A 121,588-nucleotide genomic window follows, 5' to 3' on the forward strand; every position below is an offset into this window, starting at 1 on the left:
ATATGAGACCCCAGTGAGCACCAGAGCGTCAGGAACAGACATCACAATGTCTCCAACCTTCCAGCTCTTGGGTTACACACGACTCATAGTGAAGCCATTTTTGGGGCTAATTGGTTATAATAACCTCCTTGTGGTCATTGTTCCTGCCCCATTGTGTCGTGAGAGGAAAGGTCAGTGAACCAGGATGGTTTCTTCCACGGATGAAGACGATGTGCAGAGATTGGATGTCAGACGGAAATTCAGAAGAAAAAAAAAAAAAAAAAAGCATGAAGACCAGCTCTCCAATATTTGATCTGAAGTTGCAGCTTCAGTGCGTCATCAGCAGTTCACGTCAAGAAATAAAAAGCTTAGCAAGTGGACCTTCAGAACCTCACCTGAAGCAGCTCGACTGAACAGATAGAGAGCGTCCACCTCTGCCCATTCACTTTACCAAAGCTTTTCTAATCCCAACAAGCTCCAACTCCCTGTTATATTTTTTTTATGAAATGAAAAGTGAGTGGTGTATCCAAGCCTGGATTCCCTGGCCGGCGACCCTCTGCTCTTCTTCCCTGGAGGTCACGGGCTGCCACTCAGCACAATAGCCTCCTTTGTATGTTTGCTGTCAGGGAGTGACGAGGACTTGAAGGTGAGTTGACCTGAGCTCCCGAGGAGTGGAGGAGGGTCCATTAGGCCTCGCTGCTGTAACACTGCCAACTTTCACGTTGAGCTATTGTTACACGTCCCTGCCGAGAGGTGAACACGGAGTGGCTAATGAGGGGTAATTGGTGCGGGGTCAAGGATGATTAATTCCCTCGGTCAGGTGTCAGCTTTTCATACCTGGCTGAGTCGGGGGCGGCGGGGAGGGAGGCAGAATATGAGACACGCAAGCAAGGTGTGGATTTGATTCATGCGTGAACACGTTTCTCAATAGAAGACTACACTGTCTCCTGAAGAGTCACTTAGAACAGTGGTTCTTAACCAGAGGGCCAGGGCCCCTACTTGGGCACCTCCTAGAGGGCCGCTAGAAGTTTTTTGTTTTACACCTTTGGCCGCGAAACACTCGGTTTTAATACATTAGCCACGTATTGTGCCAGTGTGTCATTGAATTGACTTGACAGCTGCAAATCTGTGACAGTTAACTATGGAGAAGTTCTTGAAAAGAAAAAGTGATGAAGAAAGTGAGCAAAACCAGCAGCAAAACCTGTTCATGAAAGCACCTGTTGAAGCAGTTTTAAAATTAATTTTAACATAGTATGGCAATACTTTCAATTACACTTATATCTTCTTTGGAGTTTAAATAAAACATTTTTATTCTATTATATTTAGACATGGCTTTATTATATACATTTTATTCAGAATCATATTCTGTGTTTTCCAGTTTTCTCAACAGTGTGCATCCAGTGTATTTTTTCCTTATCTTTAGTAAATTTGATATGTCTTGCACCTGGTTCTGCTGCTGGATGGACTTTTCAATGACAAATAAATATCTTTGTGATGATCACATGGTTTCAAGTCATTTCACAAGATTTTGTTTAAGTGCATTAAATATGGTTATTGACCACAAATGAAATCAAGAGTAATGAATCAGTTCTTTTACTTGAATGGGCCCCGGACCCATTTGTTCTGGGAAAGGTGGGCCCCCGGATCAAAATGGTTAAGAACCCCAGACTTAGAAGACACATATTCTCCAAACCAAACAAGTCACCAGTAAAATACTCCAGGATCATATATTCCAGGAAACAAAAGGTCATTGCGCCCCTCTCCTCAGTTCTCCCGGACTGAGACCGATAGCCGCCGCCGCCGCCGCCGCTCCGTCCTGCCTTCAGCATGACTGGCTGATCTGAATACGCTCCATCCACCCCTTTGCTCCAGCCGGGCAATTTTGGACACTGATTATGAGGCAGACCTGTGTGTGCCCGACAGTAAATGCAGGGGCTGGATGGTAATTGACCAGGAGAAGGCTGAGACGCCTGCCGTGTAATTGAGCGGGGGCCACAAGGCCCGAGCGGGTCTGAAAGGGTCCGACGATCCCTCATTGCCCATTAGCCCCGGCAGGGGGTCTCCAGACCTGGTGGGGAGTCTCCTGTGTGTGAACTCCACCATAAGGTCCACACTGCAGCCCGTACCTCCATTCAGGAGTGACACCTTTCACACTCGCAGCTGCTGAGGCGAGCAGACCACTGCCACCAACATGAAAAAACTAAATCACTTTAGTGTTTCAGGTGCAATTGCAACCAACTACTGCACCAAGTACTGCAAAGGCCTGGGAAACCTGTGCCAGTACTGCTACTACTATCATCGCTACTATGTGACAACTGATACTACAATCGATTGCCAGGTCTCCTGTTCCCTGTTAACATAAAGCAGTATAGTTGAAGTTCATTTTATCAAGTATACTTGAGTATAAGTACAGCAAGTGTACTACCAAGCATAAACTTCTAGTCTCCTTCTTTGTACTAAATTGGAGCCTTTTAGGTTTACAAAAGTACACTCTCAAGTATACTCCAAACCATATACTAGTGGTTCACTAGACAGTATATTAGTGTTACATTTCTTTGGACTGAATTGGAAAATATTTAGTTTACAAAAGTACACTTTCAAGTATTCAGTAAGTGCACAAGAAGTAGATAGAATACTACGACTGTACAAAGCATATACTTCTCAAATAATCAAATGTATTTTACGGTCACACTAACTAGACCAATTCTCTGTACATCGTGTACACCATCCCAAAGAGTACACATACACCTCCCAGCTGTGTACAGATGGCAATGTGCATAACGCTTCAGTACATCAACACTGTTGACTAAAGAGTACAAAACATGCCACCTATGGTTGACGGCAGAGGGTCACACTCACAGTGATCAGCAACTATTTAGTCATTCAATGAAATGTTCAGTTCTGCTTTCGGCCCCGGGTCATCCTCTCCCATGATCCTTTGCACAGTTTGCTTCTGGATCGCCTCAATACTGTACTTTAAAAAAGTAGTATACTTGAATTTAACTTGCTTAAGTATATTTTGGTATAAGTATACTTCACTGTGCTCCTTTTAAGTATTAGCATGTCAAAAGTAAGCTAGTATACTTGCATGAAATAAGTATACTCATAGTACACTTTCACTTCCCTTTTTCTACAACTGCTGAAGCTACGTGTTATGACATGCCCCCACCACTGTTTCACAACTTCTGCTGCACATACTGTGGTTGCGACCAACTAAACTTTCATTACAGATAATGTCACCATTTCGAGTGCAACTGCCTCTGGTGGTGAACAACAACGCTTCATGTGAGATGCTGCCATGCCTGTTGATATTGGTGGAGTTTGAGGTGCAGAGGGGTTTGTGCTGATTTGTTTAAGGGGCGCGTGAGAAAAACATGCACGATGATAAATTCATATAGGAAAACAGCATGCTTATCATTCTTGAACAAGTGATGGCATTTGTTCAGGAGGTACTTAAAGTCTTCAAAGGTAGGCAGAACTATGAAGAGATGTTGATTCGGCTTCAAGCTGTTGGACAGAACCAGATTGGCTGGTTCGCCTTGATTCCAGGCCAAGATACTGAACTAACTGAACATTGTTAAACTGCTTTTCCACCAGCCCTGCGGAGAAAAAACAGACAAACATGATGTTGCACTCACTTTCTACAGGGATATATGTTTTCTCTGATGACACCATTGTTGTTCACATCTTTGTTTTATGGCATAAAAACAGAATTATCTTTCATGCAATTAATATAACGCATATAAATCTAGATAATATGCTTTGATTCTCATCGTTCAGATCCAGATCGTTCTGGATCGACATTTCTGTCTTCGCCCCAGGTCAGAGAGAGACCATTTTCTCTCTTTGTTTCACATCACCGCCTCCTCCCTCCAAATCTGCCAGCCTACAGACCCCATGCAGAGAGGTAAAATATACATATTGGTTTTCTTTCCATCTGACTTGTGCCATTGGAGCTCAGAAACGGTCTCATCACTTCTGCTTCAAGAGCTGCAGCGAGCCAGAATTTGACCAGTGCCGTGCTCCTGTCAAGATTGATCTACATACTAGATTCTGACAGTCATCAGTAAGGACCAAGTGTTAACAAAAGCGATATGTGATAAGACATGGCTCTTTATTTAGAGTTAGGGGTTTAGATGCATGAACAAAAGATGTTGCATGACTCTTTGTCACAGATCTGTCTGAACAGCCTGGTGTAACAGGACGCTCCTACAGTGGCTCCTCCAGCAGAAGTAAAAGCCATGGAGGATGATGGACAGAAGCTACTGCTTGCTGCTGGACAAACCCTGCAGACGATGATGCTCCCGCAGCCTGCGGTGAAGAAGAAGCAGTTAGGAAACCCCTTCAGAAGTTTCACGAAGACTGTACGACTCACCTGACTGCGTGGACTCGGATGAATCCAGAGGCATCACCTGGGTCGTAGTCTCCCTGGACATCCATGCTGCAGAGGAATCGACTCAAGTTTAACGTTAGCCTTTGGGAAAATCTGATGATGGCTGTGTGAAATGGTTTCGGTACTGGGTGGCACAGTCTGACAGTGGAGGACTCTCTTAGTAAGGTAGATCTAGGTTTAGTATAATGTACAGCTGTCTACAAAACTAGAAAAGTCTCTTTATTTCCTTGTCCAAGATGGTCACACGATTGTCGGCATCTGTGTGTCTGCTAGTAAAACTACCCTACTAGTTTTGAGTGAGTGTGCGTGTGCGTGTATGTGTGTGAGAATGCTTGAACAACGCACACTGAATATGAACAATGAATTACATTTCAAATGATAAAAAATGTGCTTGTGTGCAGCGCAATAATATTGGCTCACAATTCTGGGAGAAATGACCTGCTCAGTGGAGGTCTGCGCGATGATAGTGCCTCTATACCTGAAAACATGATTAGGTTGATGCAGAAACAGCAAAGTTTCCACCACGTCCTCTTTCATACATATCTGCGTCCATAAGAAATGATCACATTTTCTGGTCCAAAATACTTGATATCAACGCAGGAAATACAAGGCAGATTGACTGCTGGGATAATTGGATCATTGATAAGGGGCTGTGTTTGCTGATCGATTCCTTCCTGGGGGCTCCAGTTAAGCATTGTTTATGTTGACTAACGCAGAATCAATACTTTAAAACCACAGTATGCTGATGTTTACAGACGCACTTTAAAACAATCCCACCATATCAAGCCTGAGCCGAGTGGCTGGCTGCGGTTTTCTATCTGCATCTGTGTGAGCGACGGTGTCAGGGAGTTGCACGTCCTACGGCTCATTTCTCTTGAGTGCGTCTCACAAAGAGCCTGCGTGCAGCGCAATTACAGCAGTTTCTACCTGCCGTGCCAAATACACTGCCTCACCGAGTCCTCCACTGCCTCGCGCACCCGCGACTCTCCATGTTCAGTTGCTAGTCATTCTTCAGGAGCACTTAGCCAAAGATGAAATTGCCAACAAATGATAGGATAAACACTGTAAGTAGAGAGAAGGACAACTAAATCATGGACTCTCAATACGAGACTCCCTACCTGCCACCTGAATATGAGAGAGTGGCTCCGGAGAATGCGTGCGTCAGGAGCGACTCCAAGAAACCCTGCCGTCTAATTGAGAGCCGGGCTGTCGGGCGGCGAGGAGGCTGACATTTGCGTCTCAGCCGGGCGCGCGGGCGGCCCGTGTCACCACTGTGTTAATGATGCCGTTTACCGATGCCCACCGAGCGCCAGCAGGAAGCCAGCGGGGGCTTCATGCCTCATCTGCTCTGTGTGTGTATGTGTGCCGCCGTGGCAGGTCGTCATGTAATGACGAAATCAGTGCGTATGAGACGACTTGCAGCAGGTGTGTCGCACTCAACAACACCCTGGAATTATAACATTTTTAAGCACGTTAAGAACAATAATGAAACCAAGTGTTTCAAATTTTCCTCGGCACCCAAAAAGCGGACGCGATAGATGAGATTATCGGCTAAATAAAAAATACGTTTCCATAAAATGCATGGATTTAAGCATAATCTTATGTTTATGTTATTAGATAGATAAATGAGAGTAAATAGGAGAGTAGTGCGAGAAGTGATTGAGGACAGTAAAAAAATCAGGCCAACAGGAGTACATTTTTAAATTTAAATTTGATTTGACCTGTGTTTTCAAACTGGTAGCAATCCCGGATTGAGACAAGTTTAAGGTGTCAGTGTCGTACATGACCTCTCTCAGACCAATACATTCTCAGGGGACTGGTGATAATAATTTCAGTTGCTCAGGGGATTATCAGACAGGTCATGATGTCTGTTGATGACGGGGTGATTTGTAGAGAGGCGGTGGAAGAGAAGAGAAGCAAGAGGGTAGAGGCAGGTGAGAAGAAGAATGAAAGTTAGTCGATGGAAGACTGTGAAGGAGAAGAGTGAAGATGTAGGATCAGGTGAAGAGGTGAAAGCAGTAGTGTTTAGGATCATGCACGGAGAGTAACGGATTGAGGTGATGGGAGTGCAGAATAGAGTGCAGTCCAGGAGGAAACAGCTGTGATATCAGCGGAGCAGCAAGAGTGAAAGGGAAGCATTAGCCATGGTCACTGCTGTGTGATGTGTGATTCAGTGGGATGTGGAGGCAGAAAAGACGCACATACGAGCGTGTGCACACACACACACACATGCGCGCACACACACACTACAGAAACGGTTGGCTGTGCTGAGCAGAAACTTGCAAATAAGTCCAAAAAATACACACAAGATTATGTTAAAATCATAATTTTCAGATTTGGAACTATTAAAAAAAAAGTTATTCCATTTTTAAATCGAGAAATCCGCTTTAAAACTGCAGAAGGTTGATTAACAGACCTAACCAATGCCTTATACAGATGTAATATTCACGATGTGCTGATGACAGTGAAAATCAGAGTCTTCTTCTGGTCACCCACCACTCTCCTCCACAGTCGAGCCGGTGTAAAGTATCGCTGCGGCCGACCGCATCTGTGACAGATTTGTGAAGACTTTTTGTTGTGCGACATTTGTAATGAGCCTCTGTGAGCAAAACTTTTGGCTCCATCTGTCAGTGGCCCTGAGGACTCTGTGAAACACAACACCTCTGTCACAGTGACGTGTTGTCCCTGCTGAGTAATGACCCTCAACAAGGTGAAGTATTGAGATGAGAACACGAGCCTTCCTGAGAGTCCGACACAGAGTTCCTTAGCAACCGGCTGGATGAATTACAACTTGTTTATCTTTCCACAAGTGTGAGGCGCTGACAGTTGGCCAGGCGAGAGCCTAAAACACAAAGTCTGGTTGAGAGAGATAAAACTCTTTTGGTGAAATCTTCTGACACAGCTCACATGAAGTGAGAGGCTAACAGAGCTTATGATTGTTGGAATGTGGTCCGGTGAAAGCCACCGTTGGGCCTTCGTTCATGTGCCAAAACAAAGCAATATTAGAACAGAAAAACTCTGAATATTTGTGAAATCTTTTTCACTAAAAATGAAAACATTCATATTGTCATGTTGTGTTATTTTACCAATATCTACTGTTCTTCAAAAAAGGCTCCCTCATAGTACTGTGTTTTTGTCATTTCTGTTACACTGCAAGTATCATTTAATGATAACTAACATTCATTTTCTTAATACTATGATTTTCACATAGTTTTTATCGCTACAATATTTCTATCATTACGGGCATGTTTTAATCACCACTGTCATTGTTAGAAGCAGCAGGCAGTGGTAATGTTCCTCCACAACATCATAGCGTACCCAGTTACGTTGGATCCACAGCTAGCCAGCTCTGGACAGATCTGTTAGCCATCACCCTTTGATTTATAATTTACACTCACGTCCTGAAACCAAATTTCATCTGAGGCTAAATCATTTGCCATTTTTGTTTATGCTACGATGAAATGATGTGAGCAGATGCTCAACAACTCCACTGGCCAAGAGGAAAAAAAAAAAGTCAGAATTAGAGTTTCACTCTTTCTGACCTTCCTAACAAGCGTGACAGCCGAGCACTTTCCTTCCTAAAGTCTCCAGAATCACCTCTCCACTCCGACTGAGACCGCTATTAGCTCTGTGACTGGAGGCTACGACTGAAGTGTGTGACTGAAGTGGAGATGGAGGGGCATATGGAGGGTTTTACTTTGGTCAGTGCTGAGCCTGCCCAGAGGGCATCGGGGGTCAGCCTCCTGAACAAACCCACTGTTGCCACAGTGAGGAGGCCACAGAATGTTGTGGGGGCAGTAGAGCTGCCCTCCAGGAACTGAGCCTGACACATCTCTGATGTCTTTGTGAGGAAGAGACGGTTGAGTGTGTAGATGTGTAGGTCACCACAGCAGTTGAACGTGCTGACCTAACAAGTGACTCGACATGTGGAAGAGTCGCTCTGTGGTCAGGGCACAGCTGCAGCACCACAACAGACTAGATCTATTGCAAGAGGCTTTAAACCACTTCATTATAGAGCTCACCATTATTTGATGTTTGATTCTCTCAACTGACTACACCTTTGTTGAAGGTTGAATTTATAAGCGATATTATTTTAGGACAGTTCCCTTGCTTACCTGACCAGCTCCGCATTGTACAGGGACTTGACCGACTCTCGGCCCAGAATATAGACCTGACCCTTGAAGACGGACAGCTGGACTTTACCCTCCACGTCCTCCTGGGATTTGGAGATGCAGTGTCTCACGAAGATACACTCTGGACTGTACCAGAATCCTGGAAGGACAAAAGAACATGAAGTACTGAAACACTATGAGGAGCAGCTAAAGTCAAACACAACAAATGCAATGTGATAAAATCAGGATAGTCCAGGACGCTGACAAAAGCACTCCTTTCTCTGTGGTTCGGGCACATGATTCCTTCTGATCTGACCGCTAAAGCCCACGTTTAATTTCTGAATTCATTTTGCAGTTCTATTCCGTCACTGAAAGGCAGATGGACAAATGCTGAGTGACCATGTTCAGAGGTCAAGAACTGCTCAGCAGGAGTGCAGCGCTCATCAGCAGCTGATCTGCCCATGCTCAGACACTAGCATGACCCTTTTGTTTCTTTCCCCTTTTAACTGTGTGTGATGACATGTCAGACATCAGTCCTATTCTGATACCAAAATTGACGATTAAAGCCAAACAGATGGCGAGTAAATTGTGACCATTAATGACCATCACTGACGCCAGCAGAGTTAGCACATATTTTAATCCCCGGTGCCTTTAATCTGGACTCTGCCTCCAAATGCGACACCTTTCAGTATTTATGTGTCTCTGGATCTCGTCTCTGGGGGCAATAATGGAGACAGACTTGCCGTCAGTCCCTAATGGCTGTGATCCTATTATGTGGATGAAGGTGCAGGAGACTGGAGACCAAGCAGGATGGAGGATTAAGACACCTGAGCCAAGAAAAGCTCTGCCTCTCACTGACACACACACACGCACGCACGCACACGCAAGCATTTGCAGCAGGATAATCTCCATCATTGTAAAAAGAAAAGATTTTACATTTGAATTTGACAGGAAATTTATCAACAGTTACATTAATTCTATAGCAAATTAATTATTTTTGAACAATCATAACGCAGTTGTGCATTTTGAACTCAAGCCACAATATATTTTTGACTAGGAAGATGCTCTCTACTGACACCTTCAGCAACCTTGCCTCATCAGTCAAATGACTGAAACAACCGTGTCACATTTTTCATTAAAAACACTCTTTGTCTAACAACACCTTAATAGCAGTAGCATGCGATGTCATCATCACAAGTCAAATTTAACAGCAAATGTATTGCCTGTACGTGACAATAAAATAAAATAAAAAAAAGTTAGTAAGAAAGTCATATGAAAACAAGTGAAATGCTTGGTGCTTATTCAAAAAATTATGTTTGTAAATCATGACTGAAAAAGTGGAAAGCTGTAAAAGCTTTGCTGTAGCAAATATGCGATTGATCACCAAGATCGATAACATGAGTGACTTACCGTTGTAGACGAGTTCGGAGAATTTAATTCCGAGTCCTTGCTTGATGCGTCTGACCTCTTTGTCCATGGTGAAGGTCTCAATGTCTAAATGTGCCTGAAGGAGGATGGTGCCCCCCGGGGTTTCGTATATTCCTGCAAAAACATAAACAAAAATTACAAGGGATCAGAATTAATGATCAAATCCTGACTATATTCCCAGCTCACTTATTTTTACGCAAGACCTGAAAAGATGGCGCTATGCCATCAAAAATCAGTAGCAGTTGATGTGAACTGAGAGAGGAAGTATTTTGGAAGAAATGCAACAACCAACGACTGAAATACAATGAAAAAATATTTTATGAATTTATATTCTTTTCAAGAACTTACAAACACACACTTACAGTATTTCTATTGCACAGCATAAAGCATCTTTAGCAATACCTTGATGGTGAACTAACAATTGAAAGACACAAACTGAACTTCTATCTGGTCTTGCTATATACATAGACACGTAAGGTGACAGCTCTATTAGTCATCAGCACCTTGACTGACAGGCCTTCACGGTGCTCACAGAACCTGGATGAGGGTGTTGTGGTTAAATGACAGGGTAGGAGGCCCCTGCCAGCCTGCAGCCTCAACCAGGGCTCCCCCTAACCTGTAATTTACCCCCTCTGGATGGGGAGGGAAGCTGAGGGGTGGGAAGATGGAGTACATGACAGCAGAAATGAAGCTGTCACTCAGACGTCAAGGAATACAAAAAAAGAGGGTTGGGGAGACATAACTACCTATATCTGACATCAAAAATAAAAGTGCGAGTGGCGAGATTCAGGGGACTTGGAGTGCACTTAAAAAGCTTGAAGGCTCACTCAAGTCACATGTATGGCCAATTAAAACAGCAAAATATATGTTCTAACACCGAAGCTGCAAAGGTGAGCCAGAAATGAAAACGTAGTCCGCTGATGCTGAACAAGTTTTGCACTCCAGAGCATTTAAATGAATGCACTTTTCGGTTCAAATGAGTCATTGCTACAGGTAGTACAACGATGTACAACGTTATATGCCACAAAAGCTGCTCAACTCGACTTAACTTATTTTCATTTCAAAAATAAATATTCAACGTCTATCAAATGTGGCTTTCCGCCCATTGTCAAAACAACCTACCTGGTTTATTCTTCACTTTAAATAAAATTCCATAGCACAGGGAAGGACAATTTGAAACAGGAAGTGGGACAAAAAACACACAAATATTGAAGTTGGAACAGCTTTTCCACAAAGTCTGAACAGAGAGTAGTGCCAACACAAAAAATATGATATGAAAATGATACTTACTCATCATTAATTCCACCTTAATATGTACATTTGCTTTCCAGTTTTTCATCAAACGACTTCCTTGAACCTCATTTTCTGGATGTACCTAGAATAATTGGTGACTCACACACCCTATAATGATAATCTCCACTTGGTAGAAAACAATCTTGCATTTGGAGGTCACATAATTTTAGGTGTGAACTAATGCTTCATAGAAGTCTGCGATTTAGCTCTTGTAGGCCACATAAAATGACTTGGTGAGCCAGATTTAGCTTAAATTTGACATTGGTGACTTGAGTGCTAGGCAGTCAACTTGTACTATGGTGACCCATCCAGAGGGGCCCTTGCCTCTCGCCCCATGAAGCTGAGATAGCCTGCAGCCCCTGTGACCCCTTAAGGGGATTAAGCCATCAAATTATGACAGTTGAAACCGTCACAGAATATGACTTCACATTCATAGTAGCCACAGAGAACAAATCCAGACATCCCCACTTAAAACAATTCATCCATCCATTCATTCATTCGTAATAAAAAAAAGCATCCCAAGAACCTGCAGTTAAATCAGTGTAACCAAAAATAGAGACACCTTATCCCGATTGGAAAAAGGAGACGGTCTTAATTCGTGCTGTCGGCCAAAAACAGAGATTAGCAATGCTGCTAATTGTCCTAAGCCTCGGATGCCAAAAACGGCTTGTGGCTCTTTCCAGTTATCTGCGGTCCAGTGGGGGCGCGAAGGGACATTTCCGTTCATCAGATAAATAAGTTAAAACTGCCCCCAAACACAAGTTGGCTTAACTGCACCCAAAAGTTAGCGAGCTTAACAGAGAAGAGACAACAATGAAAAGGCACTCAGGGTAAGCTCCAACACTGGATGTTGAGTTAAGCTCAAAGAGAAAACACCTCCAGTGGTTTTTGAAGTTTTAATCTATATAGATGGTATGCTAACCATTCCACAACCCTGCAGCGAATCAACACAGGATTTATTTCTTGGTGAGATCTGCGTTACCCACCTGTGGGGGGGGGAGTTGTTAAAAATAATAATTGTGACAAAGAGAGTGTATTCTTATGGTAAAAGAGACAGTGCCCTCAAAAATAGTCAGTTGCAGTACTAAAAAAGCTCTCATATACTTCCATTATTGAAAAATGAATCAAACATTAGAATTCAGGACTATTAAGCAGCCTCACTAATTTAGTTTATATTTTGCCAATATATGCTACTGTTGAATTAAAATAATGGAAATGCTACATTTTACTTGTAGTAATAAAAACCTAAGTAATAAAAACAAATCTAAAAATATATTTTTTACATAGATGTCAGAATTTGCAACTTTTCTTTCCCATATCCTTTTTCAATTAATTATCTTTAGTTATTGTCCCTTGTCGTCTGGTTTGTACACAGCCAAACCCACAACAGATGAATCCATCTGTTGTACCTGGTGGTATGAGTGGGATTCTGATCATCTCACTCCATCACAGGTCTGAGGGTCAAAGGTTGAAAAGCACTTTGACAGCTGGGAAATGCAAGTCGGATGAGACTTTGAATGGTTTTGTCAGATAGTGACAACATTCTTGACAAACCATTTTGTTCCTCCGTGACCATTTACAAACAAATATGACCCATCACAAATAAGTATGACATGTCGTCCTGCAATCACGCCAGCCATCTATTGTTCTGCTCTGAGTGCCGATCAGCAGCAGACTGGGCCAGCACTCGACAGTTGTTATCCCACCGCTTAGACGCCACATGTACCACCTCTCTTTATTGCGGCAGAGGAGGAAAGAGCTTTAATCTTTTGTTTAGGTAAGAGGAGAGAAAAGTGGGCTGCCCATTTTCCAATTTCTACCTGCCAAGTTGCATGGAAGCCTTTTCAGCCACGAAATTTCCCAACCATAGAAGCGAGTGTCAAAGATGAGTGTGTAGGTGGTGTGTGGGTCTTAACTTACACCGTCAACACACGGTCTTGAATGTGCAACATGTAAAGAAAGCCACTTAACATCAAAGTTTCAAATGTCTCTAGACAGACGAAAGAAAAACTCGACGCAGCATCTGACACAGTTGGTCATGGCAGTTAGACAGGTAGGATTAAACAGGGTTTATTGCCACAAATGAAACGGCTAAAGAGCATCATTGCTGACATATTTTGTGGGGGAGGGGGGGAAGCAATTCTGATTTGAAGTACATGCCAAATTCAGTTTTATAGTCAAACAAAAATCAAAACAAAAAAAAAAGTAGTCAGTGTTTTACCTCGGGATTTCATTCCGATGAATCGATTCTCCACAATGTCGATGCGACCGACTCCATGCTTCCCTCTAAGGGCCAAAGTTAGTAAATCAAAGAAAATCCACTTCATTTTAACCATTTTAACGAAATGAAATCTTCCTCACAATGACATTGAAACGGATCTGGTGTAAAACACATGCCAATGAATGGAATTTACTCAATGAATTGTTTTCCTCTCACAGTCGACCTCTTCTCTCCATGTCTAGACATAGAAACTAAATTGTTTTAATAACTAAATGACAATTTGTTAAAATGGTTGACAGAAAAACACTACATCACTACTGTGGCATCACAACAATTCACAATATTTTACATACAGACTCCCAAAGAACCTCCTTCAATTCCCTCACAAGCTGGATGGACAACTTACCCGATTTCATTGAGATAAAGCAGAATATCCAGTGGCGTTTCCTTTGACACATTTTCCTTCTGATTGACCACCTTGATGGGGACCCCTAAAAGACAACAAGGAGAAGGCAAGTAGAAAACCTTTATGATGATGATGATGAACTTCAATCCAGTTGACCCTCAGCAGTAAACTATGACAAGAAAAAAGAATATAATTTACAGTCTTCAGACTGATTTCAAGGGCATTGTTTTTCTGCTGTTCTTGAATGCACAGCGTAAGTAACCCTTTAATGTAGGAACTTTAAGCACCATTTCTGATTTTATGAAAAAACAGACAGTTTTTTTAGTCAGAGAAATGAGCAATCATCAGCAAAAATGAATAGGAAGGACAAAGGAAGCGGTTAAAAGGGCTAATAAATTCAAAGGCTGCAGCTCTTTAGAAACCTGTGAAATCGAGGCAGGCCTTCAACTAATTCAATTACACACGCTGCTTTGTCACCCACACTCTCTTTAGTGCTGCCATTCTTTTCCAGCCGCTGAGTGTTCATGCGCATGTGCGGCACACAAACCAGATTCATCACCAAACTTATCCCGATCGTCATGTGCCCGACGCACCACCGCAAACAAAGTCCCAGAGACACCCACATTCCCTTCTCACACACTTCCTCTCCAAAGTCACTTAACACACACATCCATCACTGTCGATGTTCTGCTTATTTGTGCTGTTTAAAAAGCCACATGGACGGGGAGGCAAACAGAAAACACGAGGGAAAGAAACACTGTCGAGGAGGAGTCCCCCCCTCTCACCCCGCGAGAAAATGGGTTACATTTTGCTGACTTAAAGGAGAGTGGCATGTGAAGGTCTTGACCATTATTTCTGGACGAGGGCTTTGTCACTGCTCCATTCTCATATTGCTGGAATCTCGGTGGGAACACCTCAAAGTGCAGGAGAGCCTAGTTTCGAAACGCTGCCCCTCCCATATTGCCAATAATTAGATTAGAAGTTCAATAAATTAAGTGTCTGAATGTGAGAGTGTGAGAGTGGCCTTTCGCCTCTCTCTTTCTCACTCTCTCCATCATGCCTGTTTTATCATTCACTCAAGGCTCTTTTTCTTGCCATGATCCCCTTTTCTCAGTTCTTCACTGCCTAACAGTGCAGACAATGGGAGCGCAGACACAGTTGTAGGAAAAATTACTGCTTTACATTTTTCCTCTCTGTCTCTTTTTCCTCTTCACCTCTCTGGCGTGAAAGGAGGGAGGGATAGAGGAGACTAGTTGACGGGGGAAAAGGTTCCTGTTGTTAAATATTCTTTTTTAATCAGTGAGAAAACTTTGGTGAGAAAGGCAGGGATGAAAAGGTGGGAGGGGGAATGAAATGAAACATTCTTGTGCTGATCTTGTGCTCAGAGGGAGGAGTAGGCTCAGGCCTTTGTGTGGACAACTAAAACAGCTTTTGTCATAGGGCGCTCAATAAAGGCAAAGAGAATATGTGTGAAAATGGAGCGAAGGCCAGCAGAGAACCCGCGAAACCGTGCAGGGCTATACTACTCCATCACTGGGTTACAAAGGCCCATCTCCTCTCAGGCTGAACTTTGTTGAACCTGCTTGTTTTGTAGTTAAACATGTGCACGAGGAGACTGGTAAAGTGTAGAACAATCCACCTTGATGGATGAATATAAATGAGGGTTGGAAGTAACGATGGTGAAATGCTTTTTAAATACAGAAAGTTTAAGTTGGCGGCAGTGAACAATGACAAACACTGGACGTGTATCACATGAAACCAGATGCAGAAACTTGTCTTAATCATGATCAAGAAGCATAAACATTATCAAGCAAAACATGACAAAATTCAAATTGCTCTGCTGGACAGTGCAAATAATAAATGACATTTCAATATAAAAAATGTTGGCCCATAAAACTTTACCTTTACGGCTAAAAACAGTTAAAGTAAGGAGCATTTAAAATCCATAATATAAGTTCAAGTAACTAAATACAATCAAAAACAGTAGCACCTTGAACAGCACTAAGGTATGTGTTTCACATGATAGACCGTTAATCATGTTTAAATGCTGTGGGCTGCTATCAGAACACGGACTCACACATTCGCCACATCCTGCATGTTCAAAGTGGAACTTGGTGCTGGAAAGTAAAACCCCAAAAATGTGGCCGTGAATGTAAATGTCACGTGAGGATGTCACTCAGCCATTAAATGAGGATTCTAACTGCGAAACACAGCAGACCCTTTTCTGTTTGGTTTGCGAAGAAGGAACACTTGACGTTTACAACTGCAACTTCTGGTATCAAAATCATGTTCATGTGTTTTACATTTAAAAGTTGTCACTTTGTAGCTTACTTATAAAGGCCATCTAATCTAATTATTGTTTACAAGAAACTGTGCTATTTGATTCAGCTATTAATTATAGTGAGAGCACATTTTAATTGTGCATTTAATTGCTTATATAAATGGCCGTATATTGAACATGACAATAGACGGTTGCATCCTATGTGATGCTATGGCACTTCCTGTCAATCAACTTTCCTTCACTATTTGTGCAATGAACAACGGCTATCAAAAAGATTCAGGTAGTTTTTGAGAATTCATCAGACTGATTTTACTATTAGACAGATGGAGAAAAACAAAAACTGCTCTTATATTTTTCTAACATTTACATACCTCTCCTGTTATTTCCAACTAGGGATGGGCGATATGGACCAAAAAAGTTGTCATGATAAATGTTGTAATTTCAGCAATAATTCACGTAAATTCACAATAATTATCACGAAAAATACATTTTCATCCTATTCCATGTGTTGGACACTACAGTCTCTCTTGAAACTGTTCTATGGTGAAACTTTGCAGTAGAGTCTGTCTGCTGTGTCTCATTGATCTTAATAGTTTACGTTGACTATGGACCAGTCTGGATACATTTCCCAGATGCTATTGAAGACAAGGAATTTAGTCGTATTGTATTCTCGAAATCATTGGACAAACTGTCAGTCCTTTGTCCTGTGTGATGAAAAACCTTTTCACAATTCCCTCACCTAAAATGGTTGTTCTTAATTGCCTCACTGAAGATGTCACTAATACTTTGACCGCTTTACAATTTGTTGATGGTCCTTAACTGATGCCGGGTCACAGCATTAACGCTGCCTGTGAGAGTGTGTCTGTGATCAGTGAACCCTAATGGGGACGCGGAAGAGGACGCCGCCGCCAATACCGGAGTTCGTCCAATATCCAACAATTTTCACCACGGTGTTTAACCGAGGCCATAGCGCCGCGGGAGACCTGCATGTGTTGATATGAACCAAGACAGACGACCGCGTCAGAGAACCTATGAGGACCGCTCCATCGAATGAAATAAACATGGATCCAAAGACTCAGTGTCGACCAGTGTCATCATCAAAGTTACCCTGAATTAAAATTAAGTTTAAAACTGCGATCGTGAACCAAAGTCCACCACACTCTCCACAGCTGTCACACGCCGGTGTCGGCTGTCAAACACTGCTGAGCTGGAGAGCGCGGTGCGCCATCACGGTCTCGTCATGTTCATGTCTGCGAGTCCATTGCAGCGAGTGAGGCGCATGTCAAAAGACTTTATTGTGAGATGCAGAATTGTCATCGTGGAGATTTAGCGGTATATCGTGTACAATAAATTATCGCCCAGCCTTATTTCCAACGAACCCTTGTTTTACAATTCCTATTGTATAATGATTTTCCCCATACAAAATGATTGTGTTTCACAAACGTATTTGCTTTTGTACTGGACTCAGCATGAACACAGAATCTTGGTTGCAGTATGGTCACTGGTGGATGGAACAGGTGTGCACCATTTCTCTGGCATTTTGGAGTGGAGGAGAAAAAATACCTGGCACTGGGACACTAGTGATTAAATAGAGTTGTCTAAACCCTTGTTTGGCATCTAGTAGTGACTTTTATTCCATATCACGGGACCCTTGGACAACTAGCCACTGACCACAGCTACTACATTTCTGACAACAAAGCAGAACCAAAGAGGTAGGTGGTCATAATGCCATGCCCCTTGACTAGGTGAGAACAAATGTATTTCTAATAGCCTCAGAAGCACTGGCTGCAACTTTTAAAAGCATCTTCGATTTGAAAATATTCTCAATAAAGCCTCCAACAGTCTCTGAACTTCTGTTTTCCCATCAGCACTCTGACTCATAAAGCCGTCCAGTGGTGTCTGATGTGAAGAGTTAGTGTCTTTGATGTAGCTGCTCTTCAGCCTCCACCAGTGGCCTGGGATGAAGGGACATCTGTGCCGGTTGCCTCAGGCTTGGATGTTTCTTCTTCCATTTTGTCTTTGGACAAACATGTGACACTTTCTACTATTCATCCCGGCCCTGGTGGCAATATATCTAATGAGCGCTTCTGTGACCCTCGGGGCCTCTGAGTATTAGTGGGACTTAATGCTTCCGGCCTGTGTTTGCACCCCGGGGCAGAACATGGCAGGTTTAGACTACGTAATGCAGGGAGGCCTCGTGGGTAAGTCTGGGTGGTCAGGAATGGTGATAAAGTGGCGTTGGGTCAGCATCAGAGCTGTAGCCCCGCGGTGAAAACCACCAACGTTAAGTAACAGAAGGGGTGAAGAGGCTGCTGTAAACACAGTGTTAGCATGTAAACACAGATCGCATTTAAAACAGGCCACTGCCATAAATCACTCTACTGGAGTGATTTAACACCTTGGGGATGCTTAAAAGTGAAATGCATTAGCAAGAAAGAGAGGCAGGTAGGAGACTCAACATCCCAAATTATGAGGTCATGACTAGTGATGGTAAAATCAACTAGAGGACCTTCTCGTATAACGGTGCTCACTAGTGACACCTAGTGAGCAAAAGCCAGCAGTTTATGAAAAGAAATGAGTGTAATCATCTATTCAAAATATTTTCATAAAAAGAAGTTGATTTCCACGTGCCATTATTATATGCTTAATATTGTATCATTACACTACCTACAATTATACTTTACCTATGTTTTAACTAAACCGCAAAAACATTGTTCATTGTACAAGTGGAGGCATTTTAAGATTAAACTTCACTTTTGTTGTATTTCCGTAGAATGACAATAAAGCACATGCATGTACAAATATAGAAACTTCACTTTGTCCTAAAGATGCATTGATTTACACAACACAATGTTTATGAATGATTGGAATTAAGATCAGTGGTCTATCGTTACTTTCAGATACATATGCATGTAAGACTTCATCATTCTTCACCTGACTTCACCAGACCGAATGGTTCTCAAATAAAAAAAAAAAAAAAAAAAGGTGGAATGTTCTGACCTACTTGCCTCAGAGATCCTAAAGGATTAGCAGAGCCAACAGGTAAAGGTAATATTTTGTACATCTATCTGAACATCAGCGTTAAGTCATGGTGCCTTAACAAATCACAGCCGCGATTATAAAGTGATGTGTGTGAAACGAAACTGAAGCTGACAGTAGATAGACAGATAGCCTAGTGGCATCCAAATCTTTTGCTCTTAATATGCAGTAGATAAAGGGCAACTCTGCCTTTTTAATCCACCATAACTTTCCACAAACATTAGATGTGTCCCCTGCACACTGAGCTTCTTTTTTGGATGTGACTTAACAGATGGCAGGAAGCCCCTTATGTCGCTTGAAACCACGACTACACGGGTACAAATAGCCGGAAAGGGAAGCTACCTTAAGACAGTGAGAGTGTAAGTGGTGTCAACAGGTGGCATGTTGTCGAGCACACAAACCGTTTTTGAACTCAATCTCCAGGACATCAGGCATAGAGGGTGCATCTTTTGGGTCTCTGGTCATCAAATAAAGGTCAACTGGAGCGTGGCTCTGAAAAACACGTAGAGATCATTACTTTATAATACATGTGAATTCCTGTTGAAAACTTTCGTTGGACCTTCAGGGACCAAATCACAGAGTAAATGGCATCAGCGCAGGGATACAATAGACAAAGTGGGTTGAAGAAAAGAAAAAACGAGGCGTAAAGAAGCAGACTCTAAAGAAGCCATCAGGAGTTCGGTGAAGACAAGAAAGAAAATCAATGTTCCATTTTTCTCCTCTATTTGGTTTGATTCTCTCGGTGCGGCCCTTCGCTGCAGGGGAAGGATGGAGAAGGTGAATTGAGGAGACAGCGAAAGGGCAAAAGAAAGAAATGACTCACATCCGCAATGATAGTGAACACTTGACAAGTCAAAGCACACCTGGTGATACTCTGACAGAACCTATTGGAGCAACAATAAGTGCTTGATAATATTGTACCTGTCTGTAGCTAAATCTGAGAGCCACTGATTCCAACACGTCTCTTTCCTCCACCACTATAATCTTCCAGTTTCAGCTCTGCCAGCCAACATCCTCCGCTCCTCTTTTACTGTCAAACAAAGTGTGAATATGAAAAATCCTCATCCCAGATCCACTAAAGTTGTCCAGAAAGACAGACATTTGTCTTTTTCCAGCTGGTGGGAGCCCGGAGCGATTTCATCAGTTGCGACATGAAAGAGCATGTGCTCCTTCAACAATTACACAGCATTAGGACACGACGATGGCCAATGTCTTCTGAGCTGAGGCAAATTGCAGGGGGACTATGCAAAATAACTACTGGGTGCATTTAAATGGAAAGCTTTACCAGACACAAAATCATCATACAATAACTAATCGGCATCCCTCGCCTGTCAGTGAGGAGAAAACGAGCGGCGCAATCACTTCCTTTCCTTTTAACTAAACACTGAAATTGACTGAGAAGGCGTCCATCTCCCTCTTCTTTATTTTCTGCCTCAGTTCCCTGAAAGATGCCAAATGAGGGAGGGCCAGAGAGGGGCGAAATGGCCACCCTAAAAAGCCTTTGATGCATATTTCTCAACGCAGACTGAATTTTAAGTCCAAGGGAACCACAGTAATGCGGAGAAACCGTTGCAAATGTTTGAGTTTAACACGGTAAGATGGTGAGAGAATCATGTTTACTAGACAATAGCCCCTACCGGTTCATTCATCGTCTGGGCCACCGAATGGCACCTTACTTCACAGGTCAAACTCAAAGCCCAAATCTGAAGTTATTTAATATGGTCTGTTACAGCCTAAGAATGTTGGCTCAAAATCAAGCCCAATAATTTAAAGTACACCAAAAACTAGTGGCCCTGTGCACGTCATTTATCATGACTTATAGAGATTACTGTGTCATTTACTGGCGAGCAAATGACAAAAACGTTGAAGCAGAGTGAAGGGAATTTGATGCAGGTTCATGCATCCTGGGGAAAAATATGGGGCCATAGTCTTGTGTGACAGTGTCGATTCTTCACACCAAAATTACCCACCAATAAAGTGAGACTGACAACGAATTCAGTTACACAGCATGCAAGTTGGACTGCTGAAAGTTTTTGCCTTTTGTGTAATGGAGTTTGACACCCATTCATTTGATGCTTGACAGCAAAGAACTGTTGAATACAGAATACCATAGACAAATTTACAGCTCTGCAGTCATCAATGGCAATTTCAGGCTATATGGACAGCAAGTAGCGACTCTAACAGCACAACAAAGGGGATCCACTACGTCAACATGCCAGGTCTTTAGGGCCACAAGGCCAGAATGGCAGGGTTCAAGAGCTGGCCCGTCCCCATATAACACATTGCGTGAGAGGTTGGATATGTTCATAATCCATCAGATGGCCACTGTTTTTGAGCCTTAGGAACACCCTGCAGCAATAATTGGACTTGATCCAAGAGCATGTCGATGCAGCACAGATTAAACACTGAAACGTTGTGAGAAGTGGGAGAACCTTCCACACGTTTTCGCTCCCCGACATTTGATTGAGACAAGGCTGCCTCTCTAGTCGCAGTTCAATGCCTGAGGAGACTCAAAAGACTTGATTTGCATGAAAAGATTTTTTAACTCTCATAATACTCGGTCATGACTTATGCACATGTAGACATTGGAAATAAATAAGGTCAAGGATTTTTCAAAACACAACAGTCATAGATCAAAGCTCAAACTAGAGCCTGCCCTCTGATGAAGGTTCTGGTGGACACAAAGAGAAAATGAAAAGTAAGAGAAGTGAAAAGGGACTGAAAGATCAATGCATTTCAATAGAACCCCCCTGCAGGTGGACCTGCACCAAAGCCATGGCCCACGGAAAAGGTAGTGATGGAGAAGGAGGGAGGGGGCGGTGGGTATTGGTGGGAAATGGGGCGTGAAGCGCACCATCGTGTAGCATAGAGTGGCTCCTTTGGCAGTCTTTGCTTCTTTCATATTGTTGTGCTAAACGTGGCCCATACAGCACAGGGGAAGGCGGCTGCATGAACTTGGAGCAAAGTACATTTCTATCCTTCCACATATTAGTTGCCTCATTGGTTTTGAATTGGCACTAACTGGGTCCACGGTGATGGAGGTGATGCAAGGGGAAGAGTGGAAGGAGGAGGTAAAATATCTGTGATGCAAGGGGTTAGGAATAATGCATAAGTGAATGTTTTAGTCAGTCATGCTCCAAAAAAGAAGCAATAAAGACCAGAGGAGAAAATAAATGAAGTCAGTAAGCAAGCAATGTGGTCACTGAGATGGTCACAGGTGAAAACAAATGCACCTGAGGGATGCAGAAGGCAAAGGTTGACCTTCTTCCTGATACACTATCACACCCCACTACAAGGCCACTTCCTCCCCCCACAGGCGGTGCTTGGTCCGTCCATGCTCGCAGCGCGGCCATCAGCAACACGTTTTCATTTCCTCTTTAGTAAGGGGGGGCTTGGCGATTCGCTCCTTTACCTCTGGTCAACATGAGCGGTGGCCCCGATCAAAGGACAAAGTGGGCCAGGGGAAGCTCAGTGACAGAAGCTATAATTAAGACCGAGCTGATGTTTTAATGACTCCAGACGAGTGTCAGGCCGCCTCAGGGTGCGACGTGGCTGCTGGAGTGTGAAATGGCAGAGAAGACAGGTAAGCGGGAGACTGTGGCGGCATCTGACAATTGGCAGAGCAATAATTAAATCTAATTGAAAATCACAACAGGGAGTGCACCTCCAATAGTTTCATATCAAGACATGGTTACCAAAACCACCGAGGAAAAATAGGCCTGCAGAAGTCTGAGCGGGAAGCAGAATGGACCCAGGCTATCAGGAAGGATACAGTGTAATCACAGAGTAATCTGAACTGTGCTGAATGTTATCTACAAGAGGACACAAGATCGACCATTCGGACATTTCCTAATCTGGCCTTGTTGATCAGAGGGGGGCATTGTGCCGCAGGTGAAGGGGGACAGGGGTTAAAGCCTTTCGCCTTCAGGGGTGAAACATAAGAAGCGGCAGATAATAGATGAGATATTTGAGAAGAGGAAACCTGTTTTAATGAATCTGTGCACGGATAAAAAAAAAAAAGACTTGAGAGACATAGTGGAGCTGCATTAAATGTGTTACGCAAGTTAAAGTTTTCAAAAACATCAGTGTTCATTTACTTAGGGAGCATTTTGGCTCGAGGCCATCAGTGACGCAAATGTTTTGAGGCTGCAATGCCTTTTCAAATTTTAGAAAATAGTTACACAGTGTACATAAAAGAATTTGAAACAAAATCTTGAGAAAAATGAAAAAGCTAAAGTGGCCTAACCCAGCATGTTGTCACGGATGCCAGTGTAAGCAAGTGCTAAATGACGGTGCTTTAAATAGGAGCAGATGCCAGCAGCCTGGAAGTGCAAACTGCTCAGCTATAAACTGTTTTTTGTTTTTTTTTTTTCAAAAATATCAGTCTCAACAGTCTCTCAGGGAAATGGATCCGGGGCACCAAATTATTTCATTGGCATTAATGGCCTTAATTGATTCAATATCGGAATCAATGGCCAAACAGAGAAGGCCCTCAATGAATTTGGCAGCACAATACTGTCATCATATATCGCTATGCTATTGAGCTGCTGGCTCCTGTTCTTTTCACGACCTTCTAAACAGGCCGACCACTAAAGAGGCACTGGAGGGGTGGGAAAGGGCCAGAGCAAGAGATAGAGGTCTGAGTTACAGTGGCCCTGCCCCTGCACCTCCACTCCAGCAGCGCGGGACCCCTCGCCTCCTTGTGACACCCAGTCCATTGGAGACTCATCTGTCTGGTGCACAGTCTTTGTACTTTACTGTTACTGGTGACATTTTGGTGTCACGGTGTCACGATGAAATGGCTCCCCTCCCACGTTGCAGCCCGCGGCGGCGCAACCAGTGGAACAATGAGGACCCGATGAGTTGGGGCTAGAACTCAGGAGGCCCCAGCGGGGTGCAATGCCCTAACCCTTCCCCCCTCCCTGGCTCCCATGAAATTGGGAATTAGTCGAAGCGTTGCTGACGACAAGTCAGTGTCTGTGTGTCCCAAGCTCTTCCCAGGGCCCGACAAGGACCCTGGGTGAAGAGAGGAACAGACTCAGACACAGTGGCCATGAGATGCGAGTACTGGGGGTCACCAAGGTCAACCTGCATGTACCACTTTGACCTCTAACTACTGCAGGAAAATGAAACTCCATGGGAGAGAAGGTTGTGTTTGTCTCCGATGGTAGTGGTGTGGGTCAACAGTGGGGACAGAGTTTGCCATCAGGTTGGTTTCATGTCAATTCATAGAGAATGATGGACATCGATTTGACTGTCATAAGATGAAAATATTCACCATCATTACGTTACAAAGGCCTTTCATCAAAACGAGCAGTAATAGCTGTCGCTGTAGCTGACCAGAAGTTGAAACACAATCATTCTATTCTTGTGGACTATGTTGGCATCAATCTGAGTTGAGTCATGACACAGTTTTTATTCCTGGGTTATTGTATCGTGATTGAACTAGGTTTGCCATTCACTCAATTAGTACTAAACAGCTGTTGTCACAAGGACTGCCATAATCATCGACCATTATGAGCTACACATGGCAGTATGTGCAGAAAGTCTTTCCCAAGTACTGACCACTGTAGCACAGAAGAACACTACAAGACACATGACAGCATTAATGGAACTGAAAAATGGCAGCTAAGAAATTCATTCTACGAAGACTGGGTGATGTCATATGCAGTCTGTGATGTCACTGAACAACCAGTGTCTTGGTAATGGGTTATTAGAAATTACTATTGCACCTGGCGCTGATAGCGAGCTCTTCTTGCCCACTTTGAGCTGCTAACTACAGAGACTGGCTCCTCTGATGCATCTGTAGCACGCTTTATTCCTGTAATTACAGCGGACCATGGAGTGAAAACAATGATAAGTACACTCTTTTTAGAGTCTGCTGAGAACTATTGGGATCTTTCGCACGGCATTATGACTCTACTTAATCCACGTTATAAATATTTGGTCTTTTTAGTCTATTTGGATGTAAAAATAAAGCAGCGCTCATGGATGCAGAAAAGTCTAGAGTGGGAGGAGGAGAGAAAATCTGACCTGTCTGTCTACAGTCTAATTTGCCTATGTGTCATGGTACTTTTTATTATGATAAACTAATGTGTCATCTGATCTAAGGAGAAAACACCCTCTTTCAGCAGCTGCACTTGTTCTGAATGGATTTTGTTGGTCATTCTACAAGTCCATGTAAAAATGAACATGGCTTAAATGTGTTTCATCATTCACAAGTGGGTTGAAGTTTGACGACAAAACATTTTCTTTTGAATGTCATTTTCTTGCACATTGTTAAAATGTCACTGTTGCATGAATATTTTCACACTTTTGCTGAGAATTTATTAATTGAAGATTGATTTTTCTGATTTGTTAGAATTTTTTGTCATTATATTGAGGTCTTACCTCCAAATGATCATTCAAATGGCACATTTTGGGTCATATACAACTGAATGGTGAATGAAAGCAAACGTGTGAAGCAGGCAGCGACAATGCTCCTCTAAAGATCTCGAAAATTCTACAGGTGACAGGGCTCATCATTTTAATTTGGTGATATTCAACTGCACTAAAGCCTCAGCGTTAATGTTGACAAGTGAAATTCTGCACTCGACGTGACTCACAAGCAGTTCAATGTTTATCACGTTTGCTGTCTTACCTTGGGATTCTCCAGGATGCCTGACTCGTAGCTGTCCAGAAAAAGAACACGGACATACAAATTATAAAGCATGAAACTGAAATGAAAAGAACAAGGAGACACCTCACCTTATGTGCATAATGTTAGCATCTATGCTCCATGGTGCACGAGGACTGATGGATATTGGGATGCCATTTTGCTGTAATGAATGAAGAGCCACAACTTTTATGAAGAACAGCTAGCAAATAATAATGAGCCATCATCAGTAACTGCGCCTCTGACAAAAATAGAAGGAAATCAATCCACTTTTCAACTCCTGATTATCATATAGACCCAAATAAAAAAAAAAAATACAATAAACCTTTTTTTTACTTAGTAGTAGATGAGTGTGCAAATTGTACTGGACCTGGACAAATGAAAAAATAGTCTGTACATTTTAACTTGTTGGTAACTAATTGGTCTTTGCAGGTACAACTCATATTCAAAATCAAATATAAGTGAAAACATCACATCCATTTCCCCATGAAGATCTAACATCATCAAGTAGTGTTTTCAAACTGATGTAATCTGAAATACATATATTGCACGTCATGCAAAAAGAACATTAGTTATTGCTTATTATTATATGACCATGGACTAGAATATGTGGCTTCAGAGTTCAGCAGGATATTAATTGAGAAAAAAAAGCGTAGAAATCATGAAGCCCAACATTCTTCATTTCATGTGCAGGCAAGTGTGTAGAGTGTGTATACATGCAACGGCTGTAAGGGAAAGCACGAAGAAAAAAAAACGCATGAAAGCAGCACTTAAATTTAAATAAAACAAATTATCAAATGGCAATTGTGCTCTGACACATAATTATTTTATAAAAGAACTCCAGTAGAAAATAAAATGAATAACAAAAAAACATATCTATATGGATGGAAAAAAATAGATAGACATATAGAAAGACACAACTCAATTAAAAGACAGTTTTCAAGCTTGTAGACATACCTCAGCATACGCAAGGAGGTCGGATCTTCCCCGAAAGCGGTTGTAAAACTCTGGCATCCTCCATGGAGCAAGGATCTGAATTATTATAGAGCAGAAAGAAGGCATATTTGGGTTGCAAATTGATGATATTCCCTGATAAAAACTCAACCAGGAAGGAATGTAGAAAAACTGACCTTAACCTCGGGATAAAGAGCGTAGCATGTCAGCTCAAAACGCACCTGGTCGTTACCCTAGAATCACAAAATAATAAATAACCACTGTCTGTAATTAATTCACAGACCGTCACAATAATTTAAATAAAAAAGATCTATATTTCTTGAGGTTCAAAAAGATTTTAAGCTGTACTTACAAAAAATAATTTCTGTACACAATGGACAGAAAAGTGTATATATTGAATATTAAATAAAGGATTTATGATTTATATAATTATTCTGTTCTGTTAAATGAGAGACTGCGATAAGACGTTTTGCGGTGTGACCACCTAGATCACAGAGCTCTCTACATGAAGATGAGAACTTTACTTATTACAACAAAAATGCAATTTGATGTTTCTGTGCATGTTTGGCTGTCATATTGGGTCTAATGTAAATAGGCTTCGTAGGAGCAATTACAATAAGGCTCTTTTTAACTGGCCATCAAAATGCATCTTCAAGCTAAAGCGCCAGTCCGCAGATCTTGTGGAAAATGTCTCCCTCGTCAGGAGAAATTACGTTACTGCAGCTGGGACCAGTTAACCTCATACCACATTCAACAAGTGCTTCTACAATGTCGTTATCAGGTACAGACTGGACTGTTGGAATGCACTTGAAGAGTGAGCATTTTTCTCAATAAACTAACTTCCTGTCCAATTTAGGAATGGCCACATACATTCATTGTTCCAAGCTTTGAGGTGGCGTGTTCAGATCACTTGGACGTGAAGGAACGGTGGGATGCAGCAACAACAACAACAATTACCTTTCCAGTAGCACCATGTGCCACATACTCCGCTCCTTCCTTTCTGGCAATCTCCACCAGTTTTCTGCCGATACATGGGCGAGCGATCGATGTGCCCATGAGGTATCGGTCCTCGTAGACGGCGTTGGCTTGAAGTGATGGCCAGATGAAGTCCTCCACAAATTCATGACGCAGGTCCTCAATGTAGACCTACAAGATCAAGAGAAGTAGGAGTGATGTTTTGTGGATTATGAGAAGATAGCTCAATATTATTTGAAGTAGTGTGGTGTAGCGTAATGTAGAGACCTCACTGTTGGTTAAATTTAGAATTCACATCAATTTGTCCACTTATTTATCTCTTTACAAATATCTTTCTCAAGTCAGGTTTGCAAATAAGAAAAATCTATTAAATTAAAAATTACTAATCTGAATTGGGATCAGTGTGGCACCACAGAAAAACAATCCAGTTCCCTAGAAGACATACGCAGCCTCAGCAAGGAGAAGGGGTGAAAACGCACGCACAGGCTTGAATGGAGGAATATCACCGTCGGTCTAAATGTAGAGAATGATAAGTGGATGAATGCAGTGTATATTTACGTAGTGGAGGCCCTGTTGTACTCTCGTTTGCACAGTCTCAGTTTCGTATCAGAAAGTTTGCCCACAGCGGCACAAGAAACATGTCAGACTAGTATCACACTGCTGCACCATTGCGCCCCATTATGTTAAACATGAACAAAATAAATAGCTCAAACGTTTGCACTCAGCAAGCGCTAAGCCTGTGGTGGCTGCCTGATTGGAAGTGGCGAACTTTCTCTGCCTGGTTATCTCGCCGGTGTAGATGCCGGGGAAATCCAGGGGTGGAGAATAGCGCGATACACGCTGGAATGTCACCAAACATCTGTGGTTTCATTGGTCTGAAGCTAGTTTGCCAGTAATAGCCTCACATGTTTAAGCCACAGGGTTCCGAGAGCGAGAAACGAGTATCAGTTAGTCCTGAAATGACGGTATGAATATCCAATCAAAGGACGCGTACAAGTCACGTTCAACGTGAGGCCAGCTAGAAGGCCTCACTGTCTGCAACTCATGATCTGATTGGCTATCGCAGCTATCTATCAACTATATGTGTCCGTTCACTCTGAGAGCACCTGCACCTGGACTGTTGCTGCTGAAGGCCTCGGACATGACGACACAGGCTGGCTGAATTCTGATTGGATGAAAACTCTAACCAGGAAAAACAACACTAGGACATACTATGACACGGGTATGATTATTATATATACTATATATATAATATATTTTGGGAAAATACATTAAAAATTTAATTCACGTTTGTCATAAATGTGCTCATGATTTCTGGTTATGCTGGACCAGCAGAGAAGGCCTTGCTGGCCCGCCACTGGATGAATGGATGCTTTTCTACTGACATTGTGGCTTCGTGAAGTAAAACACGGTTCTACTAACCCGGCAAGTACCAAAACCTGGATGTGTGTCATCATTTCTCACCTCTTTGGCTCCAAGTTTAACGGCCTTTTCCCGAGCGGCTTCAAAATCTTCATGTTGTCCCACATTGGCCTGCGCACACACAAAACAACCTGAGTTTCTGGATGGCGGTTTGACAATCAAATCACAGCATGTTTGACCGGTTTGAAGGCTTTGTCGGCAGACATAAAAGTGCACCACACAAAGGTGAACACTTCTCCATTAGTGGCATCCACAGCTGCCTCTGATATCTTCCAACTTCCTATGATCAACATTAAAGACTGAAGTTTGTCTGCAAAAGCTTCCCCGACATCGACAAAAGCGATGGAAAAAACAATGATGTATCAAAAGACAAATGCACACCATGGGAGTAAAAGCCACAACCTGCTGAGTCCACGCTGCGACTTCATGTAAAATATTCAGCAAATTTAAAACAGCAAATGAGAAGCAGTAGGAAATAGCCGACATAAAAATATATGCAATTTAATGAGAGTCTTCATGGTCCGAGTCAGTTGTCCTTAACAGTGGATATTAATTAAATGGTAAAAAAAAAAACGTTTATTTTGTACATATGGGGTTTCTGCTTGGACTTTTTGAAACTGCAGTGGAGCTCCGCTCCAAAATAAACAACCAAAGGGGAAAAACAATGGAACAAAATGCCTCCAAACAAGAAGCAGAGGGCAGAGTAGTACTAAACTGAATTGATAATAATAAACTCTAGTTTTTATTAATGAAAAGTAAATCTCTCTCCAATCTGGAGCACTTCCATGATGCATTATGCACTTTACATTTGTTTTGATGTTTCCACTTTGTTTTAATAAATTTAATCATATGATATTTCCTCTTTAAAAAGATATTATTCAGAAGCTGTGGCAGCTCTGAAGGCGTGGTGCTGTGATCGCTCACACGCAGCAAAAACCTTGACAAAAGTCAATAGTTTCCCTTCACCACTTCGAACATTCCTCAATTTTGAGACTAAATCAGAATCAGAAAACTTTATTAATCCCAAGAGAAATTATGTTCGTAACATGCTCTGTACACAACATATCACAATAAAATAGAAAGAAATAATATTCTAAAGTGCAAAAAAATGTGAAAAAAATGGGGACCAACCAAAAGAACAAGAAGAGGTTTATCTGATTTAATGTCATCTCCACACATACACTCATTTGTACCAAATGTAGATCTTAGTTAAGAGAAAGTTTGTCTCGCATGTGCAGAAACACTAGGTTTGATGTGATGTTACATGGTATTTAATCATAATAATGCAACTCTTGATAATTTTAATTTTTAAATCAAGATGCCATGCCAGCTGTGCAGCATTAACTCATGCAAATGTGCTCAAACAAGCATTTAGTCAGTTCAAATGCCTAAACTAGCACCCACACCCCCCACCCCCTCAACACTGAAAGAAAAGTTGCACAAAAAAATGTGCCTACCATGCAGTTAACCTGTCCTGAAGCTGTGCCGCGTGTTTAACAGCCTCATAATGAAGCCTAATCCAGTCATGCACTGGCTTTGTGGTACATTCAACGTACGCCTTTGCAGCATGTTGTGCGGGGGGGGGATGCATTGCCAAACACAGACGAGCTCAGCAGGTGAAAAGCCTGCTGCACACATACTGGTCCATGAACCTCACCATGAAGGCGACGACATCATAGCCATCGTTCTTCAGCCAGGTCAGAATGCATGAGGTGTCCAGTCCGCCGCTGTAGGCCAAAACCACGGTTCCTTTATTCATGGCAGTGTCCTGTTTGAGCAAAGCCAAGAAACAGAAATGTTAGCTGAGCTCAAGGTGGGGTGTCGATGTCAGAGTGGAAGTGTAAATCGATAACAGTTCTGAATTCTGGCAACAACACCTTCAAACACAATACACAATCAAAGACAGAATTCAAGGTAGAACGCCGAGTGCGACCAAAATGTGCTGGTTCAAACGGTCCATGCAGTATTGAAGGTTCTTTCCAAAAAAGTTTGCATCCACTGAAAAAAACAGCTGAAGGCCAGGCATGAGTTAATGATTAAAGCGCTGTATGTCATTACATCAGACATAGGGTCGAGCGTAAAAGAAGGCAACTGATGTATGTGTTCACCTTTTCAGACATCAACTGCTGTAACCATAACTCTGTAGACGGACAGGAGAGTGTCAATGAGACAAATCTGAGGTTCTGTCAGAGGCTGTCATGGAAGAATGATAGTTGAGGGGGTTGGGTATACTGAACCTGAACAGACCCATCCTTCAGGTTTTTGATGTATATAAAGTTAAACAGAGTCTTTTGGACTCAACATAACAGCAGAGGTGAAGGAGTACGAGTAACAACACCAGAAAACAACAACATGGCTCCAAAAATCAGTAAAAGTGATAGAGGTATATTTAACGCCTCATGCTACAGACACACATTGTGTAAAAGGAGTGGGAAATGTTTAAACACGCTGAAAGTAGAATCCTCAATTGGCTGAGGAGCAAGTGCACGTCTCTGCCCTGTCTATCATGCCGCTTCTCACAAATGGTGACTATTGCTTTTGATCAGTGGTTCTTAACCTGGGTTCGATTGAACCCTAGGGGTTCGGTGAGTCGGTCTCAGGGGTTCGGTGGAGCCTCCGCCGCAGAGGTCCACCCCTCAGTCTAGTCTGCAGTTAGTGGGCACAGTCATTGAAAGCATCCCGCTCTGAGATTTCCTACCGGTCCACTGTGTTGGTTTTGTTATGATATTAATGCACAATTTATTTAGTGCACCAGTAAAAAAAAAAAAAACACATTTTATTTTTTACTAAAGAAGGGTGCGGTGAATGAGCATATGAAACTGGTGGGGTTCGGTGCCTCCAACAAGGTTAAGAACCTCTGCTTTAGATGTAGTGAAACTTAGCGGAATAAAAATACAGACAACAACCCTTAAACGTAGTGGTGTCAATGCTTTGTGAGTAAGTGGGTACTGCAAGGAGGTATTTGTACTACACTCTTAGGTGCGACTCTAGATTCAGTTGCAGGGGAAGTTGTAACTCTCTGAGGCAAGCGACAGCAGAGCCAGAGGAGACGAGACGACTGGCACTGTCGAACAAAGCTGTCATGTTGATTGAATAACTAGTGAGGAGAATATAGCAGCCATACCTCTGCGCTCAGAACTGTTTCACCTATAGAAACATCTCTTTTTTTTAACTGAGGAGGAGCCAGGAGAAAACCACCCAAAGTAAACTCACTTTTGTCACATGTAAAGAGAGGAGGTACTTCTCAGAAAACTGGGAATTTTACATCCACTTGAGACTTTTCGTAGTCTTTTAAAGCCGCATAAACAGTTGATATCAGACTGCAATTTAAGGTTAAATTAACCTTTTTCATTTTCTCCACCCACACGTTCGATAAGGAAAGAAATTATGTATTAATAATTCATGAAGACGAAAGTCATTTCTTTAAATTATTAACAGAGTTGAGGCTTCTCTTGCCAAGTAATTTGTCTACTTGAGCCTGGAACATGTCCACATTTACTTTCCTGTTTGCCACAGCTTGAGCTCAATAAATAAATAATCCATCACCAAACTTCAACAATTGACACAAAGAAGGTAAACACATTGTCAAGTTTGACAACGCATCAATCCTGAAGTATTTCTGCAGCAATATAAGCAAGTTTGTTCAGGTGCTCTCAGGCCAAGAAACATCTAGGACTCCAAAATGTCATGATGCAACAGCCTTAAACAGTACTGTACTTTAGTACATTTAAATATGGAACGACTCCAATGTATTGGCATGTATAGCACTAGAACGATGATACCGTGGTTGCAGGAAGCTTCGACTAAGCTAAGACATAGCTAAACCTGTACATTTAGAGGCCACCAGGCCATATTGACCCGTGCACCCCATGACTGGGACATTCGTGTCGTCAGAGTCAGTCAGCCCACAGTAACTATGAATAATTATTCCCTTAATTCCTCCAAATCACAGCATGCTCAATTGGTGTTAAATCAAATCACGACGACGGTTATTAAGCGAGAATGACAGGCCCTAACAGGTTCATCAGTAGATAAAAAAAAACCAGATTTGCCGTGGCTGATGCGCCTTGGCATATACCCCCGGTTTAACGTCAGACATGTTCAACGCCAACTGGCTTCGAAATAAAAGCACCAACGGGGGGGTTAATTGCACTCACCGAGGTGGAAATGACAGAAACACGCCAGCGAGGAGCAGATTTAGCTGGTTGATTCAAGCCCACACGAAGACGCGACAATGTGCTCGCGTTTGAGCTGAGTGAGGCTTGGCTCGCGCCGCGCGCCGATTGGCCCAGCGAGCATTGCGTCATTCCCGATGATGACGAAGCTCGTCCCGAGAAATCCCGAAGGTGCATTTTCCACAATAACAGCCATCCTTATTTCTGCAATCTTCGTGCACATTTGCAACAAGTTAATTCCCAACAACTCATTTACCGACTCCTCTTTTTCCTCCTCACGTATTTCCATTTTTATTTATTGATTTTTCCCCCCATATTTCTCTCCACATTTATTTTCCATCTATCCATTTTATTTCTCTGAGTATTTATGGCCTTATAGGCAATATATTTTTAAATACATTTCTACTTTGTTTCCAGTTAATGTCTCCATTTCCAATCCCTTCTTTATCATTTATCATTCTGGCACTGGCACAGGGCCAATGTTATATAAAGTGACTGTTGAGAGGTGCTGTCAACCCCAAAGAAAGAAGGGCAAGAGAAAATTGAAAATAAAAATCAAGATTTCAAGCTACACTTTAAAAAAATGCTCAGAAAATGTTGGTTTGTTGTGCGGGTCTTTTTTGTGTGTTTTGTTTACTTAAACCACATTCAACTGAAAGATTCTCAACGTGTCTCACACATTTCAAAATCTACTTTCAATTCTGATGTATTTTAAGGGACAAGAAATACTCAAAAGAAAAGATTCAAAATAAATTATTGTAAAACGAGGAAGTCATGTTTAAGTTGCATCATAACGAACAAAAAAATGATGCACAAGACAAAATTATCAGAAACATTCCAACGTGATGGGTTTTATAGTTTGACTCCAGGAGGGTCTCGTAAATACAGTCATGGCAGCACTTTGGCCAGGTTTGCCATAAAATGATCTGAGATATAAGTAAATAACATCAGCATTACAAGTGTGTTCTAGATGTTTATTATTATTAAGTTATTCTATACAGTAGATTAACTCAATGATGCAACATTCACCGGGAAGTCAAGAAAATCCTCAAAGATTGAGTGAGAAGCCACTTCATACTAAGAAAACATGTTGATACTGAATCTCAGCGAGACAAGAAAGGCCGCCTTATTTGATATTATATAATAGAGGTATATTCAAAAACATTCTCACCATTATAGAATTTATATGTGAGAATGTCCTTCAGGCACTCTCAGCAGCTGCTTACCTCGCTTCACCCCCCTCACCCATGCCTCGTTCCTGTGGGTAAAGTTACTCATTAATATCACTTCAGCTTCAGCTCAGATAGAAGTAACAAGTGCAGGACCAGACTGCTGTAGTTGCAGGTGATGAAGTCTCCTCTTGCAAGCACATTTGGTCACAACAAAACTGTTTTTTTTTAATGTTTTGATTCATGCTTGAAGTGAAAAGCGGCACATCAACAGCTGCCCAGCTGTTATGATGGAGAATGCCCAATGTAAATGTTTTTTTTTTTGTTTTTTTTTTTTTAAATAACCAATATAACAAATATTCTTGTCATTTCTATGGGAATTCAGTGCTTGCGAGTGCTGGCTTGCAAAATATGTTTGGGCTGTTGCTTGTTGATGGATTCCAGTTTGGCTTGGGATTTATTTAAGCTACCATGATCAAACTAAACTTCAAACCAATGCCAAATCCCTAAATATGCAGGTGAAACAGCTTAATAAAAGGTAGAATTTGAATGCAAAGCTTAGCTGATCAGTTCATTTCTATTCCTCCCGGAGCCTCATCTCATTCACAAAGTTGTGTTATGGTGATACAAATGATTCCTCTGATGATATCAATTATAATTTTGTAAAATATCCCTGGAAGACACCATACAGCGGAGCGCTATCAACAACTGGCAGCCCACATTCATTCTCATGGTGTCAATGATGAACAAATATATCTATTGAGGAATATGAAGCCAAAAACAAAAAATGTAACCGATTCAAAGTTCAACTCTAAAGCTTGTGAAACCACCACATTTATACTCACTTGTCAGCTTTTGTAATATAATGATCTATTCTGTCCCAAATATAGCCGAAAGTGATCTGGTTGATCTTCTTAATGGCTCGGTGAGGACTAGCCAAAGAATATGCCGGACAGACACGTCTGGAAACTCGGCCCAGCTAGCTGAGCCATATGTTTTTTAATGGTGGAATTTTATACAAAATGATGTTTTATGATTAATTACAACAAAAAGAAATTCAATTTCATTTAACCTTTGTAAGTGCAGGAGTTCCTGGTCTGGTTCCTGCATCTATTTGCTTTTGTTCAGGGATGTTTTTCACTACACAATGGCCAGGGTTTCCACTACTCTGAATGTATTTGAAACAAATATTTTCAAGACATTAAAAGAGCTTTAGTTTAAATAAGGTGATATAAAAACTTGAATATAGACACCATTGTGATTTATTGTGCTGTTAAACTGATGCAAAATAAACAATAGTTAGTTGTTTAAATGTATGTATGGGTCCACCATTTGATTGAGTAATATACCAAATTCATTCCAATTGAAAAATGTGGCTTCTTGTGGCAAATATTCTTATGCCATTAAATTGCGATTAATTGCGATTAATTAATCACAAACTCTATCATTAACTAGAATAAGTTTTTTTAATCGAATCCCACCCCTAACATTACGTCAGTGCTTGGGATAAAGGGCAGGAACAAAAAGGTACAGCATGCGGTTGTTAAAATAATTCAAAAACTCTGACAGAGCTGGGTCCTCTCTGGAAGCTTGTGTCACGTGAGCAGCAGGGATGGGAGCATTTTCAACCTGACCTGTTGAGCCAGGCAGCAGTAGCCAAGACAGCCTTGCATCATTTTGGTGTGCATTGACAGGAACAGAGCCAATCTTACCTTTGACTTGCTGCCAGTGACGGTATTCTATGGTGAGCCCTCAAAATGGTTGTCAGGGTATGATGAGCGGTCAAAGGACGGAACAGTCTTCCATAGAGGTGTTGATGAAAGCATTGTATGGGTAGATGAATGCCTCTTTCTTCCCACAGTGGGGAAAATTAAAAATCCCAAAGATGACTTCTTCTGTATCTGGGCATTCCACTTCATTCAGCGTCCATCAAGCAATCCGTAGGCTGTGATAGTCTCACCACGTCACATGCTGGGCCTCTCCTCTTCAATGGGGGAGTGGAGGCTGTGCCTTCTTTGGGGGCCTTTTGGGGTACGAGCATGCATGGCCACCCCATACTAAGACAGAAGAGCATCTGTGAGGAGCGACCCTGCTCCTCAGTAAGCCACCGGGGCATGAGTTATGCACACACAGTATGAAGTGGACATTGTTGGTGTCGTTCATCTTCCAGGGACATTTGCAGATGTAGCACAGGGAAGACATGTTGAATTGAATGGCGGTTTTGGCGATGACGTCAGAGCGAAATAGCGTGATTCCGGACATCCCGCTAATACATAATGTATTACACCAATTGGAGCTGCGCTTTTCTGGATCACCCATTCTTTACTTACTTAAAAGGCGTTATTTAAGAGTTCAGAATGCCTTTTTCATCTTTTCCCATACGCATGGTATACATCTTGAAAATGTTGGACGTGTCGTGAGAATTGCAACACCATTGAGGCCAAATAGTGAACGAAGAGTAGTGATCATGACTAGACATTGATTTACTTACTGGAGACAGATGGACAGCCGTTCTGCTGCAACGAGAGAGCACGCAGCACGTGTCCTTGTGGCATGTGCTGCGTGCTCTCCCCCCGAGAACATGTTCAGTTTGGTTTCTTGCATGCAACACAACATGACATGTTACAGTTAGTAAAAACATCCACGTCATGAGAGAACTTTGTGCTTATTAATCAGGTCATTGCATGCAAAAAAGAGGTGTTAAAATTAGCCGCTCTCAGTGAACAGGCCCACAAGAATTGTGTGACTCCCAAGCACCAGAAGTTGGACTCAAATGTGTCTGAGCAAAGATGGAAGCACACATTCACATCAACAGGTTGTCTGTCATCATTCTTGACGACTGACTTTTACATGCGATGGTTTGAAGTGCCAAGATATCAAGTACAGCGAACGAAGTTCCAAAAACGGACACCGAAGAACACTATTTAGTCAAGGTTTCAATCAGCTATCGATGACAGGAACACATCACTGTGAGTCTAAATGGATGTGCAACTTCCGAAAGAGACAGCCACTTGAGTTGTTTTTTTTTGTTTTTTTTTTACTTTAATTGTTTGCAATGAACGTCCAAAAATCAAAAATAACAAAATGACCAAAAATACAATATAAACTTCTGGAAATCAATACACTGAATTTTGTTTTTCTTACACTGGACAAGAAACACTGAGCAAAGACAAAGTCCAGGCGGGTGGTGACTCTGCTTAGTCCTCTTTGCTTAGGTGGGATCTTAAGAGACGACGACGAGGTTGCTTCTGGAAATTCACCTGATCACATACAGTTATATAGAGGCAGTGCCAAGAACCTGCACGCCAATGTGCCCAACAACAAATCCTGGAACTAACAGCGATGTTGTAATTTGAAACAGAGATATAAACCTTTTTTGTTGTGTCCAACACAACATCGCTCATCGGTCAAGTGTGTAGAAACACCTGTAGTTTTGAAGTCGCTGTGATAAAGACTCATATCTACTGTACCTGGTTCCCTTTAAAAAAAAAAAAAAAAAAAGCTTGTTGATGACAATCTGAAAAGAGGATCTAGCTTATCTTTCATGTATTTATTGATTGTTTATCTCTGAAATACAGGAGCAGTTTCATTCTTTAAGTTATACAAAAAACATCCGCTTACATAAAGAGACATGTTATTGCAAATAAAATGACAAAAGGGGGAGAAAAGAAATCCGAACAATGGCAATGTCCTTGGTAGGCGCGTCGGTATCTAAAGATTTGGCCAAAGACAAGTAATCTAGAAAATAAAGGTTTCCTCCAGGTGGATGAACCGGCAGAGAACGGGGGTCTTTGTGTCCCAGTTGTTGAGGGCTAGTTAGTGGTGCTGTGCAGGCCTCTAAATTCAAACCCTGACTGAGTCTACCACTCCTTCTTCTTCTCGTCCATGGACACTCCGCCGGGTCCCAGAGCAACCACCAGCAGCAGGCCTCCAATGACCGAAGTCGTCTGGAAGAAGTCGTACTTGAGAAAGTCATGCATGGGCTTGTAAGCCGGGATGGTCCAGAAGGCGTTGAAGTAGAAGTTGATGGCCAGGAGCCACACCACCAGGGTCAGGGCGGCTAGTTTGGTCTTGAAGCCGATGGCCACCAGGATGATGAGGGCAGTGCCGACCATGTTCTGCAGGATCTGAGGAATAAAGGCACATTGGGAATTCACCTCGACTGGTGAGTGTGGAAAGCATCTTTGGAGCTCGACAAGATGATCACTTTGAGGACTTGTGATCGTCTCCCACTGTAAGTAACGCTGTCTCAGGAGCACTGCTCCAGACATGCGGTGGTCGTCTTCCTACACACTTGCGGCAAAGATGCCAGTCAAATGCGCAGCTGTTTTTAAACCTGATGTGCCTCTACCTTGACCTCACACCTTCACAACATAATGATGGACATGAGACACTGCACAGCAGCGCTAGCAGAGCTAGCATGACGTCTCACGTCAAAACTCACTGACACTCGGAAAGTATCAAAGCTTGCTCTGTGGTTTAAAAGTTGGCTAAAAACTAAATGTAGAACCAAATAAACGCTCTTCAAAAATGTGAGAAAGAATGATTGTTGGCAAAGAATGTGAAAGATCTCTCTGGAAACTCTCCAAACTACAATAAAATCATGAAAGACAAGTGATACAATTGAATTTAAAGCAAGTAAATGAATAAAAAAATGATATATTTTTGCCCCAATTCTGGAGACATTATTATACAAATACCTTTCCTGCAGATAGCATGCACAAATAGCTGAGTAGCGACATTTTTTTCACAAATTAAAAGGGGTTTTCCACAAAACTTCAAACGAAGCACATTTGCACGTTGGCCGATGTTCCTTTGGTGGTGAGCCTTGGAATTTTTTTCAATGAACAAAGTGTGCAGTGGCATGAAAAAGGTTGAAAAAACACAGCAATAAGGCACAGGTCATTCAGTTAAAACACCACATTTAAGAAGCATATCACGTTTGACAGTTGGGAACTATAGAAAGGTCACCAGAAGATGGCAGTCTATATCCATTTGATTGTAATGTGAAAACTCATCATCACGCCAGCCACTGACTCATGAGATGTTGCTGGTCGAATGTTGGCTACACTGGAAGCCACTGCAAGCTTAGGTGTTCTTGAGTTTGTGTCTTAAAGGGGCACTACAATGCTCTTCCAAGTTTTAAGAGTTATCACAATGTTTGATAGATAAGTCTCATGAAAAACAGAAGATGACATGTGAGCGCGCCATGTTCATCCACTTCAGAGCATTGAAAATTAGTCTACACCATGATAACCCTCAATTTGTTTTATTCTGTGAAGAACAGGAACATATATTAGCCTGTCATCAAAACCCAGCAACAAAGGATTGTGGATTATTTGCTTTTCAAGACAGAAAAGATGGAACCCTCTCTATGCAGGATCTAAACTTCGAGGTCTGTGTAGAATCTGTGTGTCTGACACCTCTATTATCACCATGACCATCTCATCCACTCATCCATTTTCCAGCCACATTTCTCAAAAGGCAATGACCCCATGACAGTTCAGACACTGCTAACTTTAATGTTGTCAGGTTCCCGTAAATAGCATCTCTCGTAAAAAGTATCTCGCGAGCACCGCAGTGATCCAAGAAACAAGTTCAGCAATGTCTGCTTTCTCAGTGGACAAAGATGAGTAGGTTACTACGAAATCTTGCTGGGATTAGAGAGAGTAGAGAGGATCATTCAGCCAGAATCATTAGACTAAATATTGCATTTTACTCTGATCATCGTGTTGCATCATAACCGGTAATACCGGAACCTAATATACTGAACTACTGAAAGATCGTAACTCATTTATTCACCTTAGTAAAAGCAAGGAAAAGTGAACAAGTAAAGTACAAGCACATTGAGACATGAAACAAGTGCCCTTTGTTATTATCTGGCATCTGCTTCTTCTTAAAAGTGTTTCTGACCTTGGCTGGTCACAGTGAGGAGCTTACCTTCTGCACACAATAGGTGCCTACAATACAGCACGGTATTATTGTGACAACATCTCTGTCTAAAAAAGAAAAAAGTGTGGTGAGAACTCACAGAGAAGAAGCTGGCGTCGAAGTGCAGCAGAGTCATGAACATAAGCACGAGCAGCACTCGACCGCCCAGCTGCATGTACTGCTTCGGTGAACTCTCTCCCATCGACGGCACGCCAGCGAACATGCTCTTTCCTTCTGAGCGGGACTCAGCCAGTAGAAGGAGCAGACCACCACCCAGAGCCAGATTTCTGTGAGAAGAGGGCGAGAGGGCGGTTATTTTGGGACAGTTGGGACAAAGGACTGACAGTTTCTATAATGATTTCAAGAATAGACCACAACTAAATGATCACTGATTCACATTATTTCAAACATTTTCTTCAATAGCATCTAGGAAATGCGTCCAGATGGGTCCAAAGTTAAAGTAACTGTCAAGAGACATGAGACACACTGGGGACAGCAGACAGACGGCTCAGTTTAACCCTAAATAAAACTGGCAGAGCAGTCTGTCAGACACGCCCAGGTTCTACAAGGGTTGTGAAATATTTCTCATCTCTAGACTTAGTTAACTATTATATGCAAACATAAGCAAATGATGATGTTTGAGAAACTCCACTCATAAGTTTCATCATAAAACAGTTCTAGGAGAGACTGTAGTGTCCAACACATGTACGCTGTGTCCCACTTCTCACCCTCTCACTAGCACTATGATGTGCCCTCCGACAACGAAGTGAAGTGACTGACGAATTGGGACAACATTCATGACGTCACAGGTAAAGACAACATGTCATTGTTTTGTTTCCTGCACATCCAGTGTTGGAGACGTTTTGGAAATGCTAGCTTTTTTGCAACCTCTTGCATCGGTGCTGATAATCTCACTTGGTTTGGTGAACCATGGAGAAGAAATGGGTGGAGCTTCTCCGCTATGTTGCGGTGATATATCTGTTAGAGGTATGAGGATGTTAACGTTAGCCTGGATGCTAGCCCACTGTTGTTTGTTAAGAAGAAATGAAAACATACTGTTGTACATACATGTCGTATTGTTCATGTTGTCGGACACGGTCGACCACTTGGCTCGCTAACGTGTGATACCAGACGAAGTCAACAAACGGACGCTACTAAAATGTCCCTGCTGTCCTATCCATTACTGTTTTTAAATAAAGTACTTTGGTATGCTGGAAATCTATCCACACTTCATATTCCCATTTGGTTTCAAGTCAGCTCCGGAGCTCCCTCGGTTTAAAGGGATCTTTAAAGGGAAGGGGTTTCAAGTGGTGAACAGCGAGTTCCCTCAGTCTTAGGAGTATTGGGACACACTACACTTAGACATGAATGTGCAAAACCCAGTGATGGGGTGTTAGGATGAGAAATGGGACACAGCCCAGCACAGCCTTAATAGAATGCATTTATCGTGGTAATTACTGTTATCGCAGAAATTACAAAATGTTTTTTTTTGTCCATATTGCCTATCCCTAGCGGTAAATGATTCCAGACACAATTAAAAATTGCGACACTCTTAAATACTATCATGCAAGCTATAGCATCAAACACAAAATGATGGTGTAAAACCTTGAATGTATATAAAGTGGAAGTCCTTCATGTATATAAAAAAGAATATACTGTGTTAACACAATAAAAGCACCACATCACTTTAGTTAGAGACCATCGACATACTTGATAACAAACTGGAAACACACTGTTAATTTCCAGTGCAATCGATTTTAACCCGAGCCACACTTCCAGACAAGCATGGAGGAAGGCGTACCTCATCAAAAACTTGAGGTCCCATAAAATGCTGTATGCGACAGTCTGCGAAATAAAGGAAAGATACTGAGTTAGACGAACATTTTGAAAACATTTGATCCCTCACTTCTTTCCTTGTATTACCTGTAGTGCGATGATGCCAAACAGGCCGAAGCAAGCGTATTGGACGAAATTTCTACTGAGGATGAGGATGCAGCCACCTGGATGAAGAACAAACTAGTTAGAAAGCACTTCATCTCATTCCCAGTGCTGCTCTGAACAATCTGAACAAGTGGTCAAACTCCCAGGCTTGTTTTGACTATTGTCTTTCACCATATCCTGTCAGGGGTTGATAAACCAAAGTTAGTCTGCTCAACCGTTACCGATATTGATCATCCTCCCTACTGACACCCAGGCTTTCAACTAGTCTGGGCCTCTTCAAAACATGAAAAAAAATGGACGCCCGATTAGATTACACTGGTAAATGGCGGCATCTGGCGGCCAAGTTACGTTCGAGAATCGAGCGTCCATTTTTTCATATTTTGCAGACCCCGTCCTAGCTAAAGGCCTGCTGACACCTATCCTCTCCATGTCCATCTTTACCCATGAATTAAAGTGGTTGTCTTAATCATCTTCTTCTGCATCAATAGTTCCACTTCAAACATTCTTCATCCATCATGTTCCCTCTATATTCTCAGTACTTGAGCTACTCTTCGCTCCAGTTGGCACAGCCAGCGTGTCCTCCAACAATAAATCACTATATCATCAGTAAACATCATAGTCCATGGGGACTTCTCCCTAACCCCATCCGCCAGACTGTGAAGGACAATAGCAAACATGAAGGGGCTGATGTAATCCCACTCTCACCACCCTCACTCCCACAGCACACCACACCACTGTGTCTCATACATGTCCTGCATAACCATCAGAAAAGACGTATTTTTGAAAGCAGCCCTTGACCAGTGAGTAGGTTACAACAGCATTGACAGCTGAGGAACCCAAACATCAAGTGTAAAGAAGAGTGCATTACTGACTCTTGGACAGGTTCATTCCAGGTCATTTATATGTTTCAAAATATCAAAAATCCAAGTTTAAGAATGCTGACACATTGTTAAGTAGCATAAGTAAATAAATAGAAAATGAAATGTAAAACATGTCAACATTATTGGGATCAGATATAATAGTAATCGGTGTCAAAGGTCAGAGCTTAATCATGAGTGTGAGTCAGATTGTCAACCTGACTCTCTCAGCTCTCAGTGATTCAATTCACACCGTGTTTGTTTACAGATTTTCCATCAGAGGGCACTCTGATTTCCTCCCAGTGGAAAACATACACATTAATAGATGACTAAACCAAGTAGCTGCCACCCCAAAAAGTACCATGACAATTCAAAAAATGTATGAGATCTTATGAAGACGAATATGGAACTGAATATATTTCAACATGACAGTAATTCACTATAATAATATAAATAGCATTACAGCTCAAGTCTTTTATTCAACAGATATTCAAAGGATTTTGAATGAATTCAGTCACTCACCCAGTTGCCCTAAAAGATTAAGCAGCACAAAGCAGGTAGCCAGGAAGTAGCCGCAGCTCCAGGTTGCCTCAATGTAGTCTCTCTGCTCATTCCACTGGAACCACATGCGAATGCCATCCTCCAGGAAGGTGCTGATGAGACACAGGCGCGCCAGGTGTGGTAGGTACTGTTTGGTCACCCGCAGGAACTGGAGGGCACACACAGGCAGGTTGAAATTACAGTGTGGTAAAACAAGACCATGTGGTTTCTTGGTGTCACGACAATCAAACTGGCTGACACATTTCACAATCTTAGACATCTCAGCAACTTTGAGCAAACAGCTTATGATTATACCAAGCCATGAATTATGGTAGACAGCCACCTCGGGCTATTTCAAAACTATTCTTAAGTCAACTCAACACCAATAATTGCCAGCAGGATTAGAATGGAATGCGCCCAAGAATCCACAAAGTTTATCTAAACTAAACAAGATCAGTATATTTGATCATTAAAATGAGCTCAGAGACGAGTGCAATGAATTTCTTCATTGGCCCTTTTGAAATGAATTATTAACCTGCCGAGATGACAAAGAATCACTCTCACAACTTCATCGTGGGAACTTGCAAGATGCAACGCATCTACAGAAACGTGGAACTATTTAACCACAACTGTGACATGTCTGACATAACTTTTCCATTGTCAAAATATGTTCAACAATTCTAAGTTGCAAGCACCTCAGGTATTGGGTTTTTCACTTTTTGGAATACTTTATGACAACGTGACGCAGCAAGCAGCAACTTCCTTTTGTTTTAATCAAGGGGTGTGACAGGATTTTCTTGTTTCCCCGTGCGATATTTGAGAAGAGGCAATTGCCAGTGGAAGGAAACTAAGAATAGGTCATTACAAAACACGTAACAGCAGCAGTAGTAATCGACTTCCTGTAACAGGATATACATTACCACTGTTGGTATTGAAGTAACAGGAAACACTGAAGTTGAGAAATGAGAGGAGCAGAGAAAAGGTAGACAGCCATCCATCTCCACGCGCTTATCTGATGCCGGCCCGCGAGACAGACAGATGATAGAATTTAAGTTGCAATGTAAGTGATTTTTACAGTTACAAATGTCATTGGCATTGACTAGTGACAGTCAGCTGCAAACAGTAAACAGCTGCAAGAACAGTAAAATGAACAAACGTAATTTGCCGACATGCTGATGTGTGCTGTGCACACACCAAGCAGCATAGAGCGGCAGACACTGGTGGTTTTAGGCACAGTTGGACTGTGCTCACTTGACCACAGTCAACAGTGCAGACAGCACTTTTTCGTCCTGATCCTTTCACTTAAGATCTGCAAAAGTCAGGCTCTAACACAGCCCCTGACAGCTACAGCAACTTTGGAGTGACAAAAGTGACATTACATAAGTGGGTCAACTAACTAGCACAAGTTCTCTTTCTGTCCCAGAAACCTCCATGAAAACACGCTTGTTTTTGTTGACTTTGTTGCACAGACATTTTGGAATTCTAAGTTATACTAGCAATGTTATGAAAAGGGACATGTTTTATTTCAGTTACAGACAAAAACAGGAAGTGTACTACTTTAGGTTACTGAACGCATTGTGTACTGCCTTGTATCAGGCGTTAACTTTTCAGCAGGGAATGTAGGATGTTACAAAGAAGTAGTGAGGTAGCATCAATGATGAATGAATGTCATCAGATTGGTCCAAGATACTGACAACAATTTTTATCGAAGAAAAGCCAAATATCTCTTCCAATGATAATACCAACACCCTACCCACTTTCATTCCCAACAGTCCAGATAGAGGTCTCCACTGTGACACAGCAGCAGTCGACTCCACCTACTCAGCAGTCCACATCAGCACTGTCAGACCTCCACAGCCTATCAGACTGCACTAACTCTCTGTCTGACTGCTCCGTCGGGCATGAATGGACACATGGGGAGCCAATCCAAACAAGCCCCGAGCTCCTCTGGCAGCCTGGAAATAGACCCTTCTTCAAAGCAAGGTATATGTTACGTGTCATCTTAACAAGCCCCTGAAAATGGGGACAAACCACATGGCCCCATTCCATTAACTAGTTTAATCAATGTTCATGCTATTGATCATTATATTAGTCAAATGTAAACCAAGTTAAAAAAAAAACATGGATTCAGGCTGACTGAAAAAAAACAAAAACAGAAATAAAAACAGCATAGGACAGTAACATTTAGCAGACCACCTCCACCTCTAAAGACAACAATTTCTGAGCAGCTAAAATCCTAAAACTTTATGATCACAAGAACAGTTGTCTTTTTGATGATGGTGAAGATGTTCGAACAAAACGAATGAGGTATGTTCTTCCTGCCTCCATCACCTGCATAAATCATGATGAAAAATACATTTCAAAACAACATCATGGCACTACACTCGATGACTCATCTCACAAGCACACCCCTTTTAGGAATCATATTTGACTAAAAAAAAAAGGTTTTATGGTGTATAAACTTAATAAAACAAACTGACAGCCTCTTGTCTTTTTTACGGGCAGAGTAAATATTAATTTAGCTGTTTGTCCTTCCCTATACATGTTAACAAACTGGTTAGGTCCCTTTGAATATTATTTGAATTTCATTCATTAGATTATCTTTAGCTGGTTGTTTCTGGAGGGGCTTGACGGTTAACTCAGCATGATACATGGGGGCTGTTGTAACGTCCACTATCCACGATTATATTTAAGAGCTTTTATTTTACCTTGGTCACTATGAAAACTGTGTCACGCACAGATTATTATTATTGTTATTATTATTACCGGTATTTATTCTGTGCAGCGTTAAATTGCAACTCAAACCATGGAAACAGAGGAAGTTAGACACTTGATATTATCAGTATAAGTTTCAGTGGTTTTCACATTAACAGAGCTATTTTCATTTTCACATCTTGTGGACTGCTGCTTGATAATAATCATAAAATACAGCATTAAAATCTACTTGTTTGGTACAGGGAAGCAATGGACGAGTCGCTTTAATTCGTGAAAGTGTGAAGTAAGATATAAAATATACATGTTCTACTGAACAACATTTTAGGATGGAAGTGACTAGGACACTTACTTCCGGTCAACTGGTCTTCCAGAACTTACAAGTCCCAACTGTCTAAACGCCAGTCGTGAAAATGACCGACATTATAAGGTCTGGATTCATTGAGACGAATTAACGGTGCTGGACACGACACGTAACTACTCTCTCACAGATAAAGATTTCGAATCAAACCCCGGACACTCACGTCTGTTTTCACGCAACTGTTGATGCTTGGGCAACTTTAAATGCATTTTCATGGGAACCAGACGTCACTCTATCACTTTAGAGTCAGTATCCGTCAGAACCAGCGGCGAGGCTGAAGGACTGGACATGACAACTCCACCCGACGTCAAGCAGCTAAACGAGGGTGTGGAATAGCAACACCGAGCCGGGCGAGGACATGAGAAGATCTGTAGAAAAAGCTGCGACGCGTCATTTTGTGGAGAAACTCTGCGATGCTAGTGAGTAGCAGCAGCAGCAGCTAGCGGAGCTAAAGTGAAACTCACCTGATCTGCCACGTCCTCGGCGGTATTCATGAGATCCTCCTGTCCCATGTCGCTGTGAAATGAAGGTGTTTTTATATAGGCTTCTATTTAAGGCTCGACGATGCACAGTGAGGCTGCCTGAACGTTATTTACTAGAGAACCACTGACTGTATGCGCCAGAGAAAGGCCGCCTTCCGCCCCACAATGCCCCGCGATTTGACGAGAGGAGAGTCAGTTCCCCCCTACATGGTTCTGCAACCGCCGTGTGCCACGTAGACTAGTTCATCCCCGGGCTTAACACCTCAGTTTACTATTCTAGACCTTACAAAGACGTCAGAAGAACGTCCCCTTACCTCACTATATATGCTTATATTATGAACATGTCCGCCAAGTTTATTTAACTTATTGAAATCAGTTGACTCAAAGATAATCGTACGTTTTTCATCACTCCGGACAAATAATACAGAAGCACAAATACAAAAACTATTACACATAATACAATTTAAAAAAAGACATTTAACATTTGACCATACATAAATGTTTGGCTAAATATATCAACTATAAAATACTCATTGAAACATACATTAGAATTATTAGTCTGATGGCTGTGAAGGCGCCAGGCTGACGACAACCGTCTCCAAGTCAGAGTCCATGGTTCTCAGGTGTCCTGCTTTAGTACAGGATGGGATCCTTCCCCAGGTAAAGGACTTCTTGAGACTTTTTTCACCAGGGAGGTACAGATGGATCGTGAGATCAACAGATTGGTGAAAGTTTGTGACGACTCATTTCTGGACTGTGATGGTGGAGAAAGCCCTGAGCCAAAAGGCAAAGCTCCTGTTTCAGCTGTCGAGCTACTCAGCCTACATGAAAAGCCAGTTGAAATGAAAAACTTGGAGAAAAAAAGACAAATATACAGCAATAGTTTTGTTTTTTTATTTCCCATTTTGTAATTTGGGGTGCTTCCTATGACGCGACGGCTGCCAGTTGTTATTTCTGCACTTCTTCTGAAAACCACCACCTTGAACCTGAAAAACAAATGTCACATAAGTGTTACAGTAAAACCAGATCGACAGTTCCAGGAATACCAAAACAGCTCACACCTTTTTTCGCTTTGACTGCTCCTGCTCTTCAACCTCCATCTCATCGTCTTCATCTGTTTGGAAGTCGTCTTCACCTACATTGCCGTCCTCTACCGCACCTGCCTTCAGATTGAACATTGATGCTGGCGGGGGAATGGCAGAGCAGAAATCAGGACCACCGCATTTGACCTGATGAAAATGAGCTAATAAGAGAACTGACCAGGATAAAGGTCACTCATGCTGTCCTCTGAGTCGCTGCGGTCGTCGTCACTGGATGAAGGCTCCCAGATTTTGCTCCCCTGTTTGGAAGACCTTCCCCGTTCAACCTCTTCTCCAAAATTTTTGGGCCTTTTCTGTTTAAGTCTGATCGGGACAAACTCCACGCCCTGCTTCACACACTCTTCATCTAACCAAGACAACAAAGGAGGCACATACAAGAATCATTTCAGTTATTTCTAGCGTGATATAAAAGGGGTGGGAGGGTCGTAAAAATACAAAAATGGAAATGTATACATGCAGGTTCATTTTGCAACTGGATCGTAAAACACAGTGTGACCCACAAAAACTGTGATCACTGAAACAGATGTACTGACATTTAGCAAGGGCCTTCTTGAACCTCTTGCCGTTGACATGCAGCAGAACATGGTGAGGTTGTCGGTTCAGGTGCCTCAAGGTCAGTTTACAGAATAGCTGCTTCCTGCAGGGGAGACGTAGAAACCCAAGTCAGAACGACAGATGCAAACAGGTGAAGGGTGGGTGTGTGTAGCTGTAAAAGTCAGACAAGGTCTGAAAGTAGGACCATCTGATATGTGGTTGGTTGTGCAGTGAAAAGCTCTTTGTGCAGCTTATTGGTCAGCTGAGCTTTAACAGTGCAAAAGGTTTCGGCAACATCCCTCCCTCATGTCAGACAACAACAGCCTGAGTAACAAAATCACTGTGCCACCAAGACAAAGTCTTCACATACATGTGAGTCTGGCATATTCTGAGTCTCTTTTTATGGCACTGAACAATCCTCATAAAATCCAACAATGAGTAAATTCATATGTACATTAAAAATGTACTGTTCCACTTAAGGGCGGCAGTGGGTTCAGATCTTTGTTGCAATTAATAAGGACACCTTTCGAGTAATCAGGTGTCTTGTGTACTGAGTTGATCGTGAGTCAGGTGTTTCAGATGACACCTGATTGGTTAAACTGTGTGAGCTGCATGGGTTGAAACAAAACCCTGAGGACCAGTTTGGACACCCGCGATCAAACCCATTAAGCTCCACATAACTGAGTAGCTGAAATTAATGACAGAAAAAAGCACCAAATTAAACATTTATATTAAGTGTAGCCCATTTTATAAGGGAACTGAATGTCAAATAGCAAAAAGTGACAAATTTAACCTTTAACCATTTTCGACAACATAAGAACAGACAGCAGCTTCATTTAATATTTCCACTGAAAGTCTTAATAATGCACGTTCTGGTCATAACATTTTACAAAAATAGCATGTGTTGTTTTAGTAAATGACATGGTAAAACTAACTTCAGAAGTTTAGAAGCTTAATCTTCACTTTTGTTGACGTGAAATATAAACCATGTTGACGAAACATGGAATTAAAATGAACTACCTATCATTATTCATGAGTTATTCATGAGTTATTATATATTTTATATTCTACGAAATCATTATTGATTATTTAAATAAACATATCTGAAATATCTGTATGCTAATTTAACACTTTTTTAAAAACTACATTAAGTGTTCACCATGCAGTAAAGACTAATATTTGTGACGGACTTACGGTTGTTTTGTACTCGGTATGATGTGTGGTTCATATTGACTGTAGTTAAAGTCTGCAGCAGCACACAGTTTCTCGTATTTCTTCCCCTTTGTGAAGTTCTGGATTTCCACAAGGCTGCAGGGCATTTCGTGTCCGTTCAAGGTACATTTAATCTGCAAACACATCAGACGACATGACGCACACTGGCCGACAGAGCGCCTCATACATGTCAACACTTGGTTCACGTGCTAGCAACGGAGCTAAAGCAATAGCAGCTCAGGCGCTGACCTTTTTGCCATCGGTCAGCTGAAGAAAGGGGTGGTTACGGAGAAAAGCGCTGATGTCCTCGGGCAGATCGTCCATGTTAAGTTCACAAAGCTTACACGACTCACAGCGACTTTACGGCTACACCCACCAACAGACAGCAGCCTCCACACGTGGATGTCCCACCTTGTTTACGACGAAGCGGAAATGGTTGCCACCGAATAGTCGTCCGGCAGAAACTTTATGATTACAATGGCAGAATCAGTTTTAAAACCTTACATTCATTTTGAAATTATTTGTGTGGAGCAATTACAATTAAAAAAAAAAACAAGAACATTGAAAAACACCAAATATAAAATTAATCCCTGATGGGTATATAAAAAAAATAACCATCAAATCAAATTATGATAAACAATTATGTATGTGTATTTTAAGTGACATGTGTGTCATTAAAATGTTTTAAATGTTCGTTTTTTCATAATACTTAAATACGTAAAAAAAATATCACTCATTGCCCCAACAACCGTCAGTAACGTCAGTCCTCCTGAACACTCGGTGGCGGTAATGGGCCCCTCGATTGTTTTCTACTGACAGATAGAAGAAGAGTGGAAGCCAAGGACCAAAGTTCAGCGAGAGAAAATGGCATCATCGGATCAAAACGGAGAAAGTGACACGCTGAGCAGAGCATCTGCCTGTGCGGACTTTGTTGGAATAACCGCCACTGATGAGGAGGTGGCTCGAAAGTTCCTTTGTAAAAACGACTGGATACTAGAGGTAAAGGTGGCCGTGTTACTTGCAATAATTGGAATCCATGGTTAAAGACAAATCCATGCTAGAGACTTGGGGTGCAGTGCTAATCGAGGTGCTGGATTTTGTCCACCAGCGGGCTCTGGAGGACTATTTTGACCAGACGATTGCGGTTGACGACTCTCCTGAAACGAGCAAGACGAGCCCTGAAAAGAAACCCTCGACAGAATGGTTTGTATAAAGAGATGTCTCCTCCTTTAAGTCTGCAAAAGAGTCTCAGAAAACACTGCACTTCATTCCCTTGTTTAATAGTTAACTGAATCAGTTTGTTGCCTAAAAAGAAAATCAATGCATTTTGATAGAATCCCGGACTTTTGCTCTTAATTCCATAACAATAACTAATGATCACTGTCCATTCATAACAGTATTGACTTGACTGGGGAAAGTCCAACGACATCAAAAGACCCATCAGAAGAGAGCGAGGAACTGTCACTCATTTCCTGGAACGTGGATGGACTTGACCTGGAAAATCTAGCCGAGCGAGCCAGAGGCCTCTGCTCCTTTCTGGTGTTGTAAGCCTCTGCCTTTTGCTGTCTTTGCCTTTGAAGTTTGCTGTGCAGTTCAATTAAACTGTTATTTCTCCTTGTTCACAGATATCACCCTGATGTTGTTTTTCTCCAGGAACTAATTCCAGGTTATGTGGACTATCTAAAGAAGCGAGCTGTCAGTTACCACATCATTCAAGGTCAGAAATGTAGTGGTGAACAGTTGAGTTCATTACCTAAAATTAATATGTGGTAAATAACTTGTTTCACGGAGCTGGGATAGACTCTTGCTCCCTCTGACCTGAAGGGAAAGAGTCAAAAGTTTGTGTTCTGTCTGTCATCAGGTGGAGAAGATTGCTACTTCACTGGTATAATGCTGAAGAAGACTCGTGTCAAACTAGTTGAGAGTGAGATAGTCAATTTCCAAACCAGCCAGATGAGGAATCTGCTTGTAGCTCAGGTTGGTGCCACGCTCTCACAACTGCATGTATCAAACTAGAAACATGGCGTTAAAATCAAACAGGCGACCTACAAGGGGCAGAAACTGTGTCTGATGACGTCTCACCTGGAGAGCTGTAAGGATCAAGCCGCACTGCGCATGAAACAGCTGAGTCTGGTGATGCAGAGGATGACCAACGCCCCCGGTGATGTCACCGTGGTCTTTGGAGGGGACACAAACTTGAGAGACGCAGAGGTAAGATGTTGGAACTCGGCTCTCTGGGTCACAGTATGCACCACGACGACAATGATTGTGGTCCACACTTTGTTTGCTCAGGTGGCCAAGGTGGGTCTGCCAGCCAACGTGCTTGATGTTTGGGAGAAGCTCGGGAAACCGGAGCACTGTCGCTACACATGGGACACCAAAATCAACTCAAACAAGAACGCTAGATATGTCAGCCGTTGCCGCTTTGACCGTGTCTATCTGCGACCGGCTACTGAGGAGAGTGTCCCCCACCTGGGGCCCAGCCACATGACTGTGCTAGGTGTGGAACCGCTGGACTGCCGGCGCTATATCAGTGACCACTGGGGGCTTTACTGTTGCTTTGCTCCTGTGTAGAGGTTCCCAAGAACTTGAGGTTTTGTTGTACTTGTAAATCTTTGTTGTGTATAATCATAACATAACAATCGAGTGAATGATGGTTCTAAAATATCGTTTCAATGTCAGTGCAACATGTCAATTCTACCAATTACATGATTTGGGGTCACAGATCCACGTATTTTTGAGTGACTGTCATGAAATTCCGCTTTTATACCACTAGGTGGCGAACCTCTATTGACGTTCAAATTTTCGGTTCGAAATGTGAAGGATTTGAGATATGCTGGTAATTCAATTCTGAATGACTATCTTGGTTCAACAAATGCCAATGTTTAATATTTGTGTCTTGATTGTAAAGTAAATATTTCATCGCTCTATATTTGTGGGAGGCAACGAATAAAAATAAAACCACCGCAGATACGTACAACTTGAAGAAAGGACTTTCCTCGCGAGAGCGGCTATCACGTGACTTTGAGTCAGCTGACAAGTGGCACATGACTCGCTTGATCATAGATATGAAACAACAGATGTCTCACTCTGCTCATATTTCCGAAGACTGACTAAACCGATGAAAGCGTTTTTAAACGATATATATTTAAAAAACTATAATTGTGATGATCAATATTAAAAGCATAATTTTATTTGTTCTGCATCCTTTTAGCGTGAAAACCTATTTTCCAATAAACATGTATTTTCTCAAAAGCAGCTAAGCATGTGAGCCTGGCGTTCGTCTGGCTATATGCGATCTCTGTTACGCCTCATCACGTAATGGTAAATATAAAGTCTCATCGATAGAATAACGTTCGTTTTCTGCTGCCTGTGTGACTCATTGAACACTTATTCCGGCTTTGGTACGGTCCGAATACTATACAGTTCATGCAAAATGAGTCGGTAGTATTCGGCTAGTGCTACTGTGCTTTATAGCTTGGCAAGCTAAGCAGATTAAGGCGAACTGTAAACGACATTAAAACCGAAATGTCTGGCCCAAACAGCGACCCGGACATGTCTGTCGACGACGTGAACATCGACGATGAAGAAGAAATCGAGGATGAAGGTAATGATGGCTAAGTTAATGTAATATCTTTCCAGTGCTCATGACTATCAGTCTGTTCTGCATTATTAATCACACATTTATGTTGTGATCTAACCAAAAAAACAACGTGAAACAATATTAATCAAGTTCACAAAGATAAATTCTTGTCTCGTTTTTTTTTTTTACCAAACTAATGCGGTAATAAATGTTTCGCACTGAGCATTAAATGTCGTTGTAAATGGAAGCATTACAGGTGAGAGGATCTTCTGTTTTGACCTGAGATGAGAAATGCTGAACGAATGAGTCCTTTGAAAGCGTATGGAACACAGACCTCAACATTCAGTTACATGTGACCTAGTGGCCTCCTTCCATCCACAGAGTACGCAGCAATCAACTCAATGCTGGATCAGATCAACTCCTACCTCGATGGTATTGAAAAGCAGAACGATGCTCTGAACGGGAAGCTGCACGACCTCATGGAGTCAAACCGACAAGCCAGACAGGAGTTCAGGGCCCAGCTGCTCAACTCCACGGGTCAAGCGGACGACAAACCCGACTCCACCGACAAACCAGGCAAAGACCAGGACCCGTGTGGTTCACAAACCTCTGAAAAGAGCAGCTAGACTTGAAAAATGTATATATATTTTTTTGTGGTAACATCTGTTTGTTGGACTTCCTATTGTTCCGTTACCCTCTGTACCACAGTGACACACCAGAAGTCTTTAAACAGATCCTTAACCTGACGTCATAGATGCTCTTAAATGTTGCCAAGAGCGTTATGCCATCATCGCCTCCTAATAAGCAGTAAGGTTAAACAAAGGAGGGCTGGTCCAAGTGTGTAGAGGGATGATCGATGTGTGTAATCATGTGTCCGCTGTGCTGTGCCGCTGTTCTTGTGAAGATATTAAAGAAGAAATGACTGTCGATGATGCACTGGTCATTGACAACATTCCAAACACCTGCCTACTATGGCGTCAAACATACAGTGTTGTACCTCTAAAGAAGCAGCTCATCCGCTGGGCTCGTCTGCTGTGGTCACATCTGGAAAGGAGCCAGCCAAATTGCTCTGTACTCAACAAACTTCTTCTCAACAGAAGTAGGTCAAGTTCAACCCGGAGGCCTCATGCGGCCCTCATGAGTTCAGAGCAAAACTACAAAAGAAAAAAACTTGTTTACCATTTAAATTCCAAGTCATTGGGTGTTTTAAGGCTTTTCCTTTGCCCCTTACCTTTTTCTTTTTAAATTACATTAGTTTTAACTACATTCCTCACTATTCCTTTAATTATATTAGACATCCTTTATTTGTCCTGCGTTGGGAAATTCCACAGGTCATTTTAACAGTATATCCCTCAAACTAGAGGAATAAAATTTTATATATATATACACCTAGTAATAAAGTGCCATAATCTAATTTTCTCCATAGTTCTGCAACAGTTATTCTAATATTCATTATTTATGTTGAGGATATTTAAATACACAGTTTATAAAATGAAATCTGTCCCCATTTTATAATGTTCAAGCAACAATATGTAATTTACATTTGAGATTATTTTTCTTCTGTCTGTCTGGCAGCTTGATGGCCTCTCACCAACGTCATAACAGCAACTAATGTGGCCCCTTAGGAAATTGAATTGCCCACTGCCTTGACTAAAACCATTCCTGTAAATTTCATGCCAACTTACTTTTGTGGCACCTCAAGGTTCCGTTCCGTATCTCTTCCAATTTAATTCTAATTTTCGCTTCCTCCAACATCTGAAACTAAAACAGTTTGCTCACTGCAGTACTGTGTTGTGGATTTAAGAACTCAAACAGCCCCATGATATGGGAAATAATCAATAAATAAATAATAGAAAAAATACAGAATCAGAACATTTCATTTCATTTTAATATAAATTAAACAGCCTGCCTTGAACAGAAAACATGAAATATACAATTAACTTCCAGCATTTAAAAAACTTCACCAGTCTCACCAGTGTTGGAATAAAAATACAACAGGAGAGTTCTGTTTTAATCTTCATCTACATCTGGTGGTCCCAGACCTGTCGCACATGACTGTTGCCATGAGTACAAGTGTTGCTACACATCAGTCAGACAGACCTTCAGTCCAGTATTCCCCTGTATCTACCACAGGATGAAATGTTTAAGGTCACAAATAAGGAAGCGAATCAGGAGACACTTCAGATCTTAGAATGAGAAATAATCTCCTTGATAAACACGTAAACACACTTAAAATCCTTCTCTATCCAGTGTGAAGAAACACAGCATCAAAATGAACACACAAAACTTAAAATAAATAATTTAAGAGGGTATCAGTCCAATGAGGACACATGTCCAAAGGAAAGTGACACTTTGAGATGGAACAAGAAACAAAACAAAACCAATTGAAAAAGTATTGAACACGCCAAAGTCATTTGATTTCGGCTACGGAAAAGTGCAGCCCACCGATTATTGTGTGAGTAGAATGTTAGATCCCATTTGTCTTGTGGAACAAGGGAGCAGGCTACAGAGCACAGGAACGTCAAGCTTAGTCTGAGATAAGGGGAAGCAAGACAGTTTCCTAAAGTACAGTAGCCTACAATGTAGTCCTTATTATGTGATGGCCATGATGTTCAGTAACATCATCATGTCTAGTATATTTCTCATCCAACCAATCCAACAACATGGGATGCAGCACAACAATAATTTAAATTAGATAAACACAACATCAGTGTCTGCATTTTGTGTTGTAGTCTTCACTTCTTCAACCTGTGTTTGACTGTTCACTGGTTTTCAAACTCAAAGCAAAGCATTAAAAAGCCAATACAACTTGTTCAACACAATTTTTTTGTGTGTGTTCCTGTCCCACTTTCTGCTGGAACTGCTTCCGTCCGTGAGTCTCACCAGAGAAAGCAATCACCCAAACTGATAAAAGAATCTGAGGGACTTTGGTTCATTACATGAAATGTACTTAGAATACAAGAAACTCTCAACCAAGATCTGAGTCGGACTTAAATTTTGTTTCATCTTTTACGGGCTGGTATGAGAAAAAACATGACCACACGCATATGTAATACCAACGTGGTCACATGAATCAGATATCCTTCAGAGAACACATTGAACAAGTGTAAAAGTTTATTTTTAGCAGATGCGAGGGCGAGATGGGGACTTTACCAAAACAAAATGCTCTTGCAGCTACATTGACAATGTCTGAACTCTTGTCAGTTGTGTTGTAATGTTAAAGTAGTCTTGTGTTTAGGCTACGAATGAAGGACAAGTGGCGGCGTGCTGCTTATGTGGAGTAATGGCGGGTCATGGTAACATCCTGATCATGTGTCATGTGACTTTGGTGTGCCAACATGAATTCAGAGTGTGAAATGATCTACTTAAGTGAGGAGATTTCACTCAGCTACAGACCACTTCCAAGGTGCCGCTTCTAAAGAGTCACATCAGGTCAGCTTCCACTCTTCTCACAGTCACGTCCTGACTCATGAGGGTTGGTGTCGCTCAGTGTCTGTTGGCCGCCCTCCCTGACCTACGAGTGGGTGGTGCTTTTGCTTTACCTGCACCCTTTTTCTTGGCAGGAACAGTTACGGCTTCTGCGTCCTCCACCTCATCTTCATTCTGTTCACCATCACCAGGTGGCTTCTCAGAACTCTCCTGAGCTGTCGGCTCTCCCTCCTCAGTGAGTTCTTGGTCCATGGCTGAAGTGGTCAGCGTCTGTGAGTTCTGTTCGCTGATGGTTGCGTCCTCGTCTCCTGTGTCGGGACCGATGAACGGAATGGAGGTCAGCGTGGAGCTGAAGTTCAAGAGAAGAGGAGATGAGTCTGTGGTGGGTTCCGTCTCAGCTGAGAAGGCTCTTTCCCCTGGAGATGATTCAGCCTCTAGTCGACTGAGTGAGGACTTGTGTCGCTGGAAAAAGGAACACACCGTTTAAACAAGTTTACAAAAGCACAGGCGAGGTGGAATTGGAGCCTTAAACAAACCTTGAGGTTCTCAAAGTGCGTCAGCGACTTGCAGTGCGTGTGTAGAGAAGAGGAGTCAAAGTGGTAGAACTTGTTGCAGAGTCTGCAGATGAATCCTGCCACCGGAACAAAGAAACTGGACCCTGGTTCAGCAAACACGTGGTTCAGTTTTCACGGCTCTTTTCGAAAACACATGCATAGTTGTAGGCCAAACCGGTATCAAAGAGACTGGCTAGCGGAGGCGTGTGTGTGGGCATTGTGGACACTGCTGGACGTGACAGTGTGGTTCATGTAACACACCTGTGCTCCATCACAGGAGAAACCAGATGTCACCTCCATGTCAAGCAGTGTCCAAAATGCCCACACACAAAAAAAGCTTGTGGTCCATCTCTCAGCTCTATCCAACATGTGCTGACCACCCATGAGCTCACTGTCTTAGATGCTCGGACAGGTCCTCCCTAGTCATTCCAAACTTTGGAACAGTCTGCCCGAGGAAATAAATCTCGCTGAGTCTGTGCCTTCTTTTAAATCTCTTTTGAAAAGACATTTTTACAGACTGGCTTCTGTGATGTTGTCTACGTATGGGATTTGCCAAGGGTAATTTCATCCACAGTGGTTATGTTTGACTTGCCTCTTTGCTCTTGCCCTGCTGTTTTCTCTGTTCCTCGCCGTTTATCTTTCAATTTACCACGCCTGATTCTTTTGTGTCCTGTATTGACTTTAAACCTATTTCATGTAAAGCACCTTGTGATCCTTAGAGATATATTTTCTACCCATTTACAACTACTACAACTAATAATTTGTTACTACTTGATTCAGGCAACACAGACTGATTGATTTCACGACCCCTTGCGACTGTGACGGTCAGAATATAAAGTGGCCCCCACTGGACGCTCATTGCCCACCCAGATACATGAGGCAGTGATACCACTTGAGTTGTGTGTTACTTAACGCCACACTGGGCGTGGATGTGAATTTTGAATTTAAAAAGAGCAATGATAGCGGTAACTCACCATACACGGTATCAGGGTCATACTGCTCATCACCTCTCATGTTCTGGAGAGTCACCTCTCTGGACGTCCACTCACCCTGAACAAACGTGCGTCACCATTTGTAAAATAGATTTTATTTCGGACTCTGTTCGGATCCCTGAATGAAATAATCACCAGATTTCCCAGAGAGTCTTCTTCGTTCATCATCCTTTCGTCCTCGAGCTCACTTTCTTCTCCTTCTTCTAGCAAAAAACCGTCAGCGTCTGAGGAGGTTAGACTGGACAAGGTCTCCTGAAGCTGGGACATAAGCAGAATTGTTGACATACGAACTCAGTCATTGATGTTTTTGTATATTACATCTGATCACCTTTTCCACTTTGAGTCGATGCTCTGCCGACTGCAGATGCTCCACGAACATCTGGGAGGTCCTGAAGCGTCGCTTACATACAGTGCAGGAGGAGAGGGATGATCTGTTGGTGAGCTGAAGAGGAAGGACAGTTGTCAGTGTCTGAGTAGTTTAAACATTCTGGATTTGGTCTGTGGTTCCTTACTCTGTGCTCTTCAGAGCGACGATGGTCCTTGATGTTGCCGCTGAAGTGCGAGTTACAGGAAGAGCACCAGCGCTGTGAGCTACCTCTTTTCTCTCTGGGGCAAAAACGATTGACATTCGATGTTTTAGTTGAGTATAAAGGCACATAACATCAGACAGTAGTGTAAGAACTGGATCTGCTCTGTGTCGAGGTTCCCACCCATCTTTGTTGGTTCCCAAAAGAGACTCTTGAACTCTTGGCAGGAGTGTGACAAGGCAGGCATTGCTCACGTGTTGAATCTCCATCATCCTTTGCTGGTGGGCAACGCTGTTCATGTGACTCTTGAAGTTCTAAAAAGAGATAAAACTAGGTGAGAATAAGAATGAAAAATGCCATTTCCATCTGACTTATTATCAACAGCAAACCTACCTGCTGATTGTTGCAAGTAACGCTGCAGAGGTAGCAGTAGAACTTGTTGGTTGAGTCCTGATCTCCTTCTTGGTCTTCCTGTACACTCTGAAGTTGATCTGACGTCTTTACGCCAGAATTCTGCTGTGAGTGAGCATCCGGACCCTGAGACATCAACTTGGATGATGAGGTGCTGGCTTCCTGAAGAAGAGAAAAGCAGAATTACACAACATGTGTTGGTGGCTACAAACTGGAATGAAGCTAAATCATGCACCTGAGCTGTGATTTCTGGCACCTCAGCAGCATCAGATTCCACTGGCTGACTCTTGTCTACCAGGAGTTCACCTCCCACCAGCCTCCCGTCCATGTTGCTGCTGGACTCAGATGAATTTTTAGCATCTGTGTCTGAGATCCCAGTGGTCTCTTCGACACTAGACTTTTTGGAGTCCTCTGACCTGAGAGGAAGAGAAGGGTGCATTTTACTAATGTCATCGCTCATCAGGCCACGCACGGTCATGGTGATCATGCATACCTCAACCCCTAAAGGAATGATGATGACCAGTGACATAGGCTAGAATGAGTTGATGAACATCAACATACGAATTTAAGTAGAGTCTCTCAGATTGTCACCTCCAGGTGACTTGACCCGCCTCCTCTGAGGTAGAAAATTGCCTGAGATGCAGGAAGGCTCTCCTGAGTTCTGCTGCAGTAAGTGTGTACTTGTCTTCGGTCTTGTGAAGCTTTATGAAATTTAAGATTAAACTTGTCCCAGAAAGTACAAATCACTATGGCTTCATCAAGTTGTTATACAGTGTGTTTCAGCATTTATTTACACCAGTGCTAGTTAAATTGGAGATAAATGTATGTATATGAATAATCTCAAATGTAATGTAACAATAACATGCGTCCAAAATTTAACAACTTCCAGATTGTAGCCACCCTCATTCTTTTGCTCCCATTTTACCTTGGTTAAAGAATTCATCCTAAACACAGATGTGTTTAGGATGAATGTGCAGCAGCTCTAAAATGTTGCCTCACAAGCTTCATTACCGCCTGGATCCTCATGGTGGCGCTTTACACAAATAAATTGAAGGTGCAGGAAACCTAGCATTCAAATCAGCTTGACAACATGTAAATCCATCATAGCAGGAAAAAAAAACAGCTGAAACACTTGAACAACAACGGCTCATTTTTTGCCACTGTGCCCCAAGTGTGGGGCCAATCTACAGCTCTGAGATCTATCTACAAATCTGAATCTAAAACAAGAAGACAAAATCTGAATCTAAATATGTCTGCTTCAAGAAATAAGAATTACAAGACCAAAGTCAGACGGTGAACATGTATCAAAAGTAAAAGTTTGATGAGGTGACTCATAATAAATAGTAATAAATCATTTCATTTTACAGTAAACATACCTGTCTGTCTTCGGTTTCTTCACGACGGGTTCTTCTAAATTGTCAACAGGGGAAACTGCAGCACCGTCTTTGTAGAAAAATAATAATTTTAAATAGAAACTTATATTATACACTTGTTTAAATACTAGTACTACTACTACTACTAGTAGTAATAATAAAAATGACAACCACACCTGTTTGAGCTTCAGTAGAGCAGCTTGCTGCGAGTTGGTCTTCAGTATTCAATGTTGTCATCTGCTCACTGTCTCTCTTCCCATCAGCCTCCTACACCAAGATAGTAACAGTGAGCAGCTCAGACAGAAAACGTAATAATGGTTTTACAGCGTTAATTACCAGGGTGGCTGCGGTGGTTGCGGTAGTAGCTGTTTGAGGAGTAGTGGTTGCTGGCATGTTGTTAAAGAAGCGAGTATGAGGGCTGAAGGTTCTAGCAATAGGGAAACCCCTCATAGGGCCCTTCATAGTCATGCCTATGGGCACGGGGCCAAGCAGCGATGACCTGCCTCCTGCACCAAAGAACTGACGGAACTGCTGTCCACCCATCCCAAAGTTCCTCATGCTCCCTGGGGAGGACAACAACACACAAAATCAATACAGACCAATATTTGATAATATTTAATTGTGTGTCGATCATTTATGATATCTACAGTGTCAATAAATGGTCAATCCCAGGACCATCAGTTTCCTCCTTCAATAGATAATGACCACGATCATAGCCTGCTCAAGTGAAACAAAACTTGAATGGCAATACAGTCACCACTGTGGGGGTCACCTTTCAGGTCCTCAAAATAGCGCAGATTTTTTTTCCATACAGGGAATTTCAATTGATAACTGAATCTAATTTTAATACAGACAGCAGTTTATAAAAAATAAAACATGAGACAGAAGCCTGCGAGACACACAACTGTTAAAATTACATTTCACATTCAGTCTTCTTATGTATCAACAATAAGATGATTTGCGTGTCTGGTTAGCCTGCAATGTATTGTAACAAACTCTAAATGAAGGTAGATGATAAACTCTGGCTTGAGAAGACGCTGTTATGAGTTTGAAGTCAAATGAAAAGGGCCAAATGGCAGTATGATGAAAATGAGTGGCTAGAAAGGTGAAGAAGGAACTGTACCCTGCATCTGTTGCATCATTATTGCCCCCTGCAACATGGGATTGGGAGTAATGATTGTAGTCTGTGTTGCCTGGCACATTCTGACCATCCGAGGTGGAGCAGCCGCTTGTGGAGGCACAGGCATTGGTCTGGACGTGAAGAAAGTCAATACGAAACTCATACATACAGACATAAAACCACTGCAAATCACTTTGCTTTAAAACACATATCATGAGTATCTAAAATAATAGCCATACAGTGTCGTGAAAATGTTCCAAAACGATTATTATGGTGGTAATCGAGTAAGTATCAGTCACATACAACAAGCACATTTATAAAATGATAGTATAGTGGTTAGCGAATAATATAGTGGTTACAGTTCTAAATACCTATTCTTATATACTGTCGTGATATCAGTGATTAAATGACATCACATTCCACAAAATGAAGCATTAATATATGCATTTCACCAAAGGCCTCAGTGAAGCCTCGGTCTCGCCACTCATGTCTCACCGTGGCGTCTGATGGTGGTGAGGGCCGACATGGTGCCCTGGAGAAGGCTGTGGTGGAGCAGGTGGCGGAGGCTGCTGCTGGAACAGTTGCTGCAGCTGCCGCAGGTGCTGGTGAAACTGCTGCTGCTGCTGCTGTTGCTGTTGCTGCTGGTGAATGTGCGGGTTGAACATTTTAGAGTTATTGTTTTCCTCCCTAAAGCCACAGCGGCGTGTTGACAGTACACCAGCCGGGAGGACTCACTCCTAGTCGGGGACGGAGAAGAAGCTAATATGAGGCTCATGACAAGTACAGTCAAAACATAACGCTATTCCAGTCGCCCAATTCTATGACATTAACAGCAAGGGTGAAATGTGAACAACAGCGAATTTTAAACGTCATAAAACACACCTGTTATGGCATGAACAAGGCTACATTAGCATCTGCTTACACAGCTAAACCACAACCAAGATTAGCATTCGGCGCCAACGCATCCATAACCAGCAGCGTTTACCTTTTACCCCTCACCCCTGGGAGCTGTGAGGTGCGCTTCCTGAGAAATAGTTTATTCGAATAACAAATATCCTTGAACGGAATAGTTTCTTTGGAACCGGTGCAACTTGCATGAGAGGAGAGTATTCACTAACATGACCGCTGGGGTGACTGGCTCCTGGGATCTGGTGACCTCTAGCGGTGGACAGGTATATGCATCTTTAAAAAGTACATTAGATTATAGATCATATTGCAATCAAATCAGATTGTTTTTGTTGTTTCGATTTGTCTCTTTGAAGATATTAAAAGTCTATAAAGTGAACCATTTTCTACCATTCAATTACCACCTCTGGGGGGATTAAAGACGAACTTATAGACTAATTTTATTTTTTTTACTTCAGATGGTAACAAATCATCAGTAGATTACACTGACTTGTTGCGTTGTTGTGACTAACTGTGTGTCACTATTTGTCCGTTAAAAGAACGTTTAGAGTTTATGCATAAGTGTATTCGCTTTCTATCGTTGTATGTTGTTTTGGAATTCATTTTATGTGTCTGACTTGCAATAGTCCAGGGACACTGAAATAATAATCTGTGTTTGATAGGAGCCCAACTGTAATTTCATTTGAAATAATTCCCATCCCTTACTTAAATGTAAAAAAAAACATCCACTGTACACTATTTTTGTTATGTTTCTTTGATGACGGTTATATCAATTTGTCTGTGTATTTCGAACACCAGTTTACGGATTTTCATAACCATGTGCAGCAATAAAGGCATGATCATTGCTCAGCTGCAACAAAAACACTGAACTCTTATTTAGTGGCGCCATCTTTAAAGAGACATCATGGACGTGTTAAATTGGCCCCCTCTAGTGACCGATAGTTCGAAATGCAGGGTGCTTTCCCGAGGAAACGGCTCATCCTCCTCCTCCCTCTGCGGCGCCCGGTGGTGGATCGTGTCCTGGTGGAGGTGACGGTCTGACGCACCAGGGGAGCGTGACCGAGCCATAGTCGCGAGGAGGACCGGTAGCTAACTCGAATTACACCCCCTTGTTTCACTGACAAGGACTGAAGATGGGGAACCGCGGGATGGAGGATTTGATTCCTCTGGTCAACCGCATGCAAGATGCCTTCTCCGCCATCGGCCAGAACGCCAACCTGGACCTGCCACAGATCGCCGTGGTGGGAGGCCAGAGCGCCGGGAAGAGCTCGGTGTTGGAGAACTTCGTCGGGAAGTGAGTACCGTTTTTCCGTTCATCTCAGGTGCACCTCGCAAACGGCCGCAGTGGTTTTTAACACAGCACCTCGCACACACCCATCCCCCCTTCCACGTTTGCTGTCTCATGACATTGCGCGATTCAAACGATCCAATTAGAAAATCTATCTCTTTATTTTCTCGCACTGTCGTTTAGTCAAGCCCCCCTCCTCGTTCTTGCTTGCTGCAAGGTACAGTCACGATTTGAAATGACAACGATCCGCTTCGATCATAAGGTGGACTTTAAGGTGATGACTGCTAAACCCAACCGGCTTGGAATGTTGCTAGCAAGTGAATGTAAAAGGTGCTTTTAAAACCATGTCTGCTGTTGATGCAGTTACCATGGCGGTCTATAAGGGTGGGCTACCATTTTGTCTATCACGGGAAAATGTATCTACTGTCAAAAAAAAAAAAAAAAGAAACATCCAGAGAGAAGTCTGCAAGTGCATTGATAATGCTATGACAACACAAATGGATGGGAGTAGATGGGATCTGTTATGCTGCATGGTGACCTTGCAGGGAGGGAAAGAGAGACAGTGAGTCCACCTGAGCTTTGAGCCCTCAGCTCAGCTCCTCCATCTGTCTGCTGGTGCTTATTCTGTAAGTGAAGCTTACTGTAAGCAGACGACGGCGAGAGTGCGGGCGTTTGTCTTCTTCTTCACTTCTCCATTCAAATACTCCAGCCATTTCCTGCTTAAACAAGGTCAGAATGAGGGTTTGCTCCAGTGTCAAATCCCGGCTCCTCCCACTTTGAGGCCTTCATTTCAAAATACAATGAATCCCACTGGACTGAATTCAAGTGCACTGAAGCCTTCTTTCAGTGTAACTAAGACAAGGCATCAGGTGTTGCCTCACAACTTAAATCACATTACTTTCATTAGTTCACGAGCAGATACACTTCCCTCCTCGTGGCCACTGTTGTAATCCTGCAGTCTTTAAGCAACTCCAGCTTTCTGTCCATCCTGGGCTCTGTCATGTAGTGATTTAATGATGAAGGATGGAGTCATGGGCCATGAAGGATGGATAAACATTGCAGTACAATCATGCTCATTGAAACTGTGCTGAGGTGCAATGCAAACAAAAATGCATTGAGTAGGTGAAAGAGATCAAGTAACATTCTTTTTCTAGTCATCTGTTACTGTCAATAAAGTACTTTTGATTTGAAACAGAATTGAACTTAACTGTAATGATATTCATGGCACATCAGCTCTGCTAAAACATTGTCTTCTCGCTCATCACGAGGAGCACATTGTGCTGCTTTACCTTCCAGCCGTCGTCGTGGTAACAGCTTCCACCTAATTACTCCGCTTTTCTCAAGGGAATGACGGTTTTCATGGTGATAATAGGAGCAAAATAAAAGGGTAGAATGACTATTTGATCACAAACAAGTGGCAAATTTCTGTGCAATGAGAAAGGGAAGCAGAACTCTGTTAGAACGTCCCATGCAAATGAATTTTCAAATCCAACTGAAGTGATGTGAATCATCCCCTCAGTCACTCAACAGCAGCCCATTATGTTTTTGTCATGTGACCGGTCTGAACGCCGGTGTTCAGTGCCCCTGCTACTCGAATATAATAGACACAGTGAACTTCAGTTTGCAAAAGTGTGGAAATACAAGCTTCGACTCTCTACTGTAATGTGTCAGTCATTTTTTTCAGTCAAAACAACCAATCAATGAGGCTTTAGTAAGCATACTTCCTTCATTAATTATTTCACAAGCCATTTTATGCACTATTCACTTAATGGACATTGGGATTCGGACAGCCATAGTTGTCTGTTGGGTGAATTTGATAACCATAATCATTCTGAGCAAACGCAATTGAGAGTGGAAAACTGAGGGCCAGCAGCAGGTAGAAGCAGTCTATAAGTGGAGCTATGTTGCTGTATTTTGAATTAACAAAGACATCGATTCTGAAGCACTTATGCAACATTTTATCTGTGCATGCCCAGCCTGACGTTTGCTAGCCTGCATATTTATAATCAAATCAATGCGGCATTCAGCACTATTACGATCTGCAAGTCGTTTCAGCACCGTGGACAGTTCTCTTTTTTCATCCTGAAGATCAGCCCATGCTTTCTGCTTCTCCACTGTTACCGCTCATACTTCAATGATAATAATGTTTAATTGGAAATCTCATAAAAATTTGAAATATAATTTCAGTTGCGAACGTTGCGAAGGTCATGAATGTTATGAAGGTGCGTAGCAATAAAAATATGTCTGACAGAGACCCAAGTTTACATCACAAATGTGTTACATCACAAAAGTGTTCAAGCTGAAACGGATCCCAGACATGCTGTTGTCAGCTAAAGCTGCTGGCACCGGCTGAATAAAATTCCTCCACAGACATCTTCTCTTGGTGATGCCTTCACTGTCCCCACCCCCACCCTGAGATTGCGCCCCTGATATATAGCTGCCTGTGTGTATTATATAACGCAGCGAGAGCTGGCCTGCAGCATCGGGATGAGTCGTAGCAGCTTCATTCAAGTGAACGACGGGATCAGTGGAGCATACACTTAACTTATTATTATTATTATTACTAATCTCAGCCAAAAGCCAATACCAGAAGATAAATTCGCTTCGATGATGTTCTGCTGTGATACCACCATATTACGTAACACTTCACACCTCTCATCCTTTCATGATGTCTAGCCAAAACAGATCAACTGTTAAATGTCAAAGGTATGGATTACTCTTCAGAATGATAAGATAATGGTGTAACTGGTAAAGCGACATTCATGGTGTCATTTGAGTCCAAAAATAATTGTTCAGGTGTGAGTAGTCGAGCAGGTGCTGTGAACTCCAGTGTATAAAACACTGGATTTGAGTGCCAAACAAAACAGATAGGTTTGAAAATGTAATTCTATTCAAAACGTTTCACATTTGCTCTTGACGCTTGCAGTCATTGCTTGTGGTAGCAAGATATTAGCAACAATTGCTGAGAAAGGGTTGCACTTGTGGGAGAACTGTCTTCACACCACCGCGGTGTGCAAAGTGGAGACTCAGCAGGGGCAGCAAAACTGTTCATGGGAAAGAGACGAGCATTTGTTCTGATACCAGTGCGGGGGATTAGCACTAATCTCTGTTTTGGTTGCAGCACTGTCGCTTTCTCTCATTGGCTCTGTCCTAATCTGCATGGCCACTGTTCAGTAACCCGCGATTTGACTGGTGTCTGAGAATCACTTTCTAACTTGACTTTCTACACTGAATCACGTTATCTGTGAGTCTTATATGCCACGTAAACATATAGAGCATTTTTAAAGATTGCGTGCATACATTACGAATGAAACACACTTTTATCTTGCAAAAGATCACACAAACACAGTTGAATAAGCCTCTAATCCTGTTTCATGTGAATCATTTCAGTCTCAAGTTCTTTTATATTGATCGCACATTTACATGACAGCAGTCCAATTAACCCGTGCCTCCCTTTCTTCAATAAGCACTACTGAAACGCACACTGAAATCAATAATGTAAATTGACTGCGGCTCAGCTGTGACTCAGCTATAATGTGTCCAGTCTGACCCCATGACCTGCGTCAGTTTTCTATGGGACACAGCTATCGCAGCAACGTATTTATTTTTTGATAGATTCTAGATTCTTTTATAGATTTGTTATATATTCTTTTATAGATTTCTGGTTACTCACAGGTCATAAAACTCAGCAAATTTGTGTTTGTTTCTTTGGAAGGAACAGTTATTCGTATGGGGAACAGACAGGGATAACTAATACATACACTCTTCTTGCAACAGTGGTCACAGCTGCTGCAATCAGCCCCGATCTTTTATTTATTTAAAACCAAAAAGCATCTCCTCTTCACCTCTGCTGAACTAATATCAGTGCATCTGGCAGCCACCAGTGTGTTTTCAAGTGATTTCAGTGGGGGGTGGAGAACGTGCCCTCTCTCAGGAGGATGAGAAAACAGTAGTTGTGAGTAATTATTTGTGAAGAGGATGATGATGATGATGATGATGGAGGAGCCCCTCACCTGTAACCGTCTGTTTGGGACTGAAAAGTCACACAGTAGTGAACGCAGCAGATGGTCTGACTTAGAGTTGAATTCCCTTTGTGTAAAATGCCTCTTTAAAACATAAAAAAGAACTGTCAGAACAAAACACGCATACAAGGAATTAAATGCTTTCACCACATAGCAACATATATTCGTTCATTAGCCTTAACTAACTTGCATTTGGCTCTTGCAAGCGCTTTTGTCATCCATACAACTGCTGCCAATTAAAGAAACACATTCATTGATATCTTTATCTATCTCCGGCTCTAAGTGACTTGAGCAAGCTTCAGCCTACTGAAAACGTCCATCCGAACGTGTTTTAACTTCCCATAGATTGCTACTGAGAGTCTCCAATTTATTTTGCCCCGTTCTCCCTTAAATCCAAGTCTGCCACTGGGAGTTATCAGCCTGAATAGACCTACTTGAGTGCAGCATATCATAGTGCATACAGCACCTGACAGTTGTTCAGTTCTCTTCAGTGACTTGTGCATGTCTTTGAGCGATCTGCCACCTCCAGAAGTTTTCATGACGCCCCCCATAACTAGTGTGCTTCCCTTCAGACGCTTGAGGGCCGTTTCCCAGGCTTCCTCTATCCACTACTCACCGCTTTAGGTAAAGGTTGTGTCTCTTAAAGCAGATGTGTAACGGTGGTGCATTGACTCAGTCTGTAGGAATATTTCTTATAAAATAAAGATTTCTTCATATTGCTTCATGATAAAATGAGTGACTAGTTTAAGAAACGGTGGTAGGGGCGATGAAACAATGCTGAGGTGATGAGATCACATCTCCTGGATTATAGAGTTCTGCTGTGGGTTCACCACCCTCAAGGCTCATCCTCAAAGTACTAACCCCAAAACCACCCTCCAAAGTGTTCAAATGATTTGAATTTTAGTTGCGCAAGGGGCTTTTCTGCAATGATATTGGGAATAGCCAAATGACTGCAGTGGATCACAGTTGCTTAACCTCCTGAAAATAATGCTACAAAATCTTAAATTATACGACGCCTGCGATGAAAAAGTCTTTTGCGTGACAAGTGAGTTGACATTTTAGGCACAAAGAGGCCTCCTACAGGCCAACGGATATTTGATAGACAACATCTGCTGTGTGAGCATTTGTTGTATATCTCTTCCACTCAACGTGCAAACACAAAAACAGCCTTTGCTGAATCATCAGAGGTCTTTGTCACTGCTGACTCACAACATTGTGTGTGAGTCGCACATGAAATCAAGACATTCATATGTTGTATAATATCAGAGGTTTGTTTTGCGATATGCCCACATGCAACTGCGAGTCTTTTAAAATTATGGATATTGGTTCACTTGACCCCTGGGGAGGTGTTCCGGGCATGTCCTACCGGGAGGAGACCCCGGGGAAGACCCAGGACTCGCTGGAGAGATTATGTCTCCGGTCTGGCCTGGGAACGCCTCGGGATCCCCCGGGAGGAGCTGGAGGAGGTTTGTGCGGACCGGGAAGTTTGGGCTTCCTTGCTCCGAATGCTGCCTCCGCGACCCGACCCCGGATAAGCGGCAGAAGAAGGAGGAGAAGGAAGGAGGTTCACTTGATTTGATTTTTTTTTCCTTCTGTTTCACAGGGACTTTCTACCTCGCGGTTCTGGCATCGTGACCCGCCGTCCCCTGGTTCTGCAGCTGATGAACTGTCCCACTGGTATTGAAACCCGCCACTCTGATTTTGCAAGACTATTTCTGTTTGTCCTCGCTCCACTTCTCGATTTATATTTAATTTCATGTAAATATTTTATGACTGATCTTTCTCAAAAAGCACAAACAGCTCGTATGGACTCTTCTTTGCTGTGGTGACGGACAGACAATGAGCCGGAGAGAGGAAATTAAAGTCAGGAGATTGATCGTGTCTGTGGGTGACAGGGAGGCAGAAGGAAGAGAAGCGACGATGCGGGGAGCAGAGGTGGAGGACACAGATGAGTTAAACCATTTGGGTTCATGTTCCAATGTAAGGAGAAGAAGAAGGCAGGTGAAGAAAAACGTGTAGTCATAGTCCGAGTAGACCTGTCTGAGGTGAAGAAAGAGAGAAGAAAGGAAGGCTCATGTGGAGAAGCTTGGAGACAAGGTTAGAGCGAGGATGAGGAAGGGGTAGACAACCAATGGATGTGGAGAATGAGGACATGAAGAGAAAAGGTGTGACTAGGAGGATGATCAAGATAGGTCAAAGTGGACCACCTGCTGTGGCAACCCCTGTTGGGAATTGTTAATAGAAGAGAAAATTTGTAAATGTTAGAAGACATTTGGAATCCAGTTTCATTTTCTGTCTCAGTCATGTTCTGACAATGCTTTCCCCTTGTGTCCAACAGAATATGCTGAATTTCTGCACTGTAAGGGCAAAAAGTTTACAGATTTTGATGAGGTCAGACAAGAGATTGAGGCTGAAACTGACCGGATCACGGGAGCCAACAAGGGAATTTCTCCGGTTCCTATCAACCTGCGGGTCTATTCCCCTAATGGTAAGGGCGTGAGAATTAAAAAAAAGTCCTTTGTCCATCAAAATGGAATTTTATGATGTAAATGCACTTCCTCCTTATTCCTCCACAGTGCTGAATTTGACCCTTGTGGACTTGCCGGGTATGACCAAAGTGCCAGTGGGAGACCAGCCAGCAGACATTGAGTTCCAAATACGAGAAATGCTGATGCAATTTGTCACCAAAGAGAACTGCCTGATGCTCGCCGTCTCTCCTGCAAACTCCGATCTGGCCAACTCTGATGCCCTAAAGATTGCCAAAGAGGTCGACCCCCAGGGTGAGTCTGGACACTGTCTTTCTGGAAATCCGCTGATATCACAAACACAGTCACACAGTGGAGACTCAAGCAAGATGTATGTCAGTGGTGTCCACTCAGCAGGCCTCATGAACATCGCATCAGTCTGGGGGCTCCAATGATGTGCAAAAAAAAGTACTGGTTTCTTCACAATTTAAGTTCTAATACGGACTTGTGGGACTTTAAGCTAGTCAGAGATAATCCACACATGAACATAGAATAACCATGCACCAGCAATGTCTGGAATAAACAGCAAAAAAGAAATCGTTTTGATTGTATCTATGTTGTGCTCAGGGATGAGGACCATCGGCGTGATCACCAAGCTGGACCTGATGGACGAAGGCACAGATGCAAAAGACATTCTGGAGAATAAGCTGCTTCCACTCAGGAGGGGTGAGCACTCTGCTACAACACACTGATTCCCTCTAGTGGCAGCACCTTAAAACACAGCAGTGAGGACAGAAGCTTCTATTTAACTTCGCGACTGCACCTCATCCAAATGTGCTGATGGGGTTCTTTTCTTTTCCGTTTGTATTTGGACCCAAGTATGTGCTTTTGAATTTGTTCCATGTTTTTTTTAACACTACCCTCCGTCCTCTTCACCCCTCCTTTTCTTTCCATTTAAAGCCCTGGATGTTCATTTACAAGCTGCTGGCCTGCACTTCCATCTGCTATAGAGCATGAAGCTGCTTTTTACAGAGGAGCGCATGAGATAATTTAACTGGAGCTGAAACCCGATCAGCTTGACCTGGACTCGGCTCATCGCTGATTACAAATACAGACGCCGTTTCTTTTATGGAGACTAAATCTCACACAATACCACTAGGTGTAATTGGCATTGGACATAGTGTGAGCTGATAAAGCTTGTGACTCTCTTGTTATGTTTCAGAAATTCCAAACAAGAAGTGCATTATTTCTATTCACTAGTATGCAAGCTTTGTGTCGAGTAGCTGTTACTACTACGATGACTGTATCCTTGCTTGGGGTGCAGAACTTATTTCAACAGAGTTTGGACACGATGAACTGGGCCTGCATGTATAGCTGCCTCAGAGGGAATAGGAGGATTCTCGTATCAGATTTGCGAAGCTGACCGTGGTTTGACTGCTCAAACCTATTTCACATGTCGAGAATTTCGCGTTCCAGATTGTTCCTTTTGAAGACCTCAGCGTCTTCCAGTCTCATTACCACTCCGACCACAAGACTTAAATTCATTCCAGTCTGCTGAATAAAATTCCTGGAAGTTGCAAAAGAGCTGGATTTGTCAATGTTTTGGTTGTGTGCATGCTGGTGTCCAGGCTACATCGGTGTGGTGAACCGGAGCCAGAAGGACATTGATGGAAAGAAGGACATCAATGCCGCCATGGCGGCTGAGAGGAAGTTCTTTCTCTCTCATCCTGCCTACAGACACCTGGCGGATCGCATGGGCACACCTTACCTGCAGAAGGTCCTCAATCAGGTCTGTGAAAGAGTTCAGGAGGTGTGTTTGACTTCCATTCATGTATTGACCTTTCGCTCTGGCCCGCACAGCAACTGACCAACCACATTCGGGACACTCTGCCGGGCCTACGCTCCAAGCTGCAGAGTCAGCTTCTCTCCATCGAGAAGGAAGTGGAGGAGTATAAGAACTTCAGGCCTGATGATCCGTCACGCAAGACCAAAGCTCTGCTTCAGTGAGAACAGCAGACCGACAGGCAGGGTGAAAAAACCCGGAGTGACTTCAGAATCACTAAGGCGTGTTTGATTCCAGGATGGTGCAGCAGTTCTCTGTGGACTTTGACAAATGTATAGAAGGCTCTGGAGACCAGATTGATACGGCCGAACTCTCAGGGGGAGCCAAGATCAATCGCATCTTTCATGAGCGCTTCCCCTTTGAACTGGTGAAGGTGGGTTTGTTTTAAAGCAACTGAGAAGCATGTAAAACTACAAAGTTCACAAGTTGTATACTGTATATATATATATATATATATATATATATATATATATATATATATATATATATATATATATATATATATATATATATATATATATATATATGAGGGAAATGCAATCTCAGATCTAAAGCATATAACACAACAGGGAATATTTGAATAAAAATTTGAATAATAGAACTAATAGTCATAAAATGATTTTATTACTGCAATTGCTCTTTTGGGGACCGGAGCAGGCGGTCAATGGGTCCCTGTGCCGTGCAGTTCATGTTCAAATGCAGGTCCACACATCATCTTAAAGACTTGTCCTTGCTTCCTAGACCTTCCCTGTCCTCTGTTTTATACACTCTTTACCTGTCTCCTCTATCACTCAGTGATTAACCCTCTCTGCTATTACCTCCACCTCATCCATCAGCTCCTGCTCTCCCACCAAGGGCTAATTTGATAAATGACAACCGGGACTGACTGAAATGACAAATCTTCTTTCTCAGCTGACAAAAGACCCCAGTGTAATTCAGTAAAAATTTTATTTTATTTAAATGATGATTGTCAAAGACAATAATTTTGGCAACAATGAAAGTCGGATCCAGGGAGTATGAGAATGGAATTCAGGATGTAACTGAGACAAGTTGGACAAACACAGGCACACAACTTAAACCCTCAGAGCGTGAGGTGTAAATTATTTGCAAAATTCACATCATGTCAGTTTTCAACAAAACAAAGAGCCGCCATCAAACAAGCGGCGGCCAGCTAAGGTCATATCCAGCAAATCACATTCTGGAATAGAGAAAACCAGTACGACGGAAATGAACAGCAGATGTTGTCGCATGATACTTACATTACCTTTCATATAAACTCAAATCTACAACATCAGGGCTGAGCGTCGCAGGTCTTCACGCTTGATTCTTGTCTGTGTTCCAGATGGAGTTTGATGAGAAGGAGCTGCGCAAGGAGATCAGCTACGCCATCAAGAACATTCATGGCATCAGGCACGTTCGTCCTCTAACTCCCCTCCCATCCCTCCTTCCCTGAGTCTTAGCTTCACCTCCATCTATCTCTGCGTCTGTCATTCCTGCTGCACTTAACCCACATTACCTATCTAATCGCCAAGACTTTAATCTAAGCTCACTGTTATGATGCAAAACTATATATTTGGGATCAGATAGGTGACAACTAATTGCATGATATTTGTTTATGTCTGTTTGTCTTGTCTGTGTCGGCTGTGCGTCAAAAATCCTCCATTTATGTAGTGTAGAAAATTTTATAAATTTATAAATATCTGCAGCAGCAATATATTTTTACATGTTTTTTTAAAATAAAAAATGAGACATGAATATGGCAGATTAATATTCCTAGTATGTTTCCATTCCATCCCTGGTCTTCATCCTGTTTTTTTGTGAGGAAAATAACTCTTCGATGGAGGGTGCTTCTTTCAAATTAACTCTCTTCTCTCTGCCCAACCTTCCTCCCTCCCTCCTCTTTATGTCTCTCCATCGTCTTCCTTTTTTACTGCCTGTGGCTGGTTCTCTCTGCGATGAGCAGAACTGGCCTCTTCACCCCGGACATGGCCTTTGAGACCATTGTGAAAAGGCAGATTGGGAAGATTAAAGAGCCGTGCACCAAATGTGTGGACATGGTCATTTCTGAGCTAGTCAATACTGTTAGGAATTGTACCAGAAAGGTAAAAAAAATACAAGTAAATGGTGGATAGCACTTTTATTTATTTTCAACCCTCATCCGCAAAGTGCCCCTGCTGTTCACCCCCCTTTTATTCCCGGACCCACATGGCCCGCTCTAGCTCTTGTAGCAAGAAGAGCTGGAGGGGGCTGCGGTGGTGCTGCCTGCTATATTGAACCATTTTTGGCTGAACAAGTTGCCGTGATAGAACGCCGTGCTGAACAAAACAACAATGGTATGGAAGGTGAACGCTCATTCATATTTGGCTGCCAGGTATTTGAGAGAATTTAGCAGGGGTGGGTATGATTCATGCACATGTTTGTAAACTGTTATAAACCAGGTAAAAATTGAGTAAACAGTGGAAAATTACTGAAATAATTACATATATTGTAGATATACATTTTGTTATTGGATTTCATAGGGTTGGGGCCACAACTATATTGTTGGTGGGGTTAAGGTCTCGCAAAACAGGCACACCCAGCGAAAGTAATGGTCATGAAGACAGGCTTTTATTTGAAATGATTTTGTACGCTAACAAATGCAAACACACAATTTAATACGTAGTAATAATTGTACATGATTAATTATATATCATATTAGTTATGCAAACATTTCATTCAAAAAGATTGTCGAGTATTCAGTTATGATTTGGGGAAAGCTCCATCCAGAAATCATAATCCATATACTGGCAGCCCTATTGGAAACGTTCAACATCCAAACTTGTGCGTGAGACTGCAGCCCGGCATCGTGGTTACAACCAAAACCTGAACCTGTAACACGTACAAAGTGGGCTTTGGTGGTGAATTGTGCTTTGGTGGGGTGGATAAACAAATCAAGATGAGGCTCCCTTGGTTGAACGTCAGTGTCCGTTGCTGCAGTCTCTCAGTTTGTGGCTTTTTTGGCTGGTGGAGTGGTTCAGGTTGGGGCCTCCGTCTATCTCCTGGCTGTGCTGACCGATAGAGAGAGGCTCCGGCTCTGTCCTGTATTAGAATGGCTTCAGGGGAATCCAAATGTCTCACTTGCATTTTTCTTCCTTCTGTGCTGTTTATCCCCGACCCTCACACCTCTCCTTGTCTTTTTCATCTAAAATATGTTTCTTCTGTTCCATTTCCTAATTCTACCCACGTTGTCTGTTGATTGTCCCTCTACTTCGTCTATTGTTTTAATTTGTCCTCATTTCATTCTTCTTTTCCTCATACAACTTTTTATTTTACGTTTTTGACTCCACATTTTTTGTTACGATTATTATTATTTTTACAATTATGATGATTATTATTATGATTTTGTTACCCTGTGTCCCGTGCCGCCTGCCTATTTCTACAGGACGGGTTTGTTCACCCCTGACCTGGCCTTTGAGGCTATAGTGAAAAAGCAGATCCAAAAGCTGAAGGCGCCCACACTGAAGTGTATAGATATGGTGGTGAGCGAGCTCACCTTCACCATTCAAAAGTGTAGTCAAAAGGTAAAGCCATAGATAACTGATAAGAGCCTTTTCATTTTTGTTTTATTGATTTTTACATCTGTAAGCTACTCATGCAGGGATAGACCGAAGGCTGGGTAAATTATTTGATCTGTTCTATTGGTTTCAAATGCTTCCTCAACCTGCTTGAGTGTGATAAGTAGCTGGATTTGTTATGTAATTTTTCTGTTTTACGATACACAATGTTCATGACAGACAGATGAATTGAATAAGGCTTTTATAGTTAACTTAAGCTGTAGTGCCCAATGGTCCAACTTTCAAAGGTGATCTGTGAAAGCAAAGCTTGATAGGACAGAAGTAAGACCTTCCAAGACAAAGGGTGAGTAGAGACAAGAAGACAAGAAGCAGGGTCAGACCTGATGGAGATGAAGATGTGGAGGTTCTATAAAAGATTAGATATAAGGTCAACCTCTGATGAGAACTGAAAACAAAGGAGGAGAAAGCCAGTTGTTACAGCTGTTAGGTCACTACTATTATTACTACTGCTATTACTTCTAACACAGGGTGATTAGAAAGTTGGTGATAGTTAAATGTTATTTTTGATAAAAATGAACACTGAATTTGAACTGAGTTAAGAGTCCATATAGAGTATTAGTAATAGCACAGTATCAGTGCTATCTCACCTGAAGAAGTCAACATATATATATATATATATATATATATATATATATAAAATAATGAAATATATATAAGTCAGTGATGCATGTTGGAATTTCACAAGTGATTCATCATTTTTATTTGCATCAGCCAGCTCATGTCGGTCTATCCTCGCCACACTTAAACAGCCTGACCACATAATACACCTCTGATTTTAACACAAAATATAAAGATTTATTATGTATCATTTATATGTATTTTTTTATTTCCATTTTAATATGTCATCTAATGTCTTTAAAATTTGGTTTTGGTTTTTTTGTAGTGGCGTGACTGATTGTGTAGTTACACACACACACGCACACACACACACACGCACACACACACACACACACACACACACACACACACTGAATAACTGATGCGCTGCAAGCATCATTTTTATTTCCAGCCTATTTTCTTATTCTTTCGTCCTCTCCATCCTGTCATTCTCTAACCTCATGAGCATCCTCTTTAACGCCAGTTAGCAAACAGAGCACGACCTCCTTTGGATTTCTCCTCTGCGTCAGACTTTGTTTACATACATAGAGACTTAATGCGACTGTATGTTTGGGAAAATCCACAAAGGGGTCAGTTTGAAGTTTCTGCCACATCAACAGTCTCCCCCCCATCATACTTCTCCCCTCCACCTCCCACACTTCTCCTTTGCATTGCATGTCAGACTAAATGTCCGCGGGCGTTTGTGCATGCTTCGCTTGATCAAAGTATGGTTCGGTGGACCTTTTTTTTTTTAGTTCAGGATAGTTTTTAACAGCCATTGCATTCAAGTTGCAAAACATCTTTCTGTTTTGACATTTAAAAGTCAAGACTCAATGTGTCTATATATCTATGTATCTATGTATCTATGTATCTACCTATCTGTCTGTCTGTCTGTCTGTCTGTCTGTCTATCTATCTATCTATCTATCTATCTATCTATCTATCTATCTATCTATCTGTCTGTCTGTCTGTCTGTCTATCCATCTATCTATCTATCTATCTATCTATCTATCTATCTATCTGTCTGTCTGTCTGTCTGTCTGTCTGTCTGTCTGTCTGTCTGTCTGTCTGTCTGTCTGTCTATCTGTCTATCTATCTATCTATCTATCTATCTATCTGTCTGTCTGTCTGTCTGTCTGTCTGTCTGTCTGTCTGTCTGTCTGTCTGTCGGTCTATCGATCTATCGATCTGAGGATCAGGAAGAGAAATGTAGACAGCTCAGTTCCATGTGTTGGTTCCATGGCAGAAGTCCTGTTATTTCAAGGGCTTGTTGATTTGCCATGGGCAGAGTAAGTCAGACACTCAGACACTGCCAGACACTATATGCTCAAGTTATTCAGGGTTAGACACAGGTTGAGATAAGATCTCCCTGTATCTCTATCCCCTCGAGTATTTTTAATGAGCTATCAAGGGTTGGCCTTGCGAGGTCTTTAAAAACAAAGATTCTTAGCTGCTTGTTGTAGAAGGTAAAAGTGTCTCTGGAGGTACTTTCTTCTGACAAGCTTGAAAGATGCATTGTGACTTGAAAGAAAACAGAGCTTTATTTTCTTTATGGGATTTTCCTTTTTTGATTTCACTTTTTTTTCTTCTTTCCTCACACTCTTTCAAATGTGTTTTGTGTCACATTGGAAGCCCACCAATGTCTGTGTTTGTGGGTTTGCAATGAGCTCATGGAAAAAAGACCCACAGTGTGATGGGGAAAAAGAAGCTTTTCTGCCAGGAACATTGTTTTTTTTCCTGTATTTGTGTGGTAATATCTCAGACTTTTCTCTACCCAGCTGTGTTGTGTTACACATTGGCTGCAAAAAGACATTTTTACCCATTAAAATCTCATTCAAACTTCACAGCGTTGCAACAAAGATAGAGTTGAGTCTGGGATAAACCTCTCCTCACATAACATGTCTGATTGTGCCTTTTTTGTTGTTGTGATAGTGGAACTGTGTGTTGTGGTTCAGAAGATGAGTGATGTTGTGGTTTACTGGAATTTGTGACAGTGTGTGAGTGTAGTAGCATGTGTGTTTGGCTTTTTGCAGCCTACCTACTGTGTTTTATGCTCACAGCTGGCTCAGTACCCCATGCTGAGGGAAGAGATGGAGAGAATTGTCACCCAACACATCAGGGACAGAGAAACCCGCACTAAAGAGCAGGTAAAATACCATTTCCATTTTTGCAAACATGCTGCAGCACCGTACTGTAGTCAGTGTCTTCTTTTCCGCCTGTCACGCTCGTGAAATGGCTTTATTGGTGTATCAAAATCACTAACACAGGCATGTGTTTTGATGAAATGACTGAATACCATTGAATGCTTAGCATTTTAGAGAGCTGCCTTTGCCCAATTTGTCTCTATAATTCGTAGGGAATTACAGAGGCAAGTGAGGCACATGTGGAGAATGGGAACGATGCGTTGCCACATGTGAGGGCAAACATAGCTATCAGAGTCATTCATGACTGACAAAGAAACAGGAGTTATTCAGGTCTCTCCGTATTTCATGACGGTGTAGTCATGAAGTGACAAAGATTTTTCTCTTTGAGTTGAGTTTTACTTTTACTTCATTTCAGGTACTGCTGCAGATCGACATCGAGTTGTCGTACATGAACACCAACCATGAGGATTTTATTGGATTTGCCAAGTAAGTTTGAATAAACCTGTGGTGGTGACTAGTCCTTCTTGTGCACACTTCTTATGTCTCGTCTGTTGTGCAGTGCTCAGCAGAGGATCAACCAGATGAACAAAAAGAAGGCAGCTGGCAATCAGGTACTTCAATTCACGTAGGATAGAGTGTGCTTCGCGGGTGAGGCCGACCATTATAAAAGCTACGAATAAGATTATCACTCTATAAGTAAAAAACATTAAGAATATGGATTCTTCTTGTTAAGATTTATGCTAAAAAATGTCCTTACTTATTGTGTTTCCTGCATTTTCCCAGTGTGCTCTATACCTTTCCCTTGATGCCTTCCTCTATATCTATAATTTATTTGTTTTCTACTCCTAAGTGATCTCTGTTTTTGCTGTTTCTCTTCTTGCTTTTGTCCTCTCTGTGGCCTCTTCCCTTTTCCAGGATGAGATCATGGTGAGTAGCATGTGAGGCTGTGTTTGTGAGGGAGAGAGACGGACCAAGAGATTTTACGCATGCATCCATGCTTCTGTTTCTGAGCGCTTCATATTTTTTCGGTTTGAAAATTACTTAAAATTACTGTGCGTTGACACGGGGTTATCGTGACTGAGATCGAGTGTGTGAGCTTGATGTCGGCAGTTGGCTGTGGCGACGGATGCTTGGCTTCTTCCCTTTTGCCGTCCATTCAGCTGCGTCCTTCCTGCAGACACTTCTACACTCAGCTATTTTACATTTGCATGACGTGATTAAACAGATGTAACACCATAACAACAACCAACAACCATAGTCGCACTGCTGGAAGGTTTAGCCAAAGGTTCTTAATAAGTCTAGAAGTAAGAGTTCCTGCACTGATGAATAATTATCAGCCTACTTAAAACTGGTGTGTATAACCTATTATTATATGAATTTTTGTCTTGTGCTTTATCTTGTTTTAGTGTATGTATCTGGAATTTAGCTGGAAAACTTTAAGAAGAAGAAGGAGAGATGATTGTCTTGTAGGAAGTGTTTAACAATTTTTGTTTTACGGTTTGCTTGTCTTTAGACGTGCTTCTTTTAAACTTAGTTTTTGCAGTGTGTTAACAGCGAAATGGTTTTCTTCTGCCAGCATCTTTGTGACCTGTGTGACAACAAATCACGACTAGGCTCTGTCAAACGTATAGGACCTGAATAATCTTTCTGCTTCTTGAGCTCTCTCTCTAGAATAACGATTCTGAACAAAATGTTAAGATTCAATTCATTTTCTCATTTACTTTGATTTCTTTAAGGTGCAATCGTTCTTTAGTGTACTTGTGAGCTGAGTATGTGAACACAAAGCTCCCCGTATACACGAGAAGGGTCTCACATGAAAACCAATAGCGTCTGTTTCGGAAAGAAGGTCAAAGTTTAGAATGAAGATCCACATAGTCCACAGTTGTCACAACATTCACCCAGGTCTGGGGTTAAAGGTGTGCAGCTCTTAGTACACAAACCCGTGATAGTCACTTCCCATGAGGAGATGGATGTATTTGTCCATCTACACCCACGAAGAGTCCTCGCCATTCTTCATTATTGTTGTGTTTATTTGTGCTCAGTTTTCCCCCATTTGTTTACTAATATTTATTAATATCGTAACGTTGTGTTTTTACTAGAAGAAAGCGTCATGCAACAAGTTACTGTACCTCAAGTTGTAAAGCTAAATTTGAGGATAATATTACATTTACCGCATATTTGAATTTGTTTAATTCACTCTGTATATCTGCATATCTGCCCCAAACTCAGAGACTTAAATGGTCAACATTTAAATTTAATCATACTGCGGTCAAGGCTCGCCAACATTTAGCGTTGCAAACATATATATAATATTATATATATATATATATATATATATATATGTATTGAACAAAAAGTAGAATCAGGATGCAAAACTGAAGGTGAAAATCACTGCATGGTCTGACGGCAGTGGACTTATACAGCATCCCTGAAATCCCTCACCCGTCCTGCTTGTTGTCCCTTGCTAGTTATCATGGTGCTGGTTCTGAACCACGGATGTGTATTGGGCCTTGACTAAAAAAGCCTGCGTAGTTTTGAAAATGTTGTCTCTACATTCTCACTCAGCCGGAGAGAGGAGTTAACGATCGGTTTAAGGTAAATAACTTCTCAAACTGTGTGTGTCCTTAGTTTCTGTGTAGTGGAGAGATTGTTTCAGCTGAGCAGAGAAAGCTTTAACAAAGGAGTGAAAGGATTGTGTCCCTAGACGTTGAGCCATTTCCCAAATATTCATAGAAATGTGTATCGGAGGTTTCTCGCTCTGCTTCCAAAAGTAATTTGTGTTTTGAACTTTGTCTCGCAGGTGATCAGAAAGGGATGGCTGACCATCAACAACATCGGCATCATGAAGGGCGGGGCTAAGGAGTACTGGTTTGTCCTCACCGCCGAGTCTCTGTCCTGGTACAAGGATGATGAGGTAAGACTCGTTGATTTGCATAGGGACTTGCTAATGCACCGGCCAATACTGTATCCATGAACAGTGGCTGCTTTTTACTGACCTTTTCATCTTGCTGACATGGACGTCCCTCTGAGCCAGGCCTGTTTCTGCATCATTCCAAAACAATTTTTACAATACTTTTGATGAGGTTCAACACCAGGGCCGCAGGGTTAACGTGTCTTACTCTGGAAGGTTTTGCTCAACTGCCTTTGAAATCAGCTCAGTCTCATTGTCTCCAGCACTGTGAGCCGCTGCCTCACTGCTGCTCACTGACATAATGCTGCATTGGGAGGACCCCCCAGCCCGTCAGACGCTAAACCTGGTACACACATGTGCATACCAGAGCTCACTACTCTGCCCTGGTCCTAATTACGTGCACATACACATACACAAGCTGCTTCTCATAAACTCTCCTGAAGTTGGGAAGCAGCACAATCGCTAGAGGAGAAGTGGGAGATTCAAAGCGGGGAAGGGGAGTTCAAATCACACCCCAAGCCCTCCCATCCAAATCCTTTTTTCTTTCCTTACCTTTCACATCCCGGTACCTTCAAACCATCTGTGGACTTGTCATTCGGTATATCCCTGTCTGCTTTACTCCCTCCCTGCTGCCCTCTTCTTCACATGTGTTTCCTCTCTGCTTCTCCCTTTGTGTATTTATTTAAAAATCTGGGCAGCGAGGGTCCAGGGAGATCTAAAGTCAACACACAGTAATGGCATTTAAGCCGCGTGCCAAAGCACAAGGGCACTGCAGCGCTGGTCCTCATCCAAAATAGTGAAACAAGGACCAGAGAAATTTTCCGTTTGGTTTTTTTCTATTCAGGCATTTAACACTGTCCAAGTCACCCGTCCGCTTAAGACTGGTTCTCACGAGGGCTTGAACTCACATGTGCACCTGGGCTGACACTTGCCAACACACACACACACGCTGGATTAAAGAATTTAATTCACTTTTGTCAATGGCGTTTTGCTAGGTGAAAGTCTTGAAATGGGTTTATTGGCCACGTTTGGTCATGGGGAAAACCCTGGCTGTCGTCTGGCAACACACACTCACACCAGCCCTAGACACTAATAATAACTCCCAATGCAACTGATGCTGCCAGGATGTTTGGCTTCGGGTGTGTGTGTGCGCGTGTCTATTTGGGTTAACTATCCTTGTGGGGACCAATTCTTGGAAACACACCTACTGAGGATCAAAACTGAAGAGCTAGGTCATTCAAATGATGTTTAAGTTTGGTTCAGAGTCCTGGTTAAAGTAAGCCATGTGTTTTGAATGGTTAGGTTCAGGGTGAGAGGCTGGGTAAAGCATGGAAGTGAATGAAATGTCCCCACAAACAACAGTGTGTGTGTTTAAGCTTATCTATCGCAGTGAGAACCAATTTTGGGGGAAAATACCTGCTTGTGGGGCCCTTTTGCTGGACCCCACAAGGTTTAGCCTCAATTTGAGGATGAGGGATTCAAAAAAACAAGGACATTATGGTTAGGTTTAAGTAGGCTTTGGATGGTTAAGTTAAGTATGAGAGGCTGAGGGAAGCATTATAGCAATGAGAGGTCCCCACAAAGATGGTGTGACAAACCTGTATGCCTGATATGATTTTCTTTTTTAAACTAAGGAACCTTCTGGTCCGTATTACCACATGCCTATTCTTTGAATCCAGCTACTCAAAGACTGAAACCTCCCCTACACTGTCAGATCCACAGGAATTTGACCTTATAGATTGCGATCGTTTCATTGTAATGGTGCAGTTGTTTAAAAGCCAGAGGAGAAAAATGTGTTGTGTATGTAATGTATTTGTGATGGTATTGAAAATAGCTATGATTATTGGATGGTGAATTAACTTTGGATTCTCTTCAGAAAAAAAAAGAAATGAATCTTACAAACACAAAACATGGAAAAAGTGCTCATGAACTGTAAGACGTGTGTCACTCAGTTCAGCTGCTTTTCGGCTGAAACAGTTAAAGGCAGATCATAGTTTCTGGATTTAACTGGACCATCCAGAGATACAAGTGTACTTATAATGCATTCATGAATGGGGTAAATGGGAAACCTGGGTTACACATATTAACTATTAATAAACAAATTACTGTCAATACTCAGTAATTATGGTGTTGTTTACAGTGAATTATCACTGACTATTCCAGGGTAAACTCTAGTCATTGTTAACAAGACACTAGCCAATACTTTATAATGAATAATTACTGGCTAATATGCTCCCAATACGCATGTTATTAAGTTGTTTATTTAGGGAAATAAATGTTAATCCTAATCTGATTTCATTTGTTTTTAATAAGCCCATCGTTGAATGAACTGCAATGGAATATTTTCACATTCTGTTTCTGACCAGTCGTCTTGAAATAGTAAAAGTAAATATACACAATTCTATTGCAACTAATGCTGTGATAAATGCAGGATTTTAAAAAATATTTCATTAACTTACCTGTTTTATTACAAAGCAATAGAAAGTACATTGACCCAAAATAGATGTAGATATTCAGTAAATGCTAGTAATATGTGTAAAACACAAACGTTTATATGGTCTGGGATGAAATGTTAAATGATCTCATTTCATACAGCCATACTTCAGTCTGTATTTCCAACCAGTTATTTAATTACAATGTCCAGTCTTCGGGATGCCCTGGGCCGTTTTTATAAGTGCTAATATTACACATTGCTTTGCAACCGCAACTTTATATCGAGGCAACTATTGTTGGCATTTTCCGTTTTGGCTCTTGGTGTTAAACGCCTGACTGTAAAGCTGCCACAATGCCAGACTCGCCGGGCGATCCCAGCTATAAACGTCCTGGGGGAGGGTTGATGGGAGCAGGACTTCAGCTTCACTACGTACTCCCCAGACTTATGTCAGCGACAAGGTGTATGTGAGTGAGTGTGTGAGTTCTCCTGTGAATGTCTCTCCGAGGCAGCTCATGATGGTTGGGGCGCTCTAAATGGAAACAGGCTGGTTTGTGGTTTTCATTCCTGCGGATGTTACTGAGAGAAGGAGCACCGTGTGAATGTGTCTCTGCTTTTTGTGTGTGTTTTTTTAAAGGTACAAGATGCCGCAGGCCGACAACTCACAGGATGTAAGATAAACTGAGTCGTAGGGTGACCCATGCAGGGGGGCTTGATAAGCTCAAAACACCCACCATGATGTCACCTCAGAGCAGTGGGCTGTTTTTGGAACTGCTATAGATAGACTCACAAAAATGGCAACCAGACAATGAAAGACTGTTCTTTTAGCTTTTCACCATGACATTTGAGGTGGGGAAGCCGCAACTCAGAAAAGGGAACGATGTAATTGTACATTTGGTCAACGGAGATGTCAGAGGTTGGCTGGTTGTGCTTTGGTTATCTGTCATTGTGGGACACATAAAGGGCTGTCTTGTGTGTCATATTTTCTGTGTGGTTGTGCCTTTTTCTTCTGCTTTACATATTTTCAGTGGACAAAACAGTCGAACATGCCAGCCGCAAACATTCATTTATTAATATTTACAATAAAAATAAACAAATGGATAAAAAAGTATGATGAGCCACGCAAATACACAAGACAGAGAAACCAGTACACAAGATTACTGCAAGCACACACACAAACACATATCTAAATGTATTTTACTGTTTCTTTTATTGTTTTACTTTCCTCATTATATTTGATACAGAGAGGTTACATTTCAGCTATATGACCGTTATGGCAATTATTTTAAAAAATGTGATGTCTGTGACACGGATCTGACGGCCTCCACTTCCTCTCTGTCGGTAGCCTGTTTCGTGTTTCCCCCGCCAGCCTAACCAATGTGCAGACTACTGTACAACCACTACTTCCTGAACAGGTAGTCTGAACACTGGGCAGGCGGGTCGGGCCGCAGGAGGCTCCAGGATGTCTTTTCGGAATGGCCATTTTCCCCAAATGTACTTACTCTGTCAGAAGCTGGTGGTCTCAACAGACAAATGAGCTGCTGCAGAAGATGAAACAGTCAAAGGAAAAGGGAAGGGGGATGATGAAGAAGAGAGGGTCAGACAGAGGTGATTTTTGGCTTGATGAGATTCACCGGTGTCTTCTGAGAGGCAGCACATCTGGAGAGGAAATACACAAGACAATCCACCTCAATAAGGCCTTGTTGGACTACAGCTAACATGAATCTTTCTCTTGCAATGGCTGAACAAGAACCATGGCATGTTAAATACCTGGAATCCTCGCGTCTTCTGTGTTCCGCGCCGTACTTGGTCTTGCAGCGCAGCATCCTCACCCTTCAACGCAAAATTGGCAAAAGCCGACTTTGTCGTCATTTTGGTGTATTGTCCGAGACATCCCAGCATCAAAAAGACACTCCTGTTTCCATCATGTTGGACCGACTGGAGGTTTGACGTGGCAACCAAGTGGCCACCAAGTTTCCTCTTCAGTAGACAGTAGAAGGAAAAAAGGAAGGAGAGAGAGAGGAGATATGGAGGGAGAAAGAGGAGGAGCTCGCCGGCCCCCCATTTTTCCTTTCCTCTCTCTTTCTTCTTCCTTTCTCCCTCCCTCCGTCTGCCCCCTACCATTAACTTTCTCCCCTTGCTGGCTTCTCAGGAGAAAGTGGAAGGTCAAAGGTGAACAGGAAGTGGGACGTTTTCATATGGTGTGTGTTGTCGAAAGGTCTGAGGAATGATGTCGCTGTGGTGCGTCTCATAAAATCTATTGTTAAGCGTCTTCACGACTTGCACGGCCAGTTACCATGTGTTCCAATGCATGGCGATTTGGGATGTTTGAGTAATGGATGTGTTTGTCAGGTCGGGCTTGATGAGAGCAGAGGTTCCGTGGGCTTTGTAGCCAGAGAAGGAATGTCGGCGTTTTCTTGGCAAGCAGGAGGAGGCCTTGTAACAACTCCAGATGTGCAGCCCTGTGGTCTCCATCGCTCTCCTGCTCCCTCTGTTTTTACTTCTAAAGCTGATTTCCTCTCCCTGTCCGACGCGAATAAAGGGCCCTTTATGCACTCCTGCACACACATGCACACACACACACATGCACACACACGATCTGGTTTTCATTTACCAGTAGTATGTCACTCTAACCCCCACCTTTTGTGCGAGAGCGTTTGTGTGTGTACTGGCAATAAAAGTCTGTGATTCACAGTTGTAGCATCGTCGACTACTAGACGCATGGCTCTTTCAACTTTATCTGGAAACACACAAAGACACAGACACAGCCTATTGTGCTTTTCTTTTTAAAGGATACTACATTGTGCATCATCTGAGTATATGTCTTACACATTCAGAACCGTTAGTGTGTGTGGGTGAGAATACTCTTACTCCCACTGTGATGCTCAGATTTTTGATCGATGCCTCTGTCTGTGTCCAAAGGCCACAAATATGTAGACGCACAATACCATTTTTCGATTATGTGTGTTCATGTGTGAGGTTAGAATTATAGCTTGTTAACATACGTGTTAATCTTGGCATATCTCTACGTATGTGTGTTTGTTTTGCCATGTGCACACTCTTGCACATGTGTGCGTCAAGGTAGTCAAGGATTGTGTATTTATCTTAGCTATGGTTTCTGAGCTCCGAATCAAAGCAGGTCAATCCCAGGAGAGAGGAGTCAGCAGTGGTGCCAGAGAAGGAGGGATGGAAGTCAGGGCCCCGCAGTCTGCAAGAAAGCAGAGGCAGCTTTATAAAATCATTTGTTACCTAGACCGATTGTTGTCTTAGTCATAGAGAGAAAGGAGCAAGACTGTGTTGATGCTGTCTAGAAGAAGGCGTATCACACGGTTGAGTTTTGGGTGAAGGATTTGGTGAGCGGTGCCTCTTGGGTGTGGAGAGTGCTGCGGTCACACAAACATTGTTTCCACTGTTTGGATGACCAGGCAGCTTCCTTTTCTGACTACTCATCGGTGAAGTTTAAAATACTCACGTAGTTTCAAAAGGCTTGTTATTTGAGGGGCCACAACTTTTTTTTTTTTTTGCTGTTAAAAGGATACAGTCGTCCTTTATGTCACTTTATAGAATTAATAGGCTGCTCATTCAGCTTGACCATTAACCATTACTTAAAGGCAGAGAGTCATCCCATGTGCTTATTAAAACCTCTCTCATAACCATTGCAATTTTCTTCAACAAAGTCTTCTATATGGGACAGAATATGGACCAATAGTCAAAAGGATCTCTGAAGTGACCACACCAAATGAAACTCTTTAGTACCATTTCATCGGCTACAAATGTAGAAATGAATGTGAAGTATAGTGAAAGGACAGTCATCAGTTATAATCCGGTCCTCACACAGATACTGAATCCAAATGGCTGATGTCCGATCAGGGAATCACTCAAGCCATCCTCTAGTTTAACCAAATCTCTCTCTCATTCTTCCCTCAGGCATTTTTCTGTGTGTGTTGTTTTACCTCATCTGTTAAACTCTGGTCTAGCTGAGATGCTCTGCAGCCACATCACTTATAGCTGCATTCCTGTTGAATAAGGAAGTGGAAACAGCAGTGATACTGTGAGAATCCTGAATATGTGATGTGAGGTGTTCCACAGATGTCTCAAAGACAGATTTGATAATGAACTTGGTTACAGCCCTAACAATAATTTTAAAGTTTTTTTTTTTTTACATTCTTCATTCTTGAGTTAAAAAAGGTCAGCAGCAACATCGGGTGTCCAGGTGTCATGTTTTCATTTCAAGTCAGTTCACTAGTGAATGCACCTGAATGCATGCATAGATGGAAAAAAGGATTGATCACATTTTTACTAGTAAGGAATCATATGCACATTGGACTCGCCTACCTTCAGGTTATTGGCTGCGTTAGAGGCCTGCGTTACATTCGAAACATCATAAAGCAAAAAGACACTCATGGAAGCCCAGTAAAGGAAAACAATGTTATTATTTGAATCAAAGAATGGAAATGATCAAAATAAAAGAGAACAAAGTGGAGTCAGCAGGTTGACGTCATTGTACCAATACTAATAAATGATGGTATTCCTTGCTCAAACCGCTGGGAAAGGAATTTGCTGACAGTGATTTAATCCTACCCCAGCTCAATTTTTTTTCCCCTCCAGATGTCAGCTCATAATGCAACTCCAAAAATATATTTACCAGATAGAGAAAACGCTATTGTTTTCCCCGTCATGCTTATTATCATAATAGCAGATCAATCAGAACCATAAAAACCAGAAAGCAGTTTCGTGCAGTCTTTTCAGGTCATGAAACAATGCATCGAAGAGTGGGCTCCTCTCCGCAAATCATTGGTAAAAAGGCAGATTTTGGATTAAACAAGCTGATATAAACATAGCATCACATTGATGTGTAGTAGTAATTGTTGAGTTATTTCCTTTGCTTTTCGATGGGTGTGGTTGCTCAACAGCTATGGAGGATTTACGGACCTGTGGGTAAGTTGGCAGCATCGCTTTAAAAATAAAAGCGTAGGTGGCAGGGAGTGGCCTTCAAGAGAAGACTATTGTACTTTGGCCAATTCTTAAGCTTCACATAGCTTACGCATGTGTAAAAAAAAGTGTAGAAATTCATATGTATTCATACTCCCGCAACTCAGAACAAACAGACATTTTGTTTCATGCTAATATCAAGCAAACAAAGGGTGATGTTCAGTCTGAATAGACCCACTGAAGCCTCCTTTCTGTGTAAAATGTAACATGTGGTATAGATAACTGTGTGCTCCAAGTCCATTATGGATGACTTGACACGGCCGTCTGTGTAGGAGACACTGGCCATGTGTGTGTTTAGCGAACCCATTTTATCAAGATTCCAGTATGAATAGAGCCCTCCTCCTGGCTTGGCAGCCATTTAGAAATAAAGTGAGTTTCAGCAGTTTTGTTTCCTTCAGGAGGATAAATTGGGAACCAGTTGCTTTGCCATGTTGAGGGAAGCACTTTAAAGGTTGTCTGTGGGTTAAATGTAATACTGATGATGTTTAGAGTTGGCGTTCATAAGCACAACAATAATACACTTTCTGATTAAATGTCCTGCTCCGTTCATAAACACCAACGTTCTCGCGTGTCGGGTGGAGCGCAGGGATATGTGTTAGCGCTAAATATTTGTGCGCGGGCATGTGCAACTTCAAAGCGCGCATACATGCACATGTGAGAGTGGTTAGGCTCACATGTGGACATTTAGCTGCTGCTTCATATATGCCATTACACACAATTTTGGATCATATTAGTTTCACACGCGCAGAGGAAGTCATTTTGATGTGCACAAAGATTCATTCAGGTGTCACTTTGATGCTGTTTGGAGGCTTCGCCGACACAAACACTGGCTGCTATCAGGCGAGAGGTTCCCCTGTGTGCCAGCAGACGGCACGCCCGCCTCCCTGTATTTTCTTGGCAGTGAGCAGTGATTGATCACATGTCTCTGCCTGGGCCCAGGGTTGTTACGCTGACTGTGAGCAGAGGTGACGCAGGTCACTGACTGCTTAGCAATTAGCTGCCAAACAGGAAGCTATCACCAATGTGCCAGCCTGAATTTCACTGGACCACTGAGTGTGTCACAGTCAAGGTGACAAGAGCATGTTTAAACTGCCGTCACCTACCGCCGAATAAGGACACATCGCACAGATCAGTGAGGACGGTCCAGTTTGACCCACTCTGTGTGGCAAGAAACTCAGATGATGTGGTTTATTAAACTGGAACACCTTTTACCATCAGTCACCAGAAGATAGGAGTCACTTTGAACGGGTTTTCGGTCACAAACACAATAGTGCCTTCACTTTGACTGTTGTGTCCAGAAAAGAAGCAAGTATTTTTTTGTAAAATCATGAGCTGTATACAAATGATCAACCAAAAAAAGACATGCGGCCGCTCATTTTGTTATTATATTAGCCAGCTTCTTGTTCACACATCCTTTAACTGAGACACTGTGCAGTTCCATTATTCATTGTAATGAGATTTATTAAAACGTGAATTTCCCATCGTGCTATTTTATCGTCCCATAAAAAAAAAAACTGTTCAATATGCTGCTTGCCAACTGTGGATTTCTTTTTTGCTCGCTGCATGATTTGAAGGCTTTTTGTGGTCGACCCAATCCGGGAATTCATTGTTTCAATTCATTCGCTGGGGCTCGATACTGCGAGTTTTATTCACCGCTTTTTTTTGTTCTGTGAGAGTCTGCGTTTGTGCCGTGCAGAATGTGCTGTAATGGAAAAAGAAACACAATAGATAGTGCGGGCTTTTGTTTATTTTGCTTTTGAGAAAATTAAATGTGACTTCCACCTCAACATTTTGGATTTGATTCCAACAATTTGATTTCCAACTGAATTTATGGATTAAACTTGATGAGACATGAGATGTCATGGCTGACAGTTTATCAGCTAATCCTTCATGGTGTTCATCAAACAAGGGCTCCCTTCCTGGAGTGGTGTGCATCTAAGTTTGGTCTCTGGTTTGACCCCGATTGATCTCCTTTGCCAAACACGCTTGGCTATAAAACATTCGCTGCCAAAGTGTTGGCTCTACTCTGTAGTCTCTGGCGGCCTCAACCAATCCAGTTCACCGTTTCATCATTGTGGTTATAAAATTATTCAACGCTCCCAGTGTTGGCGTCCATGCGCAGGTTTGGTAACCTCATGCTATAATACTCTCGCTATGGATTCTTTTTTTCCTTGCCCTCTGTTGTATACAGGGGAGGACTTTGCAGGAACCAACCAATAAGGACAGAGCTCTGGGTGTCGTTGCATAACACAGACCTTTTCAATCAAAAGCAAAGCTAAATATTCTCAGAACAAATTAAACATGATGCTTCAAATAGCCAGTTGTAATTGTTTTCGCTGCATCAAATAGAAACATGGCTGCGGTTTCAATGGAGTCTCACAGTTGAATCCGTGTGTCGTCCAAATCGGACAATGGTTTTACACATGGCGCTGGAAGGATTTCTTCTCATAGGAGTTTCATGAAAAGCGATGAAAACGACGGGCAGCTCTGCCAAAAGCGCTTTTTAGTGCAACAGCGTTGAACTGAAGAGTCGGAGCTCAGTTGGGGAAGAATGAAGGGAAAGAGAAATGGAGGGAGGTGAGGAGTTGGGTTGTGAAAATTGCCGCTGGCTGCCACCCAGGGCCCGGTCTTTGCGGTAATGACGGGTTAGAGGCAGAGTTATTGCTCCCAGATGCCGTGTGGCTTCTTTGATGCACGGCCCGAGTCACCAGGACTTTTCTATCAGATTCACGTCCACGCTGCGGCAGCAACACATGAGCCTCTTAAAACAACATGGACGCCATAAACGCGGCTGTATCTTTTTGGGTTTCACCCACTGAATTGCTTCGATTTGTCTCACGGTGTTAATTGGATATGGTTTGTGTCGGGGACACGAGCGGCGTGTACGACTTTTTTCCTGTTGGTTTACGAGGGCATTTTTCTTGGCCCACCTTTTGAAAAAGAATCTTAAGAGACTTTGTTGGAAGATGCACAGAGATGTAATATATGTTTATAAACCCCAAAGTGAACTTTCTCTGGCTTTTCATAATGAGTCTGCTATTACTCACTAACAAAACATAGCCATGGAAAGTTCTTGCGCTCAGAGAACTGGTCGGGTACCAACCACACGTGTGTGCGTGTCTGTCCGTGCGTGTGTGTTTAACATTTCTATTTTCACTCATTTTTTAATATTCAGTTGACCAGTCCATTTTGCTCACACAGTCAATGCTCCCGTCACGAAAATGTATTTATATGAAAAGGGAACCGCCGTGATTTAAGATGTCTTTTGAAGTGATATTGGATCCACATTCAACACTTCTCTTTTCTCACAAAACTCCCAATGTTTTGAAATATTTATAACAGAAAATGCACACAAGCTGTCCTGTGTGAAAACCAGTCAATTGTCAACTATGGTGTTTTTAACAGTTCTGTCAGACACCATACGCTGGAGGAAGCTTTTTGTTCAAAGATTTGCAGATGCAGTGAGTGATCTAATACATGACATCTCAACAACGATACACTTAAAAGACTCCTAAGTAGTTTTACACCAAACATGTTCACGCAGTACTTGCTTTTTGTTGTTCATGGGAACTGGACCCTATTGTCCCACTTTTGATATCAATCTGTACAGCTCTGTCAAGGAAGGTGGAACCGATTCTTGTCATGAACTGTGCTGAGAGTGATGTACTCAACAAGCGACAGTCGAAAATCTCACAGTCTGTATTTGTTTTGTAGTTTGGGGCCATGACATGACAAACTATGATTTTATTATGTTTATATAATGAGCTGTTGTCAATACAATTATGATATTAAATTAATTGAAATTAAATTAAAACTTAAGATGGGCATAAAAAAGTGTATATAAATGTTTCAGTGTTATTTATTATTTGCAGATATGTCATTAAATAATGAATATGTAGAAAAGTCCTTGCACAAAACTGCCATAAGGATCATGGTTACAAAATACATGCAGAGAGTATATAAAGAAATTGTACACAAAATTCCAAAGTCTTCCCTAATTCTTTACACTCACTAAACTACTGACAAATTGACCGTCCAGCCATGGAAATGTCAGTCTTCTGCTTGCTTTGGGGAAACCCCCTTATCCATAGTTGTGTACTATTATGAGCACATCGCTAGGGGGCACTTGGGGAGATGTAGGTAGTGTAAAAGTTTTGTCTCAAGTGTCATTAACTCTGCGGCACTGACGGCCGTACTTCATTCTTTGTTTGAATCCATGGCGAATTCCTGATCCAGTTTGTTGCTGCATTTACTTCTGTGACTCCGCTCTCATTCACCTCCCTTCCCGATTCCTTCGACAAGGTCTCTGGCAAAGAGGGAGGAAAATGTATGAATCAGTCCGGGTGGAAAAAAAAAAAAAAGCTGAGGGGGTGGGACGGTGATAAACAACGTGAGGAGAGAAGGAAGTTGAAGACATAGAAATAGTGGAAAATAAATAAGTGAAGAACGGGAGCGAAGGACAATGACCTTGCTGACCTCGCTGATGTCAGCAGTCTGCTGGACTTGTGTTGTAGACACCTGAATGTACCAATGCTCACAAATGTGCTTTTTATGGTGGCTAGGAAGAGGAGGGGAACTGGGGGTGAGGGTTTGGGGGGTGACCATTTGACTGCACAGGTCATAAATCCTTTGATGAAGGAGCTTTGGTGCACACACACACTCACACACACACACTCTGGTTTGGGCAGGGCAGGCCTGTGGTCAGCCTTCCAGATGGTTTTAAGGTTAGTTAGAGACTATACTCGCAGCTTCTCTTTGCAAACCAAACTATATGTATTTATGTAAAATATACGTTTCAAGGAACTCATCCCGCTCTATTTTTAGAGTGGCGTTGTGTTCGTTCCAGTTGTACTGTCATGAGGAAAACATGTTCCGAAGTGTGTGCGAGGCACAGAGGAGAGGAGAGGAAGGCTGGCGCATGTGACCAGACTGATTAAATTCAAGGTTCCTTGATTCATAAATAGTTGGACGTCTGGAGATCATATGTTGCCCATTTACTCGTACAAACGTTGGAAACGTTTCTGCTTTCTTTCCCTCTGTCTTTCTCAGTATGTGTTTCTCATTTGTTGCTCTGCCTAGTTTTTTTACCTCCACAATGGTAATCCAAGCCACAGACATAAGGACGGCGCACAACTCTCCCGTTCTTGCCTTCCCTGTCAGTAAATTGAATTGTTTCTGATCTTCTTGCAACCTTCCTCCTGCTTATTTCGAACATTTTCAAATCCTGATTTTAGAGCGACAGATATGAGCCAATAGTTATCCCCCTACTCTTCTACCGTTTTCAGATAGATTCAAAGTGCACTATACGTGGAGTCTCAGCGTCACTTTCTGAACTGCTCTCTCTCGCCCCCTGCAGGAGAAAGAGAAGAAGTACATGCTGCAGGTGGACAACCTGAAGCTCCGGGATGTTGAGAAGGGCTTCATGTCCAGCAAACATATTTTTGCTCTCTTCAACACCGAGCAAAGGTACAATCATCACGTGACGGAAGCCTTGTTTCAGTCGTGAATGGACATCACAAATCTGTTGCTGACTGGTTTTGCTCCTGCAGGAATGTGTACAAGGACTACCGTCAGCTGGAGCTGGCCTGCGAGAGCCAGGAAGATGTTGACGCCTGGAAGGCCTCTTTCCTCCGAGCTGGCGTCTATCCCGAACGTGTTACGGTAATTCATTTAAAATAAAAAGAAAAGAACGATCTCGCCCTTTGCAATGTTGTGAGTTCAACATTTGATGTGAGTTTTGACACTCCCCTATTTTGGCAGCTATAAAAAAATCCTCCGTGGAAAGTATATGGAATCGAACAATGTATTTCCACATTTATCGGCCGTTGCCTTAATTTATTTGTCTATATTGAATTTTCTTTGTTGAATGATGTTGCTGCAAACCTGCTCTGTGATTTGTTTCAACATTTTAAATGTTGCTTTGTCTCTCATTTGTCTCTTCTCAATGTCCACGTTCTTCATCGCTGTTTAGGAGAAGGAAGGAAAGGTATGTTGACTTCACCCAGGTCTACCATTGTTGATCCAGTTTGTCGCTCAGCATCATAGACTTTTAAAGTAGAAGAATTAGCAGGAATTTAATCACATGACTTTTGCTTTCTTTACAATGTTTCTTGTAGATTGTCTGTCAGAATCACTACATCCTCCATCACACTTGTACCTTCAGTTTAGGAAGTTGTCTAAAAAGTCACTTGTACATTCCAATCATCACATTCTATTTCTTCATCGCTGTAAAGATAAAAAAGGTTTGAAATATGATTTAATTTTTTTTGAACCAACAAGTGAGGTGCAAACTATAAAAGCTCCCTTTACATTGCAGCCGTGTTGGACAGTTGATTTAAAGTATTGTGTGCCGCTCTCCAGAGCGACGCTGGTGATGAAAATGGCTCGGACAACTTCATGCACAGCATGGACCCTCAGCTGGAGAGGCAGGTGGAGACCATCCGCAACCTGGTGGACTCCTACATGGCCATCGTCAACAAGACTGTGCGTGACCTGATGCCCAAGACCATCATGCACCTGATGATCATCAATGTGAGTGTTCTCGGATCACTTTAAAACAGTGTTGTTCAACCTTTTTCTAGCCACGACACCCTTGGTTCATTGAAAAAATCCCGGGTCACACCACCAAAGGAACTTCGGTCAAAGCGCACTTCAGCTTACAGTCCTATAGAAAATCTCTATTCATTTGTGGAAAACTGTAGCTACTGACACTCGCTTGTTATTTTGCCAGGATATTGGCAGAAACTAATACCAGAAAATGTATTTGTTTCAAATGTATCCAGAAAGGGCCGGGCAATATGGCAAAATATATCATGATTTATTTATTTAGTTACTTACGTTATATAACTGTTTGGATTTTATCACTTCTCTTTTGCATGATTTTATTGTAGTTTTGAGTTACCGGACAAACTCTCGAACTTGCTCCATAAAACAATTATTCTTTCTCTCTTCACATTTTGGAGCACATTTATTTTGTTATGTATTTAGTTTTTCTCGACAACTTTTAAACCACAAAGCAAACTTTGACAGTGCATGAGTATCAATAAAGTTTTGAAGTGAGACGTCACGTTAGCCGTTAGCTCTGTTAGCTCTGCGGGGCAGACAGTCTTTGGCGTCGCAGGTCGGTCAAGGATCCCTCCCTCCATGGATCTTTGGTGAAAGTGTGTGGTCAAGTTAGAGGCGCATCAGGTTTAAAAACAGCAGGAAGTTGCGCATGTGAGCGGCTTCTTGGCTGTGAGTGTGTGGGAAGAGGAGCGCCGGGCACCACAGCAGCGCTGCTTTGACTGACGGACAGATCAGCGCATCAACACACTGTAGCTCTACAGTAGAGTGGAGAGAAAGAATGTCAGTGAATCCATGTGACCTCCTCACCTTGGTCGCTCCTCAACACCTTCTAAGTGTCATGATTTCATGTCATCATATCCTCCACCTCTATCTCCGGACACATGAGGGGAAACTGGATCATTTTCTCACGGCACACCTGACACTCTCACAGCACACTCGTGTGTCGAGGCACCCCGGGTGAAAAACGCTGCTTTAAAAAATAGGGAAAGTGTCGCCTTCCACCAAGTCTCCACAAGAGGGCGCCATAATACCAGATGAATTTAAACCGAGGCCTAACTAAAAAGCATGAAATATTATAGCAATTCCAGTGATCGATGTAGTTTTCTTCATCCTTAATCACCCTCTCCAACACAGACTAAAGAGTTCATCAACGCTGAGCTGCTGGCGCAGCTCTACTCCTGTGGCGACCAAAACTCTCTGATGGAGGAGTCGCAGGAGCAGGCGCAGCACCGTGACGAGATGCTGCGGATGTACCATGCCCTGCGTGAGGCTCTCAACATCATCGGAGACATCAGCACCACCACGGTCACCACAGCCATGCCGCCCCCGGTGGACGACTCCTGGCTGCAGGTGCAGCGAGGGGGCTCAGGAGGGAGGTGAGACTCTGTCAGTCAGTCTGGTGAAATCACACATGAACTGTGAGATGTTGTCTGGAGATCATAATATAAATGGGTGAGACGGAAATCTGACCTTGTTTTCTGGGTCCATGAGATCATAAGAACAGCCTGCAAATAGGAAACTCTCTATCAGGATACCAGTATCCTTTTGACAGTTAGCTGAAGACTAACCTGAAGTTACCTTCAAAATAGGTTGACAACACAGAAGACGGGTCTCTGAAAGCGTTTTGCCTGCATCAGGTTTTGTGAATTTTTCAGATGAATTCTTGACATTGATGGTCACTTGCAAAGGGCAAAGCTTGAACAAAATTATCTGTGGCTTGTTTTGGGTGAATTTATATTTTATTTAACCAGATGTGCACACTTCATTGGTCATATAGCTCTGGTGGGCCACATACAATGACTCTTGACTGAAGTCTTGTCTGAGGTTGTCTCCTCTCCTCCAGGTCTCCGGCCACTAGTCCCACTCCGAACAGAAGGGCCCCACCTGCACGCCCTGGCTCTCGTGGGCCTCCACCTGGGCCTCCTCCAGCTGGTGGACCACCTATTCCGTCTCGCCCGGGAGCTTCCCCGGATCCTTATGGTGGTCCTCCTCCCACTGTGCCCTCCCGACCTAACCGTGCTCCCCCGAGTGTCCCCAGGTGAGTGAAGCTAGAGATCGATCTCCAACATGATCAACCTTCACTGCTGAACTCTCATCCGCTGGTCCATCTGAGGGTTAGTTCATCCCGAAGGACCTCACTCCTGTTCCCATCTCGCCGGCCGTCAGCGAGGTCGTCCGAGAGGAGCTCTCTCTCTGTTCTAGATTCTGACCTTTGACCCGCAGCTGAGCTCATTTAGTCAGTCAGTGCTGGCAATGTAACCGTCTGCATCATTTCTCTCTCCTCCTTCTCTTCATTCTTCCTCCTCCTCCTCACCTCTGTCTGGCGCATGACTCTGGTTCTTTACAGAATCACTATCAGTGACCAATGAAGACTCCCGTCTCTGGTACGTCGGGTTCTGTCCACCATCTCCATCTTTCCTTCTCTCGCTGCATGCTCTCTTTCTCCTCTCAGAGCTGCATGGGAGAGCACACACTCCGCCAGAGTGGACGTGGCTTTGCATCAGTGTGCGAGCTCTCACACTGAATTTGATGATATTCAGACGGTGTTTGACTTGTTCACAAGTGTCTGTTGTGAATTGTTCAGATTTCAGCAGTGGACTTCAGCGCTGCAGTTGACCAAACTTGAGTTTATGTGCTGTTGTCTGTCTTGTTGTCTTCAGTGGGTTTTTCATGACCGATCAACATCTGACTCATTTTCTGTCCAGTTGGTCAACAGCTTGATGTTCGCTGTGACTGCATCCACACGACGTTGGTTTCTTCCTCCAGCGAACACATTGAGAATCTCGAACAAGAGTTGATCATAAAGCTTCCTCAACACTGAAACTGTGTGAGTGGCATATTGAGCAAATTCACTCTGACTAGAGAACGTTCTCGCTGGCCACGTAAGAAACTAGACAAGTGTGGATGTAGCTTCAGTGTGAGTATGGACGGGTGTCAAACAAACATGTTTCAGATGGAGCCTCTTTCACGTTTCACAACAACTACTGACTGAGACTTTCTTCTTCTGTTGAGCCTTAACTTTTTCACAAACTACTACACCAGAGGGGGGCAATTCAGTTCCCTAAAGGGCCACATTAGAAACTGTAACGGGGGGACACCATCAAAATATATATGTAAGTTACAAGGACAAAATGAATGTAAAAAGATTAAATATAAGTAAAGATATTAAGAATTGTAAATATGACATGAAATATTTCATGTTATACTCATTTAATTTGACTATAATACTGTGGAGCAGACGTTAAAAAATAAAATAAAAAGGCAATTTATTTCAATTTTCAATATTCCTTCAATGTATTTTGAGGAACAACAAAGACACACATAAATGGCCCATGAAAAGAATATATATTTATATTTATATATTTACTGATGAAGTGGTGGAGCTATTGACTAAAAGAGAAAGAACAAAAAAAATAGAAAAATTACCACATATCAGTTATAGTTTTAGTCTGACGTCGAAAGGGCCACGAAAATACAGGCATCGGGCCGCATATGGCCCCCGGGCCGCACCCTGCCCAGGTCTCTACTACACCCTCGAGTCAAAGCCACTGAACAAACCGAACAAACGTTAAATCTCACATAGAAGCATTTGCAGTAACTGTTACACAACATGCACCAAAATACACACATCAACAACTTACGGTACCACACATACAATCCGAAATGCTCACGCTACTTATATCAAAACAAACACCAAGCACGCCACACACAAAGAAGACATTCAACATGAACACACTTATGTTTCAGTTTGAATGTGTGATCTGTTCCTAGCTGCAAACACTAACCTTGTGTGTTTGTGTCCCTGCAGTCGAAGACCCCCACCTTCACCAACACACTAGACCTCCAAGATCCTGTTCCCCTCCTCTTTCCTACCTGTCTTTGGACAACAGCGCCACCTCCCTGTCGACTCCATTCTACTCCTCCACGTCTTCCCCAGCGAGCCATGTCCTCCCCCCTCCCCAGCCTCCCTCTCCTCACCCAGCGGATACTTGAACCTCAGCTGCATGACTGGCAAACACTGCAGGTTTAAATACACAAGCAAAAAAAATATCCTACACCTGATACGACGAACGCCCTGCTCTTGGATATATGCAAGCATCTAGGATTAGACACGAGCATAAACTTTCAGACCGACGTCTGCCTGGCCGATGCTTCTCCCTCCATGTTTGTATCGTCCTTCACAGCGTATCCTGCAATGCTGCCAAAATTTGGATCACAAACATCAACTATCCCATCAACTGTAATGTTCAGTCAAAAGGCCTTTAAGAAGGGAAGTTGCAGCATTTCAGGTTATACAGTGAAAAAAATGGATACAAAAATGAAGTTTGTGTTTTAAAAAAAATGATGCCCCCTGATGGGTCCAAGCAGATGTTGCATCTAAAATGTAGCTGTTCATGAATTTAAAGGTCCCATATCCTGCCTGGATCAAGCACTGGAGAACATATCCCAGTTTTCTCATTAGGATCTTCAGTGTTCCTAGTGTAAGCACTCTGACAATAGAGTTGTTTTTCCATTCATTTTCCCTCCTGCGGTTCCTTTTAAGCTGATGGAGCCACTGGTCAGTAGTCTACCTCCAAAGGTCTCCAAGTGGTTTCATTCAAGGCAGAGATGAGGCAGCTCCACACCAAGTCGCTGTTGGACGACCGAGCTTGTCTTTAAAGGAGCAGACCTACCTAAGGAAAATCGTTTTAGATGCTTGATGATGATCTTAAATGAGAAAAGTTGCTTAAAAAGGCGTTATATGGGACCTTTCAAACCCCCAAATCTCTGGTTAAGAAGACACTTCCCTTTGAAAATGTCAATGAGTTTTTTCTTCTCACCCTTCACCTTTCTTCCTCTTGGTCTTGACCGAGCAGCCGGCAGAGCAGAGGCGGCTCTCCTCAGCCCGAGAGCCCTCTTTGAACATCACTCGCTCTCACTGACCCACGCGGAGGACTTTGGTGGAGATTTCTATGTTTCGATTGTTGTCACTCGTGAAACACACAGCAGCTTCCACGACACCTATGCAACAAAGACGACGGTTCCCTTCTCTCCCTGCGTTCACTTCTTCACAAGTAGCACCGCGATCGAGACCTAACAAGGCGGGGGTTGACTAGAAAGTGCAATACAGCGGACGTCCCCTTGCAGACGGCCGTTCATGAATCACGTAGAGTCTGTTGGAAAATGATGGAAGGGGACCTGCCTGTTTTTATGTGAAACAATGAAGACTAGATTATGATTTCTGCTTCTGTTTCTCTTCCCTTTCTCCTCTCAGTGGTCACGGGGGTGAGTGAAAACATTAAAAACACACCACAGTCTGTGTTGAAAAGGCTCCTCCTCCTGTCTCACCCCGATAATGCAGTTCATGACTCGAACCTTGGTCCCTCTCCAGCACAGATGTCAGTGTAGCGTGATGTTTCTTCTCCCCTCCTGAGAACCCACCCACCAGACACAACAATCGATGTCATCTGCCCCGCCCCTCCCCCATCTGTGCAGACACAAATGACCTCCTGCATATTATTCAGTAAATCCTTTATGATGGACATATCTTGACGTAATTCTGTGGTGCATCTAGCGTCCTGTCGTTTAGAGAGTTTAGTCTAAATATTGACATCACTATGGATAAATGTGTATATGGGAAGTATTTAAAATATCTATCTATTGCTGTGACCTTTATGGACAGTTTGTTTGATACGTTAGCGTGTAGCAGGATTTTTTTTTTCTTTTGTCCTTTCTTCTCTCTCTCTCTCTGTCTGTGGAAGAGCTGGACGATGTGAACGACTTCTCCGAAGATCAAAACTGCTGTGGATTGAAAGATGAAATGACCCTGCAGCGCTCATGTGCCCGCACATTAAACTACTGCAGTGTACGGAACAAGCTGTTTGGTTCTTTGGCTCACTTCCCATTAGAGACAAACACATGAACTTGCTGCCTGCAGCTCCATGGGGCCACATAAAACAACATTTTGTGGCGTTTCTTGTCAACGACAGAGGCCACTCTAGCACCGTTGGTCAAGCATGAACGACAGTCAAGTTTGGATCGGAGCTGTTGTGTGAAAATAAAGGGTTTGCCAGGAGCGTAGCAGTTGCTTGATGGTGACCGCTGGAGCAGTTTATAAAGGCTTAAAAACAGTGACGCCAATATAGCAATATTGAGGAGATGTCAATTTGTGAATATTGCTTTAAGAACTATTTAGCAAACGTAAATATAAGTTTATGTGAGTATTTTAATCTTCCCTTACTACTGACACTCAAGCATATTGTTATCAAAATCAAATTACCCATTTGAAGGTGCTGGATATCAAAGGCCATGAAGCTGTTTCTATACATTTTTTCTCAAACTCATGAATTCCTCTTTGGGGAGACATACTCTTTGTCCACTTCAGGCCACCACAGTCGGAGACCACCGGTGCATCAGTGCGTGCTGAAGGCTGTTGTTGACTTACTTGTGCTACCTGCTTGAGCTATCAGTGAGGAATTTTTCTTTAACACTCTGGCAGGCTCCTCAGGCAACTCCTCCGGGCGTGTTCGCGAATTCCAGGATGGTAGGTGTCTTCCTTGCCCTCTTATTGGCTAGAATGCCTCACCTCCCACAACCTTAACCAGTTTCCAATCGAGTTTTTTGCTGAAGGATTGACAACTTATCAGAAAACATTTGCCTCTGCTTGGATGTTTAGCCTACTCTCAACGTGAAATGATGTTTTAGTGGCCAACTGAAATGGCCTGTCAGAGGAGAGATATTTATTTAGACCAAATATGTGCGACTAGATCCGAAAATAGAGGGAAAAAATACATTTTAAAACCACTGGTTTCAACAATTATCCAGATAAATCACAATATCTCTGAAAGTATTTGAAAATTCCTAAGGCTATTTCACACAGATATACAAATGGTATATGCAAGTATGTCCATGACAGCCCAACAGTTCATAGAAAGTTAGACGCTATGGGTGGTTGAATGTTTATTTCAAGCCATGTATTCAGAGCTCAGGACATTTAGCAAGCGAGACATGAGCTTTCATTTCATGTCGCTGCAGAACTCGGATCTCAGATGCAATGTTCCCTGTCACAAAGCTCCATTTGATCAGTTCCATTTCACCACCAATTAAATTGCAAAAACCTAGAATATCTTTAAGAACATTCTTCAGCTGTTCTGCAGCTAAATGTGCCGTGTGTCAATGTCAACAGGACGCCCACAGTCATTGAGGGCCAGAGGAAAGTTCAGATTTATTGTTGTGCGCCATTTGCTCAGGTACCGGTATTTACGGGCGATTCAGTTGGACAGCAGTCTGATACAGAAATGCATCCTTGCGAGTCTGTGCCTGCTGCGGAGGCCTCAACTGGAGCTCGGCTGGAATTTAAGATTTGGCTTCTTCAGCCTCTGTGAAGCTCTAGTCGGAGGTCCTAAGGGACGACGGAGCGGTCGTGCAGGTCTCTTCGTGAGCCCCGTGTCCAAAGACGAGTAAGAATCCAATGCTTCCTCCTCATCGGTGCAGTTCATGGAGATGTTCTCGGCTTCACTGGAGGGAACATCTTCATCATGCTGGTCACTAAGTATCGCCTCCTCAAAGTTTGTGGTGAGCTTAAGAGTGGAGCACTGACGATCTTCAGCCTCACCTGGAGCACGACTGGGTAAGAAAGACTCATCCTCCTCTCTGGACGGAGACTGAACTAGCAAGACGCTCTGCAATTCATCCCGGCTGTTTGTGCCTGTTCTTTCCTCAGTGCCAGCTGGAGACTGACTGAACAAGACGGAAGTTGTGGCACCTTTGACCCGGACATCGGGTGCCGCACCCACATGCGGTGGTCCGAGAGCGCCGCTTGAATCGGCTGCTTCTGGTTTTGTGATCTTATCGCCTGTGAGGAACATTGATTCACTCTGGTTTGTGACATCACTGCAAGCAGGTGAAGACTGGTTGACTGAAATAGCAGCAGGTGCCGGGTTAACCCTGACCTCGCTGGGTGGAGGCGGACCGAGCCAGACGCTGGTCTCTGGAGTCACTGTGTCAATGATAGTGTCCTCTAGAAATATGGCGTTTCTGAAGCTTGTAACTTTACTCTGATCAGGTGGGAAATCAGGAAGGGAAGTGGCCTTCTCACCATCCTCAGAACAATCACTGATGGCCTCATATTCACACTGGCTGAGGGAGAGGCATTTTTGAGCGGTGGCTCCAGCTTGACCCAGCTCAGTGCAGGTGTCACCTTCAACCTCGCTCCCTGCTGGTGATGGCGACTCGTGTTGGAGTTCCCTGGGATTCCAATTGAAGATCCCAGCTGGAGACTGACTGAGCAAGTCGGAAGTTGTATCACCTTTGACCCGGTCCTCGGGTGCCACACCCCCATGCGATGGACTGAGAGCGCCGCTTGAATCGGCTGCTTCACCGCCTGGTTCTGTGGTCTTATCGCCTGTGAGGAACACTGCTTCACTCTCATCGTCCGTGACATCACTGAAAGCTCCAGGTGAAGACTGGTTTACTGAAATAGCAGCAGGTCCAGCTGCTGCATGGTCCGTGTTGACGCTGACCCCGCTGGATGGAGGCGGACCGAGCCAGACGCTGGTCTCTGGAGTCACTGTGTCAATGATAGTGTCCTCTAGAAATACAGTGTTTCTGAAGCTTGTAACTTTACTCTGATCAGGTGGGAAATCGGGAAGAGAAGTGGCCTTCTCACCATCTGCAGAACAATCACTGATGGCCTCATATTCACACTGGCTGAGGGAGAGGCTCACTCCAGCTGTATCCAGAGTCACATCTGTACTGTCTTCTTGACTGTTCGCTGCTTGCTGCTCACATTTTTGGCTGGTGGCTCCAGCTTGACCCAACTCAGTGCAGGCGTCACCTTCAACCTCGCTCCCTGCTGGTGACGGCGACTCATGTTGGAGTTCCCTGGGTATGCCATGAAAAGTTCCCAGGAGATTCCAATTGAAGACCCCAGCTGGAGATGGGCTGAAGTCGAAAGTGGCAGTGGCTGCTCCCCATCTATCCCTGAAGTCTGCTTCCTTCTCCGCCCCACTTTCGCATGTGGTAACTGCTTGAGACAAACTGGATGCGGCACAGTCAACGTGGGCTTCTTCTGCACTGGAGGAGTTGCTGGAGCGGGACGTTGAGTCGGCCTCATCACTGGTTTTCCGGGTTGGATCTGGCATGTTTCTCTGAGTGCCAACACAACTGCCGGTCTCAGTTGGAGGGTCACTGCACTGGAGGCTTGCTGTGGCTTCTTCAGCCGCCTCAGACTTCACTGCTTCCTCCTCAGATGAACGAAGGGAGTTATCGCTGCTGCTGCACTTACTATCCGAGGTCTCGTCGGGTGAAAGGTCGGGAAAGAAACAGGAAGTATTCTCCTCATGGTCTGAAGAGCTACTGCTAATGGTCCCAAACAAAGACTCACTGAGTGAGACTCCACTCGTCACCATGGTGACAGAGTCTCCAGCTTCAAAAGGAGAGCTTGAAAAACTAGTTGTGGCCTGGAGGTCCCTTGTGTAGTTGTTGGCTTCAGCTGCCGTCCCGACCTTCGACTGACTGATGGTGGAGCTGGATGTGACATCATCATCGCTGGAGGAATGGCTGCTCATCATCTCGACAGGAGACGGACTGACCACAGCACTGGACGAGGACCCTGCAGCACTTGTGCAACATCTTTTCGGGCTTGCTGTTAAAGCCTCCTCTGGCGGAGACGCGCTTCTCTTGGAAGACTGGGGGACTGATGTGGAAGAGTGAGACTCCTGTTGATAGCAAAATAAAAAAATAAAGTAAGATAAAAATCAATAATCGTATACAAAAATGACGGCAACTTTGTCACTTGACACATTATCTGGAGAATGACCAAGTCCTTGGGTTTGGACTGGAAGTGGCTGTGTGAACCATTCCAATAACAACATTTTAATAAGCATTAAAAGTAGGGCTGCGGCAATTAGTTGATGTCATCGATAACGTCGACAACAAAAATTTGTTGACGTCAAAATCTGTGCGTCAATGCATTGTGTTGCTGTAGGTGTAAACGCACACAGGCCGCAGGATGAGCAGCGAGAACTGGTTGTTATTCAGAAGCAGTGAGAAAACATCACATTCTCTGGAATCATTCAGATATGTTATTTTCTGTTCCTTTAATTGGTTCCTGACTGAGGTCAGACTCCAACTCGCTGCCGTCGCTGCGTGTCACCACCTCCGACTGACCAGTCACAGTCATGGGGGAGTTCGAGCGGCGACCGGTCATAGTGATCCAAAGTGAGGCTTCGTTTTGTTTGGGACGATAATGCGTCCCAAGGATGAGCAAACCCCTTCGACACCATGGTAGAATGATGAAAGAGTGTTCCGACGCCACACACCCTCGAGCTAACAGCGAGCATGTTGGTTGGCGCAGAGCTAACCAACTATACTTGTTTAATAATGTATGGTGTCAGACTATTACAGTGAGATGATTTAAACAACTTCAGGTTCAACAGAAATTCAAAATAGGTCCAAACAAAGTTAATCGCGATTAGTCGACTTAGTGAAAAAAATAATGAATAGATTAGTCGACTAAGAAAATAATTGTTAGTTGCGGCCCTGTTTAGAAGTGAGAGTCACTGCAACAGTATTAGTCCTTGAGGTGCAGCAAACAGAAGGTGGCTTCTCAGGAACTATAGGAACCTAACCCTCTCTATAGCTTCGGGAGCTACCTCTTCTGTAGTGGGATTGCTGGCCTCTGCTTCCGTCATCTCCAGCCGCTGGCCGACGGCGCTACAGGACGCTTCGTGTGGAGGCGACGCCAGGGAGCTCTGTGGTATCTGCAAGTCATCCCTCTTTCGGAAAACAGCTTTCACGTCCATGCCCTTTCTAAAGTAGCAGCTATAAAGAGCCAAAGACTTGGCTGCGAACGAGAATCTGAATCAACTATCTGAAAACTCTTCAGAGACACAGACAGAAGCCAGCCGTACCACTTTTGATGAAAGACTGAATGTTGTAGGAAAAATTTTTCGGGCATCTTTCCGCCTCTGCCTTAAACTCTAGTCCGATCAGCCACTTTGAGATCATGCTCTTCCTGATGATGTCAACACCAGAAATGAGCGACACTGAAGCGGCAGTGGCGTGATGGGAGTCCTCTCACCCGTTTTCAGACTCTCCACACCAGGGCACATTCACGTGGGCCTTGGAAATGTTTGATCTCTTCTCCAGTGAGGTCACCAGAAATGGGAGCTTGGACTCCACAATGTTGAACCTGGGTGACAAGAAACTGATTGGCATCTCAACCAGATGTTCTCAGGCCAGAGTGAAAACACTTCTCTAGGTGGAGGGAGTGATCCTTCCTTGAAGTGTAATAATCTAAAAGCACTTGAACCTCTTCAAAACATCGACGGACTGACACTCGGCTCTGCCTCCAACTACTTCGTCTGCCTTGTGCACTCACCACTCAAGATGCTGCTTATCTTTGGCTGCCACTGCTTCCACTAAAATAAAGTCCCTAAAACCATGAGAGATAGAAGGGTGAAACTACCTCAGCAACTTTGTGAAGAATCAGCCATTCTAGTCAATACTCTCAGCTGCCTGTTAAGAACTTGTAAAAATGGCTTGGCGTCTTTAAATCCTCCGTACCCGTACTTTTCCAGAATGTCAGGAGCGTTGAACAGCTGGGCCCATTCTGCTTTACCCTCCATGATCTGCTGAGTGATGACACGACCTGCCGACGACAACAAACTTGCGGTTGAAGAATCATAGAAAGCTAGTTCAACTCTTTATGGGTCACTCTGCCATCCAGTCTATTTGATGAGCGTTCAATCATGTAATAACATTTCATTCTCATAGTCAAAATAATTGGTTTGGGATTTTGTTTTTACCAAGAACATGAGCAATTTCGGCATATCTGGAAATTCCCATGCAAAATTAAAACGTAAAATATCAATTCAAAATTAGAATTTATGAAGTCACGTTTCAATCATTTGCAGTCGAGCAGTCAAGTTGCCTTGTAAATTGATGAGATGCAGTCGCTCTCTTTTGATAGTTAAGCATGGCCACTTAACTGTGACGTAAAGTGAAGGAAATAGCAGAGATCTTTGGCAATATTTTCATAGATATAGCAACTATTTGGTACATTTGAGACACATGTCACGTCCCATTGTTTCATCTCTGTAAGTGTTAAAACTATCCAAATCTTAGATCGAAATCTTAAATCTAAATCTTCTTCTTTTCCTTCTGGCTTCTCCCTTCAGGGGTGGCCACAGCGGATCATCTTCCTCCATCTCACCCTGTCCTCTGCTTCCTCTTCTCTCAAACCTACAAACCTCATGTCCTCCTTCACCACCTCCATCAATCTCCTCTTTGGCCTTCCTCTCCACCTTCTGCCTGGCAGTTCCAACCTCAACATCTTCCTACCAATGTACTGGCTCTCTCTCCTCTGTACATGTCCAAGGCCAAATATTAAATCTATATATTAAATCTAAATCTAAATCTAAATATTTAGTCTAAATATTAAATCTTAATTTTTGTTGAAATATTAAGTTGAAATATTAAATCTAAATATTAATTCAAAATCTAAATATTAAATCAAAATCTCAGTTTTAAGGCTTTAGAAGGTCCTTTCCTCCAAGTGGATTTAGACGCCGCCTTCTGCTCCTCCGCCCCTCTGGCCGCACATCAGGCTCGCAACTTTAGATTTAGATTTAGATTAAACACTTCCAGAGATGTCCATTGCCGTGTCTCAAAAGTAACAAATATTTGCTAAATCTGGGAGATATTGCCAAAGACTTCTGCTAAATCAGGAAAAAACAGGTGTGTTCATTTTTACATTCGGCGCCCCATACCAATCAACTAACAAACCTAATTTATTTCAAATTCCGAACTGAGGAAACTGCATTATGAAAATGCAGTATGCAGAAAATGCATTACGTCTCAAAGGCAGTGCATCTCTTGTAGACACTGATTATCCTGGGGTCACAATAAGGAGGATGATGAAATGATGATGATGAAATATGCAGGAGGTGCAGGTCATCTCTGACGTAAACAATATGAACATCCACAAAAATGACGTGCAAGTGATGATCTCGTAGCATGGCTGTGAGAACGTACCACGTTTGATCTCCTCCATCATGATGCTGAGGGAGGAGCGAGACACCGTGACGCTGGAGTTCTCCTGCGGGTACGCTGGTTTGATGACTGGCATCAGGTGAGACGCATCGCTCTCGTTGTTCTGGAAAACAATGAGTCGCTGTCTTTCTTCTTTGTCAACGCATAAAAGTGACACATATGCTTGGCCACAGCTAGTCCTGAGGTCATGTTGTGAGGTTGTGTGCAAACGTGGAGGCGCTCGAAGGAACACCAGGAAACCAGAAAACAGTCAGTGAACAGTCAAGCTTCAGTGACCATCATAGTCATGACAGGGGGCCATCCAGTTCTTGGTGCACTTGAATCTGAGCCAGCATTACATGTTGTATTTACGGATCGTACAGGCCACATAAAATGAGTTAACGGGTCGGATTTGGACCCTGGGCCTTGAGTTTATCATGTTACTAGTAAATCTAAATCTACAGTAACTTTCAGTAAACAAATTTCGGTGTCCCATCTAGATGGAGCGATCATATGCGTGGGATTGATAGCATGCAAATATGTACCATAACCATGCTATATAAAGAATTGCGCCCTCTGACAAGTGACAGTAACGCTGTAGCGTGTTGAGTAGTAACCTGGGGGTCCCATACGGGAAGTCCCGAAATACTCTCCTCAGGGTACCTGAGGCAAACTGGGTTTGGCCATTTCCTGCAACAGAAATAACATTGGCTTCAATACGGCCTCTGGTTTTCATTTAAGGGGACGTAAGAGCAAATCACCCACCAAGCGCTGAAGACCAGAAAGAATTTGGCCACCAGGACTGAGGCTGTGGCATTCGGATAGAACTGACACACTTTGGCCACCATGATGGCCCAGGATGTTCCACCCAGGAACCCCCGTCGGTTGGAATGGATGTTTCGACCTGAGCAGAGGACACCTTTGGTATTTTTCGTTGCCAGTATCAACGTTTATTTGTGTTCGCTCCAGAGTTCTAGAGTCGAAGACATCGGCTTGGTTCGTGCATGTGTGGTGACTTAAAAAGAATGTTGCCTTGTCAATACAATAAAAAAATGACTTAATGATTTATTTATATCATGAACTGATTTACAGTTTAAATACTGATTACACTGATACAGATTCTCTTTTTATCACTTCTTATCACATACATCATTTATTTTATTTTATTATCTTAACTGCATTGGCATTTTGAGATTTTTTGTTGTATGCCAAATCTGAGGGTAAAAAAAATGTTTCCTCACATATTGATATACATTTATATTTTATAGTGTGTCTAAATTACAACAGCATTTTTATTCACTGTGTTGTATTTATGTTTTCCATTGAAATGAAAATGATAGATAATGACTTCCAATGAGGAAAGTAATTAGAGTGCTACCTCGGTTTTCGAACGTTTCAGAATTCGAACAAATAGGGGTTCGAACAAAAATTGAGATTTTTTTTCTTCGGATTTAGAACGAAAATCCAGAACTTGAACGCCCCCGAAAAAAGCTGGAAAAAACATAATGTGCGCGGACCGATCAGCTGACCCACGACGCGCTTTGTTATTGTGTATAACGCAGCCTCTGTATGCAGACGTGTCCCGTTAGCTACAGTTACTGACTGTTTTTTCTTCATATTGAGGTGTAAAACCTTTCCTGTCTCCGCACTGGACCGTGGTCGAGTGTCAGAGCTGGACACGCACCGGGCACCTCTTCACTTTTGGAGAGACGTCACTCACTCGGCAACCCCTCCCACATGCAGTGGCCACACACATAGAGGAACAGCGCACCTGCAGCAGACACTCTACATTCACTCCTACAAAAGCCTATTTTAAGGCTTGGAACGCATTATTTCTTTTTCCATTCATTGTAATGGGAAAAAAATCGATTCAGATTTCGAACAAATCGCTTCTCGAATGGCCGTCTGGAACGGATTGTGGTCGAGAACTGAGGTACCACTGTATATATATATATAATATTTGACATCCCTCTCAACATGACAGAATGTGGCCAGACAGGACCTTTAGGACTGGCCGTGACAACCACTGGACTTCAACAACCTCAGTGAACAAGTACTGTTGCTAATTGACAGCAATGAAGTCAAAGCTTGCAACCAAGTCATGAAAATATCAAACTGAATGTGGCCTTGACCTCACATTTAGCCCATAGCTGGACGGTTCTCAAAGCAAGTCGGAAGTTGCTGGGGCTTGGCACAGACTTCAGGATTTCTTCGGTGACTCTGTGCCCTGGATCAACACAAAGTGTCAAGAAACGATGGATCTCGGGTGAGAAGCCCCTGGCTGCAGCCTGGAGAACAGGGCGGAGCTCAACGTGGAGGTACGCCCACGTTGAGCTTGAGGGTCCTGCCCACTTAAGCGACTCAACGTTGAGTTGAGCCTGTTTTCAACGTTAACACATGCCCATCAACCATTGAGCTTGCATCTCAAACAGGCCACAAAACTTCAGCCAAGTGTTCCACAACACTGGAAGTAGGAGAGACTTCTTTAAAGCGGACCTTTGAATATGCTCTCATCATATTATATCATTGTGATGGAACATGTCTAACAGTTTGTTACCCTATGTTATATCTGTAATTTCATTCGTCTCTTTATCAATATTTTCGAATGTAATGTTAACTGAGCATAATATTAACGAGTTAGCCTGGCAAAAATGTTTATACGTTACATTTTATATTGCATATGGTTTCGTCATTTTAGACTACTAGTGTAATAACATTCGGATGAAATACGTCATGATGATGTGGAAACAAGATATATATTTGTCAGAATAAATGATGTTTTCATGATTAAAAGATGTACCTTCACCTTTCACCTTCACCTCACCTTCACCTTCACAAAAGATGTAGCCTTTTTGAAAGTCTGATATGTATTGCACATTGTAACAAAAATGAAAATGTTTTCAATGTGATGATTCTGTCTGCTTATTGTGTTGTCTATATAGAGACACATAACAATTTGGAGATTGGGTGTGATCCCGAAGAAACAACACTGCAGCCCAGGACTTTTTCTTTGCCCATTCTGCACCTATAAAGAGGCTCATTATACGGTTGACAATCATATTAAGGGCCTACCGTGAACTACAAAGGTACTGAACATATTTGTGGATTTGCCCATTTTTACCCATTACAATTTAACTCTAACTTACTTACTTTACTGTCCTCTCTTTCAGAGTTCACAATCTTGAAGTCTTTGCTTCATTTAAAATGAATGAATGAGAGGCTCACAATAAAAACAAATAGCATTTGTGTGTTGTCTTGATTATTATTGTATTAAAACTTTGTTTCAAGTGTTCTCCGGTGTTTTGTGCGAACTGAGTACACAATTTAAATGCATGTATTAGTATTAAACCACATCTGTACAGCGATACCACATACTCTGTCATTTGAGTGACACAAAAGTCTTATTTCAGAGTAAGACTGAGCTCAACGTGAGCGTACCTCCGCGGTTCTCCAGGCTGCAGCCAGGGTATCATGTCTCGGGTGGTGAGAAGAATATAATACGACAACAGCGCCCCCTACCATTCAAACTCTGCACACACTCAGGATTGAGGTCCACCAATATATTCTTATCCAGAAGTTCCTTTTCATCGTTGAGCTTGTTGGAAGGCAGGAGAGCGATAACCAGGTTCACCTGGAACAGAAACATATATATATATATATATATATATATAAAACTCATTAAAAAACAAAACTTCTCTCTGACAAAGTACCTGAATCCCCTCGAACCAAAGCTTGATAATCGGAATGTACTTCTTCTCGATAGCCTGCAGCAGATATTCAAGATTAGATGACACAGTCATGGGGCCAGGGGCACACTCAGGCAAGACTGACCAAAGCGTCTTTGACTTCTCTGAGCGATTTCAGCTTCTCAAAGAACACAGTGAAGAAATGTTTCCTCTTCAGGACCGTGGGGCCGACACACAGCACGTCCAGCTCAGCTTCTGACCGTGTGGAGAAGAAGGAAGTTGAACTCTGATGAGACTCAGACCACCATCGCTCACTTACCTCTCACGTGTGCCCCGAGACAGTAAGAGCCATACGGGATGATCCTGCCTCGACATCTTTTGGCAAAATATTTGGTGACCCCCTAGAAGAGATAAAAGGATAGTGTGTACACTTTTAGCAGAACAAAATCACATCTGCCGTTATATTGTACAATCTAAATACATTAAAATATTCACTCACAAATATATGAAGTTTGCATCCCAAGGGTATAAAAAAACACGGTGGTACTCATTCATTTCTTACCAATCTGACGTACATCTCCTGGAGCCAGTCCTTGTAGAGAGTCTCCAGCCTTTTCATGACTCTCTCTCTGCCAATACATCAAGTTAGGATCAATATCAGAGATGGAGACTAATAGAGAGACAACCAACCAAGGCATCACTCTGCCTCTTTTACAGGGAGAAACAAGCCTATCTGTTTTTCTTATGGCGGCTCTTGGGCAAACATAAACCATATTTACAGAAGAGAAAATAATCCCCTTCAAAAATCAGTTTTAACATGGCGTACCTCGAGAACTATTTCAACTCATGGATGCTCATTTATATGACAAACGGTGAGTGTGGCACGCTGCCATACCCAGCTGTTTGTCATTCATGTCTAATATGTCTAATGTGATCTTGTGATCTGACATTTGCAGCAACAAGTCATTCGATTATTAAAACAGACATGTTAAAACAGCCACAATAGTTTGGAGGGTCAGATTCAGCACAGATTTGTGATAAGAACAGACGGGTGCAACCTTTTCTGGAGCTCCTCGTCATCAGGAAACATCCCGAATGGAATGAGAGTTTTCACCAACTCTTTGGTCTTCACAACTTCTGCATCCTTGGGCAAGGCATCGCTGATGGGGCGAGGGAACGTACCTTCTGCCCGATTCATGTCTGAAAGCAAACACATCACATAAGTACATTTGTTTATGAAAGACAAGGAATGATGCTAAAGTCCAAAGAGGTGATGACTTTTCGGTTCTCGTGGGATTTAAGTGAAAAGTTTTAATTTCGTTCTTTTACAGCTTTCTTCATCCTCATGAACTTTGTTTTGCGACATTCTCCAACTGACAGACCATGTGACGCTGAGGGCTAAAGTCTTAGGACCTCCTCATGAGGATATGTGCTCAACACTTCAGTCAGTGATGGAGGTTTTCCACGTTGAATTTCAGATTCTAGCCGTTAACTCCCGCTATCCCAAAACACATCTTTATCACTTGCCGATGTGACATTGAGTGCTTGCTGTCTGTTTGCTGAGATGGTGGGCCAAGTGAACTGCAGACGCGACATGATGTGTAAAAGCTGAGGTCAGACGGTCCATTGAAGCTCTACATTTCAGCAGGGATGCCCCTCCACTCTTCACGAGCCACGAGCTGAACAAGGGTGAAAGCACGCCAAGACTGACACAACTTCAAGACAATAGAACTTGCCTTTCTCACGATTTACTGTGGTCGTCTCCTCTGCTTGACAGATACTCGTATGCTGCCACCTACTGTGCCATTATCCACCTTCTTTTTCCACATTCCAGTCATAGTCTGCAAGTCATAGAATATTTCCTCTTCTGCGGTGAACAGCGCCACCTACTGTTTTGAGCTTCCAGTTGTATTTGCAGATTTAAAGAATTCGACTTTTAGATCCTAAACACCAGCGTGATTCATCACAGGTATGCGTACAGGAGTGATTATATATAACGTGTTTCAAAAGCCACAGCTGCCTTTAATGGCGCCACATGAGCAGGACTTTATTGTTGCAGCGATTTTAAGATCGAATTTCAATGATGCACTTATGAGTCTTCTGTGTAGTGACTTTAATATTCAATGTAGGCAAACCACGACTATCGCCATGTCATGACTATTAATATACTAATAAACTATGGCCAGGGTAATAAACATCCTTATTATGTCGTCTCAAGTGAAAACAATTACGGTTATTCATTGATGCTAAACAATGTTGACAAAAAATGTATATTGAGGCTCACATTCGCCAGAGTTTGTGGCTTTCACTGGGGGTTGAAACACCAATAACTTGAACAGACAGATGTAGGAGGTTGTGAAGGCGCGGTGTGGGGAGTTATCGGACGGTTTATGAGAACGTCCTACCAACGTCTGGAAGGTTTGAATAGCGCGGCTAATGTAGTTAGCATTTATGTTCTGGCGTTAGCGATTAAAAAGCGAGATTCTGCCACATATTTAAAGCGTCCGCCCTTATTCCACGGTACACCTTGGACAGGTCATCCAATTTCAACCAAGGAGGCGAAACGGACACCGTTGGAGTTGAGACACACACTCACCTATCAGTGGTTTTTAAAGGTTCGGCTCACCCAATTCAGAGGTTTCAAAAGCGCTTTCATGCCAGTAAAAACTGACCACTCATCTCAGTGACGTCTTAACCTGTCAGGGGTGATTGACTGCACGAAGGGCGAATCTGAAAGCAGCAGAGGGCGGGACTTAGCGATGGAAAGGTCCTCGAACATGCTCCCACAAGAACAAGCTGGATATAGTTGGTGCTGCTTTTCAGTGATTTTTATATTTTATATAGTTTTACTTTGATTTTTCCCCCACTTTCTTAATAAAAAAAGTTTGTAAATAGCAATAAACAGACGTCCTCGTTGATGTGCATTGTATTATAAACGTACATTGTTTGTTCTTCGAAAAAAAAAAATACAATTACATCAGCTTACATCAGCATTTCGTTTTCATTTGTTTATGTATTTAATGTATTTTGAGTCCATTGTGACCATTGATAAATGGGCATAAAGAACATGTTAGTGACTCAATTATTTACAGTATATCAAAATACACAGTTTCAGAAAGATGGTACCACTCAAAATAAAGATACTGAAGAACTATGTTTGAACATAAGTTTTATTGATCGAGTCACTTAATACATTATTGGTGGTAACATTCACCAAGAAGCTCATGTTCTGAATACAAAATAATATATTATGTACAAAGAATACAAAGAATATTTCCAGTTTAAAAAAAACACTTTTTTGTATTCAGTTGTTATCAAAACTGATTTCGCTGTTGAAAAAACATGTTGTTCCTCAATTTTCCATATAGATCTATACAGTCCACCCGGCTACTTGGAGGAGGAAGCCTCGAGTCTTCTTCACCAAAACACTGATGCGTAGTCAGACGTGCAGCAGCAAGCTGATCCTGGTGGGCAACATTCAATCAAAGACCTGCAGGGATGGGAAAAAAGGTGTTTTAAAATACTTCCATAGTAGTTTAGTAGTACAGTGTACAGCAACTTACATTGATTTCATGAACTTTCTCTGGGTGGCCTGGAGTTGGATCGCCGAATGAGCCATTTCCAGCTTGTACAGGTCATCGACACACTCAGCAATGTCTTCCACTGAATACCCAGAGAAGTGCTCCAAGTCTTCAGGCTGAAAGAGAGAAGGAGAAGAAAGTGAGTATGTGTGCTTTTTATGAAAACAATTTCAATCCCATCATAGATCAGGAGCAACTTACCCAGTCAGCTCTGTTGACTCTGTAGTTGGCCATGAACAGAACGGAAGCAGCTACTTTAGATGAACCGTGTCGCACCAACAAGTCCATGTCCATGAGACTCAGGTCTGCCAGAAACTGAACCAGGAGGAAGAAACACAGGAGTCAGAAGAAGACACTCAAATATGAGCAAAGAAGAAGACAGAGAAGTTGGACTCACCACTGCCAGGTTCTGTGTGGTCTCGTTGATGGGACAGGTGGACATGAAGATGTGAAGGAAGGTGTAGGACGTGGGGGCAGACAGAGTGAAGTCCAGGGTTTTGAGGAGACGCCACTCCATCTCGATCAATTCTTTCTTTGTGTAGCTTCCATCTTTGGTGACAAACATATATGCCTTTGGGTGGTTCGTGCTCTGGTGCTTCCTAAAACGGGGACACGTGAAATTATAAGAACACAATTGTCTACACAAGCAAGAGGTCACGTCTAACCCTGCTGGTACTCACGCAGCAATGAACAGAAGAGTCATCCCGATCAGAGTCACGTCCTGCATGTTCACTGATCTGGATTTGGAGAAGATCCGGTCCAAGTAGTTGATGGCGAGATGCAGAGTCTGCGTATCAAGTTCAATGTCCAGGGTGACCTGGGTCATCCAGTCCACCATGATGGTCCTGAAGTCCCTTAAGATCTCTGGCAGGTGGTCCATGTAACCTGCCTTTGGTCCAAACCGCTCCTGATGGTCAAGAAAGTCAGATATTCATAAACTTTTTTCTTCAGTTAGTACACGTTTGGATCAGATTAGACCAAGCGCTTACTCACCTCTGCTGCTCTCATGTTTCGGTAAATGTCCTCCACATATTCAGAAAACAAATCATCGTGAAACTCAGACTCATCCTGGTGCAACTCTGAAGAAGAAGAGTTCTGGCTGGAATCTGCAGGAGGGAACAGTGACGAGGTGAACATCGAGGAGAGATGTAGCTCAAGTTTCTGAGCTATATTATCTGAAACTCACCTGAACTTGGCTCCAACATTTGAGCTTCATCTTTCAATGGAAAAGACATTTTGGCAGAAACATTGTCTCTGGCGGCTCCTTCTCCTGATGCTCCCAGAACCACCTCACATGCCATTTGGAGCTGCTGGTCACAGAGGAGATCAGCAGAGTGTGATCGACTGCCTGTGGTGGTCTGGACGTCAGCGTGGACTCTTGCACTTGAAGACATCTGCAAGCATGGACAGCTTTGTTTAGAATAAACATAAAGACCACAAGATTCTGTAGTTACACTACGTTACATTACATGACAGCGTGACAAGCTTCACTGAAACTCAAACGTGTTCAGGTGTTAATGACTTGAAAGAAAGCTCAGGACTGGATCAGCCAGTCAGACATAAACAATAGGCACAAAGACAACACTGGATCAACAACTTTCTCAAGTCACTTCCTGCCCCGATTAGCTTAGCATGTCAATGAAGCCAGACTACAGTGCTAATCGCTACACAAAATGGAAAACTTCCAATCTGCATAAACAGGAGATTCAAAGACTTGCTTCAAAGCTTCAAAGACCACTGATGTCCTCAAAGAAATGTGCATTTATCCTGTTCTTTGATCCCATGTCAGGAGTCACATTCAGGGTTGATGGCAGTTACTACATCTAACTGGCAGTATTCTCACCTATTGTGTTATTATTTAATGTCGTATTGCCTTGACGTGACCGATTATTAATGTATTGTAGTATCCAGAAGGATTCCACACAAACGAGAGTAGGATGTATTCCAACCCCCAGCAACTCCGTCCCGCTGCCCCTCCCCTCTCTGACACACTTCTGCAACAACATAGCCAAACAGAACATTGCAGAGCAACAATAAAACGAACTATTTAACAGGTATTACAGTATAGTAACAAACCTGACGACAGATGAATGCAGTGAACCTGGCTCAGAAAAAGAAGTCTATGCTCCATCGATAAAGAAATAAACGATAATAAAGGTCAAAATGGAGATGCCCAAGTATTAAGGAGAGGAGTGTACCATCTTACCTGGACGATGAGGAGTAAACTGGCGGCAGGAAAAAGGGTCCACGGAGCAGAACTGGAAGTTCCGAAGAAGAATCTGCTGTTGTCCGAACAGGAGAGAATCAGCGAAGATCCGCGGAGTGACTCTTGAGAGACGTTTGCGTCCGTTTATCCTCCGCGAGAGCCAACTCGGTAGCCAATCAGGACGCGGGAGTTTTCGCACACTTTCTTATGTAAATGAGCCGATTGATCGATACCGGCAGATGAAGGACTTGGTCTTAGGGCGGGTCTTCATGTGGAGCGAGTCTAGTCTCGAAAAGAAAATAATTTAGGTTGATCACGTTTTTAAGATCACGTAAAATTCATATTAAAGAAAACACTGAAAACGTCACATTTTCTTTGTAGAAATGCCGTTCAGTTCAACCCATTCAGGTTTAATGTTTTTATCTAAATTATTTCATTTATTTTGGAAATTGTCGGAAAACACAAACAATCTTTTGAGCTTGATCGTTTACATTGACTCGATTTGTGTTGAATTTCTTTGACAAACATTTTTCTTCTGACGAGGATTTTGTGTTTTTAATAACGTTTTGTAAAACATCACAAACCTTTTTACATATACCATACCATGCCATATATCAGTAATTGCTTTTACGAACCGCATTTTTAAGATTCTGGAGAATTTGGCCTCACGAGATCGAATATTTGCCAATCATGCCAAATTTGATTGCATTATTGAATGATCAATGACAGACAAGATTGAGAGCCATTATCTTGTAGATCTGGCTGCTGTTGACGACTATAGAGTGTGAATGATCTGTTTCTCTGCAGCAGATTATGGAAATACAAACTCTTAGCTGCTCGTTAATTAAATATAAATGTGCAGAGATTTAAAGCAAAAATTTGCTTTTGTTTTTTCTTCTTGTCGTTTCTTGCGGTAATAGTGATTACAGAAAGAACATAACATATTTAAAAAGTGTCTTGAATTTGAATTTTACAGCGACCATGTTGAGAACTGACACGCTGAAACGAAATTAGGAAACTTAGGTATTTTTATTGTAATAAACCATAAACAAAACCAAACATGTATTTGTCGGTGTCTGTATAATCTTTGTAAACAAAAAAAATTCTGATAATATTTGAGATTTAGTCCAAAAAAACAAAACAAAACACTGCAAAAAGGGACCAGTATCCGACGCTGATCATGTTGAGACAGAACTCCATATTCCCGAAGCAACTCGGGAATCAGTGAAATTAATTAAATTAAAACAATTAAAACTTCGAGACTTAATAACGCTAACCTATTGCTCGACAGCTCAGATATAAAATATTGTAGCGTCTGCTGGGAGTCACAAAAAAACAGCCGTTCTGTAGTTGACAATCTTCTTTAATTCGGTCAAACTCTGGATTGGTCTCATCAACAAAAGCAGCTCGTGGCTCCCTCTCACCACCCGAAACAAAACTCCCTCTCCCCTTCAGCGCAGCCCCTCGCTCCACCCCCACTCACCCGTCACCACTGAATCCTAAAAGGAACAGCATAAACATAAACCCAGAACGTTACAATACGAAATTCAACAAAAGAAATAGATGGGACTATGGGACTGGCATCACGCTAGCCCGCGATCCACAAATACCCATCTCGCCAGCCCACTCAAAAAAGTATGCGCGTCTATTTGTGCCGTTACGGTAGCGACTCCGTATCTCTGTGAGTTTGAAGAGTTTATGCTGTAGTATTATGAAATAGATTGACTTTATGTACTGTAATAACATGTATATTATAAAAGAAATTATATAAAATAAACCAAAAGAGGTCAGTGAAATCTTTCACCGGATTCCTGTTCAGGGAGCTCTACTCTACTATTTCTGTGAGTTTGAAGAGTTTTTACTGTAAAATTCTGAAATAAATTAACTCTATGTACTGTAATAACATGTATATTATAAAAAAAAATATATAAAATAAACCAAAAGAGGTTAGTGAAATCTTTCACTGCATTCATGTTCAGGGTGGCCTACTCTAGTATCTCTGTGAGTTTGAAGAGTTTTTACTGTAGAATTCTGAAATAAATTAACTCTATGTACTGTAATAACATGTATATTCTAAAAAAATTATATAAAATAAACCAAAAGAGGTGATTGAAATCTTTCACCGGATTCCTGTTCAGGGAGCTCTACTCTACTATCCCTGTGAGTTTGGAGCGTTTTATTTGTAATTACAAAATAATTACACCTTATGTCATAATAACACGTGCATAAAAAAGGGCTTAGTGAAATGTCACTGGATTCGTAAGTGAGAGGTAAGTTGTGTTTGGGAGCAGTCATTTTTCCGTTTTTTGGAACCAACAGTGAAAACAATGAAAAAAAGCCACTGCAAGAATTGCAAAGTAAAAAGTACACAAATTCCGTGGGAGAGTAGCCAAGAGCTTCCTAAACATGAATCCAGTGAAAAAAAATTGGCTTGCCTCTTGTGGTTTTCTTAAATGACTTTCTTTAATGACTCTGGTTTTCTTAAATGACTCCTAATGTGCATGTTGCTACATGACATAATGTGTTTTACAAACTCTTGAAACTCACAGGGAAAGTAGAGAATAGCACCTTGAACACGAATCCAGTGACATTTCACTAAGCCCTTTTTTATGCACGTGTTATTATGACATAAGGTGTAATTATTTTTTAAATAATTACAATATCCATATTATTACAGTGTATAAGTAGTATTTTGGTTTTAAAAAACGTTGAAGACACTTTCTTGCAATACATAACGTCTATTTATCATCTCCGTAACACACAACTACACTTTACTGGAGCTTACGGAGTCGCTACCGTAACGGCACAAATAGACGCTCATACTTTTTTTTGAGTGGGCTGGCGAGATGGGTATTTGTAGATCGCGGGCTAGCGTGATGCCAGTTAAATGGGTCATTGGTTCGGTGTTGCGCACCAGCGCCACCTTTCTGCCGAGCCTCTTACTACAATTCAGTTCACGTTTCTCTCTTTCAGCCTGAAGACCTGGAACTCCTTGGAGGACCTCGCCGAGTGTATGGAAACCATGTACAAGCTGGAGCTGCTTCACTCAGAGCTCCCTCTACAGGCCATCAGGACAAAGTTCACAAAGTCAATGTAAGTTACTCTGAACAAGTTATTTATTTTTAATTCATGATTTTAATTCTTATCGGATTTGTGCATCAATA

At 42.5% G+C, this 121,588-nt stretch overlaps 9 protein-coding genes across 30 annotated transcripts; 3 read left to right on the top strand and 6 right to left on the bottom strand.

Annotated features, from left to right (window-relative positions):
- Window positions 1–4,079: 4,079 nt before the first annotated feature.
- ass1 (argininosuccinate synthase 1) lies at window positions 4,080–33,437 on the bottom strand. Its single transcript, XM_053853220.1, has 15 exons — window positions 33,316–33,437; window positions 30,816–30,926; window positions 29,201–29,269; window positions 27,719–27,907; window positions 26,938–26,994; window positions 26,765–26,839; window positions 25,900–25,970; window positions 25,793–25,823; window positions 19,554–19,644; window positions 13,833–13,917; window positions 13,427–13,491; window positions 9,895–10,026; window positions 8,488–8,644; window positions 4,355–4,420; window positions 4,080–4,290 (listed from the first exon to the last, which is right to left on the bottom strand). Exons 2-15 carry the CDS (start codon window positions 30,915–30,917, stop codon window positions 4,242–4,244), a joined length of 1,239 nt encoding a protein of 412 aa, XP_053709195.1. The 5' UTR covers window positions 30,918–30,926; window positions 33,316–33,437; the 3' UTR covers window positions 4,080–4,241.
- Window positions 33,438–37,548: 4,111 nt separating this feature from the next.
- Window positions 37,549–47,514, bottom strand: surf4 (surfeit 4). Its single transcript, XM_053854020.1, has 6 exons — window positions 47,309–47,514; window positions 43,754–43,940; window positions 42,357–42,433; window positions 42,235–42,278; window positions 40,534–40,720; window positions 37,549–38,629 (listed from the first exon to the last, which is right to left on the bottom strand). Exons 1-6 carry the CDS (start codon window positions 47,354–47,356, stop codon window positions 38,363–38,365), a joined length of 810 nt encoding a protein of 269 aa, XP_053709995.1. The 5' UTR covers window positions 47,357–47,514; the 3' UTR covers window positions 37,549–38,362.
- Window positions 47,515–48,083: 569 nt separating this feature from the next.
- Window positions 48,084–50,617, bottom strand: surf2 (surfeit 2). Its single transcript, XM_053854021.1, has 6 exons — window positions 50,422–50,617; window positions 50,155–50,306; window positions 48,960–49,063; window positions 48,587–48,772; window positions 48,388–48,509; window positions 48,084–48,312 (listed from the first exon to the last, which is right to left on the bottom strand). Exons 1-6 carry the CDS (start codon window positions 50,494–50,496, stop codon window positions 48,220–48,222), a joined length of 732 nt encoding a protein of 243 aa, XP_053709996.1. The 5' UTR covers window positions 50,497–50,617; the 3' UTR covers window positions 48,084–48,219.
- Window positions 50,618–50,968: 351 nt separating this feature from the next.
- On the top strand, window positions 50,969–53,349 carry tdp2b (tyrosyl-DNA phosphodiesterase 2b). Its single transcript, XM_053849044.1, has 7 exons — window positions 50,969–51,171; window positions 51,281–51,375; window positions 51,570–51,716; window positions 51,798–51,889; window positions 52,034–52,149; window positions 52,213–52,383; window positions 52,465–53,349. Exons 1-7 carry the CDS (start codon window positions 51,037–51,039, stop codon window positions 52,744–52,746), a joined length of 1,038 nt encoding a protein of 345 aa, XP_053705019.1. The 5' UTR covers window positions 50,969–51,036; the 3' UTR covers window positions 52,747–53,349.
- Window positions 53,350–53,471: 122 nt separating this feature from the next.
- bbln (bublin coiled coil protein) lies at window positions 53,472–56,547 on the top strand. 2 transcript variants are annotated; one of them, XM_053849069.1, is made up of 3 exons: window positions 53,472–53,496; window positions 53,718–53,779; window positions 54,137–56,547. In XM_053849069.1, exons 2-3 carry the CDS (start codon window positions 53,728–53,730, stop codon window positions 54,379–54,381), a joined length of 297 nt encoding a protein of 98 aa, XP_053705044.1. In that variant the 5' UTR covers window positions 53,472–53,496; window positions 53,718–53,727; the 3' UTR covers window positions 54,382–56,547. The 2 variants fall into 2 exon arrangements, with proteins under 2 accessions (XP_053705044.1, XP_053705034.1); XM_053849059.1 differs by lacking the exon at window positions 53,472–53,496 and having other exon boundaries at window positions 53,503–53,779; window positions 54,137–56,543.
- ciz1a (cdkn1a interacting zinc finger protein 1a) lies at window positions 55,635–63,291 on the bottom strand. 5 transcript variants are annotated; one of them, XM_053849024.1, is made up of 15 exons: window positions 63,147–63,291; window positions 62,657–62,898; window positions 62,165–62,292; window positions 61,378–61,604; window positions 61,218–61,308; window positions 61,045–61,111; window positions 59,925–60,084; window positions 59,651–59,806; window positions 59,441–59,571; window positions 59,243–59,336; window positions 59,059–59,172; window positions 58,866–58,988; window positions 58,713–58,788; window positions 57,721–57,842; window positions 55,636–57,646 (listed from the first exon to the last, which is right to left on the bottom strand). In XM_053849024.1, the coding sequence occupies exons 2-15, from the start codon at window positions 62,824–62,826 to the stop codon at window positions 57,242–57,244; spliced, it is 2,064 nt and encodes a 687-aa protein (XP_053704999.1). In that variant the 5' UTR covers window positions 62,827–62,898; window positions 63,147–63,291; the 3' UTR covers window positions 55,636–57,241. The 5 variants fall into 5 exon arrangements, with proteins under 5 accessions (XP_053705006.1, XP_053704999.1, XP_053704991.1 ...); XM_053849016.1 differs by having other exon boundaries at window positions 59,651–59,794; window positions 59,904–60,084; XM_053848998.1 differs by having other exon boundaries at window positions 59,651–59,830; window positions 59,904–60,084.
- Window positions 63,292–64,019: 728 nt separating this feature from the next.
- dnm1a (dynamin 1a) lies at window positions 64,020–101,978 on the top strand. 10 transcript variants are annotated; one of them, XM_053858312.1, is made up of 24 exons: window positions 64,022–64,361; window positions 69,981–70,054; window positions 70,716–70,865; window positions 70,954–71,157; window positions 71,470–71,568; window positions 72,471–72,631; window positions 72,703–72,845; window positions 72,923–73,058; window positions 74,028–74,095; window positions 74,649–74,787; window positions 78,956–79,042; window positions 79,455–79,525; window positions 79,599–79,650; window positions 79,955–79,966; window positions 81,605–81,634; window positions 81,840–81,953; window positions 94,730–94,839; window positions 94,923–95,034; window positions 95,345–95,359; window positions 95,734–95,904; window positions 97,072–97,313; window positions 97,781–97,975; window positions 98,285–98,321; window positions 99,746–101,975. In XM_053858312.1, exons 1-23 carry the CDS (start codon window positions 64,201–64,203, stop codon window positions 98,304–98,306), a joined length of 2,568 nt encoding a protein of 855 aa, XP_053714287.1. In that variant the 5' UTR covers window positions 64,022–64,200; the 3' UTR covers window positions 98,307–98,321; window positions 99,746–101,975. The 10 variants fall into 10 exon arrangements, with proteins under 10 accessions (XP_053714906.1, XP_053714729.1, XP_053714545.1 ...); XM_053858754.1 differs by lacking the exons at window positions 74,649–74,787; window positions 81,605–81,634 and adding an exon at window positions 76,107–76,245 and having other exon boundaries at window positions 64,021–64,361; window positions 99,746–101,978; XM_053858292.1 differs by lacking the exon at window positions 98,285–98,321 and having other exon boundaries at window positions 99,746–101,973.
- A 780-nt stretch (window positions 101,979–102,758) lies between these two features.
- On the bottom strand, window positions 102,759–115,334 carry LOC128754859 (poly(A) polymerase alpha-like). Of its 5 annotated transcripts, none has more exons than XM_053858018.1 (17): window positions 114,374–115,201; window positions 113,696–113,837; window positions 113,200–113,266; window positions 112,957–113,038; window positions 112,783–112,892; window positions 112,662–112,715; window positions 112,471–112,582; window positions 111,089–111,178; window positions 109,717–109,855; window positions 109,569–109,641; window positions 108,955–109,075; window positions 107,491–107,569; window positions 107,300–107,353; window positions 107,000–107,110; window positions 106,830–106,933; window positions 106,572–106,762; window positions 102,759–105,635 (listed from the first exon to the last, which is right to left on the bottom strand). In XM_053858018.1, exons 2-17 carry the CDS (start codon window positions 113,833–113,835, stop codon window positions 103,251–103,253), a joined length of 3,912 nt encoding a protein of 1,303 aa, XP_053713993.1. In that variant the 5' UTR covers window positions 113,836–113,837; window positions 114,374–115,201; the 3' UTR covers window positions 102,759–103,250. The 5 variants fall into 5 exon arrangements, with proteins under 5 accessions (XP_053713993.1, XP_053714170.1, XP_053713907.1 ...); XM_053857932.1 differs by lacking the exon at window positions 114,374–115,201 and adding an exon at window positions 115,234–115,334 and having other exon boundaries at window positions 102,760–105,635; window positions 107,485–107,569; XM_053857847.1 differs by having other exon boundaries at window positions 102,760–105,635; window positions 107,485–107,569.
- Window positions 115,335–115,815: 481 nt separating this feature from the next.
- Window positions 115,816–118,610, bottom strand: LOC128750821 (cyclin-A1-like). Of its 4 annotated transcripts, none has more exons than XM_053851370.1 (8): window positions 118,425–118,610; window positions 117,405–117,612; window positions 117,212–117,324; window positions 116,899–117,125; window positions 116,616–116,817; window positions 116,420–116,533; window positions 116,201–116,334; window positions 115,816–116,127 (listed from the first exon to the last, which is right to left on the bottom strand). In XM_053851370.1, exons 2-8 carry the CDS (start codon window positions 117,610–117,612, stop codon window positions 116,055–116,057), a joined length of 1,071 nt encoding a protein of 356 aa, XP_053707345.1. In that variant the 5' UTR covers window positions 118,425–118,610; the 3' UTR covers window positions 115,816–116,054. The 4 variants fall into 4 exon arrangements, with proteins under 4 accessions (XP_053707345.1, XP_053707371.1, XP_053707363.1 ...); XM_053851396.1 differs by lacking the exon at window positions 118,425–118,610 and adding an exon at window positions 118,062–118,162; XM_053851388.1 differs by lacking the exon at window positions 118,425–118,610 and adding an exon at window positions 117,937–118,070.
- Between the last annotated feature and the right edge of the window lie 2,978 nt (window positions 118,611–121,588).

The sequence above is a fragment of the Synchiropus splendidus genome, chromosome 1 (genome assembly GCF_027744825.2).
Source record: "Synchiropus splendidus isolate RoL2022-P1 chromosome 1, RoL_Sspl_1.0, whole genome shotgun sequence".
Lineage (NCBI taxonomy): Eukaryota > Metazoa > Chordata > Actinopteri > Syngnathiformes > Callionymidae > Synchiropus > Synchiropus splendidus.

What these genes read in the sequence shown, in the direction of transcription:
- ass1 (XM_053853220.1), bottom strand. Translation starts at nt 30,917, where the DNA reads ATGAATAAAGGAACCGTGGTTTTGGCCTACAGCGGCGGACTGGACACC. An exon ending in ATGATGTCGTCGCCTTCATG is followed by an intron (nt 29,270 to 30,815) that starts GTGAGGTTCATG and finishes GTGTGTGCGCAG; the next exon opens with GCCAATGTGGGACAACATGA. An exon ending in ATCCGAGTCCACGCAGTCAG is followed by an intron (nt 4,291 to 4,354) that starts GTGAGTCGTACA and finishes TCTTCACCGCAG; the next exon opens with GCTGCGGGAGCATCATCGTC.
- surf4 (XM_053854020.1), bottom strand. Translation starts at nt 47,356, where the DNA reads ATGGGACAGGAGGATCTCATGAATACCGCCGAGGACGTGGCAGATCAG. An exon ending in CCGAGGACGTGGCAGATCAG is followed by an intron (nt 43,941 to 47,308) that starts GTGAGTTTCACT and finishes TGTGCCCTCCAG; the next exon opens with TTCCTGCGGGTGACCAAACA. An exon ending in TTGGCATCATCGCACTACAG is followed by an intron (nt 42,279 to 42,356) that starts GTAATACAAGGA and finishes TTTATTTCGCAG; the next exon opens with ACTGTCGCATACAGCATTTT.
- surf2 (XM_053854021.1), bottom strand. Translation starts at nt 50,496, where the DNA reads ATGGACGATCTGCCCGAGGACATCAGCGCTTTTCTCCGTAACCACCCC. An exon ending in CAAGAAGGCCCTTGCTAAAT is followed by an intron (nt 48,773 to 48,959) that starts GTCAGTACATCT and finishes TGTCTTGGTTAG; the next exon opens with ATGAAGAGTGTGTGAAGCAG. An exon ending in CATGAGTGACCTTTATCCTG is followed by an intron (nt 48,510 to 48,586) that starts GTCAGTTCTCTT and finishes TTCCCCCGCCAG; the next exon opens with CATCAATGTTCAATCTGAAG.
- tdp2b (XM_053849044.1), top strand. Translation starts at nt 51,037, where the DNA reads ATGGCATCATCGGATCAAAACGGAGAAAGTGACACGCTGAGCAGAGCA. An exon ending in CTCTGCTCCTTTCTGGTGTT is followed by an intron (nt 51,717 to 51,797) that starts GTAAGCCTCTGC and finishes CCTTGTTCACAG; the next exon opens with ATATCACCCTGATGTTGTTT. An exon ending in GGAATCTGCTTGTAGCTCAG is followed by an intron (nt 52,150 to 52,212) that starts GTTGGTGCCACG and finishes AAAATCAAACAG; the next exon opens with GCGACCTACAAGGGGCAGAA.
- bbln (XM_053849059.1), top strand. Translation starts at nt 53,701, where the DNA reads ATGTCTGGCCCAAACAGCGACCCGGACATGTCTGTCGACGACGTGAAC. An exon ending in AGAAGAAATCGAGGATGAAG is followed by an intron (nt 53,780 to 54,136) that starts GTAATGATGGCT and finishes TTCCATCCACAG; the next exon opens with AGTACGCAGCAATCAACTCA.
- ciz1a (XM_053848998.1), bottom strand. Translation starts at nt 62,826, where the DNA reads ATGTTCAACCCGCACATTCACCAGCAGCAACAGCAACAGCAGCAGCAG. An exon ending in CTCTACTGAAGCTCAAACAG is followed by an intron (nt 61,112 to 61,217) that starts GTGTGGTTGTCA and finishes TTTTCTACAAAG; the next exon opens with ACGGTGCTGCAGTTTCCCCT. An exon ending in AAGACTCTCTGGGAAATCTG is followed by an intron (nt 58,789 to 58,865) that starts GTGATTATTTCA and finishes ACGTTTGTTCAG; the next exon opens with GGTGAGTGGACGTCCAGAGA.
- dnm1a (XM_053858292.1), top strand. Translation starts at nt 64,201, where the DNA reads ATGGGGAACCGCGGGATGGAGGATTTGATTCCTCTGGTCAACCGCATG. An exon ending in AAGAACATTCATGGCATCAG is followed by an intron (nt 74,096 to 74,648) that starts GCACGTTCGTCC and finishes TGCGATGAGCAG; the next exon opens with AACTGGCCTCTTCACCCCGG. An exon ending in GCTCCCCCGAGTGTCCCCAG is followed by an intron (nt 97,976 to 99,745) that starts GTGAGTGAAGCT and finishes GTGTCCCTGCAG; the next exon opens with TCGAAGACCCCCACCTTCAC.
- LOC128754859 (XM_053857932.1), bottom strand. Translation starts at nt 113,835, where the DNA reads ATGAATCGGGCAGAAGGTACGTTCCCTCGCCCCATCAGCGATGCCTTG. An exon ending in GTGTGTGCAGAGTTTGAATG is followed by an intron (nt 111,179 to 112,470) that starts GTAGGGGGCGCT and finishes GTGTTGATCCAG; the next exon opens with GGCACAGAGTCACCGAAGAA. An exon ending in CGTCCAGCTATGGGCTAAAT is followed by an intron (nt 109,856 to 111,088) that starts GTGAGGTCAAGG and finishes TCCTCTGCTCAG; the next exon opens with GTCGAAACATCCATTCCAAC.
- LOC128750821 (XM_053851370.1), bottom strand. Translation starts at nt 117,612, where the DNA reads ATGTCTTCAAGTGCAAGAGTCCACGCTGACGTCCAGACCACCACAGGC. An exon ending in ACTCTTCTGTTCATTGCTGC is followed by an intron (nt 116,818 to 116,898) that starts GTGAGTACCAGC and finishes TCCCCGTTTTAG; the next exon opens with GAAGCACCAGAGCACGAACC. An exon ending in GAGTCAACAGAGCTGACTGG is followed by an intron (nt 116,335 to 116,419) that starts GTAAGTTGCTCC and finishes TCTCTCTTTCAG; the next exon opens with CCTGAAGACTTGGAGCACTT.